Source organism: Pinus tabuliformis, chromosome 5_2 (assembly GCF_031772625.1).
Source record: "Pinus tabuliformis cultivar Carrire ecotype Pingquan chromosome 5_2, CPIR1, whole genome shotgun sequence".
NCBI lineage: Eukaryota > Viridiplantae > Streptophyta > Pinopsida > Pinales > Pinaceae > Pinus > Pinus tabuliformis.
The window spans coordinates 764,285,989-764,430,167 of NC_142306.1; the positions used below are offsets into that span (position 1 = coordinate 764,285,989).

Here is a 144,179-nt window from a genome sequence, read left to right on the forward strand (position 1 = left end):
CATCCCGGAGAATCAAGGTGGCTTCATTCAAGGCAGACAGTTGGTAGACAATTTCATCTTGGTCCAAGAGGTGATCCACTCAAGCCTCCGACGGAAAGAAAAAGGTATGGTTATTAAACTCGACCTAGCAAATGCTTTTGATCGCGTAAGGCATAAATTTCTGTTTGATGTAATGCACAAGCTAGGTTTTGGACAAATTTTCATAAAATAGATCAGAGCTTGTATCTCCGAGCCATGGATCGCTCCTCTAGTGAATGGCAGGGCTGCTGATTTCTTTAAAGCAACTAGAGGGCTGAGGCAAGGGTGCCCCCTGTCACCTCTCCTTTTTGTTTTGCAGGCCTCTGTCCTCAGTTTCCACTTAAATAAGAAACAATAAGAACAAGAAATAGTTGGATTGAGGATAGCAAGAGGGATCAAATGCATCAATCATGCACTCTTCGCAGATGATACGTTGCTTCTTGGGGCTGCTTCTCATTTATCAGCAAGGAAATTCAAAGAGGTGCTGGAAGAATACTGCCAAGCATCGGGCACCGAACTAAACAAGGGTAAGTGTCACGTATATTGCTGGAATGTATCAGTGGCTGCTGCAAGCACCATTGCCAGATGCCTGGGTTTTGCAGCATCAGCTTCTTGGACCTCCTTCAAGTACCTCGGGCTGCCAATCTTCCACAAGAGAACTACAAGTAAGGACTGGTCTCCACAGATAGAAAAATTCAAAAACAAGATGCAGGCCTGGGGGTCACATTGGCTCAATTTGGCAGGGAAATCAGTGTTAATAAAATCAGTAATAAGCAGCTTACCTCTGTTTAAATTTTCTGTGCTGTTGGCACCAATGGGAGTCATAAAAAACATGGAGGAATTAATCAGAAAATTCCTTTGGAAGGGAGGCAAGAACAATGAAAAGAAACTCTCATTAGTAAACTGGGATATAGTTGCCTGGCCGCTACAAGAAGGAGGATTAAATTTTAAAAATTTAAACATTCAGAACCTAGCATTGGGTGCTAAATTGATCTGGAAGATCATAGCACCAAAGCTTGGATGGGTCCAGTTGGTGTTGTGGCAAAAATATTTCAGAGGGCAGCGACTACGCTATCTAGAGCAACCGAAAGAACAAATCAGAACCCCACTCAGCAAGCTAATATTTAAAGTTGGGACTCTTATCAGAGATAACGCTTATTGGATTGCCGGAAATGGTAAGCAAATCAGAATCTGGGAGGATAGCATTATGAATAGACCTCCGATTGCAAACTCGAGTCTAAAGAAAGAACTGAAGGCATGTATGGAAGAAGCGAATCTAAATACGCTAAGGGATATATCTGTCTGGCATGGAGACTGTTGGGCAGGCTGGAAAACGCCCAACGTTCCAGCTGCGTGGTTACTAGATTATGCATCGCTTCTTTAGATGCTTCATGGAGCTGCCCCTATCCACGCGAGAAGGAAAGATTCGAGAGGTTGGGGAACGCATCAGACAGGTTATTCAGTGTCTCAGGGCTATGCCAAAATCTCGGAGAGACCCCACGTCCCCCCCAATCCGGCGCCTTGGAAAGGTATCTGGAATTTTCCTACTATCCCAAAGATTGATTTTTTTTGCTGGCTGTTATGCCATCAAAAAATCCTAACAGAGGATAGACTGTTGAAAAGGGGATTTCTTGGCCCTTCAAGATGCGTTCTATGTAAAGAAAATTCTGAATCTGTTGTCCATATTTCTCTGGATTGCAAATTTACAGTTCAGATCTGGCAGGAACTCCTTGGAACGCAGAACCTGATGCCCAACCTCCCCCACGCAGTTCCGGAGTTGTTTGCTGGGTGGTTGGCTAGATATCCAGGACCAGGCCCAAAAAACAAGATTATCAAATTTGCTTGGACTGCCCTGCCCAAATTTATTAGCTGGCAAACCTGGTTGGAGAGGAATAGGAGGATTTTCAGGGACAAGGAACAGAACTATAAAGTAGTTGCACACACAGTTAAAGGACAGCTAAATGAGTGGCTGAGTGATAAAGAGGACGACTCAAACTTAAACCAGCATGACATGGAATTCGGAGCAGCTCTCAATCTAAAATTTCAAAAGGCTACAATATCCCCTCTATGCCTTAAAGACTGGCAAATAAGGAAAAACGGAGAAGAATTCCAAGCTTGGTTGAATAATCAAACTCTTCCCTACTTGTTCTTTGATGGAGCAGCCAAAGGAAATCCAGGAAGGGCTGGAGCAGGAGGCATAATCATAAATCCAAAAGAGTCTTTCACTCACAGATTTGCTTGGGGTCTAGGCCTCGCCACAAGCATTCAGGCGGAAGTCATGGCGCTGTTCCAAGGTATCAAAACACTAAGGGATATGGGACTTGCAGAAGCAATTGTGCTGGGAGATTCCCAAATCATTATAAATGTAATGGTGAACAATGCAAACCTAGCAGATCTTCGATTGGCAAGGACAATTTCAAGAATCAAAAGCATGATAAAACACATGAATCTGACATTTTTCCATATTTTGAGAACAAATAACAAGGAAGCAGATGTAGAAGCAAATAGAGCAGCCCAGCTAGATGCTGGATCTATCCTTAGAGATAATGAACTCTCCTGGGACCCAATCCCCTAACAATCTCTATGTTCTTCCGTCTTTTGCTAAAACAGTTTGTTTGTATCCATAAGCTAGGGAAGATAGCAGGAAAAGACCATGTGAAAAATTGTAAAAAAAGGCGACTCAAAAGTATTTGTGACATGCTCAGCTGGTTGGAGAGACTCCAAGAAACCAGTTTCAGCTTTTGTAACCGAACTCATGGTATTCTGCCAGACAATTATGAAAGTCCCATAACCGTTTCTGTAAAAAAATAAAAATAAAGAGTGTCTCATCATGGATAATTTAAATTGTGACTCCCCTTTCATTTCCCCAAAATTTGTGATGTAATTAAATCATTGTAATGTTGAGTTACTAGCATTTATATTATGTACTAAACTTTATTATGTGGTGTATTGTTCTATTTTATTAATAAAAAATTAAATTAAAAGGAAGGGAGCATCCAACAAATCATGATGTCTCGGGGAGGGGGAAAAACTTGACTAGGGAGGAAAAGATGCAAGAATGAGGGAGAAATCCTAACCTTGCTTGAATAAATATTATTTTCCTTTGATGTGATGGTTGGTATTCCCAAGAATATTTTAGAAAAATATTGGGAAGATGAAGGGTCGAGGTGTGATTATAGAAATTAAATTTGGCAAGAGAAATGGTGGAAAAACCCATAGAGGTTCAAACCTTGTGACTGCTTAAGAGCTATGGGTGATAGCATATGTGACAGAGATTGAATTTTCCCTGTGTGTGAAGGAGAGTGGCCTTCACTTTTTATGTTAAATCTGGTCTAAAAACTATGTGTTAAATCCTTGAGTTTAGTTTTCCCTCGAGGCATCAAGATCTTGCACAGGGGTGGCCAAATGTGAGAAAAATTGTAGCGCAATTGAACCTAAGGTGGGTGGAACGTGGCTCACCCTACTTCAATTCCAGTATTTTCTGGTTATAATAAATATATGTTTATTTTTGTGTTATTAATATTTATTGCATGAATGATTTAGTTATATGCATGAATTGTTGTTGTTGTTATATTATTGTAATTATGGTCATTATGTTGGTTATGATAGTAAAGTCTAGAGCAGTGGATTTGAATTCACTTGGATTTGGAATTCAAATAAATTGGGATGCATGAGAAATGCATGATCATTTTGGGTAATTGCATGCCTTCCTTGTTAATTGCATGCTTTCCCTATTAACCACATGTTGCATTTTGTTTAATTTCCTCCATAGGATATAAGTGATTTCATGGGGTTTAATGGTGGAATCTCAACATGTGATTTATGGGGTAAACATATCATCTTGGATTTTTCATTATAACATTAAATCTTCTAGAAGGTTCCAAAAGCTAAAATCTAGATCATAGTGAGGTAAATCCCATTGATCATCTAGTTAAATTTTTAGTCTTGGATCGATATCTTTTCGATATATGATCTGAGGAAGTCATGCTTCCTGAATGCTTCTTTAAACATGTCATCTTAGCATTCTTTATATAACTTTTCTTCTGGGAGGTTCCAGAGACTTAAACTTGGACCATAGTGAGGGGAAATCCCACTAATCATATGGTTAAATTTTCATATCTTGGTTTGCAATATTTTCAAATATATGATCTAAGGAAGTCAGGCTTCTCGAATGCTTCTTCAAACAGGTCATCATGGTAATTTTGCTATAACTTTTCTTTTAAGAGGTTCTAGAGGCTAAAACTTGGACAATAATGAGGGGAAATCCCATTTATCATCTGGTTCAATTTTCATATCTTGATTCACTATATTTTCAAAGTTATTCTCTAAGAAATTAATCTTCATGAATGCTCCTGCAATAAGGTCGCTTTTGAATTTTCGCTATAATTTTTATTTTATGTGGTTTCATACGCTAAAACCTAGACCATACTTAAAGGAAATATATGGGAAAGGCTAGCAGATATTTTAGATCTTGGTTCACTATATTTTCGAAAAATATGCCATGAGGAAGTTGGGTATCTTAAATGCTCCTAATATCATACCTCAAAACAAGTCAACTAGGCATTTTTCCCATAAAATTCTTTCTGAGAGCTTCCAAAATGTGAAAATTAGAGGAGATAGAGAAAATATATCAAGGTACCTATGGTAGAAATTTAAGATTTTGGTCCTCTATAATTTATGAGATATACTCTATGGAAAATTAGGGTTCGACATAAATAAATAATGCACACAAATTGTTTGATGAAATGCCCCAACAAAATATGCTTTGCGGATGGTGATTAGACAATGTGTGGGAACTATATGATAAAATTCTTAAGAGAAAATGTGTCCCATATCCCTAATAAAGGATTGGGGGGTTGGGTGTGTTATGAAGTGGTATCAGAGTTGATTGTGTATCTTGTGAAGAAGAAGAAAAATTGATACCTTGTATCCTTAATTGAGCATTAAGACACCTGGTATGTTACAAAGCGGTATCAAAGCTAAGGTTTAGCACTTCTCGAGTATAGGAAATAATTTAAGTTTTAAAGTAATATTTATAAATGCATGTGTACTTATCTGAAATTATTTTGTTATAATGAATAGACTAATATTACTTGAAGACTCACTTGAGTTTTATGTCACAAGATAAACATGCATGTTGGTATAGGCCTAGGAACACTTAAAGTAAAGGTAATAGACATGTTTAATTGTTATGATTTCAATGGTAATAATAGTTGTGTGTGTTATTTTAGAAAATAAGAAGACTTTCCAACAGTGAAAAGAAAGAGAAGGATGTCCAACAAAAAGGCAAAGCTCGGTATTGACATTTTCTCCTCCGAGGAAAAGGGGAGATAAGAGGGAACATCTACCAACCTTATTGAGACAATGAAGATTTTTAAGGAACACCTTCGAATTTGCAAAGCAGATAGTGAAAGACTCATTAGAAAACAAATCTAAACATGATAATGCTATCAAACCTTCCATACATGCAAGGGTTGTTGAAACATGGAACAACCATTAGATATATAGAGGGGTATCTTAATGAAAAGATCCAAGAATTGCATGAACTAAGAATTAGACAACTCACATTACATAACTATGCTAGTCAGTTCATAACATTGTTGGAATATGTTTCCATAATAGGATGAAGAGTGCCTCTCAGTGCAAAAAAGAGAAAGTAAAACTAGAATATTTCAATGTCTATCTTAAATAAAATAATTTTATATCAATTTTGTATCTAAATATAGAGAGAAATATATTACTTTATAATTCCTAATATGTTGTAGATGTATAATTTATTTAGTTCTTAATATAGAGTTGATATGTGGCATTTAAAAAATATTAAGTAAAATATTGCAATACTAATGTGTGTGTGTGTGTGAAACATATAACAAATGTAACAATATTAAACATATAACAAATATTTTAATATCAAACAATTGAAGATAAAAAAAATGAAATTATGAATTATATATCTCTCTTTCATAATGAGATTGTGTATCATTTTTTGATCTCACTTGACATTGTTCCCACTGGATACCTTTAAATCTGAATAGAAAACCATAAAAATAATGAAATATTCATAGTTGTTTGTAGAACACACATAAACATTCACATTTAATAAGCCACACACCAAAGTGGCCAAGGCATGTCATATTGCTATAAAATTATTGAAACATTTAACAATCCAATCATCATGAGCCGAGCATGTCAAAATGAAGGCCCTACAACACTACTGTGTGTCTTATTAGCTCCCACGAAAACATAAATAGTAATGGAGATTGGCTTTATCACTTGACATATGACTACCATCTTCACTATTATCTAGCAGCAATTGTTGCACCACCCACAATGGTCCAACCCGCAACAAACTGTGCATATTGTCAAATACTATTCCCCCTACACAATGCTACTGGCCTTCAAAGGCACATCAAACAATTTTACAATTAGCAACCATTTTACAAACTATAAAAATAATTTTTTACAGCGTAAATGGATTTTTTCAGACATTTTTTTTTTAATTTCTTTGTTTCAAAGTGGATTTGTCTACAAAAAAATAAGAGCTACCTAGTGGTATCGTCATTTCCTGGGGGTTTCCAAAGGCACGATCATCATATATGGTTGTTACAAAATGCTTCCTAATGGTGACAAGGTACCCATGAACATCAGGATGAGGACAAAAAGAATATGAAGTATGATTTTAGAGACTCCAACATTAGGTTTAAGGCCCACCACATTCTAAGGATAGATATGAGGAATTTTGATGGCAAGGATCTCGTAACATGGATACTATAGATGGAGCAATATTTTCATCTCCATGATGTGCAACACGCACAAAAGGTATGAATTTTATATTTATAATTAGAACCCAATCAATTTGTCTGGTATCGATGGCTTTTTCCTCATAAACCACTTGTCACTTGGTCAATTTTTACGAAGGAAATGATAGAACATTATGAGGATACGAAGAGAAACACATTCTTTATCCAATTGATACATATCAAACAAAAGGGTTCAATGGCAGAGCACATTGAGGACTTCCAAAAATTGAATATCAGGGTAATTAATATTCCAAAGGAGCATATGATTGATGTTTTCATAGGAACTTTAAAGGATAACATCCAACATGAGGTTCATCTTTGGGAACCTGATTCATTGGAAAAGGCATTCAAGGTGGAAAGAAAAGTTGAAAGAAAAATTATGGCAACAAGGAACTCTACCACTCATAACTATAAGGATGGAAGTTTTGCTGCTTCTAGCCTTCCACAACCTACAAGGTTGACACCACAACGATTGGAGGAAAATAGAGAAAAAGGGCTTTGTTATAGCTGTGATAGAAAATACACTAAAGGTCATAGGTTTAGATTTTCATGTAGATTAACAAGCTCATGCAATTTACTAAAGCACAGGACAATAATCTGCTTCTACTTTCAACCAGTGGAAGCCAATATATTGATGAAAACAATATGGACAAGAAGAAGACAAATCAATGGCACATAACACAATAAGTTTTGTGGGGAAAGCCACTACTCAAAACCCTGCCTTTCAGTATTGCATATATTGAAAGAATTCCAAATGATGAGCCTCTTGGCTTATGAGCTAAAGAAAGAAAACTGCAAAAATAAATAAATAATCATAATAAGCATAATAATAATGTATATGAAACTTGGAAGTTAAGTGTAATAATAATCACTTAACTTCTCTTTCTTACCTTTCTTTTTCTACAATTTATGCCATCCCCCTAAGGTCGGATCAACTGGAACCATAGCCAGCTTGCATTAAGATATCTTTGGTGGGGATTATTTGTTTGAGTATGAGCTCTCTTAAGCATGTGCTCTCTTTATGCCCCCATCCCATATTCTATACATATTTCATTTTTATTTTTTTGCTCTGGTGTCTGGATCTCTTGTGGTTCGATATCATTTTGTGTTTGGGTTTAAGTGCCATTATAGACGTTTTCATTCTCTTCTACTTGGTTTGGATGGTTCTTCACGAATTCTTCAACTTCTTCTTCTGAGAGGTAAGGGTCAAAGGGTTGTCATCCTTTTGATTTATGGGCTTACCCCTTTTTCTTTTTTAGGATCTTTCTTGCATGAGAACATGTATTCTGCAAGTGTCTTATTTGATAACATGTTTGGCATCTAAATGACGTGTTCTCATAATTTAAAACTTAGTTTCACTGAAAAATTTGTGTTCCAATTGAATGTGACAAGGTAGACCTTTGTTGAAGTTTATTTCTACATATTTTTGCAAAGGTAAATAGACCTTTCTTTGTTCTTTCAAAGTACATCTTTTTTAATTTTCCTCGGGTGTTTCCAATATCCTCCAAAACCTTGTAGTGCTAGAAAGGGAGGGGGAGGTTTGGTAGCCTCACCCATATCGACATTGTTGAGATGACCATTTTCGTTGGAAACAAGTCTGGGAATGAAAGGGTAATGAAGAGCTCGTCTCTTCCCCAAAACTAGGGCCCATCATTCAGTACTTTCTCTAGGTCTTTCTAAGTTTAGAATTGGACAATAAAAAACCTTTGGAACACAGAACATAAATAGATATCGTAGTTACAGGTCCAAGAATAAAATACCCACTAATATAAAGAACCTAATTTAGGCCAGAACCCATTGAAATTGAAAATCATAGCTTTGGATTGGAGAGAAAAAAAAGGTAGTTTACCTCTGTAAGATTAACCTCCATGGGAGGTGCTTGTTTCATTTGTTCTATAATGTAAGGCCCTGGGATGTATTGAGGTGTATCTGCTAGAATAATTTCCTTGCATTTCATCCTTGTAGGAGATAGATCCCCTAGATTTTTTGAGTTCGGGAGATCCTCCTCACAGCTTCAGGTTCAAGGTTATGGTGGAGCTCCTTAAGATTTGGTAGTCCTTCATCTAGAAATAATCTTGAAGAAATTTTCCTTCAAAAAGTAGGCATTGAGTATAAGCAGGGATTCCCAACCTAGTTTCGATGCGTTACTTCAAGTTTTCCACCAAGTCTGAATCCCCGATCCAAAATAGGGAGGACATCCCATTTAAATTTTTAATGAAGATATAAAATATTTCCTAGTCCTACACTTCTAATATTTCATCTAGCTCGGAACTGTGAGAGAAAGAGGAATATCCATGTGTAAACATATCACTTCTATACGCAGTCTACTTCTCCATGGACCATAATTTCATTAGGCTTGTGCAAATGTATGAGTTGGGAGCAAAAGGAAAAGGGTATTTGGGCCTCAATCTTGTTGGCTTATCCACCATAACCACTCCAAAATTTCCTGACCATTGCCCCTAATACAATCTATATGACCCATTTTCAATTTATGTAACTTGTTGGCAGTTGCATGAAGAGCACAGTCGAGAGAATATTTAAAAGGACTGAGCCATCACTCACCCTCAATGGTCGTAGATAATTTTTCGCAGGGGGAGGACCATTTCAAGATCGACAAAACCATAATCTTCCATTGTCCTTCGCCATGGAGAATGTTGAACTCAACATATTCATTCCCCTTCTTTCCTTCACTGTGACCCTCAAGCTCATGCCTAGTGGCAGCACATGGAAAAAATTTGCAGGTGAAATAAACCATAATGCTTCATGCAACCTCCATTCTCCATACTATAAAAAAAAACCATTATGCTTTCTAATAATAAAGCAACAATTACTACAAATTTAAGTATTAAATGACAAATAATTAATATCATCATTGAATTATTAACATGAAAATTTAACCCAATTATTAACATTGGATGGAAAATAACATGGAAATTGTCTGTATTGGGTATTAGAAATGATACATCACTAGGTGCCCATTAACATGATAAAGTGTTTTTCTCCACACACATTCACATCCATATTTGGAACTTGTGTCTTCTCTAATCATATGTTAAAGGGTTAGATTCTTTGACAAGTTGAAATTTCAAGTATTTACCACCTCCAAATGTTAACTAGCCAAATGGAGCTTCATGAAGATTTCAAAATGGAGATTCTTGTATTTAAAATATTAGTGAGGAACACTCGATTTTGTATTTCATCGACTTGGCAATAGTGAAGAAATTCGTTCCACCATCCCCAAGAAGCCCATGAAATGCATTGACTTCTCATTTGATATATTAAACAGATTTTAATTATTTATTTATTTATTTTTCTCACATTAATGTATACAAATAAATATCAATTTTTTATTCATATTTACATATGCTAAGCTCGATATATTACAGTGGCTTAGTTATAGGAAGAGAAAGAAGGATATGCATCTACTGTCTAGGTTCTACACTTGAAATATATGTACGAAATATTTATAATTATAACAATTGTAAAACATCGGCACATATTTAATGAATCAATGAATGTCTCCCTTATACATTAATAGGCATCTTCACACTTGGAAAAAATAAATAACGAGTGAATGTTTTCTAGCCTAGATGGATATTCATCAAGGATATTTTTCTTTTCAACAAATTGAAAGAATGAAAATAGAGATAAATACACACCATACCTCTCAAATCACAATGTGTGAATGTTAGCCTTCTTGTTCTATAATATCCATTGTGTTCTGATGCATTCCTATGTTTTGAAACCCAAACCTACCAATGTTGCATGCCTACATACAACCTAAAGCATGCTTACAAGGGAGAAATAAAAGGAATATTTGGTCAAATGCTTAAAATGCTCCTATGTTTTTTCCCCTTCATTTAGAGAGAGTGTAAAGTTTATTTTTAAAGTGTATAAAATAATTCTTAATCCACATATACATACTTGATTGAAAATATTTGAATTCTTTTTCATCCTTGCAACTAGGAAACTTTGTGGAGGTCCCCATACAAATGATGGTCCTATGAATCATTATTTTCCTTCAAGACTAGAAGTCAACTATCCTCATCAAAGCATGCATGAGATGCTCTGTGAATTTTACCAACACAAATTGAAGTTGTGTGTAATTATTGTGGCAAGTTGGTTCATCACACTACTCATCACCTTCATGAGAACTTGAGATGTGGAATTATAATCTGACATGGTATAATGATTATAAGGAGTTTAAGTCTAGTTGCAATTTTTATTGGAACTTGCCTCTTGTGTTTGTTTCAATTTGAAGGGAAGGCTTGCCTGTTGCACATCCTCTAAACTATAGATGTATGTTAGCTTTCTTGGCTATTTCCCCTCATGAAATTATCTAGAATATTCCAATAGGTCTTGGCTATTGCTTTTCACGCCCATCCTTCAACCCATTGCTCTAGCCTCTTAGTGAAAATCATTCTTGGCATTGGGTTTCACTATGGCATGGGCTCCCACATGTCCAACCTCTTCTCCCACCCCCTGGCATTCTATAACACTCTCATTCCACTTTTAGCCTTGGCCCCCTATCTTTGTCATGACCCAACAATGAGCCTACAATTGACGAGGAGTGGCATACTATGAAGGTTGAGGAGGTTTGAGAGCCCATTTTAGGGTGGAGTCCTCTACCCATTAATTCCATGAGAAAATTCCATTAAACATCTAGTAAAATCTCTAGGATATTGAATAAGAAATAGTCAGGGAAAGAGGGTGTCCCTTAGACATAGAGATTGTAACAAAAGTGATAGCATGGATTTTGGATATTATTCATGATTGAGGAAGGAAAGTTAGTACCTTCACATAATAAACTCGTATTGGCAAATGAAAACACTATTAGGAAAGGTGCTTATAGATCGCAATGACGTAAAAGATGATATCTTGCTTACGACGAATGAGCTACATCTACAAATGAAGGGCCTAGCTCAAAAGATGGAGGGGATATAGACTCATTTGGCTCGTCCACCTGATCTAAGGGACTATAATTAGTAGGGTAAAGAATACAACGAGGTGGACCCATATGAATCCACTTAATCTCTATGTTTTTCTCCCAGCTTAATAGTTTTTTTTTTCATCTTCTATTTGTCAGCCTAAACATGCTAGCTTAACAAAATATTTTAGTTTTGACTAAATGCTTTATGCGAATTTTTGTTTAAATTTTGTCTCTAGAACTCTCTTAATCAAGAGGTTAATGCATTTCTATTGGTTTGGTTTCCATAGTAGTAGACCAAGGCGTGCCATGACTATTTAGATTTTCATTTTGCTTAACTAACAAAAAGAAACTTTATATTACAAAGAAAAACATCAGGTTGAGTGCCTGTGGTGTGCATTAGTGCTATTGTTACATTAATGCACTAGAACAATAATAATGCACATATGTGTCACGTGAATAATTTTTTTACTTGTGTTTTTTTAAACAAACATTTCATTACAAAACATTTAACCTATTTTGGTATGTTGGGTATCATGATGCATTAGTGCGTGTACATGTAAATGACACACCAATCATAGTTTGTTTTTAATTATTTTAAAATGGCGTTTTTATTACAAATTTCTGCAACCTAATGCTAGTGCACGTGTTGGTTATGTTGATAGTGGATCCTCGTGATTGATAAAATCAAAGTCTTCAAATGTTGTTAGAGAGGTCACCATGCCGAATAGATTGTCAAGAATTTTCCAATGCCACCTAAACGGAGTCAAACAAACGTCATGATGAAGAAGTTATGGCATTTTTAAGTTTTCGAGAAACACATAAAAAGATGGTTGAGTGTGCCACGTGGCAGCACCACATGAGGACACATGTAAGTACTAATAGTATGAATGTTGACATGGAAATATAGTTGCTAACAAGTGGACCAATTAAATTGTGACACATGGTAGGGTCTACTAACAAGGCCAACAGGTGGCACCTTCAAAGAAAGACACATGGCATTGCTGATGTGGCACTAGTGACATAGGCCAACATAGCAGATTGATTGTGTATGACATAGGCCAATCAAATCGTGCCACATAGAATCCTTCAATTGGTTAAGAGTGTTCCAAAATTGTTGTGAATTGGTTGGTAAGCTGGTTCAAACTCGTTACCTTGACGAAAGGGATTCAATGACCAAATATTTCGCCAACCGGTGTTATTAGTACCCATTGGAACAAATGGCTATTTAAAATTTATGGTTAGGTTGATTGCCCAAAAGTCAAGCTATGTGAGCTTGACCTTGTGAACTCCAAGCCATGAGACCAACAACTTAACCATTGGCCAACCAACAAAATCATGTGGTGAATTTGGGATGGTATATTTAAAGTTTGTCATAACTATAGAACTCAAATATGGAAATTCCATGGGTTTGAACCGATGACTTCCCCACTGCAGATTAGCGCTTTAACCAACATGTCATCACTCATATTTTTTTAGTGCAAAAAATTTCTATTAATTGAATTTTGGTTGTAACAAAGTGCCTTAAAAAATCTTAACATTCCACGGGTTTGAACTCATTATTTGCTTATTTAAACCCAACTACGTTCACCATTGCATTAGGGGTGGTTTTTGTGTAGAGACTATTGAACATAGTTATATTTAAGTCATACAAACTTTGTGCAAGTGTTATCACTTAGCAAAAACACCCATTGTATAGGGGAAAAACAAAGGTAACCTCTAATCAGTTTCTTGAATTGAAAGCTAGCCCTTTCAATTTGAAGGGGGGTCCCTTCTAGAACTCAATCAAGATGATCGGTTATGTAATTAACACAATGACTATAATTGTTGTAATAAGGATTCAAAATTGTGGTAGGTTAGATAGATTTCCATTGGGCATGGAGTCAAATATTTGGCTTAACAAGGAAGTAAGTTAAAACCTTCATAGAGGCAGGGTAGCTAAGATACACTGAGATTTAAAATTGTTGATATGCAATGCGGAATAAGAAGGAAATGGTATAATTATAAGAGCACCAAAAGGATGAATTCTACAAATCATAAGTCAGAAATTTGTGAATGACTGATCACATAAAAAAAGCGTAGTAAATATGATTTATGTTTATTTACTCTTATCGTTCATAGAAGAACATACATATGAAAACATAGCAGGAAAATAGAAACAGGAAAACACATATCCAAATCTCTCAAGACAAGAATCTTTGTTGCATAATTAGTCTTCCTTTATTAAACTTTCAAAAAATATACAGATCACAATAAGTTTTTTTAATCAAAAACCAAACCTCTTTTCTTCTATAGACCTTGTCTTTATAGGAAATATCGCAAATTAAAAAACGGGTTCTCTGTATCTACTTCCTTACAACCTTCTAAAACATAAAGAGATCAGGTGTATATCTCAAATACATGCACATAATACATATTTTAAAACCTATGTGTATCTAAAACATAGCAGCGTGTTGATGAGTCCCATTAATAAGTATATTTCGAAGATCATTATGTCATCCTCAATCCTTAAAACTATCTTATCACACACATCCATTCACAATTTTTGTTATATTATGCTTAGTAAGAGGAGCAAAAGTTGTTTGTCATAGTATGTGGCCTTATGTGGTTTAATTGCAAGAAAAAGAAGCATTTTTTAAGCTATTACTATGCAGGGGCTTCATGGAGACAACTAGGAGAGAATCTAGGGTGTTTTTCCACCTCCTTAACTCCCTAAATTTGACTTGGGGTCACAATATCATGTCTCAGGATTCTGAATTCATTGGCAATTGAGTTACTCCTAGTCCAAGTGAAGCTCAAGAGGGACAAGATCCACCATTTTCGAGATCAAGGAGGGAATCACTCATACTTTCAAGGGAGTTACTTCAGCTTCCCTTTTGTATAAATAAACAAGAAGAAGAGATCATTAGGATTCAATGTTTTTGTTCAGCTAGGTGTAGTTATTTAGCTTGAAGCTTGACATTGTTACTTTGAAATTTTATGTGATGTATGAGACCTGCACTTTTTTATAATGAGAAGTTGGATTTTAAGCTACATCTGAGTTAGTTTCAGAGGGTTGAGACCCTTGGGTTTGGGCCCAACCCAGAGGCTTTGGTCCCTCTTTTTGTACTTATGTTTCTTCTTGATTCCAAGCAGTTCATAGTTTCTTTCATCTCATTAGAGAATAATTTATAAAATCTTGTGATTGAAGCCTCTACTCACCTCTCTTGTGGGAGAATGAGTGGAAGGATTCACAACCACAATCCAAAAATATTGTGTTTATGATTTCTTGGAATTATATTAGTGTTAGTTGTCATGTTTTACATTTGATTTATGTAGCTTAGAAGTCAATTTAGTGATTAGATCAGTGTTATGGCATAAAATAGATGAAATTAGAAATCAAATCATCTTTTCCATCATACATTATCTCATTTTGTTAATGATAAATGGATGCATGCATGTGATTGATTACAGGGTTGTGTTGATCTGTAGGGAAGGTCACCTTTACCACTTCCATATTGAGCTCCTTCATCTTCTCTTTCCACTTCCAAATTCTATCCCAAAACCCTATTTTATAAGTCATTTTTCCTAGTGTATTGAGAGTACTCATCCTAGTGAAAGGTATGCCTCTTAGAGGTCTTGAGCTTGGCTAGGGGCTCAAACCAACCTCCCTCCATTTGCTTCAACTTTTGCATCCACCTCTCCATACCCTCAAGACATCATTTTCACCTTCAAAATCCACTCGAATTCCCTCTTGTAGCATTACAGACCTCCTGTAGCAAACCTATAGCACCAATTTCCTTCATTAGTTTTGATCCCCACTACAACTTTGACTTAGTCTAGATGAATAATGACCCCCAGTTGTGATTTGATGATCAGGGGAAGCTCTTAGGCCACTCCAACCATTCCTTTTCTTCACTGCAAAAATAGAGTAGAGTTAGTTTTTTTATCACAAGTATGATGCAAGTAGGTTCCTGATTTACAAGCAAATGTGAACTAGGTAGATGGTCCATTCATTTTTGATTGGTAGTTTGATGAATTATAAAAGATAAAATAGTTTCCTTTCTACAAGTAGATTTGGTAGTTGATGGATTTTACAAGATAAAATGGCTTTCTTTCTGCAAGTATATTATCCTTTATCCTTTCATGAATTGATTAGTTAGGATTTACAAGTTGAGTCAATGGAATTTCAATTTTCATAGCTATAAGTAATTTCCAATTGTACCTTTATCAACAAGCTTTCATTCCAATTCAATAGGAGGAATGGTCTCTGAGCACTTTTGATCTAATGTCATAACTAAGCGTGGAATGAGTGGAATCCTATCCTTTTTTCATATATCACTGTCACCTTGAAGTTTTTACGAACCCCGGGTTGATAATTTGAGTTGAGGATCCCTTGGGAGTTGCAACATTCTTGGTGCAATACTAGGGCTAACCACTTTTTGGCGTCGTGACCGGGGAGGTGTCTAAGTAGACATTGTTTTTGCTTAAGAATTATTTTCTGTTTTGCATACATTTTTGAAAAAGTAAAGAAATCAACAAATATTTATTTCATGCCTCATATGAGTAGGGATAATCAAGGAAAATTATTACCAAAACCCCCATACCCTCAAACAGTCAACCTTCACTCTTCTTCTGTGACTGTGAGCTTCCCTCTATGACTACATGGGAGTTAGAAGACCCTCTAGGTGAGAAACCTGAAACTTTTGAAGAACCTATTGGGGAAGAAGAAGAATCCACTTCATCTACCCAAAATATGCCTAAAAATAGGGTCAATGAGGTTTTCCCTATCAGAGAGACCAATGGAGAGGCTAGAATGAAGAACATAATCCGTACTACCCTTCCACACTTCCATGACTTAACCTTTGAGGATAATGACACCTTCATGTTTGAATTTTTTGTTGTCTATATGTCCTATGACTATGCCTCTTATGACAAGAAGCTAAATTTATCCCCCTCTACCCTTAAAGATGCAACCTTGCACTGGTTTATGGGTCTGCCTGGGGGTAGCATCACTACCTAGGCCCAAATGCAACAGGAATTCAATAGCAAGTACAAGGACTATTGTAGGTCCAAAGAAACCAAGGAATGAATATTTACGATGACTCTTGGGCCTGATGAATCCCTAGAATACTATGAGGAGATATTTCAACTCATTTATAGGAGGGCCAACTGTACCCTTGATCTTGAGTCACTTAAGCTAGTTCTTCTCTAATGGATCAAGGAGGATATGTTTAAAACCCTCAACATGTTGCCTTAAGGAGATATCTATCAGTTATCCTATGATAGCATCAAAATTGTGTTCAAAAATCACTCTAGGGCTGTTAGAAAGAATGGTAGGGCTATGTTGTTGGGAAAAGTATCCAATACGGAATGACCCTATCCCACTCTAAGGGTGATAGTACCTTAGCAACAACTGAATACAAAGCTATTCAAGATTACTTCTTTATGAGATGTAAGAGAGAGGAGGAAGAGATCCACTAACCGTTATCTTCCGCTAATGATTGATCCAATCTTCCCTCTTTGCTACTTGCTCCCAGCTCCTTGCTCTTTCACTGGCCCAGCTACACAAAGATCCTGCAAAAGCACAAGAAAGGGAAACTACAAGAAGCATACATCCATAACTGATTCAAGGATTAGAATAAATCAAATATACAAGCATTAATTCGCCATAGAGACACATGCATATAGAAGAACCTCTAATGCTTTATTAATGGAAGAAGTAAAGTTCTGAGAATGTTACAACCATAAGAGGCCCAATCTAGCAACACCTCCCAGCAGAAAGAAATCTCCTCTTCACCTCCTTCAAAGCAATCACCCAATAGTTCTATGCACAAACCAACAGCACTTCCTTACATTCACAAGATTCCAACCTCCTTTAGACCTCATGAGAGAGCTCTATATATAGGAGATTTGGAGAAAGGATGAGTCAGCTTGAGTTTGGCATGAAGCTGACTAGTGTCCTCTCCCACTTCATTTATACTTCAGTTCTTGAGTCCACTTGGAGTTTCTTGCTTCCACTTGGAGATCTAGATCCTCTTACTCATCACAAGGCGAATTCCGTGATCCAAGTGTCATTTTGGAAGCTTCCTGGGCATTTGACACCTTGCAGAATGACTGTGCCACTTGGCCAATCTCGCCCAGCGCAGGTAGCCTTCATTAGAGTTGACATTCAGCGCAGGTACAGAGTGGGGCAGTTGACATTCAGCGCAGATGCTCAGTGGAGCAGTTGACATGATCCAGAATTAGCTTGTTTTTGAGTGTTTTCAGGTGGAGAACTGATTTTCAGTGCTGTGGTTTGCTGACCTTGTTCCTCTAGGGGTAGGAACAACATGTTTAGGGACTTTGGATCCCTTAGATTATCGACATTTCATGCTTCATGCTGTAAGGCACAAAAATGTCTATAACAGTTGCCCCTAAAGTATGAGGTCGTTTATTGGGTGAAATGCTTTATCAGGAGGATCCGAAGTTCATTCAATCGCTGAGAGGTGCCCTGTAATAAAATACAATACAATACATTATTTTTCATTCTGCTTTCATGATCTAGCTGAGGCGGGCATTCCCATGCTCAGCTTTATAAATTCATTTTGGTACATATAACAGACGATCGTCTGATGGTAGACTGATAATTCTCTGCTGAAATTATCATCCTTTGAGTAGGATGATCATCTGCTGCAATGATGTACATAACAAATGTCTTTATATCCTGAATATATATCGCAGCCTGGATGGATGAAACTAGATCCGGGGTCTTCAAACTCGTTCGATCTTCACTCTAAGTACAAGTCGATCCATGTGAGAATTGCGCTGAAGTCGAACATGGAAAGACATCGCTTGATTACCGGTCACTAATGTAAACCGTTAACAAGCGCGAGAGGAATCACCACTAATGACAATGACCCTCAAGGTACTGCAGTACAATTCACGTGGTGTGAATAAAGGACTTGGCGTCGAACACCACGTAAAATCTTCTGGTCGAAGGTCATTAATGTATACCTGTCGCCGGAAGTGAGAAACTTGCCATTGAGGCATGCAAGCTTCAAAGTACTGGGGGGTTTGTTCCTAGATCAACTTCTTGGATAATGAGCTATAGTCGACAAGAAGCGATCCATCAAAGGAGGGCCTTAACGAATCCCACATCAGTGATACGGAACGGAGCTAATGATTTTAGTGGAGGTGAAAACAATCTGTGAAATATGATTCAGGGTGGCGATCATGGGTGGATTAAGGATAATGTATGGTAGTGGATGGGACACGGTTGACTCTTTCTGAACAACATCTCTTGAACATATAACGACACTGATGTGATGGATCGGTAGCATTACCCCAAATGTGGATGGTTTGGCGAAGACCATGGTGATGAGACCGGCGAATGAAACAACCCAACCCGATGTGATACGGAGGAAAAGTGTCATGTTAAAGAGCGACTTGCTACCATTAAAGCTTTGAGGTTCTCCCAATTTTTCCCCAGTCATCTCTGACCAGTACCTCTTTATTGTTGTCAAGCTTGAGGAGGATAACATATGCTTGTTCTATAACCTGCCCTTCGGGCAAGCCCATCGCTATGTTTTAACGCGCCTAGTGATAGGGAAACTCGTTCTCGTCTAAAGACAAGTTTGTCGTTATTTAATCATTTTAACGAGTCTAACGACAAGGAAAACTCGGTCCTTTTCATTTTTAGAGAGTCTGAAAAGGTACAGAAAGTTAACTCCAAAATTCCTTTTTCGTCATCTAATCCCTTAAGTCCGAAAAAGTATAAAACAATACAGAAGGGATGAGTTTTCGATAGTTCTAACGAGCCGAACAAAACAAGCGCTCGATCTTTTTGTGAAATAATCCCTCAGGTCCAAAAAGATTAAAATCTAGAGGAGGGATAGCTCTTCCGGTCGTTTAACGAGCTGGAAGGCCGAAACTCGGCAATCTTTTCATATTTTACGAGTCAGTTGAAAAGAGCTTAAAGAAGACTCGTCTTTTGAGGAACGAGTGATGAACAGGGATAGCAGCTGATTCCAGGTACAGGTTGGAATTTTCCAATCACGGCAGTGTCACAAGGATGGCTAGGTGAAATCACTCTTCGCAGCTGTTCTTCAAAATGGGTAAACAATCATATGGAGGTGAACGATCGGCCAAATGAAAGTGGAGGTGGCAGGTGCAAAACACGACCAAGGCTTTTATGGTTGATCAGGTTACATACTTAATGGTTATTTACCGAGATGGGTTCATTTTTTAACGAGCTTGAATGCGCCAAAACACTGCTCAATCTTATGTTTATTTTTTAACGAGCATGAACTATGTGCTAAAACTGCTCGATGATAAGTTCGCATGCCCCCAGCATAATAACGCAAATCGAGGTGCATGCCCCGCAAGCTTCATTGCATTCAACTCGGTGGTTGGAATGAAGGTTTACCTTTGAGAAAAGGGATTTGTTTCATTTTTTAATGAGGTTGACACAAGATAAGAACCGTCCTCTGACTCCTTGTTTCATTTTTTAACGAGGTTGACATGAGATAAGAACCGTCCTCGGAGTCCAAATCCATCAGACATAGAAGGTTTCATATTCCACTGTGGCCACTTCCGCCAGATTACTTGGAGGCGGTAGGGAAAAAGTACCCATTAAGGCAGGGTCTTTTAGGAGACCTACTCCGATATTTTGGAGCGAATGATTCCTTCCATGGATCATTGGAATGCTTCCCGTAACTTGTGAACTGTTGGGGAGAAAAGTTTGTTGGTCGACGATTGTAATTCCTCCTTGGAAGGGAAATGCAATCTTCCTGAAGTAGGTCAACACAACTGCGGCCATGGCATAGATCCATGGTCTTCCGAGTAGGATGTTGTAATCGAGGTTTCCATCAATTACTTCAACATCAATTCCTACTGTTTTGCCCCCCAGTTCAACTTGCAAGTTACTTAAAATCCCGTATGGAGTGTATGATCGTCCATCAAATGCTTTTAACGTCGTTGACGATTTCGACAAGGGTGGTGAGCCTAAATCTTTCCAACAACTCATCGACATAAGACATGTAGATGCCCCCTCATCAATAATTGTTCGATGAACAGTTTTGTTGAGGGCTTTCACTTGAATAAGGAAAGCTAGTTGAGCTGGTAACTGAGGGTCATATCCTTTATGATCAAAGGCGACAAGATTGGAATCCATTGGGTCAATTCCACCTATTGCTGATAATAAAGCTTGTTCTTGGGAGAAGCAATTTTGCGGTACCTCAAGTATCGACATAACGGACGGCGATTGGGCCAGGTCCTCTATCTGTGCTATTTTTGCACAAGGATTAAATGTCGATTTGTGTACTGCTCCCTTTTGCAACTTTATTATTGGCTCAGGGACGATCGGTGGCACAACTTCGGTCAAAGTTGTTGTCGAACTACTAGGTTGTTCGTTAGCCTTGTTGTTCGACAGCTTTGGATTCCTGTAATCCTTATTCCTCGTCAAAGCATTATTTTGCTGCTTTGAGGTAGACAACATAAGGACTTGGGATCGGGAAGTATTTTGCTTAGCAACCAGATTTTGACCTGGATTAGGAAACGGATCAGTCAATACTGCTGGGGTTTTTGAACTCTTAAAGAGTTTCTTAACTTCAGCTATATGTGGACAATCTTTCGTCCAATGATCCTCATCGCATATATGACACCCTGCTGGGGGTTTCCTTTTTCTCCCTTTCTTTTTCTTCTTGCCCCCTGGTTGCTTCAGTTGTTTGCCCTTGTCAGTCGACATGGTATTTACTTCTGAGGCAAGAAGTTCTTCATTTGCATTTTGACTAGAAATTTTGTGTTTTCTAATCACGCCATCACCGGCGTGAGAGTCATTGTTTGATTTAGGAGGAGGAGGAATTGAGAATTCCGGTCTAGGGGCGTCAGGTATTTTGTCGTAGAGCGTGCCGGACTGAGTATAAACTAGGTCCAAATACTGTGCACGAGCGATAACCTGCTCTTCCGTTACGACTCCCCCCTTTGCCACATCTTCCGTGATGGCAGGAAGTAATGACTTGATAAACCATTCAGCTAATAGCTGATTGGGAACGTACGTTTTTACCATCCTACGACGACGTCGCCACTCATGTATATGATCAGATATGTGGGTGGCAGTCGTCTGTTTGAAGTTGGTAAGGAGTTCTGTTCCCGTTTCATACCTTATTGGTAATTGAAAATGGGTTAAAAAGGTTGTGGCTAAGGTACTGAAGTTGTCGAACGAAGCTCTAGGCAATTCAATGTACCGTTTTGCCGCTGGACCCGTTAACGTCCTCTGAAAGAGGCGAAGTCGTATCGAATCATCATTCAGGGTGTTTGATGAACACCATAGATGGAATGTCATCACATGATTCGACGGATCTTCACCCGGATTTCCATTAAATTTAGGAATGTCTGACGGAAGTTTATGCGGAATTGCTGGCCACCAAGGGGCATAAGAAATTGGATCATTCGTCAGCCGGTTTAGATCTGGTAGTTCTAGAGTTGCTACAAAGGGCAACTGTTGGTTCAGGTTAGGCGAAGCATATCCAGGATAAGATGGTATCGCCTGAGCAATGGGTCTTTGCAGACCAGCACAATGCTGACAACTTTGACAAGGTTGATGGGCATAACCATTATAGTATGGTTGCCCATTACTTACAAAGACTTGTTGCTCAGGTCCTTGATATGATTGCTGGAAAGGCGTTTGTTGAGATTGAACCAGCTCTGGTTGTTGGACCATTTGTTGTTGACCAATACTGGATGATTGACCGGGATGAGGAGTCATAGTACGTGTTTGAGCTTGAGTCGCTCCAGATAAGGAGGCACTACCCTGAGATTGTGATTGAGTCGTTGAGACAAGAGGTTGTTGTATTGCAACCTGAGAAACTTGGGGTTGACATATAACAGGTGGAGCTTGTACTTGCGACACATTCACTATAGCAGGTATGGTGGGAATATTCGACACAAGGTGTACTGGTTGCATTGAATATACAACCCCTGGTTGTTGAGGCAGTATTGGTACCCAACCGCTGGATGTAATTCCAGTTTGACCTGAACTTTGTTGTAAACTCCCATATGGTTGTTCTCTGGGAGGGAACAATGAAAGAGCATACTGCCCTCCATATGGTGGAAATCCAGTACTTAAAGGGTAAATTGGCCTTTGAAGACACATTGGATCAATTTGTTGAGTTTCAACATAAGAAATACCAGATGATAATCTGGATGAAGAAATAGGAACTAACCATGTCGTCGTCCCTGATGGGACTCCGGCTTGTTGTTGATAACTTGCCGGCTCAGATGGTATACCGGCATACATCGTTGGAGTAGCAGCAGGAGGCTCTGCTGTTGCTGTGTCGGACGACACAATCCTAGATGTCGATGGTTGTTTAGACATATTGAGTCTATCCAATATATTGCCTAGTGATTCTACAGGAACTTCACTGGTGATAGACTAACTTCGAAGATCAACGAGGGAAAGGTGATGATTATTCCGCTTAAAATAAATTTTATAACGACGCTTTAGACACAACTTGCTTTTTCACTTTTTAAGAGTCGAGAAAAAGCTAAAGATGACTCTAGTCTCCTTCGATGTTTTAACGAGCCCGAAGTGACAAATGCTCGGATGGACTTTTTTAGTTATAGAGTTTGAAAAAGGCCAAAAGAAACTGCTCTGGAGTTCTAGGCAGAGGGTGTGCCAAACTTTTCGCAAAACCACAGAATACGTTTTACGGTACGAGTGGTCGATCTTCGTGAATGCTGTGTTCACTGCATTGCGATCAGTAGGGCAGCCGACACGGCTTCCTAAGGATAAAAGATATATGCCTATAGGGGTCTCCCAATATATACGCGACGGTACGTGGGAGCACAAGTCCGTATTAGTGTCACCGATTCTCAGGAGGAATCACCCACCTTCGTCGAGATCGACAGTCACTACGTTTAACGACGTCGGAACACGTCTCTACCTAGACCTCTACTGTGAGCGTTATGTTACAAAGCGTTGTTAGGTTCATTCAATATATTTTAAGTTGATCTTGTTTAGCAGTTTGTCTTTCAGGATCACCACGAGATGTATTGGCACAAATTCCTAAATGCAGTTTAAGATGATAAGCAAGCTTTATAATCTTTTAACTTTGAAAATCCTAACTACTGAGGGAAAAGAAAGACATCATCTTTTCACACAGATCACAAAGCACATACTAATGCACTTTCTCCTAGATCAATCATGCAAACTCATCAAAAATGCAAATGCAAAATGCAGGTATTTCTTTTCTCTTTCTTAATGTTGATGTATTACAAAAAGAAAGCTGTTGTATAATTTCGAATTCAATTTCAAGCGAAAGTAAACAAGCTTGTCCAAAATCAAAAGACACCTTAAGGTTTACTTGTTTCAACACTAGAAATATATAAATTCAAACCATATGACGAAAGCAAAAGCTCAATCAGCTATGAACAGCAAACTAACTAACTCTTAAGATCACTACGACACTTATCACAGTTCTGGATCTAAGAGGCCACAGCAAGACTAGTTCGCTTTTCGTTATGGGAAACTGTAAATGATACAAGAAATACACAAAGAACAAACACAGTTTCTTTATACAACCGAGGCAGAATAGCGACAAGGAAAGTTGGTTTCAGATAGGCACACTGACTGGTAACAAACAGCAAAAACAAGAGTGAAAACAAGGCAAGAAACAGCAAGAAACCCCAGCAGCACAAGGCAGGACTGGTCCAGCGCAGGTGGAACACTGCCTGTTTGACCTTCAGCGTAGGTAGCCCCTTCGGGAACTGCGCTGAAATGCAGACAGCCTTTGTACAGCCTGCACTGAAGAACGAAACTTTCGTTTCTGGTGGTTTCCGGGTCACAGATTGCTCAAAAATTCACAGTTTTTGCTCAAATCAGAAGCTATCAGTCAAGGACACACTAAGGGATGACAAGGAGGATGAAAAGCTATCACTAAGAGCTTATTAGAGTCCTTGTGGATCAGCTCTTCAAATCATAAACTTGCCCAGAAACTGAGCCAGAGTAGCTGCCCTCTACTTTGCATTTGAAAGATTCAAACACAGTTCGATTCGGTACTCCCTTTGTTTATGAAATGAATAGCAAAAACATAAACAACCAACAAGATACGTTCCCCAGCGGAGTCACCAATTTGTTGTTGGGAAAAGTATCCAATACGGAATGACCCTATCCCACTCTAAGGGTGATAGTACCTCAGCAACAACTGAATACAAAGCTATTCAAGATTACTTCTTTATGAGATGTAAGAGAGAGGAGGAAGAGATCCACTAACCATTATCTTCCGCTAATGATTGATCCAATCTTCCCTCTTTGCTGCTTGCTCCCAGCTCCTTGCTCTTTCACTGGCCCAGCTACACAAAGATCCCGCAAAAGCACAAGAAAGGGAAACTACAAGAAGCATACATCCATAACTGATTCAAGGATTAGAATAAATCAAATATACAAGCATCAATTCGCCATAGAGACACATGCATATAGAAGAACCTCAAATGCTTTATTAATGGAAGAAGTAAAGTTTTGAGAATGTTACAACCATAAGAGGCCCAATCCAGCAACACCTCCCAGCAGAAAGAAATCTCCTCTTCACCTCCTTCAAAGCAATCACCCAATAGTTCTATGCACAAACCAACAGCACTTCCTTACATTCATAAGATTCCAGCCTCCTTTAGACCTCATGAGAGAGCTCTATATATAGGAGATTTGGAGAAAGGATGAGTCAGCTTGAGTTTGGCATGAAGCTGACTAGTGTCCTCTCCCACTTCAGTTATACTTCAGTTCTTGAGTCCACTTGGAGTTTCTTGCTTCCACTTGGAGATCTAGATCCTCTTACTCATCACAAGGCGAATTCTGTGATCCAAGTGTCATTTTGGAAGCTTCCTGGGCATTTGACACCTTGCAGAATGACTGTGCCACTTGGCCAATCTCGCCCAGCGCAGGTAGCCTTCATTAGAGTTGACATTCAGCGCAAGTACAGAGTGGGGCAGTTGACATTCAGCGCAGATGCTCAGTGGAGCAGTTGACATGATCCAGAATTAGCTTGTTTTTGAGTGTTTTCAGGTGGAGAACTGATTTTCAGTGCTGTGGTTTGCTGACCTTGTTCCTCTAGGGGTAGGAACAACATGTTTAGGGACTTTGGATCCCTTCGATTATCGACATTTCATGCTTCATGCTGTAAGGCACAAAAATGTCTATAACAGGCTAGTCAAGGCTTGGTCAGTTCCTCTGCCTCCACAACATCCATTAAGAATGAGATAGGTGGCATATTGGAGGATTTCAAGAGTGAAATGATGCATACCTTTGCATTGCAATCGTATACCATGCAAATCAAAAGAAATCAGGAGGAAGCAGAAAGGGCACTAGTTATTTTCTTCCCTAGATGCACCAAAAGACATCCTAGGAAGGAATGCCCATTGAATGTCATAGAAGTCTACCTAGTCTCAGAAGAAAATCATGCAATAGACAAATTCCCTTCTTTGCCAAGACTAAAAGTTGTATACCAAGGGGAAGAATGTGGGTCAGAGGAACTTTGTTTCATTAGTCAAAGAAGACCTCTAGGACCTTATCCATATCAATAAGGAGGGGGGCAACCTGATGAAGGTGACCTCATTGACCATATTCTTAAGAATCAACCTCCCACTCCCATACCAATGTCGGTGCACTAAGATCACTATTAAAAGAAATATTAATACCTACATTAATCATCAACCCATGGTAAGTCTATTTATTTCAAGAGTGTTTAGCATTGTCTATGCAAGTGAATTCGGAGGCTAATTCATAATGAAATGAGTTAGAATTGTTGCAATGATTAATATCTAATTCTCGAAGTTCAATCCAAAATAATCCTGAAAGAAATCATTAAATCATTTTCAAATCTACTTTAATCTATTATGCAAGGAACTAAATTAGAATGCAAGTAAAAGGAATCACTCTTAGCAATCTAACTAGTATTGACACTAATTCGTTTAGCATGAAGGAAAGCAACAACAATTGAACAGAGAATAACTATTCAAACATCTCATGGAAAGCAATCAACTATAAGCTTGAGATATCTCGAAACACTACTTTAGAATGAACAGTAATAGAATACTTAAATCAACCTGATCAATTCGATCAAGATTAACACGCAGATGTAACACACGGAAAGATCTAAAATCTAGTTTGAACGGCAAAAGAAAATCATAACCATCAATAATCACAACAATCGTAATAATGCTAATTTCACAAACTAACAATAATAAACATTATCAAAATAAGCATAAATAAATATGACACAATTAAAGCAGTAAATCTCCTATCAACCGGGCCCAAAGTCTTCAGAAGTCACTGCCAAAAGATCCTCGGGATGTGATTATAGGTAAAACATAGTCTTCTTCATTAAACTTGATAATAGAGTTATAACGTCATAGTAACGAAAGTGTTTTGTGTCCAAAATGAATAATTACAATCTTAAAATTCCTAACTAGTTGTTCAATTCGCCTTATGGATTTATATAACTTTGGAAAGATAAATGGATAAAAGTGAATCTTCAGAATCAGGAGATCATGAGGATCTCGCAACCGACGATCTGATTTCATCATAGAATAGAATTGATCCTCTTGGTATTCCGTTGTCCTTCATAATCGAGACGTTGTCCTTTTCCTTTCTTGGTCGTTGTTATTTTGTCGTTTGAACATCAACCATTCAATTCATGCCCCTACATATAAAGATAACGAAAGTTAGTTTTTCATGCCCATATTTACCCAATTCATTAATTATCAATTTTATCCAGCTTCTGTGATTGTTTCTTTTATACTTATTCCTAAAACGAAGATAAATGCATAAAGACATATGATTAATTAAGCTAATATGAGGATAAAACATACCTTTTCCACAACCTAAGATACTTCCCTGCTTACCTTTTTGCATGTCCTCATGCACTAAGATGATTGAGGTGTAGTTGAGTCAAGGAATAAGCAGGATAAAATTCTTCCTTATATATCCTAAAAACATTTTTTTGTTTGGGTATTGCAAAAGCTTGGTTCACACGGTAATATGGAAAATTATAATCATTGTAATATCCATCAGGAGGGTACCAGATAATTAGACTTCTGTAGAGGCACCATATCTAGTCAGGGCCCATGCTTAGGGCCATAGTGTTGTATTTGTGTATGCGAGTAGAGGCAACTTTGAAATTTCTAAACCTAAATGGCTCTGTGTTCCTGACATTGTTACTGGAAGCTTCCCATCTTTGTATTGCTGCTAACAAAGCTTCCTCCTTAATTTCCTGAAAGTATTCCTTTCCTGCCTGTATGATGTCTATATGGAGTGGTCCTAATTGAGCCACAACGCCTGTTTGTTTCATGAACTATTTATGCTAGACAGAAAGATGTAGGGGTTTTGTGGGTTCTCCCCTAACCCATAAGTCTATACCATATTCCCTTTTTTGAAAAGTATTATGGGATTTAGCCCATTTAATCTGATTGGTGGAAAAATAAAGAAAAGCTTGAAATTGAATATCCCCAATGAAGGGGCCAGGATTACTATCCAAGTCATCCTCTAAGAAAAAAATGTGCATGTACAATTCACATAAAAGGCGTTGTACCTGTTCATTTTGTTCTTTGAAACATTTGACAAAGTCTGGAGTAGTCTTGAATTCCGCTCACTTACTAGCCTTGACAGATTTAAACTTCATTAAGAGTTATCTTTCTAACAAGAATAATGCATAATTGGTGATAGGTGCTCGACAAGACAAAGCATCCGAGTAGAGAGAGCAAATAGTTTCAATTTTCTCCTTGGCATTCTGTGGCTTAGCTCGACAAGACAAAGCATCCGACTACAGAGAGCAAATAGTTTCAATTTTCTCCTTGGCCTTCTGTAGCTTAGCTTGTGCTTTTTCTACTTTCTTCTGTTCATCTTTGAAATTAGCGAAAGTCTCATCTTCTGTGACAGTAAGTGCCTCTAATTTCTTCCTCAATTCCTGGTGTACTTGTAACAGCACTACTTCTTCCTTATGTCGAGCCAACTCCTGCTGAGTCTTGGCTAGTTCATTTTGCAATTTTATGATAACAACTTCCCTTACCAGAGGAACGTAGTCAGGTGTTTCCTCTATCTGTGTTTCATCATCCTATGTTATCATTGAGTCAGTTTGAACAGTAGCCTCAACCGCTTCTTGGGTCATATAACAATCTTCTTGGGTATTTCCTTCAAAATCAGTTTGAATAGAAACTTCAGTTGTTCCTTGGGACATACAACAGTCTTCTTAAGTATTCTCAGTAGAATTGGTTTGGACAACAGCATCTGTAGTGGGAAAGTCTGTTTGGGTTTCCATTGGGCAAACACAAGGACCTTTTGTCTACATCTCAATACTCTTTAAAGGACATTGTTCTGTTTGGGTCCCTTTTGAACAAACAAAAGGGCTCTCAGTCTAGGTTTCAATATCCTCCCAAGAACAGTGTTATGTTTGGGTCCCTACGGTCTCCAATTCTACTTTCAGTTTTTGGACCCTAACTACTTCCTGTAGAAATTTTGAATAATATGACACTTATTCACAGAGATTATCCTGATTATACACTATTTGCGGAATGCATGCATAATACATAACCTCCTCTACTATTGATCTTCAATTTGCAGTATTCAGAAATAATCACATGCACACATTGAAGCATCAATCACACATATCAACACAGTATATCACGGGGAAAGCATACAACTGAAAACCCCCAACTATCTGTATATTGTATTGATTGAGAACATGTAACAATACATAGTACAATACTCCTCACAAGTACTCAGTACTATCTCCACCTGTTACACACAAACTAGCTCAGATCTGAATCAATCACAGGTTCAAATCTCCTTCGCTGCTTGCCTGCCTCCACTGCGTAATCCTGCATGAGAATAGATGAGAATGGTTGATCCAAACTTGTATTTCCCTTGGCTGAACCACACAATCCTCATTGGCAATATTCAATCCATTGATTGTGCAAATCTCATGGACAACTATAGTCACAACTGACCGCTGTCTTGCCCTTTCACTCACCTCTAACACTTGTCTCCACTGAACTGTCCATGCACTGAGTTAACTGATGTATTCTTTAGTTAATTTATGAGTTAATAATTAGTGAATTAATTAATAATTAATTCACATCACTCATCACTAGTGTATTCTGCAGTTAGACTAAATACAACTAGTTCAACTAAGTCAAACTGAACACAACTCCATCAACTCCTCAATCAACTCCACCAAACTCAATCACTTGAGTTCTAATTGAAGTCCATCATGCAACAGATCAACTGACCCATAAGAAAAGCGTATTTCCTTCTGACAGTTGCATGTGCCACATCCGTAGCTTGAACTGAAGTGCTCCAAGAGGATAAGATAATGTTTATAGTCCAAATATTATTAAGAGCTAATAATAATCGACTGTTCTATTTTTAGCCTGGCAGTCTAAAAATAGACTCCACCCATATGTCTAAAAATAGAAGTCCATCTATTTTTACCAACATGACCAATCATCCACAAATAGCATCTTGCAACTCATAGACCATGATCCATATGTCTAAAAATAGACACAGTCTAAAAATAGACTTTGGGCCAAAAATAGCTTGTGGGCCCACTTAGTGAAGGCGACTCCTTTCCACTAAGCTCCATCATCTTGTTGCATTTTCAACACTCCCTCTCAACAAGATATGGATTATTTGCAACCCTTATCCTGCAACTTTGGAATGTTCTGCATGCAACACATTTGCCCGGTCCATTTGCTCCAACAACACTTGGAACAAAAACACTCCCAACTAACCACTCTGTTGGGCTAGGAACATACTCTGATGCTGAAGCTCTACTTGCTGCTGACAAGTGCTCCCTCTCTGACATCTGCGCTACTGCAACATCTACATGCATCTCGCACCATTGCACACCTCTCTGTGCCACCTAGCATTGTGCAAAACACTTGTGCCTCTCGCATTGCTGCAGCGTGCTAGCTATGCGCTGTCCTGGGATTCCCTGCACTGTCACTCTCTCTGCCACTCCATCCGCATCTGTCTCTACCCAATCAGTCAGTTCCTGCTACTCCGCATCGGGGCTCCCGTAGCAAGGTCTCATCCAAAAGGTTGGGTACCTCAAGGATCCTGCCCCTCCTCCTTGGGATGATCACTCTATATCGCCCCACCTCCTTCCTGGAGGTATGGCTGCATTTGATCCCTCAGCCCACCTGGCTCGAAGTTTCCCCCTACTGGAGGTCTCTGCATGAGTAGATGTCTCTACTCGATCTCCTCTCAGCTTCCCTTGTTGTGGCTACTCCACAACCTCCTGAAACTGTTGCACCAATCGTGGCTCCTCCACAATCGTCTGAGACTTCTTCTAGCTCTGCATGTTGAGAGGTAATATACGCTCCCTCTCAACCACCAAGTCTCCATCAGTTGCCTCGCTGCTCAAGGCTTTGCATGCATCTTGAACCTCAAGAGCATACAGGTTCTTGACCCGTGAACCAATCTGCTTCACCTGTCTAGTGATGATGTGTCTAAGGAAAACCTTTCCCTTACTGAAGGCTACACCATAGCCTCTGTCTTCTAGCATCGTGATCGACACCAAGTTTCTCTTCAGTCCTGGTACATACTTGACATCGGTCAAGGTAAGGCGAGCTCCATGCTCCCTCCGAAAAATAACCATGCCTACACCTAAGACACTATACTTCTCATCATTACCCATCGCTATGAGTATCTGGAGATCTTTCTCCTCCAAAGTACTGAACAAACTCTTGTCACTAGTCATGTGGAAAGAAGCTCCACTGTCAAGAAACCAACCACTTCCCACCATGGATGAAACCATGGATGCGAAGAGTGTGAAATCCAACTCAAACTGTGAAGCAAGTGCCTCACCTTCAGATCCTTCCCCGGATCCCTTCTTAGATTTCCTTCGTGGACAATTTGCAGCATAATGGCCCACCTCATGACAACGAAAGCATCGCACTTTCAATTTGTCAACCTTCTTCCCATCATTGGAAGAACTGCATTCAGAAAGAGAACCCTTCTCCTTCCCCTTCTTTGCTTTGGCAGCCAAAGTGCAATTTTCTTCATCAGATTCCTTTGATGAAGATCCGTCCCTGGTATTTCGCCTGATCTCCTCTTGCACAAGATCCGACCAAAGTCTCTCCCATCCTGGCAATTTCTCCTGACCATTGACAGAGTCCTGATAGGAATGCCAACTCTTCGGAAGACCAAGGAGAGCCAAGCTCACCAAGTCCTCATCATTAACAGTCACCCCCACACTTCCCAGCTCATCTCGGCATGGGGTGAACTTTGTGAGATACTTGGGCATACTATCTCCATTCTCACAGTTAATGTTTCTGAGTTTATCCTTGAGCGCCAACTTCCTCTAGTCGCTCTTGCTTTGGAATAGATCTGTCAATGCTTTCCACATCAAGTATGGAGAAGCCTTTCCATGCAGGCTGGACACAATGTGATCCTTCACGCCCTCCAACAGAATCCTTCGACACTTTGCTGTCTTCTTTTGCCAAACCTCAACGTGAGCAGCATCAGTAGGCTTTGGGACCTCAGCCTCTATGAACTCCTTCAGCCCATTGTCATCTAACACCGCCTCCATCCTGTCTTTCCATGCAATATAATTCGAGCTGCCCTCAAGAGCATACTCCAATTGCAATCCGTTGAAAGACATTTCAACTTTGACACCAAGAAAACACTGCTGCAAATTCGAATTCCACCAGCTCAAAACTCAACCGCTTCTGATCTAAAATTCATGAGAACAAAGTATTTCTCGTACAGAGATTGAATGTATGGGCATTCACCGGATATCTCACCTTCCAAAAGAAGGATGAATCCAGAGGCTACCTGGCCCGATTACAGACTCTGCCTGAAGAAATAAAATGTAATCACTTTCTGAATAATAGATCTGATGATCAACTCTGCTCTGATACCATGTAGAAATTTTGAATAATATGACACTTATTCACAGAGATTATCCTGATTATACACTATTTGCGGAATGCATGCATAATACATAACCTCCTCTACTATTGATCATCAATTTGCAGTATTCAGAAACAATCACATGCGCACATTGAATCATCAATCACACATATCAACACAGTATATCACGGGGAAAGCATACAGCTGAAAACCCCCAACTATCTGTATAGTATATTGATTGAGAACATGTAACAATACATAGCACAATACTCCTCACAAGTACTCAGTACTATCTCCACCTGTTACACACAAACTAGCTCAGATCTGAATCAATCACAGGTTCAAATCTCCTCCGCTGCTTGCCTGCCTCCACTGCGCAATCTTGCATGAGAATAGATGAGAATGGTTGATCCAAACTTGTATTTCCCTTGGCTGAACCACGCAATCCTCATTGGCAATACTCAATCCATTGATTGTGCAAATCTCATGCACAACTATAGTCACAACTGACAACTGTCTTGCCCTTTCACTCACCTCTAACACTTGTCTCCACTGAACTGTCCATGCACTGAGTTAACTGATGTATTCTTTAGTTAATCTATGAGTTAATAATTAGTGAATTAATTAATAATTAATTCACACCACTCATCAATAGTGTATTCTGCAGTTAGACTAAATACAACTAGTTCAACTAAGTCAAACTAAACACAACTCCATCAACTCCTCAATCAACTCCACCAAACTCAATCACTTGAGTTCTAACTGAAGTCCATCATGCAATAGCTCAACTGACCCATAAGAAAAGCGTATTTCCTTCTGACAGTTTCATGTGCCACATCTGTAGCTCGAACTGAAGTGATCCAAGAGGATAAGATAATGTTTATAGTCCAAATATTATTAAGAGCTAATAATATTCGACTGTTCTATTTTTAGCCTGGCAGTCTAAAAATAGACTCCGCCCATATGTCTAAAAATAGAAGTCCATCTATTTTTACCAACATGACCAATCATCCACAAATAGCATCCTGCAACTCATAGACCATGATCCATATGTCTAAAAATAGACTTTGCGCCAAAAATAGCCTGCGGGCCCACTTAGTCAAGGCGACTCCTTTCCACTAAGCTCCATCATCTTGTTGCATTTTCAAAACTTCCTTCAACCATTCTCTAAGTTGCTTAACTATTTTCTTCTGCTTCCTGTACTTCTTAAGCAACTTTCTTAATCTGTACTTATATGTTTTCTTTGTCATGGGTTTTTTGATCGGCGGTGGCAAAATTGTTTTTTTTGTTTTTTGTTTTTTGTTTTTTGTTTTTTGTTTTTTTGTTTTTTGTTTTTTGTTATTTTGTTTTTGTTTTTTGTTTTTTGTTTTTTGTTTTTTGTTTTTTGTTTTTGTTTTGTTTTGTTTTGTTTTGTTTTGTTTTGTTTTTTTTTGTTTTTTTGTTTTTTTGTTTTTTTGTTTTTGTTTTTTTGTTTGTTTGTTTTTTTTTTTTTTTTCCCAGGTGGAACTGTGCCAATATCAGGATGAGGTTCTAATGGAACCATGTCTCCTGATGGATTCTCGTCTTTCGGGTCTTTTTCTCTGCGGGCTTCCCTCTCAAGAGGCCCCAATGGAATGGTGTCTCCTGAGTGATTATCATTTTCAAGGTCTTCTTCTGTATGGGCCTCCTCCTTTGGGGACTTCATTAAGATAGTGTCCCCTGGTTGATTTTCATCCCCCAGGGTTTCTTCTGTAGGGTTTTTCTTTGCTAGGAATTCCAGTGGAACAGTAGCCTCTGTTTGATTTCCTACCCAAGGGTTTCCTCTGCATGAGTCTCTTTCTCAAGGGGCTCATCCATAGAAGGAACTAGTTCCCTATGTCCCTCCAAATTATCAGTAAATGGCAAAGTTTCGGCATGGTCAAAACTGCCGGCAAGGGCAGTGTTATGAAACCAGCTCACAAAAAGATAGAAAAGATAGATGAACGCCTTAGAAATAAGCCTCTTCAAGGTGGCAGCCTCCTTTACATTACACAAATGAATAATTCTTCGATGATACAAATGACAAGACCTCCTTTCTATATATAGGAGTCTAAGGAGTCATAATATAATCAGAGCCGACATAACAATAATAATGTAAGGGCACAATAATAACAATAGTGGGCTTCTATGGGGCATAATAGTAACAATATGGGGACTACATGGGTACAACAATATAATAAGGGGCTGTACTAATAACAATAAGGGGTTACACTAGTAGTATAGGGGCCTAACATGCCCCTCTCATTCAAAAAGTGTTGTCCTCAATGCTTGAGTAGTTCTTGATGCTTCTATAGAATATTCTTGTCCTCCCATGTGGAATCTTCAGCGGGTAAGTTCTTCCACTTGATGAGACACTCTGAAATTGATCGATTTCATAATTGTCGAGTTCTTGTTTCTGTGACTGCTCCAAGTTCCAATATGATTTTTCCTTCCTCTTCAAGTTCTGGCAATATTGTTTGAATTGGGATCTTCTGCAACTTTTGAATGAGTGCCCACACTTCTTCATCCTTCTTCCATTCATCCCTTGCTTCGTTTATCCAATCTGGTTGTATGATAGAAATAGCACAAAACAATGCTTCCACATCCTCATCCTTTCTTAAGAGTGCATCTGCAACAAAATTTTGCTTCCCTTTTCTGTAGATGATGTCAAACTCATAACCCAATATATTTGTGACCCATTTTTTTTGTTCTTCTATAGATAATATTTGTTCTAAAAAGTATTTAAGACTATCATGATCCATTTTTACCTTGAAGTGTCTTTTCATTCGGTAAGGTCACTATTTCTTAAGTGCATGTAGTATTTCCAACATTTCCTTCTCATAAATAGCTTGCTTGAGATATAGCAGTAAAAATACCCAATCTGTGAGACTGAGGTTTTTTTCTTTTTCTTTTTCCTCTCCCTTACGTGCAGACCTATTTTTCATGCCTTCCAATAGACCAAACATCAATCTCTTTCCATTGCTCCACACAGTCAAAAATGCCTTAGACAATGCAAACCCATGCTGCCTTTAATACTTTTGTCCTCTTTTTGCTTGTTGTTGGTGCTTCAAAAACACCTAGATCTGGCCTCTTCCTTTCAGTTAAATTTATTACACAGTCAGTGTAGCACCCTCCTCCCACATTTAACTAACCTAACCGGTCCGCTAGGGTAAACATGTGATGAGAGACTACTATGATGTGATTCAACTCCCCATGTATAGTTAAGGAAGTGGAACAAACATAACTGAACCAAATTGGCCTTGCACACATGCTACAAAACCTTTAGGAGCCAACCCACCCTTCCAGGTGACCACCCCTGTGACAACTTGACATTTTATTGATCTGGACCCTCAGTCGCTCCCATGAAAAGCCATGCATGCAACTGAGACCTTCCAGCTGCTCCCACAATAAGGCATGCCAATGAATGTGGACTTTTTCAAATAGTTTTGAGCCAGCGACCTCGGATTTTGAGCCACTTTTTCAAGGCCAAGACTCAGGCCACTGCCGAGAACTTCATGAAACCTTCAGAAATGATAAATATCATCAAAACAAGGTTACTAATGCAAACATTTGATCAATGACTTGACTGGACCCCTACTAGCCATGACATGCATTTCATCAAACATGTCACAAATACGTAATCTATAGGTCATAACAACAGACCTGAGCATAGGGCTCTCATACTTATGTGAGAATTGTTAAGAAGCATTGATGCCTTATCACAATAGTTGCATTATCAACTATTAGGTCATATATTCATTGTTAATTCATTTACTAATCAAAACATGTTGGGATCCATACATAATAACTATCATAAAACATGCTCATAACCAACATAGAAACAACAAAAATAACAAGGATATAACAACCATATAAACCACATAATAACAAGTACATTTACCCATCAAATACAAGAGGAAAAGCTCTTATTTACAAATGCAAAATGCAACCAGGTCTAGGAATTTCACGAACCACCCGACCATAGATTGGGTTGAACCAAATATCTCTTTTAGCCAATCACCTCGCGCCCTATTCCAAGCATGAATGTGGGATCTCATGAAACAAATCAAACCAGGGATTCCAGAGGCCAAACCACCTCAACCCTCAACTAGTGATTCCACCTCACAGTCGAACATCACTAACCATCACCAGATTGGTCTCTACCCAAGTTGTCCAGGGCTCTAGAGCATTTGTTCCAACCAGGGCTTCCATGACTAGTAACTCAACCCATAGTTGTTGTCGGGCTTCCAGAGCGTTTGTCCAACCAAGGCTTCCAAGACTAGTAACTCAACCCACCAAGGGCTTCCATGACTAGTAAGTCAACTCACACTGTTACAGGGCTTCCAGAGCGTTTGTCCAACCAAGGCTTCTAGGAACTAGTAACTCAACCCACAACCAAAGGAACATGGGAACCAACCAAAAAACAAAAGTTAAAACCCACAACACCATGGCTATCTCAAAAATGGAAAGGCTAGTAAAATCCACTATCAATCTAGGTAATCCTCCATGCCAACGACAAATCATAACCAAGAAACCACATGCATGTGCCATGCATGCCAAAACTAGCAAGGAAATCATACATGCAACTCAATACTTACAAGCAAAACTCGTTGTAGCTACTGATCCTGATGTCCTCTTGCACTTTCCTGCTCTTCCTTTGCCTTCTTGCTCCAAATCTCAAGTATGCCACACTCCTCCAAGAGTGCTCCAAGAAAACTCTAAGTGTCCAAGAGTATGAGCGAGAGAGAATAAAATGAGAGCTCCAAAACTGAACTGACAAAAAGGTAAACCAACAAAAACCATGAACAAATCCTCATAAGCCTTTTTATCATTAAGGTCTATATTTTCTTCATTTTCCATTATTTTCCTTCATTTTCCTCCTCAGGTGCAACCTGTCACCTTTAACCTCCCTTTTCTCTTAATTTCCATTATTTTCATAAATAAATGTCAAATAATGCCTCTTTGCCTTTTCCAAAGCCTCTGCCGTTGCCTTTGCTATTTTCCTTAGCCATAATAAACCAAATGAGCACCCACTAGGATGTTTACCCACCATTCAGCTTGGAATACATGTCCCATGACCTTGGTCTTATATTTTTTACATGGATTTTTAACCAGGGCTGTTACAGTTAGCCCATTTAAAACCACTCAGCTAACCATGATTGTTATTTAAAACAACCCATTCCTCAAGCAACCTCCCTCCTAAAGCACTCTGTACTCTGTGTCCCTTCTCTCAGCCTTTGATTTAATTACAATTTATTTATAAAGGGAAAATATTAACTAGGGTATGTCACAAGGTTTTTTTTTTTTAATATAATAATTTTATTTTGTTTTATTTTTTAACATGAGGTGAGAGAGGATTGGGGGCAAATTGGAGGTTTATGCTATGTTTATATTTTTTCTTCCGAAATTAATCTCAAAAAGTAGGCATGCCAAGGTTTATTTTATGGTTTTGTTTTTAGAAGCACTATTTTTTACTATCATGGTTTCAAAAATCTTGCTATTTTAAGTCTAAAAATATTGGGTGATATTGGTAGTACCGTTTCTCCATTCAGGTGTTGATTTTTTTGTTCGTTTGTTGTTGCAACCACACCATTTTTTAGGGCCATGATTCCAAAAAAATTGCAATTACAAGTTCCCTTAAAAAGGAGGTGTTATTAACCTAGCACCAGTTTTCAATTTAGGGGTTGATTTAAATTTTGATTGCAATAGTTATGGTTGTTGAGACCATGGTTTGAACAATTTGTAATTTTAACCCCCCCAATGAAAAAAGTGTGCTACTAGTAACACCACTTTTTGACTTGGGGGTTGACGTTAATATTGTTGCTAGCAACAATGCGAGTATTTAACCCCAAGGTTGCAAAAGCTATAATTTTGACACAACCCCCACCACTCCAATACCCTTCTCCCCACTCCCCCCCCCACAAAAAAGGTGTTATTGGCTGGATCTCTTTTCAATTTAGGGATTGACATTGATGTTTTTGATGTAAAAATGTGGGTTCTTTTGGCTAGATTTCTTGTTTTGAGGTCATATTTCTTGTCAACTCATTAACTATGTTTAAACCATCATCACCAAGAGGGGTTAGATTCATTGGTGAGGAGCATGGATTTTTTCTCTAATGTGTGAGGGTCAATTCCCATGAGGACTTTTGATGGAGCTATAAGGGGACTTTGAGGTAGTGATCAAACTTGTGGTTGAACCTAAAATGATTTTATTAAATGATTTCTTAACATGTGCACACATAAGTGGATCAAAGCCCCCTTATACGTCTTTCAAATTTAAAAGCCTCAAGGGTAAGCTCAAGTGGTCATGAGCTAAACATGAGAACTCTCTCCTCAAAGTGGGGGAGGTCATGAGCTCGACTCTTTTAATCCCCTCAGGGTTAGACATTGTAATTAGGGCTAGCGATTTACCTTGCTTACCATCCATTGTTAATAATTAAGTCTCCAGAGTCTTCTTGTGTATGGTTATATGGAAAAAGAAAAAAAAGAAGATTAAGCCCTCATAGATATGGATGTGGATACCTCGATTTTGTCAGGTTCACAAGTTTTGATCAAGTCCATTGCGATCACCAAGCACAAATTCCACCCTCCAAATAATATTGAGATGTACATAAAAACCCCAATATTTGCGAGTTGAATGTCAACATGAGCACTAGTTCCACTACTTAAAAACTTTTGTATATATATATATATATGAAATCCAAAAAAACTACAAGTTGATCACCATGACTATGCACCAATTCCACCCCCTTAAAAAACCTAATGGGACTGGCACAAAACACCGTAGAAAACATTGACTCAACTACCATCACCATGCACCAATTCATGAAGCAAAAATACACTTAGATGCCATACAAAAAAAAAACCAAAATGGTAGATAATGCAAACTTTCAATGCAAAAGGAAAGGTGTACAACTACATCAATGATTCAAACCAAAGAAAAATTACATAATGCACCCCAAAAATACCTAGAGCAAAGTTGTACAACCATAAGAAAACACAATGAATAATTTGATAATGCTTCCAAAGGAACAGTCCAAAATCGTAAATATCGAAATTCTATGATCATCACTAGAAGGTGGGACACCATTTGTGGTTTTAATCTAGAGGGGTGTGAGGTCACTAGACCCAACATAATGGCCATGAGTAGTATATCACCCTTTGGCTATCCTTTTAGAGATGATCAATCACTTTTGTGGGATTTCAACCATAGTGAGGTTTCAGACAATACCCTACTCTCACCAACCTTGTTGACATCTCATGGCTTGAAAACATACATAAAATTGGAGGGGACAATTCCCAAGTGATTTTATTAATGGTTGAATTTTGTAGTTGTTTTTTAATGATTTTTTCACATGTAATGTATTGTAGAGGTGCATAGCAGCAGAAGAGGGATCACTGTCAAAACCTTTGCACTAACATTGATAGTGAGAAACTCAAGAGTGTCAAATATGACAATGTTTTAGGATTATAGTGTAAAAGTAAACACTCCATGAAGGGTAGATATGAGCCATTTTGGATAAATAAGGGAGGAGTAGTATTCTAGAAAGGAGTGGGGATGTGTAAACTATGGCATATGCAAGGTATCAAAATCAAATGGGTTTTATGGTGCCAACACCCACTCCAAGGCACACCATAACTACCCACTTAAATCACATCAATGGAGGGGATGAGGGTGTAAATACCTCCATAGTAAGTGACTATGAGAAAACACTAGAAAGTGCCATGTAATAACTTTGATTTCTGTGGTTCTTATTTGTTGGGAATTCTTTACATCATGTTGTACACATCAATGCTAATTTAATAGTTGGCATGGTTAGAGGAGATCATAATAACCCCTCAAATAATGGTTAAAATGAGGTCATATTAGATCCCCAAGTCAAGTGGCCCACCATCAACTTCCCCACTTAAATCACATCAATGGACATGGTGAGGGAGTAAATGCCTCCATAATAAGTAACTATGAGAAAAAACTTATCAATTGGATTTATCTTTTGTGATTGGGAGGAATGATGGTTATCCTCCCCACCTATGTACAAATTCTGCAAAGTGACATAATGAGCTTTGTGTAAGGACTTCCATCCTTGTTATTGAGTTCAAGTAGTTCCTCGAGGACCAAAACATATATATTCCTCCTATGGAATATACAAATATTTCTCATAGAAAAAAAATCGTGAGAAAACACTAAAAAGTACCATGTAATGACTTTGATTTATGTGATGTTTATGTGTCATGTTTTCTCTACATCATATCATCCACATAAATACTAATTTAATGGCTGGCATGTTTAAAGGATACCATAATAAACCTTTAAAACATGGCAAAAAGGAGAACACATTAAATCACCAAAATTAGGTGGCCCACTACCAACCTCCCTACAAACAAAGGTGAGACCACATTATAAATAAAAGGAGGAAGTGACAAATGAGGAATACAACTAACTTCACAATGTGCATATAAATTAAGAAATGTATATACATCTTTTACCATGGTGAATTAGTAACTCGTTGGAGTAATCTAGGCTAGGCCTAAGATCAAACCTAGTGGTTGCCATTATAATGCCAAGAGTATATCCAACAACCCATACGTCATATATACTAGGAATTTATGACTTAGCAAGAGTTGAGACTTTGCGAGGGTGGGGGAATCTACTCCTTAAGCCTTATAAAAAAAAACCAAAGATGTCCGCCCTTGGGATTTGAAATCGGGTGGAGGGGATAACATCCCATTGTGTAAACCACTCGGTGAGAACGAGGAGACATAAATTAAGAAAAATATTAAATGTAAATTAAAAGGTTAACTTAAAGTCCAAATGAATATTAAATGTAAGTTAAAAGATAAACTTAATGTTTAAATGGTGCAGGATAAATTTGGATTGTTGAGATTATGCCAAGTAGGTCTTAATGTTATATGGAATAACGATTTGCCCAACTATCATATATTTTCACTAGGATTATGCTAGGCTTGGTTTAGGATTATGCAAAACTTGGTCAAATTTGGAGGTTGCATGAGATAGTTTTTATTTCTCCCAATTGTATTCCACCTTCAATCCTTTCTATAAAATTGATTTGAAATACAATGTTTATTTAAAATATGAAAAATAAAAAATATTATTGAAAAAATAAAAATTATATAAAAAAAGAAATAGTTGCACTCTCAGCCTGGTATGGTAGAGATGTTGTAATGTAATGTTTGACATTTTGACTAAGTCAAATTACATAAAAAATAAAACAAAATTATAAAAGATTAATGTAATGTAAATCTTTTAACTCTAAAAATAAAATAAAAACATAAAAGAAATAAAAACTAAAAAAATAAAATAATAATAAACATAAAAATGACTCATCGTATTGAGAACCCATGGTGTTTATGTGGAATGTAACTTATTTAAGGAGGAAATTAAACCAACTTAAATGCACTTAACTCCAGTTCTACCAAGCGTAGAGAGGCATCAAATCTCTTAAGATGCAAACCTTTTTTAGAGTGAAAAGAGATTTGACTCCTCTCGGTGCTTGGTAGATTTGGAGTTAAGATGAATGTAGGCTAGTATATCAACATTGAAGATAGTGACAACCATCATTGGTTGCTATCTGCAAATGCAGGCTGGCTCATTACTATTATTCAAGGAAAACCATGCTATCTAGAATTACCCACTATTTATTAGTAATAGGGCATACTTTCACTCTTACCAAATGCCTATAGATTTTGCGCTATTAACCTATTTCCTTATTAGAAAAAAAGAATCTCTCCACCAAATAAAAATTAACCAAACAAAAATAATTTTAAGGCATTAGTCACACAAGTCACATTTTACACTTGCAAATTAAATATGATGATAATTTTGATGCAGGAATACCCTTGTTACAATGTAAGTCCTTACACCGCCAACCTTTTCGAACATGTGGTCGTGCTTCGTAAGTGGAAGGGAAAAATTGAAAAAATAGCTTGCCACCAAAGACCATGCTTGTTTATTTGTTGTTATTAGAATTGTTTGTTTAAATTGTAAGAATAAAAACCCTACGGGAAGGGACAAGCTCCTCATCACCCGCCGCCACAAGCTCAGTACGAGAGAAAATGGATGAGCCTCGGGAGGGAACGGAGACCAAACAACCACTCAAAGCTTACAAATCTCTGCTCACCTTTTCAGCTTTTTATAACGTTTCTTAGCTGTAAGATCCTTTCAAGCTCACAGATCTGAATGAAATGACATGGGTCACAGTAGCTGAGCCTCATAAATATGACTATTCCCAGGGGCAAAACCTACCTGAGATTCAAGGAGACCAGCATAATACATTTTCCATTCTTTCCTCGGCTCGCAATGTGGAGTCATCAGATCTACCAATGCTCTATTAGCTGACATTGTTACCATTCGGCATGGGGAAGACGAACGAGGGTTCGAATCCCACCAATGACGATGACGAGGGTAATGTAGATTGTAGCTGTTCTAGTGTTTGTGCTTCAAATGTCTGTACTGTAACAGCCTTGAAATGGGTTGTTGCTGTGACTGTCAGTTTGAACCTGTTAGTTTTTACGCTGCTGTCTCTTCCCATCTTCGGCAAGGGCAACATAAGGCCTGCATCAGGAAAATACCCACAAGGTAAGCTTCACTTAATTTGTTGCTTTGGGAATTGTTTTTTGGAGTAAACCCATGAGGAATGTGGATTTCTTGCCCCTTTAAGTTTAAATCAATGACCTGACTGTTTTTCTCTGATACTAGTACAGCTGCACATAATTCACTTCTGAATGCAAATGGAGATATGGTATCAAATCTCTTTGCCGTCAATTTTTTTAATAGGTGTAACTTAACAACACTATGCGCCAATGCTCCAACAATATTCTGCACTGTTGCTACAATTTACCTTTAACACTCGCACAAACCAATCGAAACCTGGGTCTGATATGAAACCTGAAGGTTGTGAAGCTGGAGGCTGCATATACATAATTTCAATATGTAATACATCAGCATTTATGTGACCTAGAGAATGTTTTTTATAAGGCTAATACCCACGGAATTGCTGAACTTCTTATAGGGAGTGGTTTAACAGTCTACCCACTTACACTCGTTATAAGGAGTGGTTTAACAGTATACCCACTTACACTTAATCATAATTGTGAACGGAGTACCTTAATAGTGAACGGAGTACCTATTCACAAGGAGTGCATTCATAGTTTACTTGTGCTTTAACAGTGTATTTATTCACTTTGAATCAATCTGTGAGTATAAACTATCAATCTATGAATATAAACTGAATGTTAATGTACCCATTCACCGTCAATCTATAAAGATAAATTAAAAAATGTTGAAATTGCAAATCATACCCTGCTTTAGATTGGTTTCTGTTAATCTCCATATTCAGTACATTCAAGTAGATTTAGTGCACCATTATGCACCTCTCCAGCGGGTGTTCCTGGTTGGGGATAGTGCATACGCTGTTCAGCTCGATCAATGGATACCTTCACCATTGACATAACTGAGAAGATTCCGCCTTATATAAATAATCAAACAATGAATAGCTTTGTGCACAGGTTGAACTGATTATTGTTTTTCTAACTAAGTTACAATAATATTTTTGTGGGGTGATTAGAGGAATTGGTAATTGTGTCGGTTCGTGATATGTGGTAGATTCTGACCATTATCACTAAAATGTCTAGATACTTATATATGTCCCTAACGCAAACATAAGTAAGTAAAAAATTTAAACTTCAAATCTTTTAATAATAACACTTCATTTTCACAATAATTAACAATTAAACTGCGCAGTGACTCAACTGGAAAGCGCAAAGCACTTGAAAAACACAAAACGGAGAGTTAAAAACTTTGGAACTAAACTCGACAATATCTTTGGTTATTAAAAAACTCAGTGAATATACACTGAGAAAAATCAGGTGACATAAAGTCAGAAGACTTGGGAAACTTACGAACTAAAATTGAGTCTGTTTAATTCGACAAACACTGAACAGTTTTGACGGGGTTTAGCAACTTGGAGGCGGAGTCAGCTCAGGAGTATTAACAGAGTTGTTGAGAATCCCGTTGTATGTTTTACACTGACTAACTGTTGTAGCTAGAATCTCACCTGCACAGGAGCCCATAACTTCAACTTTTGAGAATACAGAAACACCACCTATAGGCTGGGGTATTTATAAACAGAGGGCACGAGCACTGACAGATATTATGTCATCACAGAAAATCATTTGGAAGCAGTTGAACCTCCTCTGAAACACAAGAAACGGAAACGTATAGTTAAATCCCTGTACATTGTAAGGCTGCTCCCCACAAGTGCTATAGTTTTGCCTGAAAAGATACAGTTAGCACCATGTCCATGGTCACTGTCTGTCGTGCTAAAGCAAGATGCTGCTAATATCATTATACCATATCAGTCATCGTTTGCCCCGGTAAACTATTTTTAGGTTTGTAAATGGTTGGTTTCTCTGACTATCTTAAATATTAGTGCGGACCATACAGGATTTAATCTGGAAGTCTAAGTTTCCTTGAAATGCAAAAAATGTAAACAGTGTATACAAGTAGAGAAATGCAAGCCGTGCTACTTACAGACTTAACCCAGCAAATATCAAACAGCACCATCCCTAGGAATTTAATAATCATATATAGGAGAAAAATTCTTCTTATTAGTTAAGAACAATGGAAGACAAAGGTACATTTTAAACGATATGCGTGATGCCCAAAATTCTTGAATCCTTGAGCATTTTGCAAATAATCATTGTAGACATTTGACGAGGGAAATTTTCGTGCAGAACTAATCGCCACAAAATATCCCTGTTAACAGTAAATTTGCTCAAATTTTCTTCTGCAGCAGATTTAATGTTAGAACCCTTTTGATGCCAACGGGTCGAGGCATTACCAGATTATTGAGGAAGACTTAGCACTTCATTTCCAGTTTTTCAGATTACCTTACAGACTGCTAAATCAGCACATTTGGGCACGCAGTTCTAGGCAGATATTTCCAGCAGATTTGAGGGCATCTTTCTGCCCTTCTGACAGTTTTGGACAGTGAATGAATACCCATTGTGAGGCCGCAGCAGCAGCAATCGAGCCTGATTTTCCCGAATTAAGATAATTTCCAGCAGTATTTTGGCACATCTTTCAAGGCCAAAGCTGCCCCTGGATTTGCTGTTTGGACACCAGAAAAAGGGAAATTACAGTAGATCGGTATATCACCTTGGGAAATGTGCCCAGCCTAGGAGACTGAAGATCAAATTTTATCACTCAAAACTTTGCATTCATTCAGCCTATATTACCTTGGAAATGCGCACTAATGGAGATTATATCGTTATCAGGCTCTGCTGTTAGGATATTTTAAATCTGTCAGCGGGCAGCCGTCTATTTCCAGGATTAGTATGTCAGATTTGTCAGCAGCAGGGCATTTTATAAATGGGTTACTTTGGCAGATCTATCAGCATTTGTTTCAGCCTTTACACATTCCCTGTGAGCGCACCCCACTAGTCTATTCCAAGCACTGTTTAGGAGTTGCATTTCACCGTGAAGGTGCACTTCTTTAGAATATTCTTTTACCTATCTGGCAGCATTAATGATGAATTACTTGATTCTCTTCCCCACTTTGTCTATTTTTGAGCTAACATTTTGTATTGTGCCTCTTCTTTCTCATTTCTACAAGAGCAAGAGCTTTAGCATCAGTTGTTATTGAGTCTTTTCCATTTCTCTTCTCTGCCATTCTATCTTCTAATCAGTAGCAGTAGCCTAGAGCAGCGACATTGTTGGAATCTGGAGAGCTAATTTCAGAGTTTTGTCAATATTTGGATGTAGTTTTGATATCTGTAATGCTAAGATTTGTTTTGGATATCAAAATCCGCTATCATATGTGGAGCATGTGTTATTTTGGTGTCTTCTTCTTGTTAGTTTTTCAATCTGATGTTCATCTTCGTCGGCAGGAGTGGCACTTACTAAGTCTTTGTTGCAGGTCTGCTCCTCTCTTTCTTCATCATCCAATCTATGGTACTGGTTAATTTTGGGAAGCATTTATCACCGTCCTGAGCTTTTAAATATGCATTTTAAGTGTCCTTGAGTGAAGATCTGCCACTGATCATTGCAGACTTGAATTCCTAACAGCAATTTATACAGGTCTTTGTTTTACTTGATTTGTCCAAGTATTAATCTGCATCCTAGCTTACTGATTCTTAGAATTAAAATATCCATTGTCCCACATGCATTACCGAGTTATATAAGATAAGATGATTTTGTTAATGTCCAATAAATACCCACAAAAGTAGGTCGATGGGACTAAAGGATACATCCAATGTGAATACAATGTGGGACTCAGGAGTGCAAAAGCAGCTCCTATATAATGACAGAGAAAGATACAAGAAAACTGAAAGTATTGTCTAGGTAAATCCATGACAAGGCTAAGCACTAAGTCTAGCTAAGGCCAAGAATATGGTGTATATAACAGTAGCATAGGTGTGGTGATACAAAGTGAGAGTGTCCAAGGTAGGAGTTGGACAATTCAACTCCTAGTCAAGAAGGAGAGAGAAATATCTGATGATGAAGTCAATGAAGTCAAGGTCTTCTCAATCCAATGATCAATGATGAGGGGGGTGATGGGGGTTGCACTAGCTTATTGTTGGAGTCCTCGAGTACCGTAGGAGGATTCAATTGTATGATCCTCGGGGGAGGGGGTGTTATAGTGTTTAGGAGTGAGGAAGCTCAATTCGCCTACCATTCGAGGTCAACAAAAAGGAACTTTGAATAGATCTCCGATTGCTCCATTGGAACTTGGAGGTAATTAGATGGGTGAGAATTACCTCGCTCTAGATCTGTCTATAGTTGAACCCTTTGTCACTTTGAGGATTTGTCATTGGATGTATGGTCTTACACTTGGGGCGTTCTAGTGTTTAGGAGCGAGGAAGCTCAATTCTCCTACCATCTGAGGTGAAAAAAAAGAACTTTGAATAGATCTCTGATTGCTCTATTGGGGCTCAAAGGTAGATGGGTGAGAATTACCTCGCTCTAGATCCGTCTATAGTCGAACCCTTTGTCACTTTGAGGATCTGTGATTGGATGTATGGTCTTACTCCTTTGAACTGGTCTCAAACATATTGTTTTATCTCCCAGGGGGAGGCTAAGAGCATGCTCGGGGTCTGACCTCTCTATGGTCTAAAGTACTTTGGAACACAACCTATCGCTTGTTGCTCCAATTTGATTGAAGGGTATGAAAGTATGAGGTGATCCCCCTGGTTCGCCCAAGGTGAGGTGGGGGTGTGTGTTGCTGAGATTTGCGAATGAAAATCCCCCTGGTGAAAAGAGCTAAGCACCTTTGATCCTAGATATTGGAAGAAAGTAGAGAGGGAGCCCCTTGAGTCCTTGTGGAGGTAGTAATAACGTCCTTTGATATTAGTATATAGGGCAATGGAAATGAGTTGCATGTCTTGTCTTTGGCTCCTGTAGGTGGCACATTTGGCAGACCCTATTAGAACGTGGGATATGGTGATTAGTCTCCACTCAGAGTTGATGAGATCCAACGTACAGTTGTTCCAGAGGGATCTTGAGTGAATGCATCCAATTTCTGTACATGTATTTGGGGGCGGACAATAAATACCACCCCTCAACTCCAAAAAGTGTTATGAATAGAAAGACATTTACAAGCCCAAGCTTGTTAGGGGTGAGATCTAGGTGATCTGAATATATAATTTATATATGTCCTCTTAGATGTCCCAATTCCCTATTTGTTGGTAAGAGATGGATCAATGCATATAAGGAATACCTAAATGGGGAAAGCGTTTTGGGGAGATAGTAATTGATTGGGGAAGTCGAGATGCCTCTAAAAACTAGCCTCGCGCATGGTTTGTGGAGGAATTTGAGATGAGGGCCTTAGAGGAGCAAAGTTCAAGATATGGGTACCATTCTCTCTTGGTAGTAGATTCCTTGAAAGATTTGACGCTATGAAGGAAGGGAAAGATAACCCTCAAGATCTAACATCCAGATTTTTGATTTACTTGTACATTCTAGCCTAAGATTTCTTTAGGGATACCTCCTTGTGGCTGGCATGCACCAACACGAAGGGAGAGGAACTAGTGAAAGTGATTGCGTGAGTTGGTTTCTTGAATGTTACATCTTGTGAGTTTGTGGCAAATCACAAGAATAGCGTGAAGAGCTAAAAATACCATTCCTAGTTTTGACCCTTGTTAGAATGTACATATCAAAACTACAATGATTATTGTTAAAAGGATTTATCATGGAATTATTTCAGGAGTTTCGTGGTATTATACAGCCAAATGTGTTTGATAAAGTTGTTTTGGCCCACACCAACATTGCCAAATTGCAATGCGAAGTGGGAGGGAGAGCACCATTCCCCAAAAAGCTTGGGAGTGTTATATATCTATTATAGATATATAGATAGAGATAGTTAAAAACGTTTAATATGCCAAATTGGTTGCAAAAATATGAAAACAGGGATGCTTGTGCAAATTACAGATGTTACTACATTATTTTGATGTTAGAAATGTCATTTGTCGTATATTATTAATCAACCATTTGAGCATCAACCATCTAGTAGTTTCAAATAAACAAAGATTTAAACCCTAATCATATAATTGGAAATAGACCATGAAGCCTAAGAGGATAGCTCTAGTGGTTGTCACTAATGTTGGGTATTTGGCTTGTTCCATGTTAGTAGGTGCCTTGGGTGAGGCGCACTAGTCTATGCCATTGGGTTTATTATGAATGCCATCTTGAATGCAAGGAAGCATCCCTTGGGTTTTCTTGTGAGGTTTCCTTTGTAAAAAATATTAAGGAGACCATGAATTTATGGACTGAAATAGGTCATCCGCTATTATGACCAAAGAGTTATTTTACAAAATAGGCCATTTTCATAAGTTCTAATTTAACTAAACTTGAAGATCGAAACATGAAATTAGCTAGAGTCTCTAATAAATAAAGGAGTGAAAAAGAGAAGTAATTATTCATATGTACTTTGCCTTCCTTTTCTCACCTTTGTGCCTTCCACATGATCATGGTAGTGGAGCGAGAGGTAATTGTGAAGATGAACCCAGACATGAAGTTTCTATTGTTGGAGTCTTGGTCAAGGCGACCGTGGTTGTAGATGGGGTGGCATCTCACCATGATCGTCATCATAAAAAGGCACAGTCTCCATTTGCTCTAAAACTAATGCTTCATCCTCCAAATGATCCTTCTTTGGATTGTTGTCCCACGTCTTGTATGCTTTATCCATCTTTGATTTCTCACAAAAATGGAACAACAATTGTAAGTTGTAATGCACATGATGTAAACTTTCTAATTATATTCTTTGGACTCCTCTCTCCCCTTTTTATACTCTTGTTGGATCAGATTCTCTTCATCTAATTGTCCAAAAGATGAACCACATTGGTTGGTTCGAAACGTGTCGGCAAATAAAACATTTATCATTTATGTGATGGATCCAAAGACAGATTTCCAAACACACTAAACTTGTTTCTTCTGATGTTATGGATGAAATTTTAAGTGCCACAATGCCCCTTTGTGGAAGAAATGTTTAGAACATGCAAAAGCACTTGTGTCACCAAACAATATAAGTGTGGGGAAGAACTACCATACATGTTCTGTCAATCAAGAGAAGACATTTTTCTTGATCTCTATTGGATGGGAAAGACCAAAAAAATGGTTGCAATTGATGTGGTGGCTTATTTGTTATTGTATGGCTTTGCATGCCTCTTTGTTAAGCACTGGTTTGTCTAATGTTTGCATATAACCGACTTGAACCTTTGAATCCTAGTGTGTGTTTCTCGTCACCCCACAACCAAGAATTTGTGCTTGCAGTGATGATAGATGATAATATTTTGACGCAAGCACATATGCTAAGGCATATAGTGGAATATTTTTCCACCATTCCAGTGCAACATTTTTCCACCATTTTTCCATGTCTGTATGAATATGGTTGTACCATAATTGTAAAAATCGGACTCGAACTTCAACTTGACCACCTATCAACTCATGTTTTGAACCAGATCAATTTTATTGCAAATGACTCAGTTTTCAAAAAATACATAAAATAATTAAATTTTAATGAAAAAAAATATTTTTAGGATTCCAATGCATTAGAGATATAAGAATCATGCTAATGATTAGCACTTAAACAATTCAAACTGGTTAAATCTAAATGAAACAAAGCTCCACTATTGCAGGTGCCAACATAATGGCATGGATGTCTAGTTTTAGAACAACTTTGGGGCTTTTGTCAGCATCAAATATCCTAGAATGCTACATAACATTCAACCTATAAAGCCCAACCCACAAGGATTCTATGAGAGTAATAAGTATACAACATTTCAAAGAGTCAAAATCCCATAAGTTTTTTGTAGAATTACACAGTTCACCATTTTATAAAGCGAAGCCCTCTGGAATTTTATCTTAACCTTGTCTTAAAAGTTCCTTTATGGAGTTCGTAAGCAAAATGTTGGTGAATCATAATCTTGAATTCTCTAATAATTATATTTTCTAATGTCCATAGTGATTAAGTCCAAGAATATTACAAGGAAAGTCATTTCATATACTATAGTTGCAAAAAAAATTCAATCAAACATGAGTTTCTTCTAAATAGTTACCTCAAGAGCCAATACATCTCAATTACATCTTACAAGTATGTGACATGAAAGGGAATTTTTTTTAGTTGAATACGGTTCCAAAGTTGGAATACACTTAGAATGGTTAGAAAATGCCTTGGAAAGATTTTGCATTCCAAGGCATTTGCCAAGAATTTTGCATGCCTCAACCCCTAGAATGGGAAAAAGGAAAAGCACCTCATAGCATAGGAGAAAAATTGTCTCGTATTATATCACATTCTAGGTGTTAGATTACTATCCCACCATAGTTTCAAGATACACAAATATAAGCATCACTAGATTTTTGAGTAATTCAGGCGAAAGCTTCAAACTTAGGCTAGTTTGCACTGGTTTGGTACTTGTTTTGGGTTGGCCCAAACTGCTCCCTGCGCTGAGTTGAAGGCCAAGTTGACTTGGTTGCCTAACTAGGCTTATTTGACTGGTTTTGAGTTGAATTGTTTTGAGTTTTAAACTATGTATTATACAAATTCACATCTTTAGTTTCAACAACATTATTAATTTGGTATAGCACGATGTCTATCTATTCATCCACCTCCTTAATGATCGGTTGATTGCATCATCTCTATTCTAAGTTGCACTGAAACGGATATGGGAATGGATACGAATACGACAAATTTTCAAAAAATCTGGATACGATACGGTAGGAAACGACACACACACACACACATATTTAAAAAATAAAAATTTCATATTAACATTCATATTTTAGAATCTAAATTAGATCTAAAGACTAAAAATACATAATTAATTATCATCTATGATCTATCATGATTCATCATCATCAATTCAACATAAACATTGTCATCATCATTAATGATTATTATGACATTCACGATTCAACATATCATCAAGTTTTTATTACCAATATTAAAGAAAAATATTATTATTATTTTTTAACAAGTTTGGTTGCTGATTATATTCCAAAAAAGTTTGGGAGGCTAAGCTCCTGAGTTACATGAGTAGAGCTCGAAGGTTGAGTGTAGCTGGATTACATTACAACATTCTGCCAAATTACTGTATTTTCTGACTTGAAAGAAACTAGCACAAGAGTAGATTCTGACAAACTGGAATAGGAGTAGACGGACTTTACAAAACATCCTAGTCTATATTTATGTGACTAATCTGACGAGCGGTAGATTCTTCTGGCTTGCTATCCAATTCAATGATCTTGATGCTGGAGCAGCTGGTGCTTGGAGCATTGAGCTTCTCCATCATGTATTTAAGAATATCTATAGATTCTTGAATATGAGCGCAAATGTTGGATAAGGCATTGAATTGTTCCTGCAGGGAGGAGACTCGATGAAGAAAGAGATTTAAGTCAGCTTCATATTTTGCATTGATTAACCGAGTGGAAGAATCAATTTTTTCATCCAGAACACGCTGGTGCTCTCTGATTTGTTCAAGTTCTTCCTGGAGATCTCGACAGTGTAGGCAGTCTTCACTACGAGCCATCTGAGAAGCCTTGGCTCTGTTTTGATGATACGCTGGAAATTTACTGCACCAAGAAAGAGCTGTTGCAACTGTTGAAAGAGAGTCAGGACAAAAGATTTGCAGAACAGAGGAGGGGGAAGGATAAGTGCTCAGGGAACAGAGAAAAGGTCGATGAAAACTTCCAGAATAGGGAGAGCCAGCTGGAGGAGTAGGTAAGTGGGAGGAATGGTTATAGGATGACTGAGAATAGAACTTTATTGAAACGGCCCTCAACTGCTCTAGCTCGAGGGGGAGCGCTGGAATGAATGAAGATGGAGGGGGAGGGAACGAAGGCCAACAAAACACAGGGAGAGCAGTAGCAACTAGTGGAACAAGGGAGGAGCTACAAAGAGGAGACAGTAAATCAGGACTTACAGAAGAAATACTCTGAGTGTAAGAAGGATAACGGGGGGAACTGGCACGAGATGAAGGCGCTGAGGAGCAGCTATGATCGAAGATGAGCGCGGCAGCAGCAAAATAATCACTGATAGAGGTGAAGACCTGGAGATCAGGTGCCCAGGTATTTATGGCGAGCGGGCTACAAGAGAGGGAGGATAGAGTCACGTGGTAAGAGATGGAGGATTCACGGATTTCACATGAGCGACCAAATATCGAAGTAGCTATGAAGACTGCGGGATTGGGAGGTAAGATTTTCGGCGACAGAGAATCGGCCACATCGGGATTGCCTTGGATTTTGTTAGGGTACGCCTTGAAATTTCTGCAAGTATCAAGCATAATAGGATTGTCATAAATCATGACGAAGATCAGGGGAGGTGTTGAAAAAGATCCTCATTGTTGCAGAGGATATTTCCTTTAGTTCGGATACACGCTTGATTGGTGAGTTTGTTTGCTTCTCGATTTATGGTGCGAAGAATATGGAAAAATTTAAGCTCCCAAGTTTGATTGATCATGGTTTGACATCTGCTAATGGTTTGCTGTATGAAGATGTTGGAGGCTTTGCGCTTACTGTTCATTAGACTTATAATAATAACAGAGTCTCCAAATATCAACGCTTTCCTGATTCCATGGATTTGAAGTTGGAGTAAGCCTTGATAGAGCGCCAGAGCCTCTGCTCTGTTATTTGAAAGATTTCCCAATCCCCACTCAAAGGTGACTAAGGGGTCGCCATTGGGTTTATAGATTACTCCCCCTGCCCCTGCCGCTCCTGGATTTGACTTGGAGGCACCATTAAAGAAAAGGGAATTAGAGTTGCTGTTACAAAGCCATTCATTAAATTCATGCTTCTTTAATCTTATTTTCCAATTGTGGCTGAGAGTGTTGATTGAGTTGCTGTAGATGTTTGGCGTTGGGAGGATACTACTCTTGTCTATCAGGTTCCTGATGAAATCTCTTTCTTCTACACAAAGGCTAGCCATATCGATTTTCTTTGTGCTTTTGGCAGCAATGGTTTCTATCGCAAGGCTTTTAGCCTTGTTACATAGTTGTCTGGTTAAGGTCTCTTGATCTCTAAAAACCTTGCGGTTCCTAGCAATCCAGATTTTCCATAAGAGAGCATATGGGAGGGCATCCCACATCCTCTTGGCAATGTTGTTTTTCTTGGGTTGCCAGGGGTAGCTTTTCTTCCAGTTACTTAAGACTTCACCAATGGAGAGTTGTGAATTCCAGGTGAAAGTGCCATTTGGAGCAATGCTTTTCCAGCAAGAGATTGCAAAGGGGCACGAAATGAATAGATGCTGGATAGTTTCTTCTGCCTCTTGACAATTTGGGCATCTGGAGGGTCCAGCAATACCTTTCTTTTGCAAATTTTTTGAGGTGAGGGTTTTCCCTTTTAAGAGGGGCCACATAAAGAATTTTACTTTAGGGATGGCTTCAGATTTCCAAACTGTTTTCCAATACATCCATGGAGGAGTCAGATAGTCCCTGTTACACAAATAATGATAACCTGCTTGTATTGAGTAACTGGAGTCAGTGGGATCTCGTCGGAATCCATCAATGCCATTTTTAATTATAGGCGCAATGTTGTGAAGATGAATCCGGAAATTGTCGAGGTTCTCTTTGAGGTTTTCAGGGATGGGAGGGAAGCTCCACCTCTTCCAAGCTTGAGTATTTATATCCCATTGAGAAATTTGATCTAAGCGGTATATTCCTTTGCTTTGAAGAAAGAGGAGAATTGGATCCATACCTGGACGATTGCTAATTGGTTGGTTTCCCATAATCTTATCAGCTCCAATGTTGATTTTGCTGCCACCTTTGGGGACCTTAGAGACATTTTGTGCCATAAAGGAGATGGCTTTTTTGCAAAGTTTTCAAATGCTTGTGCTGCTTCTGACGGGTATTTCACTTGTTAGAAGTTGCTGTCTTGGGCTACTGAGATATTTGGCCTCAAGAACTTTTTTCCACCAAGCTTGTTGATCCTCGATTAATCTCCAAACTATCTTGCCACGAAAGGCTAAGTTTGTGAGCATTGGAGATCTGATTCCAAGCCCTCCTTTTTCCTGACTTTGAATAACTTGTTTCCAACTTACCAAGTTATATTTTTTCTTTTCGTTTTTCCCACCTTGCCATAGGAAATACTTGAGGATATTTTCCATTTTGTGGTGAAATGAGGCTGGAGCCTGAACTAGGGAGAATTGATATAGAGGAAGAGAAGAAAGGCTTGATTTAAGGAGAACCAATCGGCCAGCTGGGTTGAACCAAGTGGATCCCCACTTCTGTACTTTTCTTTTCAATTTGTCTAAAGTTGTTTCCCATATTTCAGCTCTTGCACGTCCCATACTTACTGGCATTCCCAAATAGTTGAAGTGGTCCCAATTTAACTTGCACGGCACCCCAAAGATGTTGGCTATGTTTTGAAGCGTTTGAGCTGAAGCATTCCAACCATATATGCAGCTTTTGAGATGATTTATCATTCCCCCAGAATATCTCATGAATTTGTCTAATAGAGCTTTGAATCTTCGAGCTATTATTGCAGACGCCCCTCCTATTAGCAGGGTATCATCAACAAATTGGGAGTGATTAATGTTTTAAACTCCATCTTCAAATTTGATTCCAGTAATGAGACCTGCCTGCCGCTTATGATCAAGGGCGCAACTAAAGGATTCAACCATTAAGATAAATAAGTAGGGTGAAAGAGGACAGCCTTGCCTCAATCCTCTTGAAGATTGAAAGGCAGGGCCAGGCCTGCCATTGACAAGGGGGGCGATCCAAGGTCCAGAGATACAAGCTCTTATGAGGTCAAGAAATGAAGAGGCAAAGCCCATTTTTTAAAGAGTAGCAAATAGAAAGGAGTGCCAGACCCTGTCAAAAGCATTTGCCAAGTTTAATTTTAGGATGAAACCCTTTTCGTTCCTAGAGTGGCTTGAGTGAATGGCTTCCTGAACCAGGAGGATGGAATCTGAAATTTGCCTATTTGTCATGAAGCCGCCTTGATTTTCAGAAATTAGCATTGGCAAGAGAGGCTTGAGTCAGGAAGCAAGGATTTTTGTGAAGATTTTATAAGAAGAATTGCATAGGGATATGGGGCGGAAACGGGAAAAATTAGAGGGACGATTCTCTTTGGGGATGAGGGCTAGGTGGGTTGAATTTGTGTAGCCTCCCATTTTGTTTTTCCTCTGAATCCATTTAAAATATTTGATGAGATCCTTTTTGATAGTTTCCTAGTGCTCCCTATAGAAGCAGATTGGGAAGCCGTCCGGTCCTGGTGCTTTGTCAGGCTGGAGTCCCCAGATGGCTCCCTTGATTTCTTCTTCCTTTATCTCTTCGATCAATTTTTCATTTGTTTCTGTTGCGATCTTGTTTGGCATATGCTATAGGAGATCAACATAGTTTTCTTCTTCCCCTTTTTCGGTTAGGAGCTCTTTGAAGTGTTTTGAAGCAACGTTTTTGATAGCAGCTTGATCATTATGCTGAGTGCTTGTGCTATCTGTGATAGTTGTTATGCTGTTTCTGATTTGTCTAACTGTGGCTTGCTTGTGGAAGAAAGTCGTATTCCTGTCCCCGATCTTGAACCAAATCTGCCTTGATTTTATTCGCCATTTCTCTTCCTCTTCTCTTCTGATACTCTTCTCTTCTGATACTATATAATTGATTGTAGAGATTTTCTTCCTGATTTTTTTCCACCTGAAAGTACTCTTGCTTTTCCATTGCGTGATGGAAATCGTCGATTTTAGCTTTCACTTCTCGTTTCTTTGCTTCCAGCGCTTCATAGTGAGTTTTTGCCCAATCCTTGAGTGCATTCTTTACATTCCTGAGTTTGCTTTCCCATATGAAACTTGGAGAGCCTTCAACGTGCTGACGCCAAGTTTGTTGGATTAAATCTTTTGCTGCTGCAATGTCATTCCATAAAGGGCTGTATTTAAAGGGTAGAGGGCCCAGGTGGCAATGAGATTCAAGGGTTAAAGCAGTGGGGTAATGGTCTGAAGCTGCAAAGGGAAGAATGGAAGCATAAACAACTGTAAAGGTGGAAAGAAGGGACACATTTACCAGGATTCGATCAAGCCTTTCCATAATATTGCCTTTCCCCAACCTGCGATTACTCCAAGTGAATTTACGATTCTTTGGGATTATATCAACAAGATCACCAAGCTGCATTACATTCTCCAGCTGGTTTCTAAAAGGATCTGGGGTAAAGCTGCCTCCCGCGTTTTTCATTAGCATGCAGAATGAGATTTAAGTCTCCACCTAAAATTATGTTGCTGTTATCTTCTTTCGCTATATTGTTGCTGAGGGAATCCCAACAAGCTTCCTTATCCCTATAGTGATTCGGAACATAAACATTGTAGATGACAAGCTGTTGACTGCTCATGTTGTTCTTCAAGACAATCTTGATCCAGTGCTGTTCTACTATTTTTGCTGTATTGTTCCATTTATCTTGATGCCAGAGCGTAGCAATTCCTCCTGAGGCCCCTCTAGAATCGCACACACATCCTTTATATTGCTTATGACGTTCAATAATTTTGTTCATTTCTAACTGTCCCTGCTTTGTTTCTTGAAGTAAAACAATATCTGGTCTCTCTTGATTAGTTAGATCTTTTAAGGCATTTGATTTGGAGGGGTGCCCTAATCCCTCGCTGTTCCAAGAGAGTACTTTCATCATGTCAGATGAGGGATGTGAGGAGTTGCTCTTCCTCCCTGGTCCTTATTTACTAAGTCCTTGTCTATTTGCCCTTGAATATAGGATTCTATGGGGTTCTGAAGACCCATTGCTATATCTTTTTGCGCGTTTTCATCTCTGTGCTGTTTGGCAGATTTTCTTCTGGGCTTCTTTTTGTTGTCAAGGGTGGAACCATGCTCCTTAGAATTGCTTCTAGTGATTCTAAGGGGGGGGGATCAGTTGGGAGGGATGAGGAGATAGTCAGGGGAAGGGGAGAATCTGAAGGGACAGATTGAATCACAGGAGTAGGGGGATCCTCAGGAGGAGAGAGGATGTGAAAGGGGTTGGAGGAAGGAGAGGAGGAATGGGGATCAGGCTGACGATCGGGGAAGAAGGGAGGGTGGGATGATGAGGGGGCAGGAGATGAGGGTGGAGGATTGGGGGGAGGTCGAGAGGATGGGCCAGCTTCATGAGATGGGTTAGGGTTAGGGGCTGCCTTTTTTTTTTACTGTTTCCCATTACTCTTCTTGTGGAGAGTTTTCAACATTAAGAAGTTTAGTGCAATGATTGGCAAAGTGGCTGTATTTGTGACATACCTTGCACTTGAAGGGGATCTGCTCATAGTCAAGTTGTTGAATGTGAGTCCAATCATCAACCTTGAGCTTGATGGCTTCTGGCAGGCCTTTGCCCAAATAAACTTCTACGCAGATGCAAGCACAGGCCTGCATGTTATCTTTAGGTTCGCTCCGATCAATGTATTTCCCTACAACATTCCCAATAGCACGCACTGATTCATCTCCCCAGCAGTGTAGGGGAAGGTGAGGTAGTCGGACCCAAACAGGAACAACACTAGGAATGTCCAGCTCCGGATCAAAGTCCGGTGTCCATTGAGATATAGTCCTCTGGAAGCCATGAAGTAAGGCCCATTACAGAAGATTAAGTCCTTGTCTTCCTTTGTTTCAAAATGAAATGTAAAGTATCCTTTCCCACAAAATCTGATAGAGATTTTCCCCTGAGTTTTGTCTGACCAGTTCCTTTCCACCCACCTCTGCACTGTTTTTGGAGAGGGCCAGAGTCCTGTAAATTGTCCAATAAGACCTCTTTCTGCCAAGGCAAGGGCAACCATATGGGGCAAGGTTGGAGGTAGAGATACTTCCTGCAACCCATCAAGCTTTTTCAAAAACTTCGAAACTGTGGGGCGAGTTCGCTGTGGAGGCAAAGATTTGACCGGGTCGGAGAATGCTTGCTGAAGAGCTGCCTCCTTTGGTGGAGCCTCTGGAAGGGCCATGCCGAGAGGCCGAGGGCTGATTCAAATTCACAGGCAGCAGGCGGCGGCGGGAGCAAGCGCGCGCGATCCCTAAAAACATTAACACAAAGACAAATATTATTACTAATATAACTTATTGTTGCTATTAATATTACTAATCAATAATGTCATTATTGAAATTTTATTAGCATACCATATTTAATAAAACGTAATTAATCTTGAGGAGCTGGAAATTGGAATGCATGGTAATAAAATTATTAAACTGGCCTGCATTACCTAGTCACGATATCTTAAGATTTTACAGCAAATGTCGGGACCCGGCCCTCAATAGCAATTCGTGGGGAAAGAGATTGTGACTGCGCACAAACCCACAGAGGTAAAACCGACCTTGTCGGAGAAACAATAAAGGCCCACGCACTTCGCAGCCAAAAAAGCCAGGAAGAATCACAATGGTCGTAGATTCTTAAGGAAACTGAGATAAAAATCTACGAATCAATTTCAAGCATTTTTTTGGAGTCATAACATACGAATTTCAACTTTTTTGAGCACGGAAAGAATCCATTAAGCCTATCAGGATCAATTTCAGATGAGTTTAATGAATACGAGTATTGTTTCACTGCACCAGGGCGTTAAAGAAAGGAGAGGTTGGACAAGTGGCTGAGCCGGTCTCTGCACAGTCAGCACGGTAGCTCACCCAAACTCTGCATAGTCGGCACAACAACTCACCCTAGTCGACGACAATCTGTAGTTAAAGAGTCCATTCCAGCGGGGAGTGAAAAGTATAAACTCCAGTCGGTGGAAAAAACAAAAAGTTAAACTCTAGCACTCAAACGATAATAGATTAGGTTAGTTCACAAATTAGGTTGACGAATTATGAAAAAAACAAGAAAAACAACCAAAATAACTTTCCTGGCGGGTAGAGATGGACTTAACTCGCCAGAGATAAGGATCCACGAGAGGCTGTTAGTCCATGTTACGAAACACACAGGAGCGTTGGTTTATCCAATGTCCAACAATCTCCCCCTCCTAACTTGAGCTAGGTGTGTATCGAACTCGTGACCTACTCTCTGATACCACTTGTTGGGAATCACGATTGCCCTTAGACCAAAACACACAGTTGTTAGCCAACGATCGCATTGCAAGAGATAAGGATCCATGAGAGGCTATTAGTCCATGTCCAACACACACGGGGAGCGTTGGTTTATCCAATGTCCAACACACTCATCACCTTACCAACCAAAACTTGTCTTACCTTTAATAGGTCCATGAAGGTGTGTAAATAGCTACCAAATCTAGTCTATGCAATTCTAACTAGCTGCAACTTAGAGTAAGTTCCATAAATGTAGTGGACTCTTATATGCTCAATGATGGATTTGATGAGTTTCTTTTGTTACTTGTACAAGTCATTAATCCATCGACACTTTTTATGCTTAACAACATCATGCATGAAATGGTTCAAGGTGTACCCCAAACACCTAAATCAAAAGATGTGGGGGTGCACCAACTCAATGATTTTTACCACTCCCTTATAATTAGTTGCATTATTAATAACTACTTGAATCACATTATGAATAGATAGACCAACGACATAATGGTTTTTAGTAGAAGGTTGGAAATTAGAAGGTTGGAAATATTTTGAGAAGATACAGTAATTGATGAGGACTAGTGGACACACCAAGAACATTAATCAAGCATCGGTTTCTAACATTTGTCCAATTGTTAGATAGAATGGATACCTCAGTCTCTGCCTACTCATCTGTAAGCAATACCAGAATTCTTTGGATTTTGGCTCTTTCCCTGTCTAGTAACACGATTCTAGCTTTCTCATATTTGATGGTCTCCTGTATTCCTTGGGGCTCTTGTTGATTGCTACAATGATATCATTCCAATAGGGGGAGCAAAGAACATTGAATGGTACACTGCATGCAAAGAGAAATCGTGCCACTTTTGGATCCACCTCATACCTACCACAAATATCAAGGAAACTTGCTGTTGTTCTTCTAGTTACATCCCTTGCATGCCAAGCTCTATCCAATCCATATGTGGTGTTGCCAAATCTTGTTAGATTTAATCTTTTGTCTTCTTGAGTATTTACCATGAGTTCTGTGTGCATCTTCCTCTTCCTTGATGTATTTTGCTCAATCTTCCTTTGATATCTTAGACTCTTAGTGCACAAAGTGTTTCCAGTGGTTGCCTTAGTTTCACTTATCAATGTCCCACCAAAATGCCTCCCCACTTGGGAATATGAGCCAAACTATAGTTTTCCCTTGTGACAACCATGGGGACATAACAATTTAGTGGTTCCACCCCCTCTTCCCTACTGAAGTTTTGTCACACGCTTCAAGAAGGGTTTTAAGCAAGTTTTGTTTCTGCCTTCATTGTCACATTCACTTCAATAACATGGGTTGCTATGGCCATTATCACATTCACATCAATAACACACCTACATCATAGCTGACATCAAGTCTAGTAGTTTTAAGATTGATCAAACTGTCAATAAGTTGGCTATATTGTGTAATCTTATCATAGTTGGGCTTTTAGATCAAAATGAATTTGCCCCAGAATTATGAATAGGCTTCAATTCAGATCAAGATCCGTTGCCAACTCAGTGAAGACTTGAATGAATAAAAAACTCAAATTGTAATAAAAAAATTATTAGCATGCATTGTATGCCAATATAAAATTTAAATCCAATCAACTAGACACCAAATATGCAAGATTTGCTGAGTTATATTGCACGTGAGGGTACAAATAGGCAAAACTTCATTGAGATGCATAAACTACAAGTTACAAGATATAAAATTAAAGTTTTGAGAGAAAATACGTAAGAAGTGAAGCACTAATCGACCTCTAGAGTCCAAAATAAAATAATCATACAATAATCTAATGAGTACATACTGTACCTTATCATGAGTCATCAATCCCCATTGAAGTCAGCCTGTTGACACTGACGCTTGCCTGGCTGGAAAGATATCACAGGCAGAGGAAGATGTTTGCAAGAACGAGAATGCTATTTTCACACCAGTAGAAGGGCATTTTCTAGTTTAATATTTGTAAGGACCAAACTGAGTGTTTTAGTTTGGTAAAACAGAGATCAATATATGAGGGTTGGTGCTCTTCTTTTAAAATGCTTCTCATCCCTTTTTGAAATTCATGGAGATGTTCTAGGGCGGGTCATGCAACCATGCCGTAATATGGACAAACTTGGGATCATACAGGGTTTAGCAGGGTGTTCTACTTCATGCTTTTGAGAGGTCAGTTGTTGTCAGTTTGGTAACAGAAGAATGCTGTTGCATATGTGTTCTAGATCAACAGATCAAAAGCCTTTCCCTTGGTTTATATCAAGTGTAATGGTTGCTGTTTGTAGGTGCAGAAGTTATTTTTGCTACATTTACTGCAGTAAAATTGAAATATGAAGTGGACACCTTCTTGGAAAGAGATTTATTGGATATTTTGAGATGCTTGAGAGTTAGATATCAGCAAATGATTAAATAAACACGCTAACCAGCCCTTTTTATATGCTAACGAACTTCCCAATTCTTTGTGCTGAAGAAACACCACTGAAAATATCACCAAGACATATTGTTTGAAGTGGAGCTAAGGCTGTTTTGCAGTTTATGATTGATAATGTTGCAAAAAAGGACGCAACAGTAAAAGGAACCAAGATTAAGGGGAGGTGGTCAATGTTTTGCTCATGTTTAAGACCAACATCTTTTTCTGGGGGATTTGCAGGTGAAAAGTGCTGGTTCTGATGATAATTACTGCTGGCCGAGCTTTGTATCACTAGATCTGGGCCAACCCTTATGTGTGTATGACAAGGCCATTATAAATACAAAGTCATATGGTGTCCTTTAATCATTCTTTTAAGGTGGGTTCATGGTAAATTTTTGAAGGAAGTGGATAACAAAACTTATTCTAAACTGTTTTTGATCTGTCCTAATTCATTCATGCTGTAACTCAAAACAGAAGTAGCACACCCTTGGAGAAGAGAAGTACCAACAGTTGAAAGGTGTGCTGTTGCAGGCCTGAAGCAACAAGTGGAGGTTTTTCTGGTTGACCATGTTACCATGAAATCTAGCAGGCCTTGGAGAGGGAAACCCTACAAGACACAGAGCTAGACTAAGTGCTAACAATGGGACAATGGCCCACTGTCAGCACAACCAAGGTCCCCTGTTCTTTATGGACTTTCTCTGATGGGAGGAGTCCCAGTAGGAAGGAGAACTCTTAGAATAGATATGCGAGGTATAGGGCACAAAGTGATCAAACTAGAGCTCATTTGAAAGAGAGGCTCAATAAAGGTACAAGGCTTCAAAGAAGCAAATTGCTCTCTAAGAAAAGCCCTAGAAAAGAAGGCACAAAACCTAGGGTTTTGAGCTTTTTTCGATGGTAATAGATGTTTACAAGGTCAAGGCTCGAGCGAAAAGGTTTCTTGAGATATACTTCAACAATTACTAAGCTCATACAAGTTTACAACCTTCAAAGAAGTCCCCAAGTTGAGGGAGAAGAAAATAGGGTTTTCCTCTTGGAGCAACATCTAGGGCAAAAAATTTTATGGATGAAACTCAAGTGGATGCCCACCAAACTTGGAGCATAGATAGCCTAGATCCTAAGCTTGATGTTTAAGCTCTCGAATTCCCAAAAAGTCTCCTCAATAAAATTTTGCTGCAAACCTTAGATTTTTGCCCTAGCCTTAAATGGACAGAATTTGAAGAGGAAAAATTATGGATGAAAAGTAGAGATGACCACCAAGGACTTGGATTGGTGCCTTGTCCTTTGGGCATATGGAGTCTTAGGATGTTCAAGATGAGCTAAATTGTCTCTAAGGAGGCTTAAAAATGATGCCCTAGGTACCACGTTTAAGCATTTACCCACTTCAAAGATAATGGAATTTCATGGAGAGTTCAAGAATTTCCTCCACTAGGAACATTCATTACATGTCATACATTGAATAACATATGTAATACTCAACTAGAAAGCCTTCCAAAATTAATTTTCAATAATTAGGGCACAATTAACACATTCTAGAAGCAACAATTCCATACATTAAACAAATTCAAGAGAAAAATTCCATCAACATTAAGCACTTACAAGATGACATGCAATATATCCATCCAAGATCCAAGAAATAGCTCCAAAGAAGAAATGCGAATTAGCTCCAAATGTCAAAATGCATTCCAAAAGATTCTCCAATAGCCAAAGAAACAAGTGTGAGTTCTTCTCAAGAGATCCAATCCAAGTGTGATGATGATTAGTAGCTCAAATGAGCTCTCATCTCTTTATAGATGATCTATCAAGTCTAATTTTAATCTAGAAGCCCATATTAGTTGTCAAATGGAGGGAAAAACTAAATGTGGTTACAAGCCAACCACATAGCTAATGAAAAATCATAAAGATAAAGCCACAAGAGGGCCGAAATGCTGATGTCATCACTGTGTGGGCCTTCTTGAGGCATGCGTTGAGCTCTCCTTGTGCCAAAGTGAGTTAAGAGGGCTCCATAAATCATCTACTAGGGCTTGCCCCTAAACATCCATGCAAATCATCAAGTGGACCCCAGTTTTGTGTTTGAGGCGCAAAATGGGTCTCATGGGTCAACCGGTGATAAAATAGCCTTAATTTGCTCCATCGTTGAGGGCTCAAAGAATGGTGCTATCCCTTCCATGTCTCAAAGGGTGAGACAATCCTCACTTGGGCCTCAGACCAGTTGCCAAACCATGTGTACACTGCTTAGCCGACTGGGGGCATGTCAGTCCAAGTGCATCTTATCATGAATAATATGGGGCAAAGTGCAAAATGTTGTGGTGCTGTAGGTGCTCATGGATTGAAGTAATGATGCTCTGCAAGTATAGGAGTCCCATGGCTCTCAATGCTTCACTTGGAGTGTGTCATATGCTCCTCTAGTAGACTTAGGCCCCAGTTAAGTTGCCCAACCCATGATGAAACCACTTGCCAATCACATATAATGTCCAGTGCTGCATCCTCACCATCAGGTACAATAATTCATTAGTGCATCTAAGTGAACCAAGCTTGTTAATCAAGGGCACATTGAGACTTCATATGGGGCTTCCCTTCCAAATTTGGGGCTTTAATCTCATAATAGTGTTACCTCCCTAGGTAGGAGTGGTTAATAGACAACCCTATTAGGTATTCTCAACCCTAAGGGGAAGGACAAGTCCCAAGCACATCCTTCAATTAATAGGTGGCATGTGAATGATGATGAAATGGATGGGGACACGGGGATCTCAAGGCCAGATGCCATGGGTACAAGGATAACAATGATGAGGGATGTCCACATATTGGGTATATAGATGTAGGAGGGAGAAATCGTGGATACATGAGTTACCCCAACCTTTGTTTTTCCACCCCTCTTTATTTGCCTTTTGCCTTTTCTTGATTTTTCTTTGTATTACTGCTCGGGGCTCCAGGAAATGAGAGCATGTTGTGAATGATATAGATCAGTTATTGCCCTCTTAAGGTGGGATAATTCATTGCCCACTAGGGGTTGGGACATGCATGGGTTCCTTAATGATGTGGGGGCACTCATAGGCCCTAGGAATCAGGGTGATGGCCATGATAAGGGGTAGAGCTTGTGGTTGGCTTTTGCCCATGTGCTATATTTAATGTCCCGACCATCTTTTGCATTTGATAATATTATTTTCTTTTGTTTATTGCTTGTGGCTGTGATATGCTTTTAACTTTTTTTTTTTTAAATACTTTTCGCTACATCAACCTCCATGGCAACATTGACAGGGCTAACCCAGATATGTGGACAAGGGGAAGGGGGTGTGCCAGTGTCTTGTGGATCTAGAGAAGGAAAATGATGAAATAAGGCCTGTAATGTGTGCAAGGGAGTGAAAAATGTGGAACGGGAAAACGAGACCATGCTACCCAAAATCAGGGTTTCTCAAGTAGTGCCCTTACTAAAGCCATAGGCCAATAGTGGAGATTCCACAGGACTAGGATTGAAGATTAACTCCCCATTTAAGGTGAAGGAAAAAAATGACAGTCAAAGCCCTCCCTTCTTGCAAGTCACCAAATAATCCATGCCCAAAATGCCCAATGAAAAACATGCATCATTGCACAATGAAAAACGTACCTTTTGGGTTGGATTGCCCACCTTCTAACAAATTGTTAATTTTAGGCAACAATGGTATGTTCTATGCTTTAGATCAATTTTACTTCAATTTCTTTAGGAGCCCAATATCAATTTCAGTTTAACAATCACATCAACATGATAGTAAAATGCAGATAGAACATAAACATAAACAGTAGCAGGCAAGCCAAGACGAGAGGACAAAAGATGTGGCACCAACGAAGGACAAACCCCAATTTGCGGAAACCCTTGATCAAATCTTCTTTTAGTCTTCAATAGTTTAGTAGAGAGAGTACAATTTACAAATTATGATAATTTATAATAGAGGTAAAAGAGATCTAATCAGAAAAGTCAACTGGGCAGATTTGACCCTTAAAGATTCAGTCAACTTTAGTCAAATTCGGCCTCCAAACAACAAGATGAAACAACACTCAAAACAATGGAATTCTGCCTAGTCAAAGTCTGGTCAAATAGTCAACCGACGGTCAGCCCTAACCACAGTCAACGCTGGTAAAATAGTATGGATTTGCTAGGTCTCAGCCCTAACCATAGTGAACGCTGGTCAAACAGTATGGATTTGTTAGGTCCCTATAATAGTAGTGATTCCCCCATTACTATTGTCATTGTAGCCCTAATTGTTATTGTTGTGCCCAAATTGTCCCCATATTGTTATTTTTGTGCCCCATAGAAGCCCATTATTGTTATTGTTGTGCCCTTATATTATTATTGTTATGTCGGCTTTGATTATATTGTGATCCCTTAGACTCCTATATATAGAAAGGAGGTTTTGTCATTTGTATCATCTAAGAATTATTCATTTGTGTAATGTAAAGGAGCTTGCCCCCTCGAAGAGGCTTATTTTGAAGTCGTTGATCTATCTTTTCTTCTATTCTGTGAGCTGGTTACAAAACAGGATTGCCTAGATTTCTGCGCCTAGAAATGCGGCCTGCCCAAACAGAAATTTCCTCAACAAAAACGCAGTCAAACAAGTCAACGTTGGCTGGTCAACGTCCAAAACAAAAAATTGTTGTCATTTCCTTTGCATGTGTGGGGAGAGAAGCTGCCCAGAAATCTGTACCCAATAAGATGAGGAGAGAGAGATGTGTGAAGATGAGTGATGTCCAAATGAGGCCAAATCACCTTCTATTTATATGCAACGTTGAGGATGAATATACGTCACTGTTGGGCTTCTGAGCCTACATGAGTTTGCTGGTCGACTTTGACAATTTGTCCACAATATAAATAAATTCATATCTTCATTTGTACATGTCAGAATTAGATGATCTTTAGATCAATCCTATACCTCTCTGAGGGAGGAATCTAATAAAAATATCAGCTGTCATAAATAAGATGACCCATGTGGAGTTTGGCCCTAGTTGCCAATTTTAACACTCCCTCTCAACTAGGGAGAATTCCACCTGCTAATCCATTTTCCAATCTGTACTATCTCTGCCATCCATGCACTGCGTTGCTGAACTATGAAGAAGAAGAAGTGATCGAGAATGTATCATACCATTCTCTATTGACCCAAAGTCAGTCCCAATCAAAAGAGAGTGTCTCATACCACTCTTACTGACCCAAAGTCAGTTCCCATTGATCCCAGATCAATATCGGACATCCTAGCATAGGGAGTACGGTAGTACACGATGTGTCCATCGGTAGTACTATGGTCCCTATCCTCATTTCCCTACTCATTGGCCAGATGAGAGGTACTTCCCATGAGTCCCAGATTGCATGGGTAGGATGTCTCGGTAGGAGAAGGATGAACCACTCGTCCTGATCACATGTTGCCAAGGGGTATCACAAGGGAAGGATGAACCACTTACCCTGTACACAACAAACCACTAGGGGAACGCTGAAACATTCACCCTATGGTTGCTCACCACTCCAAGAAGTACCCCAAGCCCCCTCGGAGCTTCCAGAGATCAATGTCCATCTCATAGAGGACCCTCATAAGAGGGTCTCTCCATGACTCCAAGTCGTTCTCGGAAGGATAAGAATTTGACCTTCCCCAGGGGCTCTGTCAGAATATCAGTGACCTGCTCATCAGTCCCAATGTGATGGAGCCTTATTGCTCCTCGTTGTACCATATCCCGAATAAAGTGGTTCCTGATATCTATATGCTTGGAGCGATCATGAAACACGAGATTCTTTAATAATCAGATCCCACTCTGCTTATCGCAGAGGATCATGGTGGTATCCAACAGATGTCCAAACAACTCACTGAAGAGCTTCCTCAACCAGACAACTTCATACGAGGCCATACTAGCAACTATGTATTTGGCCTCGGCAGTGCTCAAGGCAACCGATTTATGCTTCCTGCTCATCCAAGATATCGAAGTAGAACCCAAAGAAAAACAACATCTAGAAGTGCTCTTGCAATCCACCACACTGCCAGCCTAATCAGCACCTGAATAACCATGTAGCCTCACATTTCTGGTAGTGTATCTCAATCCATGAGTGATTGTGCCTCGAAGATATCTCAGAAGATTCTTGGCGGCAATCCAATGTATATGATAACGCTCAACCATGTATTGGCTCAATGTGTTAACTGCAAACCATATGTCCGGACGAGAGTTTACCAAGAACATTAGTGCTTCTATGAGTTGGCGATACTCAAAAGCATTTCCCAATTCAGGTCCAGCAACACTACCACATAACTTCTTAAAGTTAAGTTCCATTGGAGTAGTCACAGGTTTGCAGTCCACCATCCCAAATCTTTCCAATATCTTCACAACATATTTTCCTTGAGAGAGGAAAATTTCTCCTAGATTTTGCCAGACCTCCAACCCTAGGAAATAGTGCATCAATCCTAGGTCCTTCATCTCAAATTCAGAAGCCAACTCCCTCTTACATTTGTCAATGAGAGGGTCTGCACCGGTCAGAAAGAGATCGTCCACATAAAATACCAGAATGAGAGGTTTATTGTTTTCAACCTTAAAGTAAAGGTTCAAATCGACTTCACTTCTAGTGAATCCCAACTTCATTAGATAGCTATTGATCCTCTCATACCAAGCTCGGGGTGCTTGCTTCAATCCATAGAGAGCTTTCTTCAACCTGCATACATGAGATTCTCGATCATGAACTTCAAACCCCTCGAGTTGTTCCACATAGACTTCCTCTTTGATTGAACCATGCAAGAAGGCGGTCTTGACATCCATTTGATGTAGGTTCCATCCTCGTGAGGTGACAAGGGCTATGATCGAGCGGATGGTGGTGTATCGGGCAACAGGTGCAAATATCTCATCGTAATCTACACCTTCCTTTTGAGAGAAGCCTCAAGCAACAAAGCAAGCCTTGAACTTTTCTGCACTTCCATCAGCTCCATGCTTGATTTTGTAGAGCCACTTAGAAGTGACAACCGATTTGTCATGGGGTCTAGGGACCACATCCCAGACATCATTCTTCATAATTGACTCGTATTCTTCATTCATAGCATCCTTCCATACTTGTCGTTTCACGACTCCTTCGAATGATGAAGGCTCATTTTGAATGATAGTGCTCATGGCGGTCAAATATCCTTGGTACCTGTTTGGCTTCTTGCTTTCACGGAAAGTCCCCCTTGGTGCAACGTGCCTCTCGGCGTCTTCGAGAGTCTCCCTAAGCCACGAGGGTCTCTTCTTGGAGGAGGAAGGCTCATGAGGGAGTGGATCGATAGGATCCATAGGTTCATAAACATCAGGCATTGTTTCGTTCTCTTTTTCACCCTGATTTCCCGAGGGCCATATCTTCGTCGAAGGTGACATCATGACTTATCTCAACTTACTTTTGACCAGCCACATAAATTCTATATCCCTCGAATTCTCACTATAGCCCATAAAGATTCCTTTCTTCCTAGATGCACCCAATTTGCTTCTTTTCTCTTTCGGCACATGAAAATATACGGGGCTTCCAAAATTTTTAAAATGAGAAACATCAGGTTTCTTACCAGTGAACATTTCTTCGGGAGTCTTGGAGTTCAATGCATGATGAGGGCATCGGTTTTGAACATACATGGCGGTATTTGCAGCTTCACCCCATGGAAACTTCAGAAGGCCTTAATCATGAAGCATGGCATGAACAACTACAATAGAGCAATTCTTCCTTTCAGCCACAACCATTCTGCTCGGGAGTGTATGGCGTTGTAGTCTCCCTCTTAATGCCAACTTCTCTGCAATAATCTTGGAATTCATTGCATTCATACTCGGTCCCATTATTAGTCCTCAATATCTTGATTTTCTTCTCGGATTGGTTTTCAATCAAGGCTTTGAAATGTCGGAATCAGGTGAACACTTCATCGTTCTTCTTCAAGAAGTAGATCTAGGTTTTGTGAGAATAATCATCCACAAAGGTGAGATAATATAAATATCCTGCCAAGGAGTTTACGGGCATCATACTAGATATGTCGAAGTGGATCAATTGCAATATGTCTGTGGTCTTGCTATTACTTGAGGGGAATGGTCCCCTTGTAAATTTTTTTCGGCACATCTTGGACATGCACCTTCATGCTCTACTTTGAACTCGGGAATACTTGTCGCCATTTATCTCACATCGGGTAGGGCCTTATAATGAAGATGTGCAGATCTCCGATGCCATAGTTCAAATTGTAGAGATGTGTCGCAAGACATGGCTCCCAATGGATTTCCTCCAACTTGATACAAAGTGTTAACCCTGAACCCAAGGGAATGCTAGTCAAACAATACAGATTGCCTCGATTTCTGTTATCAATGCTAGTCAAACAATACAGATTGCCTCGATTTCTGTGCCCAGAAATGCGGCCTGCTCAAACAGATTTTTCCCCAACAAAAACGCAGTCAAACAAGTCAACACTGGCTGGTCAAACCCTTCTTGAAATTCGGTCAACATTGGTCAACGTCCAAAACAGAAAATTGTTGTCTTTTCCTTCGCACGTGTGGAGAGAGAAGCTGCCTAGAGATCCTTACCCAATCAAATGAGGAGAGAGAGATGTGTGAGGATGAGTGATGTCCAAATGAGGCCAAGTCACCTTCTATTTATATGCAACGTTGAGGATGAATGGACGTCATTGTTGGGCTGTTGGGCTTCTGAGCCTACATGAGTTTGCTGGCCGACTTTGACAATTTGTCCATAATTTAAATAAATTCATATCTTCATTTGTACATGTCAGAATCAGATGATCTTTAGATCAATCCTACATTTCTACGAGAGAGGAATCTAATAAAAATATCAGCTGTAATAAATAAGATGACCCATGTGGAGTTTGGCGCTAGTTGCTAATTTTAACACATATGCTCTTGACAAATGGGCAAGGAAACATACAATTGATACAAGGAGCGAAGATAAAGCGACATATCACATTGGCTATGAGGTGGCTCCAGTGTTGCGGGGGAGCGCCCCCCCCCCCCCCTTCGAACCCGCTCCCGAAGCGCGCTCCGGGCGGGAGCAGCTCGGGAGCGCGCTCCCAAAATCGCTCCTGGACGGGAGCGATTTTCGAGAGTGCGCTCCCGTAAAAAAATTTACGCTCCCTGGTCTGTTAGGGAGCAACTCAGGGAGCGATCGCTCCTGCGCTCCCGGAGCGTTTTTTAATGCCCGGGAGTGATCGGGGAGCGATCGCTCCCTGATCTCTCCCGGGCATTAAAAAACGCTCCGGGAGTGATTTCGGCCGGGCCGGGAGCGGTTCGGCGGAAAAAAAATCCACCGGACCCGAAATTTAAAAAAAATTTAGAATTTTTTTTTTATTTTATAAGCCCAATGGGCCAAAAAAATTTCATTTCAACTTCATTGAGCAAGAGATTGAGAGCTGGAGCAAGAGCAAAGGAGCAAGGAGCAAGAGCTGAGGAGCAAGGAGCTAGAGCTGAGGAGCGAGGAGCAAGTGCCAAGGAGCGAGGAGCAAGCCTGCAGAGGTAAGTAACTTAATCATTTAGTTAGTTTAGCTGGTTAGGTAGTTAATTTGGTTAGTTTAATTTAGCTGTTTGAGTTTAAAGATCATGTATTTAAATTAAATTAATAAATTAAATGAATTAATCCCAATAAACTAAATTAATTTGCAGATTCAAGACTCAAACCCTACAAACATCAAACACCATGGACCTGGGGATATTTATTGGCATTTTCCTCTTCCTGGTCCCTTTTATGGTTATTATGGTGGTGGAGAGTAGGAAACGGGGGGGGCCTGAAACTGAAGAGGTGGATGAAGAAGCCGGAGGAAGTCAAATGGGTGAAAACCCCAGTGAGGAGGAGGTGGAGGAGGGTGAACATGACCTTCAAAAAACTAAACAAGACCAAACTCCATTGTGGAAATATGTTCACAGGGCTGAAACAGGGAGAGGGGGTGGAACCACTAAATTTCATTGCCCCCATTGCAACACTGATTACACAGGCTCATACACCCGTGCTAGAAGACACCTCTGCGGGAAAAGGCCATGGGATGGAGAGAAACAAATAGGAATCAAAACTTGTGCAGCGGTGTCAACAGCAGATAGAGCCAAATACATAAAGGAAGAGGAGGACGCCCAATATAGAACAAAAAGATAAAGGGGTTTCTTTGAACCAAGCTCACAATCACAAAGAACTCCTTCAGCATCCTCCCAAGGCAGTGGATATGGACATGGAGGCACAGGGTCATCATCTTTAAGGCGTAGAACCATATCAGATTTCCTTGATGAGGGGTGTAGGAATGATGTGGATTCAAAAGTTTACAGGTTCCTCTATGCATGTGGGATACCATTCATTGTTCTACGCTCACCTTATTGGCACGAAATGGTTTCTGCCATAAATGATGCCCCTAAAGGATACAAGAGCCCTGGGTATGACAAGGCAAGAACTGTTGGCCTTGATCATGAAAAAGCAAAAATATCACATTCTTTGAATAAAATGACAAGTTCTTGGACTGACAATGGGGTGTCCATTGTATCTGATGGATGGACAAATGTAAAAGGCAAGCCATTGATAAGTGTTCTTGCTGTGTCTGTTAGTGGTCCCATCTTTCTAGCTGCACATGATTACTCAGACAAGTTCAAGACCGCTATCAACATTGCAGAAGCATTACTTGAAACAATTGAGCGTATTGGCCCATACAATGTCATCCAAGTCATCACTGATAATGCTCCTAATTGTAAGGCAGCGGGAGCAATTATTGAGGATAAATACCCGAACATATTTTGGTCTGGATGTTTGGTTCACACATTGAACCTTCTGTTGCATGATATTGTCAAAAACAAAAATGAACAATACCAATGGATTGGTGATTTGTACAAGAAAGGAAAAAAAATGATAAAATTTATTACAAATCATAGCAATACCCATGGCCTTTTCCGCAATCACTCGAAATTGGAGTTGCTGAAGATTGCGAGGACTAGATTTGGTAGCTATTACCTCACCTTCAGGCGCCTTTTGAAGGTAAGAGAGGCATTAGCTAGCATGGTATCAAGTCCACATTGGCAGGTGTTAAAGGAAAGGGCTACAAATGTAGCTAACATGGCAGGTTTTGAAACGGTGGAGGAGGCCGCTCTTGATGGGCAGTTTTGGTCAACTGTGAGGCAGGTATTGGATTTCACCAAGCCAATTTATAACATGATTCGGTTTGCAGATACAGACAAACCAGTGATTGGCGAGGTGTATGAGCAAATGGATACCATGTTGGGGGAAATAAAAGACATTGTTCATAATAGAGATCCCAACTTGTACAAACTGATTCATGATTGTGTGTGTGAACGGTGGAATAGGCTTAACCTTCCACTACATTGCTTGGCGTATATCCTTACGCCAAAATACTACTCAGAATCTTGGTTGGGCAAACCTGCAGCAGGGGGTGGTGTTAGGACCAAACCCCATTTAGATCAAGAGGTAACTAGAGGATATCTGGAAGCATTAGAAAAGTTGGTGCTTGACAGGGAGGAATGTGCAGCTGTGCGCCTTGAAATAGGCAGATACTTCAGTGGCAGTGGTTTGTATGGTAACTTCCATGCAATGGACGACAAAGATAAATTTGATTCTCTCACATGGTGGGAAACATATGGCGGCCACGGACTTTTTCCAAAATTGGCAAAAAAAGTTCTTTCACAGGTTGTAAATTCTTCTTCTGCAGAGAGGTGTTGGAGCACCTACAGTTATATACATAATATTTAAAGAAACAGACTCAACGAAAACCGAGCAGAAAGCTTGGTTTATGTGCACTACAACTTGAGGTTGTTGAGCCATTACTGTGATCGGGCTAATGAAGATCCCACATATAAAATTTGGGACAATCACCCTCAGGACGACAATTTGGAGGATGGCATTGTACATATTGAAGAACTAGAAGAGGAGCTTGTACGGGATGAAAATGAAGCAGCTGCAGCAGCCATGCCACCTCCACCTCCACTATCCAGTAGCAGTGCTCGAGGCCCGAGTCTTGTTCCATTGCTGTCGCCACCTCCATCGACACCCTCGCGTGGAGGTTCTAGTTCTGGTCGTCGGTTTGTGCGGGAGACTCCTAGAAGACCACCACGACCTGCTTATACTCCTGGAGACTCTCGTGGCAAGGGCCACTTGTAGATTTACATTTTACTTGTCTTTTTTAGTTTCTATTAGACTTTAGTTTTCATAACTGTTGAGTTTTGAGTCCTTGACTCTTGACTCTTGACTCTTTCATATCATTATGACATTATGATATTTTTTGTAAACATTATATCACTGTGACAATGAAAATTTGAAGTTTGAAGTTGGGCCTTGGCAATTATAACTCATTGGTAATGATTGTGAATTATGAATATGATGCTTTGTGAAAGACTAAAGTTGTTTCATTTCATCTCATTATTCATGTTTCATTTTATAAATTTTTAACATTTCATATCATGTTAACAGTTAGAAGTTAGGACTTAGAAATATCTTCGATTCTTCGATATTACTTCTTGTAATGGTTAAACTTGGCTTACAAGTACAACTTTGGTGATCAATGATGATAAATGTTATTGAATTTTCAATTCTGAAAGCTTGAAGTTGAAACTTTAATATTGAATTTGATGAATCATGATTTATAAGACTCAATATGTTGCAGTTGTAATATGTATTTTACTAACTTGTGGACATGGTTGATGACGATTATAATTTCTAGATGATTGATGTGATATGGTTCAATGATCAATTTATGTTTTTTTTATGTTTTTTATGTCTATTTCATCATTCTACATGTTTTTGTTGACATATATGTATCAAAAATTAAAAAATAAAAAAAATATATATATTTTTAAAAAATCGCTCCCGGATTCGCTCCCAAACCGGGAGCTTCTGAAAATGGTCGCTCCCGCTCCCGCTTCCGCTTCCGCTCCCCGCTCCCGCTCCCGCTCCCAAGTAACATTGGGTGGCTCTCAGAGGTTGCCGACTAAAGAAGATGACTAGGAAAGAAGCTCTCCTAGGGGTCCCCACTTTTGGTGGGTAACAAACCATAACAATGACCAAGTTTGAGCAGTAGCAAGGCATGGTCTTCAGCAATACTTTCAGGTCTGAGCAACACCTTTTTTGATAGGATTGAAAGTTGAAACAAAGAAGACGAGGCTATGATTATTGAGCTTTGTAGCTCGAAAGGTACTTCTAATCTTGTGTCTTGACTAGAAGGACCTTGATTGGCCTTGTTAAGAGCTTGCATTCGACATGCAGAGTGTGCGAGTTGCGCTCATGTAAGAAAAGCTAAATTTATGACTTGTACTTGAGTTAAAGTAGAGAAAGATAAAGATAAGATAGTTAACTAAAGTAATGTCACTTATGTTCGAGCTAATTTTGACCATCAATATTAGCTGAGGAAAGTTATAAATTGAGTCTAATGTGAGGTGCTAAGACACAAACAATAGCACAAGATTGAGAGAGGCTTCCCAGTGAGCATGTACTGGGTCTGAGAGAGTGCAGTGAGGCTAGTTATCAGTATTATATTTTCTTCGTTGGGCCATTGTCCCTAGTACAGGAGCATAAGTAAGTTTTGTGATTAATTTATTAAGGAAGAATTGTGGATTGGGTAGAAATCTGTTTATGTGCATGTGATTCAAATCGAGTTTTATTTTTGCTTCCACTATATTTTTTGTGTGTTAGGAATTCGGCCTTGTTTGTTTCGTTAATAATTGATGGGAACCAAATATCTGGTGCTGGGTTTGTGAAAGTCTAACATGGTATCAAAGCCGAAACTCTGAATTGATCTCAAAATTACATGTTAGGTTCGTGTACTGGGTCCAAGAGAGTGCAGTGAGGCTGGTGATCAGTATCATATTTTCTCAGGTGGGCCATTATCCCTATTACAGGAGCACAAGTAAGTTTTGTGATTAAATTATTAATGAAGAACTGTGGATTGGGCAAAAATTTGTTTATGTATATGTGATTCAGATCGAGTTTTGTTTTTGCTTCTGCTATATTTTTTGTGTTAGGAATCTGGCCTTGTTCGTTTCGTTAATAATTGTTGGGAATTGAATATTGATATCAAGTGCTGGGTTCGTGAAAGTCTAACATGGTATTTGAGCCGAAACTCTAAATCGATCTCGAAATTACATGTTAGGTTCATGTTAGATCGCTAGAGGCAAGTTAACCAAGATCATACAAACTGAAATTTTTTATTGATGCAACGAGATTTTTTTTGTAAGGGGGGCTAAGAAGATTTTTTTGTTTTTGTTTTTGTTTTGTTATGAGCAAGTTCTATTTTTATTTTTGTTTTGGTTTGAGCAAACAAAAAAAAAAACGTAAAAAAAAAAAAAAGAAAAGGAAAAGAAAGGACGCCCATTCAAGAAAAAAGTTTTAAAATAAGGCAAAAAAAAAGTTGGGTGGCTGACTGGGTGGTTGACAGGCTAACCCAACTGCCACAACCAACAAAGCCTGAGCCGCCAGCTACCAGGGCACAGGGGTAGCAGGTTAGGACACTGCAGGGGCCGAACTCGACCAAATGAAAACAAACCACCAAGCACGATCAAGAGATGAGGACGTGGTCTCGACTTGCAGCATTCATGCAGAATCGACAAGGGTAGCACAAGAAAACATGCAACAACCAAAGAGAAAGGGCCACGACAGAGCAAGAGAGCTCAAGGAGTCGGTGATGGATCGAGAAAGTTGACTGTTTAGGAGATTTGCGCGAGCGAATAGGGTGTGGGGATGGTGCCAGGCTATCAACAGAGGCTGAGCACATTGTCAAGGTGTAACTTGGTTGAGCCACAAGCTGACAATTCAATCCATGCATAGAAGGTAGCTGGCACAACCAACGAACGTGGGCATCAACTAAGTATTGGGGCAGGTGCAAATGCGGTAGTTGAGCACACAGGCGCTCGAGGAGTGATCCAAAATGGATCCTAAAAACCCTCTAAGTCTTCAAAATCAAAAACTATCGCAAAAGGATGAACTTATAAAAATGGTGGATTACACTATCGGGCCTGAAAAACATGAAGAAACAGTGAAAAACAGAGTTTATCGGAGGCTTGAATGACGATACATAGGAGTTGTCGGATCTGGCCGATCAAGGGTCCAGATCCGATCGACATATCGCAATCGGAGATGGCATGCGGAGGCTATCGGAGGCAATCATGTGAAAGTTGCGATAGCGATCAACGCGGGTCAACGAGGACCGTCGATCAAGCGCGTAGATTGACGACCCAGGTTAACTCGCAATATCGCGTCGGCAAAATACAAAGGAGTACTTACCAAAGGCCTGGGGACTATGCGATGTGTGATTGCGATATCGCAATATCGCATCGGAGTAATGCAAAGGAGTGGGGCCGATAACAAATGCGACTGCGATAGCCAGACCCGATAGGATTATGGATGAAATTTCATATGTTTTGAGTTCCGGAAAACGGGTTTTTTTGTGTATTTCACATTTTCGTTAAATAAACGAAATGCAAAGGAAACACGCCCGATGCGATGAATCCAGACCTGAAAGGGTTTATAGATGCAACTGTATACTATTTGAAGTCCGCCATAAAGCCCTTCGTCGGGATTTCAGTGTTTTAATGTATTTTGCAAATACAAAGGAAAACCACGACACATTTATAGATGCAGCTGTATACCATTTGAATTCCGCCATAAAGCCCTTTGTCGGGATTTCACTGTTTTATGTATTTTGCAAATACAAAGGAAAACCACGGCACATGGGCACTTGCATCTTGCGATAGTGATTAAAGGCGGACCCGATGGAGTTATAAGGTGGAATTGATAATATTTCAGGTCCGATAAACTACAGTTTGGCGGATTTTCCTGTGTTTTTGTGTATTTCTATGTGTAAACAAAGAATGACTATTTTGGGGATTTCAAAGGCACTGATGGTCCCTTCCGTTGCGAAACAGGTGGCCACCATCCCTGAAACCGTTTAGCAATGATTGCTTAACGCTCAGAGGGGATTTGAGCGGAAAGAGGCCAGGAGCTAGAGAGCCTAGAAGAGGAAACGAACAGACAACGCTGAATGGCTTAAAAGCCACTGAATGACAGAGGGAAGACAGAGAGACTCTGTGTACTCAGAGAAACTTGAGGGATTCATGTAAACTCCTATTGTTTTGTATTTGTTGTGTTGAGACTCAAATTGAGCTCACTTTTGTAAAACTCTACTCTTGAAGACATAATAGAGAGGTCACCACTGAAGGCTCGACCAAGAGACGTAGCCTAGGAGTTTTGGGCGAACTCTTTGATTACTTGCCGTGTTATGTGTGTGTGTCTTTTATGTTTCTTTAACTGCTTCATTGTCTATATTATTCGCAATCTTTTCGATCCGTTGCACTAAGTAATATAGGAAAATCCATGCACATGAGTCTGTAATACCCTAAAAGTAATCTAAGATCTCATTTTCAGATCAAGTGGTATCAGAGCTATAGGTTTGCTAAGTTAGACAAGCTTGTGTTGGATTCTTGAATGCTAACTAGGTCAAAAGCTCAAACTAGGAGAAGGAGAGCTTGCTGAGGCTAATCCAGAGATTGGAAGAGTCTACTCTCAGAGGAAAATGGCCGGAGAAGTCCCATTGGAATTAGAATCTCAGTTCATGGAAAGTTTCATGGCCATGCGAGCCATGGTGGAGGAGATGTATCGGGAATTTAAGAAGGGTCGAGGTGAAAGCACTTCGACTCCCAAATAAGGCAAAGGAGTAGAGGAACCTCTTCTAGTTGCCCATCCAGAAGGCAAAGGGAAAGGGGAAGAGACTTCTCCATCATCTCCTCCACCATCACCTCCTTCTGGCCCTGAAAAGAAAAAAGAAGAAAACATCTTTGATTAAATTAGATGTAAAGTTTGATTTGCCAATTTATGATGGAGAATTAAATGCAGAAAAGCTAGATAACTGGATTAGACAGATTGATGTATATTGCAGGGTGCAGAACATTGATTCAGAAAGGAGAAAGATTCAACTGGCTAGCCTTCGCCTTGGAGGAACTGCACTAGTGTGGTGGGAAGGCAGGACACACGCTGATTTGAAGAAGCATGGTAAAATTCTTTCTACTTGGAATGAATTTGTTTCTGCCATTAAAAAACAGTTCTACCCTCTAGCTTATATGTAGCAAGCAATGATGAGTTGGCAAACTCTTCGCCAATTAAAGGGCCAAAGTAAACAAAGTTATACCCAAGAGTTTAGAAAAAGAGCTTTAACTCTAGGTATTTCTCTAGACTCACCTGAAACTTTGTTGAAGTATATAGGTGGTCTACATAGCTATTTGAAGCACACCATTCTCATCTTTATCCCCACTAGCCTAATGATGTATCAGTTCAGGCTACACATCTAGAGGCTAAAGGCAAGAATGTGAACCCAGAGATTGGGGGATCATCAAATTCCTCTGCAAGCAAGAACAAGGAAAAGAAGAAGCTAAAATGGAAAGAGAGGAAGGCAAACGCTGTACAAAAAGACAAACTTTCATCCACTCACTGCAAGAAGGATGGACACGATGATGAACACTGCTGGTCATTGCATTCGGAGCTGAAACCCAAGAAGTTTAGTGGTAAGAAGAGGAAGACTGCTGCTGCTATTCAGAAAGACTTGGGGTCAGACTCAGGTGATGAAACAACAGTCACAGCCACAGGTATAAAAGGTAAAAATTCTGAAGCATCTACAAGTAATTATGCACAATCTATTGATAATGAAAATAATGAGAGGAAAAGACATGAGCCTTTTCATATCAGAGTTATTTCCAAGCACCAAAAGATTGATACTTTATTTGATAGTGGATCACAAGTAAACTTGATTTCTGAAACAATTGTAAAGAGATACTTTATTTGATAGTGGATCACAAGTAAACTTGATTTCTGAAACAATTGTAAAGAAGTTGGGCTTACTAACAACACCTCACAAGAAGCTATATCCATTAGGTTTGGTATGTGATAAAGCAAAGCGACAAGTGACTAGACAACGTAAACTTAGGTTTGCTATTGGGTCAACATTTGTAGATGAGGTTGAGTTAGAGATAGTTCCCTTGGATATATGTGGTATTGTTTTAGGAAGTCCTTACTTGTATGATAGAAAATCCATATTCTATAGAGCTGAAAATAAGTATCAACTCACCAAGGATGGAATAGAATATATTGTAGGAGCTCATAAACTCAAAAATAACTATTCTCTCATAAACTGAGGGCAGATGAAAAGAATTGTAAATTCATGCAAGCAATTTTTACTGATGGTTGTAAAGGAAAAGAACCCTGATAAAACCAATGTATTTGAAGGCTGTGATACTAAACAGAAAGTTGATTTAGTTAAAGTTGTTTCAGAATATGACATCCTATTTCAAGAACCTAAAGCTCTGCCACCCGAAAGGGAAATAGTACATGATATTCATTTGCAGCAAGATGCTCCATTGCCTAAAATTGGAATGTATAGGTTATCCGCTTTAGAGAATGCAGAGATCAAGAAGCAGGTATAAGAGCTTCTCGAGAAAGGGTTCATAAGACCAAGCACATCACTATGTGGATCTCCAATCGTGTTGGTGAGGAAGAAAGATGGTTCGTGGAGGATGTGCATTGATTACAGAGCACTGAATAAAATAACGATTAAGAATCGTTATCCTCTTCCTTGCATTGATGATCTATTAGATCAGCTGAAAGAAGCAGTTTACTTTTCCAAGTTGGACTTGCGTAGTGGCTATCACCATGTCAGAGTGGCAGAACAAGATGCATGGAAGACTGCTTTCAAAACAAAGCAAGGGCTGTATGAATGGCTGGTTATGCCTTTTGGCTTAACTAATGCTCCTGCCACTTTCATGAGAGTTATAAATGATGTACTCAGGCCTTTTATTGATGATTTTGTAATTGTATATTTAGATGACATTCTTGTTTTCAGTAAAACATGGGAAGAACATTTGAAGCATGTAAAGCAGAGTTTAGATGTTTTGAAAAGAGAAAATCTCTATGTGAAGTTATCAAAATGTGAATTTGGCAAAACATCTTTAAATTATTTGGGTCATATTGTAGGGGGTGGTGAATTGAAGATAGATCCCTCTAAGGTTGAAGTCATTGTGAACTGGCCTAAACTCAAATATGCTACAGAAGTTAGGAGTTTCCTAGGAGCAACACAATATTGGAGAAAGTTTATTGTTAACTTTTCCTTGATTGCAACTTCCTTACATGCTTTAACAAGATTGAACAAGGTGTTTTAGTGGGGAGATAAACAACAGAAAGCCTTCGACATCTTGAAAGAGAAAATTAGTACAACACCAGTACTAGCACTGCCAGATCTTCAACGACCATTTGAGATTGAAATAGATGCCAGTGACTATGCCATGGGAGCAGTGTTGATGCAACACGGTAAACCCATATGTTATCATTCTGAGACATTTAATTCTGCAGTAGTTAATTATCCCACATATGATAAAGAATTGTATGCATTAGTAAAGAGTGTGAAAAAGTGGAAACATTACCTAATGGGCAAAGAAACAATTATACATATAGATCATCAACCACTTCAATATTTGCACTCACAAATTAAATTGCAGCAATCAAGACACTATACGTGGATGGGTTCTCTACAACAGTTGCATCTTGTCATCAGACATAAGAAGAGCATACGCAATAAGGTTGCAAATATGTTATCCAAACCAATCATAAATGCATCTACTATACTTAAGCATAACTCAGTAATGCATGAAAGCTACATTGAACAATATGCTCAAGATGTAGATTTTAAAGATGTATATGCAACTTTAAGTCATGGCAAACAAGTAGAAGAATTGGATTATTATGTTAAGGACCAACTCTTGTATCATTTGGGAAAGTTATGCATTCCACAAACTGAAAGAGTTAACATAATCCGAGAAGCACATACTTCTCTTATATCAGGTCATTTTGGTGTAAGTAAAACAGTTGCACAACTGCAAAGGTTCTGTTATTGGCCAAGAATGCATGAAACAATTTCTAGATATATTAAAGGGTGTACTATGTGTGCTAAAAGCAAGCCCAGTAATAGAAAATTAGGCTTGTACACTCCACTTCCAGTTCCTTCTCGTCCTTGGGAAAGTGTTTCCATGGACTTTGTTGGGGGATTGCCAAAGTCTAGAAAAGGTCATGATTATTTGTATGCTATTGTGGATAGGTTCAACAATATGTGTATTTTAATACCTTGTAACAAATAGGTTACAACTGAACAAACAACGAAGTTGTTCTTTCAACATGTCTAGGTTAATTTTGGGTTACCCACTGCCATTGTATCTGATCGAGATTCCCGATTTGTTGGGAAGTTTTGGTCAAGTCTGTGGGAATTGATGGACACCAGATTGAAGAAGAGCACAACATTTCATCCACAAACAGATGGCCAAACAGAGGTGGTCAACAGGACAGTGATCTAGTTGCTCAGAGGCTATTGCAGCAAGCATCCCAAGCTTTGGGATGAACATTTGTGTTATGTGCAACATGCTTACAACCGTGCTAAGCACTCTTCTACTTAGAGATCTCCTTTTGAGACTTGTTTTGGTTTTACACCAAAGTCTCCCTTGGATTTTGTCTTTGGTAAATACATAACAATTGATGGACACAGTGATGTGGACAAAGCAACCAAGTTCATTGAACAGATCCAAGAAATTCACCAGGCAGTATAGGAATAGCTGGAAAGAAGCCAGGCCACGTACAAGGCAAGGCATGACAAACATCGAATTGAGCATAGCTTCCAAGTTGGTGATCAAGTCTGGTTGTATATCAGCAAAGAAAAAATGCAAGGTGAAGGTAAGAAGCTGAAGCCAATAAGGTATGGGCTTTTCAAGATACTTGAGAAAATTGGTGAAAACGTTTTTCGCCTTGATTTGCCAGCTTATATGCATATCTATTCAGTGATTAATGCAAAGAACTTGAGACTATATGAATCTTCATTGATTGAAGATCCTGAAGAGCAAAGTCAGTTGCCTTCTATTGATGATTTGTTGCTTGAATATCTCAATGAGTTGCAAGAAGACACAGTTCTGGATAGGAAGGTGAGAACTATGCGCAGAGGGGATGTTGAGTACCTGAGAATTGGACTCAAAGGCTCAAACCCAAGCAGTGCAAGATGGATAGAGATTGGACAGGTGAGGACGCTGTATCCTCACTTGATTGATGCTTAAAAATCAACTTTCGATGGTCCAAAAGCTTTTTTAGTGGGAAGGTGTGATCCAAAATGGATTCTAAAAACCCTCTTAAGTTTTCAAAATAAAAAACTATTGCAAAAGGATGAATTTATAAAAATGGCGGATTACAGTATCGGGCCTGAAAAACATGAAGAAATAGTGAAAAACAGAGCTTATCGGAGGCTTGAACGATGATGCACAGGAGCCGTCGGATCTTGCTGATCAATGGTCCAAATCCGATTGGCATATCGCAATCGGAGATGGCAAGTGGAGGCTATTGGAGGCAATCATGTGAAAGTTGCGACAACGATCAACGCGGGTCAACGAGTATCGTCGATAAAGCGCGCAGATCGACGGCCCAGTTTAACTCACAATATCGCGTTGGCAAAATACAAAGGAGCGCTCACCAAAGGCTCGGGGGCTATGCGATGTGTGATTGCGATATCGCAATATCGCATTGGAGCAATGCAAAGGAACGAGGCCGATAACAAATGCGACTGCGATAGCCGGACTTGATAGGATTATGGATGCAATTTCATATGTTTTGAGTTTCGGAAAACGGGTTTTTCTGTGTATTTCGCATTTTCGTAAAATAAACGAAATGCAATGGAAACGCTCCCGATGTGATGAATCCGGACCCGAAAGGGTTTATAGAAGCAACTGTATGCTATTTGAAGTCCGCCATAAAGCCCTTCGTCGGGATTTCACTGTTTTAATGTATTTTGCAAATACAAAGGAAAACCACGGCACATGGGCACTTGTGACTTGCGATAGCGATTAAAGGCAGACCCGATGGATTTATAAGGTAGAATTGATAATATTTTAGGTCCGATAAACGACAATTTGGCAGATTTTCCCATGTTTTTGTGTATTTCTCTGTGTAAACAGAGAACGAGTATTCTGGGGATTTCAAAGGCGTCGATGGCCCCTTCCACTGCAAAATAGGGGGCCACCATCCCCGAAACTGTTTAGCAATGATTGCTTAACGCTTAGAGCAGATTTGAGCAGATAGAGGCCGGGAGCCAGAGAGCCTAGAAGAGGAAACGAATAGACAACGTCGAATGGCTTAAAAGCCACTGAATGACAGAGACAGAGGCAAGCAGTGCTGAGACAGAGGGAAGACAGAGACAGAGAGCGAGAGAGAGAGTCTGTGTACTCAGAGAGACTTGAGGGATTCAAGTAAACTCCTGTTGTTTTGTATCTGTTGTGTTGAGACTCAAATTGAGCTCACTTTTGTAAAACTCTACTCTTGAAGACATAATAGAGAGGTCACCACTGAAGGCTGGACCAGGAGACGTAGCCTAGGAGTTTTGGGTGAACTCCTTGATTATTTGCTGTGTTATGTGTGTGTGTCTGTTATGTTTCTTTAACTGCTTCATTCTCTATATTATTCGCAATCTTTTCGATCCGTTGCACTAAGTAATATAGGCAAATCCCAGCACGAGTCTGTAATACCTTAAAAGTAATCTAAGATCTCATTTTCAGAGCAAGGAGACCAACAATAAGTTAATTGTGAGCTGATAACAAAGTTTTTTTTTGCGGATTCGTTGGATTCAATTGAGATGATATTGGTTGTAGGGACACGGGATTGTTAGAGCATGCGATCATGTAAGTGGTCATTGGATTAACAGGCTGTGTTGAAATAAAAAAATAATAATTAAAAGTCGTTGCTAGACTATACTTCTAGAGTGTCCAGGTAGGGCAGTGGGCAGTGTGCAAAAGGTGAAAAGATAGTTGTTGGTCAGTTTGACAGGGAAGGCTACTGGCTTACATTACGAAGACAGGTTGGATGGGGCAAGAAATTTCAGCCCGTGGAAGGAGCAGATTGTTCTGTTATTTGAGGAGGAGGAGTCACGGGACATCGTGGAGAAGGCAGTCCCAATTCCTACAAATCTTACATAGTTGGATGCGTTTAATAAGATAAACATGAAGGCTAAGAGAATAATCCTGGATTCCATCAGAGACCACGTTGTACCTCATGTGATGGGGAAGAAGTATGCCTATGAGATGTGGGCATCCTTAACTAAGATGTACCAAAGTACACACCAAAACAAGAAGATGGTGTTGAAGGAGAAATTGAGAAATGCCAAGATGTCTGAAACTGACACAACTGCATCATACTTAACCAAGATCACTCAAATTAGAGATGATTTGGTAGTAGTGGGAGAAACTATTGGTAGTGAAGAGTTGGTTAGATCAACCTTAAGTGGCTTTCCTCCAAAGTGGGATGCCTTTGTTATTGGGATCATCGCACAGGAAAATCTGCCCAGTTGGGATATTGCGGGATGACTTTATACAAGAGGATAGAAGGAGACGTTCCAAAACTGCAGGCCAACATGATGGAAAGGATAATAGGAGGATTTTGCTCTTACTGGAAAGGGCAAAGGTAAAGTAAAGGAAAGTGGGGGATCTACTTTTGTGAAGGACATGAGCAAAGTGAAGTACTTTGTGTGTCAGAAGACTGGTCACTATGCGAGCCAATGTCCACACAAGGAGGAGGAGGATTAGGTGGCTTCATCAACATAAACTGAGATTGATGATTTTGTAGAGAAATTCGAGAAGGAATTTTCTCTAGTTGCCTGTGTTTCTGACAATAGTATTGTTGTGCATGAGGACAATGGGTTATGGCTACTAGCTAGTGGAGAGTAGAGCATCCAGTCACATGACCGGGACGAGGTCAGTGTTCCACAGTATTTTAGGGACATGCTTAAACTGTAGTGGGTTTAGTGGAGCTAGCACCACATATGCAATGAAGGGGGTTGGATGTGTTAGATTCCAGCTAGAGTCAAGAGGATTTTTGTTGGTGATAGGGATGTTGTTTGTTCCAGGGTTGATAATACACATGCTCTCAATATCAACCTTGGAGGTTGATGGATATAGATTTTTGTTCTAAGATGGACATATGCTTCTATATTTAGAGGGAGTGGCTTTGGATGCAACTGTAGTGCTGAACATCACATAAGGGCAGTCATATAAGTTGTTGGGGCAACTTGTGGTTATATCCGAGGGGATCTTGGATACAAGATCAGTGTTAGTCGCCAAGAGGGAGCAGGTGGCAAGGAAGAGTGATTCTTTAGGTATTGCCAAGAGCCTCAACTGGTACAATATGACATTGATGGATGCTCAGGAGCAGGATCTTAGGAGCATGGTTGGCTGTGACAGGTTCTCAAATTAGGTTTCAGATCAGGTAGCAGGACATGCTTCATTGTCAAAGGGAGCAACTATAGATACTAAGATGGGCTTCAAGACAAATTCAGGTGGAGGAGGTTCTTATAGAAGTACCTCCCTCGCTTAAAGGGAGTGTTGAGCTTTGTATCTCGAAAGGTACTTCTAGTCTTGTGTCTTGGCTAGAAGGACTTTGATTTGCCTCGTTAGGAGCTTGCATTTGACATGCAGAGTGTGCAAGTGAGTTGCACACATGTTGAAGTGTTGCGCATGTAAGGCAAGCTAAATTCATGACTTGTACTTGAGTTAAATTAGAGAAAGCTAAAGATAGGATAATTAACTAAAGTAATATCATTGATTTTCAGTTAACTTGTTGAAAATTGGTAGCTTAGTGATGAATTTCCTTAAATAAAATCTCATTTCTGACAAATCTGGAGTGAATTTCTAGAAATAGAAAGTCATGTCTAGCATCTCAAGTATGATTTTCCAAACATAGTAAATAACCTTGCATCAATTGGTAATCAAGTATAGCTGAAGGAAAACCACTTAACTTATCATTAATCAATCCTAATAGTTCAATCTCAACTTAATCATCAATATTATTAATATTATCCCTTATGATACTATGATATTATTATTAAAAGGAATTACAAGTCAGTGTACTTTCATCACCACAATCACTTCACACCTCTCTCCTTGATGATTCACATGGCACTACGTAACTCTCTCTCTCTTAATGATACATTACACTCTCTCATACACACTCATTAAAGACATGGTGTATTCCTCTTACACTCATTAAAGGCATGTCATAAAAGATTTTTCTTACGCTCTCTTTAATGCATATGTTACACTCTCCTTAACTAAGGCATGCATACCTCTCTTAATGGAATAAGTTACTAAGGTATGCGTACCTCTCCTTAATGGCATAAGTTACTAAGGCATGTGTTTCTCTCCTTAATGGCATGAGTTACACTCCCCTAAATGGCATATGTTACTCTTCCTCAAGGCATGCGTATTGCTCCTCCTTTATGACAAGAATTCGTTGCTCCTCCTATATATGTGTCTCATGTCTTCTCACTTGACTACTACTAGTGCATTGTGAAAGAAGAATTCGAACTTGAGAGAGAGAGTTGGAGAGACTTGAAGAAGATTGTGAGAGAGAGAGACTTGGAGAGTAAGAGAAGAACTTGGTGAGCCAAGGTTGATTCAGTGCTTCAATGTTGATTCAGTTGAAGGGAAGGTTGATTTAGTGTTTGCATCTGTTGCTGCTACCAGTGATCTTCATGCTACAACTTGTTCAGATTTGGGTGAACTTACTCATTCTCTTGATCTCTCATTGTACTTTGTATCTTTACTGAACAATTGATATCTAATAGAAGAAGAATTTGGTTGGGTTTTCCCCTCGTGGGTTTTGCCCTTGTCATTGGACGTAAATTCTTTGCTTCTCATTTGTTCTTGGCTATCTTCTATTATGCATTTGGTTTGTGTTTTATATACAATTGCTTAACTAATATTGCAACAAAAGAAGCTTTTGGAATAAGTAATTGTCTCAACATAAAACATCAAGATTTCAACATAACTTGACGAGCTAATTTGGTCGCCAATCTTAGCCTAGGAAAGTTTTAAATTGAGCCTAGTATGAGGTTCTAAGACACAAACAATAACACAAGATTGATGGACGCTTCTTAGTGAGTGTGTGCTGGGTTCGAGAGATTGCATTGAGGCTGGTGATCAGTATTGCATTTTCTCAGCTGGGCCAGTATCCCTAGTACGGAAGCCTAAATAAGTTCTGTGATTAATTTGTTAATGAAGGGCTGTGGATTATATTTTCTCAGCTGTGCCATTATCCCTGGTACGGAAGCCTAAGTAAGTTCTGTGATTAATTTGTTAATGAAGAACTATGGATTGTGCAAAAATCTGTTTGTGTATGTGATTCAGATTGAGTTTTGTTTTCGCTTTTGCTATATTTTTTATGTGTTAGGAATCTAGCTGTGTATCCTTTCGTTAATAATTGCTGGGAAGCGAATACCAGGTGTTGGGTTCATGAAAGTATAACAATGATTATACCCTTTCCATCTTGATTCCATGGATAGAATGGCATAAATAAATCCATGTGGTAGGGCACACTCTCAATCAATTAGTTTCTTAGTTATAATGTTTAGCCTTATTTGTATGAGGAGCTAACGATAGTGAGGTTCAACATGGTAAAGATGCTAAGTTATTTCAGGTAAGCAGGAGTGCGCTTTTGTCTAGATACTCTATCTTATTTTGAAGGGGATGCAGTGGTCAGGAGTCACATGGTTCATCTTAGTGCATGCATGAGGAGTTATGACTATTTTGGATGAGGACAAGTTGACTAGATGCATTGTTGTTGTTTTTAGCATGCTAGTGGGCCATACTTTAGCCTACCTTCATATCAACATAGTGACACATCAGTGTTTGGTCTCATGCATGACATAAGTTTTGACTTAGGGTGTGGCCTTCAAAGTTCTATTAAGAGAGGAAGGATTTATTGTAGAAAGTGTTTGGATCCCTTAAGATTGAATCTCAGTTTGCTTGTAATCACCAAAAACAATTTGGAATTAATGAAATCTTGAATAGTTGGTCGACAATTTTCTCTTATTCATGTGTTGTGTTCATTGTTAATGAATGTTTCATCTCTCTTGTTTAGTCTACTCAAGTTAATTTCATGACATTTTGTGTGTTTTTTTCTCCCTTGGTTTCATTGAGATTAGCATGAGTCTGAGTGGTTGTCGTTGACCTAGAAGATTTATAGGGTAGGAACTTACCTCTGCTTAGGCAGTCATTGTAGGGTTCAAAGCATTGTCGCCTAGTGATGTTGATCCACGTGACACTCCCTTTCCTTTGAAGTGTGAAATTGTCTTCTAGTGTCATGTAGTTGGGGACTTGGTATGGATTTGTGTTGGAAAATAAAAAAAATCTTATGAGGGTAGAATACTGGAATGTTTTGTCAGGTTGAAGAGGTTCAAAATGAAAAAAATGTCTGATGTCCTCCTTGCTTAGGAACATAACTTGTAGGGTCTATTGAAGATAGGATGTTGATGCACTAGTACACAAGATATCACTTTCCAACTATTTATTTGAGGGGCAATGCATGATGTTATGGACATTGAGTAACGAAAAGTTGATGTGCATAACAATTGTCATACATTATATATGTGAGACTAAACACAAAAATGGGTGGAAAGACCAAAATAGGTGTTCATTGAGGCAAAAAAACCTATGAAGGTGGTGTGGAGACAACTTTGAAAGAGTCATGATGAGTCCCCAACACTAGAGAAGGCAGTGACATTGGAATAGTCCATTGTGTTTCAAGTTTCAACTATTTGGGTAACTTGGGATATTACCAACATGGAGTGATCCTTTGAGACTATTGGCTTTGAAATGGATTGTAGTTGAGGCTGCCATTGAACTTGAGAGAAGGATAGTTAATCAAGATTTGCAAGAACAGGGTCTTGAGTGTGAGCAATTGCAAGAGCTATATCAATTATGTGTTGAGTTGCTAGAGAAGGCCCATAAAACAAGTAGATGATATTGGTTGTGAATGTGTGGAAGATGTCCAAGAAACTTGATGAGTTGGAGCCTATTGCTTATAAATATGTTGATCTTGAGGCATTTGTGGAAATTGGGTAAGTAATGGTTGGAACTTTATGTTCATGTGTTGCATTATTTGAGTGAAAATCATGTTGTCATTGTGTCAATATGACATTGACATTGTAAATATTGATGGTAGTTGAATTATGTTGTTGATTGCTTGAGATTGTTCCTTCTTATTAGGAGCCCATGCTTGTATATGTTGCTTTCAATTATGTAGCAATAATAGAGTCATGAAGTTCTAGAATGAAGTTGCACAACTCTAATGGAAAGTGCTTTTGGAGCACCCCAGGAAAGTGTGATGTAGTCTAGATCATAGTGGGTTCATGCAATTCCATGTGTTTGAAGACTCTAATTGTGCATTAGTAGAGAAAGTTATGTTACTTTCAAGGCTATATGTTAAGATGGTTATGTGAGATTAATTGAATGAGCCACAATTAGAATAGATGGTCCAAGAAAGTGTGATGTAGTCTAGATCATGGTGGGTTCATGCAATTCCTTGTGTTGGAAGACTATAATTATGTGTTAGTGGAGAAAGTTATGTTACTTTCAAGGCTATATGTTAAGATAGTTATGTGAGATGAACTGAATGGGCCACAATTAGATAGATGGTTGGGTATGCCACTTCTAAAATAGGCAAGTCGCCAATGGAAACTTGCATACTAGTAAAGCAAGAAAGAACTCCTAAAAATAGATTCATGAAAGAGTTCAAAATGTTAAGAGCTAATACATTCATTTGTGTGAATGTTGAAAACATTTTGATGGACACATGTAATTTCTTGTTTGAACAATTGAAAATTAAATAATAGAACAATAGTTTGGTGGGGATTTTGCTTAGCTTTCAAGTAAGTCTTCTAAGTGTTTGTAACTTTGCGTAACCCTTGCAAATTCATTAATTGATGATTGCTCCTTTTTTTGCTAATCATACTTCATATTAATTTGCATTGCTAGATGAGTTTAGCACTATGTTTGTGGCAAAAGATAAGCTTGTTGAAAATGGCAACAAGAAATGCTAAAACTAGAAGTGTTAAAAATAACATTGCTATAAATAGCAGTTCGGGTACCAGTGTTGGACATAGCAACAAGGAACGAAAAATGGAAGTGCTAAAAATAGCATTTCGGGATGGATTCCAATTTTAGTTAGTCCTTGAATTAAAATTGAGAAGTAAAATTCGAATTTGATCTTAGCAGCTGTTTGTAAAATAATTAATTAATTCATCTTGAGTTAATTAGTTGGAGAAAATCAAACATGAAGTCTATGTGAAGACATGCAACAATTTCTGCATTGATTGAGGAATTTATCCCTTAGTTAAAGAGATAAGGATGAGTTGTAATTTGAGTTGTAATTAGTTAGCTCAGTTATCTGAGTTAAGTCCAGTGAGATTAGTTCCAACAGTTTGTTGAATTAATTGTGAGTTCAATTAGTTAATGTATGCATGCAACTGCTGCACTTCAGATAATTGAATATTCTCTCATAAATAACTCATGAATGTTAGTTCAGACAGAGACCCAATTGAGATCAGAGGAAGGGACAATGTACTATCAGTTGGAAGATTTTTCCTATATGGGAAACTCATCCATGCAGAAGGAATTATCTCCTTCAGGATTGCGCAGTTAGATCAGAGGTTAGTGAGTGTGTGAAGAGGCCAATTCACACAGGTGGCCGCACTGGACCCCAAGGAAAACTGCGCAAGGAAATAGGAAGCTTGGAGGGAGAGGAGAAGGTTTCTGAAAAGCCTTTGACTGTCTATGAGCAACAATTGGATTGCAAAGAGAGCATGATAGCTTGAGAGCTAATTCTTTTTGTTATCTGATTATATTTCCCTTTGTATGATAATACAGAGATTGGGGTTTTAGGCTGAGGCTTTCCTCGGGTTATTCTTCTGTGTTCATGTGTGATTGATTTCTCTTCATCAGTTATATGTGTTCTATTTGATCTTGCTCATATTAGATTAAGCTTCCACAAAGTTTGTTGTAGAAGTAGATCTTGTATGTTGTTTTAGTATATTGCATAATCTTTTGATCTACAGTGGGAATTTCTACATGGTATCAGAGCAAAAGTGATCAAAGCGAAGAACAATATACAAGAAGGGAGAAGTTCGAAGTTTGAGGTTCCTGAATATAGAAATCGAGTTCTTATCACATCTCAATTTCACCAATGGTGTTCAACGGTTTAAGACTTGAGTATGCCCTTGATGGCAGCTCGAATTATATAGCCTGGAAGGATCGCATGGAAGCAGTATTAGAGGATAACGGTCTAAAGGACTTCATTGATCAAGAAGTCCCCAAGCCGACAGCGACTAATGCTACAGAATTGGCGGAATGGAAGAAATGTGTGGCTAGAGCAAGGAGAATCCTTCTAGAGGGAGTTCAAGACCACATAGTCTTGAGTCTCCATGGGAAGGAGATACTGTTTTCGATGTGGAAAACATTGAAAGATCTATATCAAAACAGTAGAGATCAAAGGAAGCTAGTGCTGAAAGACAAGCTTCGGAAAATCAAGTGTGAAAAGGGCGACACGATCTCTACATATCTGAACAAGCTTACCACCTGCAGGGATGAGCTTGGTCGGATCACGATAGCCGATGATGACATGGTGAGTCTTGCACTCCTCGGTCTTCCTAAGAGCTGGCATAGCTACCAAGACTCGGTAAATGGAAGAGAGAAATTGCTAGATTGGGAACGACTTTGGTCGGATCTGATACAGGAGGAGATAAGAAGAAGCACCAGAGATGGTTCTTCATCCAAGGAGGATGAAAAAAACTGTGCCTTAGCGAGTGAGGCAAAGAAAGGGAAGGAGAAGGATTCTCATCCCAAATCGAGTTTTTCCCATGGTGGGAAGAAGTTTGACAAATCGAAAGTGCGATGGTTTCGTTGTCATGAGGTGGGCCATTTTGCTACAAATTTTCCACTGAAAAAATCCAAGATGGGATCCAAAGAAGGATTTTAAGGTGAGGCGTTGGCCTCATAGTTCGAGTTGGATTTCACCCTCTTCGCATGCATGGTTTCATCCATGGTGGGATGTGGTTGGTTTCTTGATAGTGGAGCTTCTTTCCACATGACCGACGACAAGAGTTTGTTCAGTACCTTGGAGGAGAAAGATCTCTAGATACTCATAGTGATGGGTAATGATGAAAAGTATAGTGTCTCAGGTGTAGGAACGGTTGTTTGTCAGAGGGAGCATGGAGCTCGCATTACCTTGATCGATGTCAAGTATGTACTAGGACTGAACAAAATTTGGTGTCGAACGCAACACTGGAAGACAAAGGCTATGATGTAGTCTAAGGGAAGGTTTTCCTTCGACACATCACCACGAGACAGGTGAAGCAGATCGGTTCACAAATCAAGAACCTATATGCTCTTGAGGTTCAAGATGCATGCAAAGCCTTGAGGAGCAAGGTAACTGTTGGGGACTTGGTGGTTGAGAGGGAGAGTACATTACCTTTCAACATGCAGTGCCAGAAGAAGTCTCAGAGAATTGTGGAGGAGCAACAATTGGTGAAGCAACTTCAGGAGGTTGTGGAGCAACCACAACTAGAGAAGCCGAGAGGAGATCGAGTGGAGGCATCCACTCATGCAGAGACCTCCAGTAGGGGGAAATTTCAAGCCAAGTGGGCAGAGAGATCACATGCATCCATACCTCTAGGTAGGAGATGGGGCGATGTGGAGTGATAGTCCCAAGAAGGCTAGAATAGGGGCAGGATCATTGAGGTAACCAACCTCTTTGATTAGACTTTACTACGAGAGCCCCGATGAGGAGTCGCAGGATTGGTTGAGTGGGTAGAGACAGATGCGGATGGAGTGACAGAGAGAGCTACAGTGCAGGAATCCCAAGACAGTGCAGAGCTAGCAGGCTGCAACAATGCGAGAGGCACATGAGTGTTGCACCAGTGCAGGATGGCACAGAGAGGTGTGCAACGGTGCGAGATGCATGGAGTGTTGCAGCAACTCAGAGGTCAGAGGGAGTACTTGTCAGCGACAGATGGAGCTTCAGCATCAGAGGATGTTTCTAGCCCAACAGGGAAGTCAGTTGGGATTTTTTTTGTTTCTAGAGTTGCTGGAGCAATAACAATTGGGAGAAGTGTTGCATGTAGAACATTCCAAAGGTTCACGATCAGGTTCGAGTTGAATGCCTTTTTTGTTGAGAGGGAGTGTTGAAAATGGCAACAAGAAATGCTAAAAATAGAAGTGCTAAAAATAGCAGTTTAGGTACCAGTGTTGGACATAGCAACAAGGAATGAAAAATGGAAGTGCTAAAAATAACATTGCCATAAATAGCATTTCGGGATGGATTTCAATTTTAGTTAATCCCTGAACTAAAATTGAGAAGTAAAATTCGAATTTGATCTTAGCAGCTGTTTGTAAAATAATTAATTAATTCATCTTGAATTAATTAGTTGGAGAAAGCCAAACATGAAGTCTATGTGAAGACATGCAACAATTTCTCCATTGATTGAGGAATTTATCCCTTAGTTAAAGAGATAAGGATGAGTTGTAATTAGTTAGCTTAGTTATTTGAGTTAAGTCCAGTTAGATTAGTTCCAACAGTGTGTTGAATTAATTGTGAGTTCAGTTAGTTAATGCATGCATGCATGCATGTAACTGGCAACTGCTGCACTTCAGATAACTGAATATTCTCTCATAAATAACTCATGCATGTTAGTTCAGATAGAGACCCAGTTGAGATCGGAGGAAGGGACAATGTACTATTAGTTGGAGGATTTTTCCTATATAAGAAACTCATCCATGCAGAAGGAATTATCTCCTTCAGGATTGCGTAGTTAGATCAGAGGTTAGTGAGTGTGTGAAGAGGCCAATTCACATAGGTGGCAGCACTGGACCCCAAGGAAAACTGCGCAAGGAAATAGGAGGCTTGGAGGGTAGAGGAGAAGGTTTATGAGAAGCCTTTGACTGTCTATGAGCAACAGTTGGATTGCAGAGAGAGTAGGATAGCTTAAGAGCTGATTCTTTTTGTAATCTGAACATATTTCCACTTGTATGATAACATAGAGATTGGGGTTTTAGGCTGAGGCTTTCCCTGGGTTATTCTTCTGTGTTCATGTGTGATTGATTTCTCTTCATCATTTATATGTGTTCTATTTGATCTTGCTCATATTACATTAAGCTTCCTCAAAGTTTGTTGTAGAATTAGATCTTATATTTTGCTCTAGTATATTGCATAATTTGTTGGTCTACAGTGGGAATTTCTACAAAGATTTCTTTGATGTAGACAACAATTGGTTTGTGTAATACAATTGACCAGTTGGTAGTAGTGGGGTGGTTAATTGAGTAAAATATTATATGAAATGGTTGGACTAGAAAGATTGGTGTAAGATTATAAGGAGCACCATATGAAATTGAAATTGTATAATGTTCTAGAATTATTAAACTAATTGTTAAAGGGCTTAAAATATAGCTTAGGATATATCCAATTATGAACATTAGATGCATTTGCTCTTGAAAAAATAAGCTAAGAATAATTTTAAATGATAAAAGCAGCGAGAATATAAGAGGGATATATTCCAAATAATGTGTATAACTACAAAAAAAGAGAATTACATTTGAGGTGTGTTTTTGTAAGAGCCAACTATGTGGGACCGTTAGTGCCCCACTTAACTAGGATGAAATTAGATCAAGTGAAGTGAGGATTTATTGAAATTAGCCATCCTTTATGACATTGAAGCCATGCAAAACTTGGTGAAGAATGCTTATATCAGTAGAACCAGGTATGGTGGGGCTAAAGTAAATGATGTACTCTCCATCGAATCCTTGGTGACATCTATCTTACATAACTAGGGTTGATAATAAATATGGTATTGTGTTTGGAAGTTAGTATCTTTGCTACTACCTTTGCTTCCACATCTTCCCACGTTCCTTGATGTCCTAGAATCTTGTATACCCTTGGATTCTTGGAGGGTAGAGGAGAAGGTTTCTGAGAAGCCTTTGACTGTCTATGAGCAACAGTTGGATTGCAGAGAGAGTAGGATGGCTTAAGAGCTGATTCTTTTTGTAATCTGAACATATTTCCACTTGTATGATAACATAGAGATTGGGGTTTTAGGCTGAGGCTTTCCCTGGGTTATTCTTCTGTGTTCATGTGTGATTGATTTCTCTTCATCATTTATATGTGTTCTATTTGATCTTGCTCATATTACATTAAGCTTCCTCAAAGTTTGTTGTAGAAGTAGATCTTATATTTTGCTCTAGTATATTGCATAATTTGTTGGTCTACAGTGGGAATTTCTACAAAGATTTCTTTGATGTAGACAACAATTGGTTTGTGTAATACAATTGACCAGTTGGTAGTAGTGGGGTGGTTAATTGAGTAAAATATTATATGAAATGGTTGGACTAGAAAGATTGGCGTAAGATTATAAGGAGCACCATATGAAATTGAAATTGTATAATGTTCTAGAATTATTAAACTAATTGTTAAAGGGCTTAAAATATAGCTTAGGATATATCCAATTATGAACATTAGATGCATTTGCTCTTGAAAAAATAAGCTAAGAATAATTTTAAATGATAAAAGCAGCGAGAATATAAGAGGGATATATTCTAAATAATGTGTATAACTACAAAAAAAGAGAATTACATTTGAGGTGTGTTTTTGTAAGAGCCAACTATGTGGGACCATTAGTGCCCCACTTAACTAGGATGAAATTAGATCAAGTGAAGTGAGGATTTATTGAAATTAGCCATCCTTTATGACATTGAAGCCATGCAAAACTTGGTGAAGAATGCTTATATCAGTAGAACCAGGTATGGTGGGGCTAAAGTAAATGATGTACTCTCCATCAAATCCTTGGTGACATCTATCTTACATAACTAGGGTTGATAATAAATATGGTATTGTGTTTGGAAGTTAGTATCTTTGCTACTACCTTTGCTTCCACATCTTCCCACGTTCCTTGATGTCCTAGAATCTTGTATACCCTTGGATTCTTGGAGGGTAGAGGAGAAGGTTTCTGAGAAGCCTTTGACTGTCTATGAGCAACAGTTGGATTGCAGAGAGAGTAGGATAGCTTAAGAGCTGATTCTTTTTGTAATCTGAACATATTTCCACTTGTATGATAACATAGAGATTGGGGTTTTAGGCTGAGGCTTTCCCTGGGTTATTCTTCTGTGTTCATGTGTGATTGATTTCTCTTCATCATTTATATGTGTTCTATTTGATCTTGCTCATATTACATTAAGCTTCCTCAAAGTTTGTTGTAGAAGTAGATCTTATATTTTGCTCTAGTATATTGCATAATTTGTTGGTCTACAGTGGGAATTTCTACAAAGATTTCTTTGATGTAGACAACAATTGGTTTGTGTAATACAGTTGACCAGTTGGTAGTAGTGGGGTGGTTAATTGAGTAAAATATTATATGAAATGGTTGGACTAGAAAGATTGGTGTAAGATTATAAGGAGCACCATATGAAATTGAAATTGTATAATGTTCTAGAATTATTAAACTAATTGTTAAAGGGCTTAAAATATAGCTTAGGATATATCCAATTATGAACATTAGATGCATTTGCTCTTGAAAAAATAAGCTAAGAATAATTTTAAATGATAAAAGCAGCGAGAATATAAGAGGGATATATTCCAAATAATGTGTATAACTACAAAAAAAGAGAATTACATTTGAGGTGTGTTTTTGTAAGAGCCAACTATGTGGGACCGTTAGTGCCCCACTTAACTAGGATGAAATTAGATCAAGTGAAGCGAGGATTTATTGAAATTAGCCATCCTTTATGACATTGAAGCCATGCAAAACTTGGTGAAGAATGCTTATATCAGTAGAACCAGGTATGGTGGGGCTAAAGTAAATGATGTACTCTCCATCGAATCCTTGGTGACATCTATCTTACATAACTAGGGTTGATAATAAATATGGTATTGTGTTTGGAAGTTAGTATCTTTGCTACTACCTTTGCTTCCACATCTTCCCACGTTCCTTGATGTCCTAGAATCTTGTATACCCTTGGATTTGTATTAGATAATTTTTATTGTTACTATCATATTGTAGTGCATGCCATATGCAACTCTAGTTGAATTTTGTGCAGTGTTGATAATATCGCCGATATATCGGCGATATTTTTGGCAAAATGATATATCGCCAAGTAAATATCGCAATATTTTTCCATTTTGAAAATATCTCAATATTTTGAAAATATCGGCAAAATATCACGATATTTTGAAAATATCGGCTAAATATTGCCATGTTTTGAAAATATCGGCAATCTGAAAAAAAAAAAAAAAAAAAAAAAAAAAAAAAAAAAAAAAAAAACAAACAAACAAACTATGTTTGTCAATATTTGCCGATATTTTCGGCAATAATGTTTGTCAATATTTGCCGATATTTTCGTCGATATCGCTGATAAGATGATTTAAGGACCCTCGACCCTCGTTGATATTTTGTCGATTGTCGATACTGATATTTTCAACACTGGTTTTCTGTGTCCTTAGTTGGATAAAATATCTTGTTTTAATGTGAATTCAAACTAATACTAGACATGTAGTTAGACTATCAATGTTGCCTTTGAAGTGGCAAATGTCTGCATGGATTATGCGAGTGAGATACTATTTGGTAAGACAATGTTAAGGTTAATGAAGAAGCATATGGGTTCATGTTGGTTGTCAGATTCCTCTCTTATTGCTTCTCTCTTATCACAGTTTGAAGTTTTCTAGCTTTCTTTATTATAATTCTTGTTGGACTTGTATAGTAAGAAGCGTATCTTTTTGTTATGGTTTATATCTTTTATAAATCGTTGCTATGTCCCCACATATTGTTTGCAGGGTGGAGTATGTTGGGGGAAGCACCCCCCTCGAAACTATAAGATCTTGAGATGCAGATTACTTTTATAGCGACACAAAGGGGAGTCACTATAAGTCTAATGAGGGTGATGCAACCAATGATTAGTGTCTTGGTGCCTAGTCACCAAACAACAATAAACATGTATACCCATTGTGTTGGTTGGGAAATACATGCATCATAAACTGAAATACCAGGGACATTGAAAGCTTTTATTTTGGGGCATTGTTACTCCTGCCACGCTTCCCCTCACTCTTGTCACACTCCTTGGATTGCCCTCGTTGGTGAAGAAGAGAACCTTTTTGTGTGTTTTTGATAGTGTGGGGCCCATAATTAGGCGCCACGGCTTAGGGTAAATGCGTGTGGTGCCAAGAGTAAGGAAAAGTATATAGAATAATTTTTTCTTGTTTCCTATAGCTTTATTTGTCATAGGTTGTAGCTTAGTTTAGTGTATTGATCTTCAAACTTTAGTAATTAGAACTTATGCAAATGGCCTTTTCTTAAACATAACTCTTTGCTCATGTTAATTGTTAACCTATTTCATTCCATAAATTCATGTTCTACTAACTATTATATGGTTTAAAAATTTATATGTTTGTACTTGCTAGATGACTCTTGCTCGAATGATTTTTAATCATCAATTTGTTATGGATAACATATCTAACTTCACAAGAATATAGTATTTGCCCACAAGTAGCTCGAAGTCTTATATTTTGCACCAAGTTTGGCATTCTACATGTTATTTTTGATTATGAAAATATATATTATATACAAACTATCTTGGGTGTTGGACTCATGATTGTTGTTAACTTGTTAGACCAAAACCCACAAGCATTAGTCTCTGCTACAATTGCCAGAGTCAGGACCCATGAGAGGTGATTAGTCCATGTCGCGAAACACATGGTGAGCGCTGAACCCAATGTCGAACAATCTCCTCCCCCCTGTGAGCTGGGTGCATTTTGAACTCGAGACTTGTTGCTCTGATACCTCTTGTTGGACTCACGATTGCTGTTAGACCAAAACTTGCAGGCATTAGTCGTCACTACAATTGCCAAAGTTAGGATCCACGAGAGGTGGTTAGTCCATGTCACGAAATACACAGGGAGTGCTAAACCCAATTTCCAACATTGGTACACTTAGCTTCTAGGGTGTTTTGGGAAATGGTGTTCCTAGTGCCTTTGACATTTGCTTTGTTTTGTGCTTTGGCATCCTTGACACAACTTCTTTCCAAAGAGTTGTGTAGTGCACAGAATTTGCACTTCATAGTAGCCACACACATCCCTCTTGAATATCACTATATGGACTTCACGTTGTGTACTTAACATGTCAAAACTACCCTAGGACAACAGAAATGTCGTTCATCTCCTTCTCATGATGACCATTGACTCATGTGTTGTGAATTCTCCTTTGAATGTCTCTTCCACGACCATAATACATACATGTAATTTTTGCCTCCCAGTTGATGTTTGGTACCATAGGAGGTTACCCCTTGTCACGCCCCCAATTTTTTGTTAATTTTGGGCGGCGCGCGGCACCACCGGACGCTCACTTTTGCCAAGTGCGCGCCTATGGTCTACGCCTTCCAACCGAAACAATCATTTGTTTACCGATTAACTTTTTCTTCAACTCAATTATAAAGCATCAACCAATGAACTTTAACATGAATAATTAAACATTGTACATAACAATTATAACTTATTCATAAACCGAACATCAACATATGCACGGGGGCACTCCAACCGAGTTCACCCAAAGCTTGTATTATAACAACCTGTTACCATTACAACAAGTGCGCCGGTCAATCCTCGGCCGCACTCAACATTAATAATAACCAGGCCTGCAGCCCTTACAATACATTCGGTTATACACCTTCACAGATTAATTCTGCATCACCTGCGTATACATCCGAAACTATAAACCTGCATACAAGCTTTTATCTGAACACGTGCCAGTGTTCTGTAGATCTGCACCGGCCCACCCTGCGCAATCTATCTTCCACTGCCACGTATGCCACTTCTGCTTATCGACTCCAGCGCTTCTACAATCTGCGCCTTCGTCCACGCGTGAGTTCTACACAGCTTTCATTTTGCAATGTACCAGCGTATATAAACCCGTGTTTATATCTCCACGCGTCGTCTCAGCAACTATACTTCACCTCCTTTGCTGTATCTTTAAACGCACCGCATATACATATACAAACCTATATAACCGTCCACCACGCGTCAATTCAACAGCTCTACACTTCGCTGTTACTCAAGCGTTTCGACGCATATATATATGTCTGCATATCTATCCCAGTCCCGCGTTCATCCAACAACGTTCCAATGTATATATATAAGTCTGCGCTCATATATATATCGACCCACGCGTCAGATCCTCAACCCTGTACAGTAAATCTCTGACCACGTGTTCTTTATTAAAGCCCGACTGTATATTGCATATATAAACTTCGGCGCTGTTTTATTTGGACGCACCAGCGTGCATATACAAACCCACGTATATACACCTGCAACCGTCCACGTGCCTTTCTTTAATTCTGTCCACGTAACAGTCTTCAGTTCTGGCCACGTGACAGACCTGTAACTATCAGAAACCCGACGGCCTGCCGGTATAACTTCTGCGCTGTCCACCCAGGCATACCATGCCTTTGTAAATCTGCGCAGCGTTATATCTGACTGCTGTCCAGATCTTATTTGTCAACCGCCCTTCCAATCCTCAACCTGCACATCCGATTGCTCTGTTGAGCGTATGGAAAGACTGTTTAACCTGTGTCTGAATCTTCCTCAACCGGATCTCCCTTCCTCTGAATCCTTCCCCGAATTATGCGAGTCCTTTCTGACTTAATGCGCATAAGACATGCGCATCCTCCAAGTCTTATTCGCACTCCAGAAGGAGACATATTGAGCGAATAATCGATGCCTTTGAATGAGCTCTCATCCGCTCATATATATACTTTCCCCTTATGCGTGAAAAGGGCTTCACCGCCTTAAGCCGACGTCCCTTTTGTTTTGCAAACTCCCGAATTTCCTTGATGGGCGGGTCGGCCCTTGCTTTAAGGCAAGGCCGACCACGCCTTATAAAACTTCGGTCCTTTTAACTCTTAACTTCTGTGCCTTCGTCTTGCTGCCCGCGCTCTTGTGCCGACCCCCGCCCAGCTCGCTGCCAACTCGTCGCTGCACGCCCGCTGTCGTCTTCATCACTTGCGCCTTGGGCGGGTTCGCCCTTGGGTCGCCCGCCCGTTTGGTGCGGGGCGCCCTCGGGTCGACCCGCCGGTTCATCAACCGGCTCGTTTCTCCCTTCGCACGTCGTGTCCGTGTCCATTTGCCCGGCGGGTGGGCGCTCCCTTGCCCAACTCGCCATTTCGCCTGTGTTTGTGTTTGCTCGGCGGGCGGGCGCGCCTTCGCCTGGCTCGCCGCCCGATCTCCGTTCGTTTCATTCACCTGGTGGGCGCGCCTCTGCCCGGCTCGCCGCCCAACCTCTGCACGTTTCGTTCACCCGGTGGGCGCGCCTCTGCCCGGCTCGCCGCCCAATCATCCCGGCGCGCTTCTGCCCAGCTCGCCTCTCAACTCGTGTGCGTTCGCCCGGCGGGTGGGCGCGCTCCTGCCCAGCTCGCCCGTCACCCGCCTCCCGTGTGCGTGCGCCCGAAGGGTGGGCGCGCCTCTGCCCGGCTCGCCACCCGATTGTTTTATGTTCAACTGCTCGGTCACCGTGCACGATTACTCGCCCGGTTCGCCCGCGCGCCTTTCCACCTCCGTGTCAACCATCGTGCACGCCCTGCCCAAGACGTTAGGGCGTCACATTCTCCTCCACCCGAAGTCGTTGTCGACCTCGACAACATGTCATCCCAGTAGCTTCTACTAAGACGGCATCATTATCGTGACCCCATCACCTTAAGGTATCTCATCGGTCACCACATCGAGTCACTCTTCCGAGCCATGTCCTGTGCACGGGTTTCGGAAGTATGCATCCCATACTGCATCAAAGCCATCTGACCTCAGCTCCTCAATGCAACAAACCTCCAAGCTACCACATATGACGTCCCAAAGTCACAATGATTCTTATCCCAGCTATAACCTTCGGCTAGTGAGCTCGGTCACCAACCATACCATCCTTTCTTCATGACACTCTACCAAGGTGTCCATCATGACTATCTCTGGATCTCGGCCACGAGAAGTCATCATCACGGGTTCCTTTCATCATAGCTCCTCCATCGAGTGGCTATAAAAAGTCTACCCCAAGGTGTGCCCTTCAGCCTGTCCACGAGCCATACCGGGCACTTAGCCATGTGGCTAAAGTATGACTCCATCATCTGCAGTGATCCCTAAGTTCCACCCTTGTCTGGAGGTCTTGCTCTTCCCCTCTCAAGGTAGCAAAGATCTCCAACAAGTCCTTCATCAGCCAACGACCCTTGCTTTTCCATGCAAGGCTCCGCCATGTTCGTCCATAGCAAGATGCTCCCATGCTCAAGCATGCTGGTCTTGCCATCTCCTACACATAATCCACCTGTCAAGTGATCAAATGAAAAGTAAGCACCCATACTTACTTCACCAATATGAGGTTCCTCCATCCATGTACACGATCCTGGGTCAATTTGAACAGCTTCAAATCCATCCTCCATCATGTTTGCAACAACATCGTTCATCACGGCTTCTTCTTCCGGGTTTGCCCAACCTTGCTCCACTGCCCAACCGAGTTGAAGAAGCTCCCTTTTAACACTTTTTTCCAAGGCCTCAAGTGTATCCTGAATTCGGAGATGCCCTCCTTTCATCCTTTCCAACCTGTATAAGATGTCCAAGAGGTTCTCCTTACGTTCTTCAAGATCCGCCATACCTTGTACTTCGCTTTCCACGTGAGTGTCCTCACTCTTCCATGCTGATAGGCCCTCCGATCCTGGTTCGCCTTGAACCTCTTCAAGTGCAACTTCCATCGGTTCATCATCATAAGGATCCATCCATGTCTCCAAACTGCCTAATTTGGACTTAGCTTGATTATCCTCAAGCCAATCTTCTATCATAGTCATGCCTCCCGCATCCTCGGTTCCTGTGACCTCCTTCCCTTGATCTGCAACTCCATCCGGTTCGATTGCCTGATCAATCTGAAGAAGTCCCTCTTGCCCAAGTATTACATCAATATCATCGGTATTGACCACCACGAAAGTCAGCTGTCCTCTATATCCTTCGAACTGCACAGGCACGTCTTGAACTACAGCCAAGCCCCATTCCCAGTTCTCCACGGCAGATATCAGCCCCACTTCCTCAATCAATCGCAAAGATATGAAGTTATACGGCCCACCTGTTTTTGCCAATGCTGGAACATCTCTGCCACAGACGTTCAAGATTACAAAATCTTGGTTGTTCTCCATAACCGTATCTTCACTTGTCAACTGCTAACTGCTACAACGCCCGGGTCCGTTCGGGCTCTGATACCACCTGTCACGCCCCCAATTTTTTTGTTAATTTTGGGCGGCGCGCGGCACCACCGGACGCTCACTTTTGCCAAGTGCGCGCCTATGGTCTACGCCTTCCAACCGAAACAACCATTTGTTTACCGATTAACTTATTCTTCAACTCAATTATAAAGCATCAACCAATGAACTTTAACATGAATAATTAAACATTGTACATAACAATTATAACTTATTCATAAACCGAACATCAACATATGCACGGGGGCACTCCAACCGAGTTCACCCAAAAGCTTGTATTATAACAACCTGTTACAATTACAACAAGTGCGCCGGTCAATCCTCGGCCGCACTTAACATTAATAATAACCAGGCCCGCGGCCTTTACAATACATTCGGTTATACACCTTCACAGATTAATTCTGCATCACCTGCGTATACATCCGAAACTATAAACCTGCATACAAGCTTTTATCTGAACACGTGCCAGTGTTCTGTAGATCTGCACCGGCCCACCCTGCGCAATCTATCTTCCATTGCCACGTATGCCACTTCTGCTTATCGACTCCAGCGCTTCTACAATCTGCGCCTTCGTCCACGCGTGAGTTCTACACAGCTTTCATTTTGCAATGTACCAGTGTATATAAACCCGTGTTTATATCTCCACGCGTCGTCTCAGCAACTATACTTCACCTCCTTTGCTGTATCTTTAAACGCACCGCATATACATATACAAACCTATATAACCGTCCACCACGCGTCAATTCAACAGCTCTACACTTCTCTGTTACTCAAGCGTTTCGACGCATATATATATGTCTGCATATCTATCCCAGTCCCGCGTTCATCCAGCAACGTTCCAATGTATATATATAAGTCTGCGCTCATATATATATCGACCCACGCGTCAGATCCTCAACCCTGTACAGTAAATCTCTGACCACGTGTTCTTTATTAAAGCCCGACTGTATATTGCATATATAAACTTCGGCGCTGTTTTATTTGGACGCACCAGCGTGCATATACAAACCCACGTATATACACCTGCAACCGTCCACGTGCCTTTCTTTAATTCTGTCCACGTAACAGTCTTCAGTTCTGGCCACGTGACAGACCTGTAACTATCAGAAACCCGACGGCCTGCCGGTATAACTTCTGCGCTGTCCACCCAGGCATACCATGCCTTTGTAAATCTGCGCAGCGTTATATCTGACTGCTGTCCAGATCTTATTTGTCAACCGCCCTTCCAATCCTCAACCTGCACATCCGATTGCTCTGTTGAGCGTATGGAAAGACTGTTTAACCCGTGTCTGAATCTTCCTCAACCGGATCTCCCTTCCTCTGAATCCTTCCCCGAATTATGCGAGTCCTTTCTGACTTAATGCGCATAAGACATGCGCATCCTCCAAGTCTTATTCGCACTCCAGAAGGAGAGATATTGAGCGAATAATCGATGCCTTTGAATGAGCTCTCATCCGCTCATATATATACTTTCCCCTTATGCGTGAAAAGGGCTTCACCGCCTTAAGCCGACGTCCCTTTTGTTTTGCAAACTCCCGAATTTCCTTGATGGGCGGGTCGGCCCTTGCTTTAAGGCAAGGCCGACCACGCCTTATAAAACTTCGGTCCTTTTAACTCTTAACTTCTGTGCCTTCGTCTTGCTGCCCGCGCTCTTGTGCCGACCCCCGCCCAGCTCGCTGCCAACTCGTCGCTGCACGCCCGCTGTCGTCTTCGTCACTTGCGCCTTGGGCGGGTTCGCCCTTGGGTCGCCCGCCCATTTGGTGCGGGGCGCCCTCGGGTCGACCCGCCGGTTCATCAACCGGCTCGTTTCTCCCTTCGCACGTCGTGCCCGTGTCCATTCGCCCGGCGGGTGGGCGCTCCCTTGCCCAACTCGCCGTTTCGCCTGTGTTTGTGTTTGCCCGGCGGGCGGGCGCGCCTTCGCCCGGCTCGCCGCCCGATCTCCGTTCGTTTCATTCACCCGGTGGGCGCGCCTCTGCCCGGCTCGCCGCCCAACCTCTGCACGTTTCGTTCACCCGGTGGGCGCGCCTCTGCCCGGCTCGCCGCCCAACCATCCCGGCGCGCTTCTGCCCAGCTCGCCTCTTAACTCGTGTGCGTTCGCCCGGCGGGTGGGCGCGCTCCTGCCCAGCTCGCCCGTCACCCGCCTCCCGTGTGCGTCCGCCCGAAGGGTGGGCGCGCCTCTGTCCGGCTCGCCACCCGACTGTTTTATGTTCAACCGCCTGGTCACCGTGCACGATTACTCGCCCGGTTCGCCCGCGCGCCTTTCCACCTCCGTGTCAACCATCGTGCACGCCCTGCCCAAGACGCTAGGGCGTCACACCCCTAGCCTAAGCATTGCTCATTTTATCCCTTGGTCACATATTTGGCCCAAGGTGACCATTGGCTACCATGTTGGGGTCCCTCTGTTGACTGGACTTGGGGTCCCTTTGTTGACTGGACTAATTATGGGCATGGTGTGCCAAACCATGCCCAGTTAGTTAGAGAGCCTTCGTCAGGTCCACAAGCACCCTTAATTCATTGGAGCATGCTTATTTATGTATTTAATTTGATTTAATTACCATTCTTCTTGGATGGTTTATGTGTGTGCCTTGAACCACATATTTTCTTGTGTATATTGCACTCATGGCTTGCTATTTGCTCATACCCGTGAATTAAATGCGCTTTTCCCTGGTTTTACTTGTGGTTTTCCATGAACACATTCTATTTTAATGATCACTACTCATAGTGTAACTGTTTTGGAGGTAGCAACACTTCCTCTTTGTCAGCAACACTAGTTATGGGCCCAAGCACTCCCAGATGATAGATCTATTTATATTGATCCCTTGTTCTTGTTAAGGGTCTCCCTTTGAGATATCAAAACAGTGTAGTACTAAATGCTCATTTTCGAATTTGTGATATCTTGCCACTTGTCATGCTCATGGGCTTGCTTGGATCTTCAATATCCATCAAACCTTCACCCATTGAACATTGCTTTAAGTTGGTGTCTCCCCCACTGGTATGGATCTTCCTTTCTTGGATTGGTTGGTTGCATCTTGTGGTGTCTCGGTTCCATCTTATCATACTTTTGTCAACGTTGAACACCACCTCAAAGGAAGCTTCAACATACCCTGTAAAAGAGGTACTGTTGAGGGCACATGTCATACGTTTTGTGCATAACTAGATAGATCTTTTTTGTGTGTGGCTTCATTGTTGCTCTCATTTCTTTATATTGGAGGTTGGATTATCATTGCTTTGTTTCACAAGGGAAGCATTGGCATCTTCAGCTACATTAAGAGGTCATAACCCTACTTGATTGCTTGTTGTTTGTCACTTCCATAAGCCTATGTAGCCGGCACTAGATTTAGTTGAGAGTCGGTTATATTAATTCACACTTTCCAGTTGCCTGATCACCATAAAATTCGGTAACAAGTGTTAATGGCTGCTGCTTGCTGCTTTCATTGGGTTTGAAATGGGCTTAATTTGGTTGCATCTACTGTCTTTTGTTCACACTTTCAGATCTGGTCATCATATCAAGTATTTTAAGTAGAATACCAAAGGAAAGAAGGTCAATAAACCCAATTTACAATTTACTTTGTTAATTTTATATCTAGTTTACTTGCTTCCAGCCTGCCAAACACATTAAAATTAACCACCTACATACCGAGGTACACTAAATAAAGAGTTGAGATGGACCACCATGAAGGGTGGAATTCGAACTTGAAAGCTAAACTATGTGTTGGCATCTCAAAAATGAAAAATATAGTTGACTTTCTTTCTAAATCTCGTATATTTCTTACCGAGGTACACTAAATAAAGAGTTGAGATGGACCACCATGAAGGGTGGAATTCGAACTTGAAAGCTAAACTATGTGTTGGCATCTCAAAAATGAAAAATATAGTTGACTTTCTTTCTAAATCTCGTATATTTCTCAAGAAATTATTGTTAAGTATATATGTGAACTTAAGGCTATTTTGATCTGTTATACATTGCAGCTTTTTCATTGTTATGGCCATACCTACATGGGTTGCCTTTACTAGTATTCAGTTCATTATCATTATGTTTTAACGCAACAAAACTGTTTTGAATTTTCTATTTTCGTTTGGAGGATTGTAATATGTCTGGAGACATAAATACAGGCATGGATTGTCAGAAATACTTGTGTTTAGCCCTTATAAATTTCTTTGACACTTGAAATAAGGTCCTCATTCCTTTGTTCTTATCCTTCTGTATGTTGTGTAGCGTTATAGATCCATGAGTCAAATTTTTTGATTTTGTTTTCTTGCATTCATTTGCACTGTTCATTATCCGTCCTTAAGATGCATAGATTCATTTTATTGCCTTTTGATTGCATTTCTCAGCTCAAATACAAGCAAGCTTTAGACTCCATAAACCAGTATCGGCTGTCAATTCAAATATCGCAAATTTGGAGTCTGCTATATGGGAGGAAATTGCCATTCCCTATGCAAAGGTAAAATAGACAAATTTAGTTTCCATGTATGACTTAATTTTTCATAAAATCTTTTTATGAGTTATTTAGATTAAAAATTTCCTAAATGTGTAGGTAACAGTGATATCAGTGGAACCATTAAGTGCAACAAACTCTACAGAGGTCATATTTGGTGTTCTTCCGGATCCAGAGAACTCATCAATTTCATCATATGGCCTCATTTCACTGAAGGAAATATTTATAACTCTACTATCAGAGAGTTATAATATTTCTCTAGCATCAGAGGCTTTAGGGTTTGCTTATTTTTTCCAAATGTTGAAATTTCCAGGAGGAATTACATTTATTCCCAAACAGCGTTTTTTTCCTTTGCAACCAAACCAGGAGCTTTTCAATTTTACATTGCACAGCAGTGTTGCACAAGTTGTTCAAAATCTAGCCAAGATGAAAAATCAATTAAAGATTGGCTTATTTATGCGATCAGATGAGGTTTGTTATGAACATTTCCATTTTAGGCTATTGGTTTTTCCTGATGGACATCTGTAGTTTTTTTGACAGTTTTACTGTCTAAGTCTTAATTTCTGTAAAATGCTTATGATAATATTTCACATTACTGTGTTATGCCTGTAAATGCAGAATCTGTTCATCCAGTTGACAAATTTGCAGGGGTCAACTGTTGATCCCCCAATTATAGTCGAGACATTTATTGTGCCAGTTGTGGGGAAGGGTCTAACTACTCCAAGATTAAGGCAGTTAGCTCATGAAATCACTCCTGCAAGGAATTTAGGGCTAAATCACACTCTTTTTGGCAAAGTAAAGCAAATCCAGTTGTCATCATATCTGAGTTACCCTTCAACTCCAGCTTATCATGTTCCTAGTCCAGCTTCAGATCCAGCTGCATCGCCTTCACATTATTCTTTACGTTCACCCCCATATACCCACCCTTCCCTTTCCATACCCCCGTCTCAAAGAGAACATGCCATGGTTCCATCTCCACACTCCAGTCGCCTTACACCCATTCATCACCACCCTCGAGGACAACGTACCATGGCTCCATCTCCCCATGACAGTGGCCTTACACCCATTCACCACCACCATGCCATGTCTCCTTCGCATCACCACTCTGCCATGCCCCCGTATCATCACTGTTTAGGTGCACCCTTGTATCATCATCCCCTTGTGCATTGTGATCGGCATCATGCTTCTGATCCTTCTAAACGTGGACACCAGCATGCAAAACAGGCTCCCATCTCTGGATTGAATGGAGTGCCCTCCCCCTCTCCTGAGAATTCCAAGTCTCATGAAAGCACGCCTTTCAGGTACCACCATGATGTGGAAGCAGCGCCAGCACCTCTTTTTGTGACTTCTGTACCTCCTGCCATTTCTCACTTGCCATCTTTTCCACTGGCTTCACCTGCCCCTTCATCAGGCTTTCCATTCCCTGGACCAGTTCATTCTGCCACTAAGAGTCCTTCACCTGCACCAGAGACTTTGGTTTCATCTCCTAAATTCTCGTTTCTCTCACCATATGGCTTGACTCATTCTGCACCTCCAGAAATAAGTAGGACGCCACATCCAGAGCTTCCTGAAAAGGAGTCACCAGATCCAGCCTTTTCACATGTTGCAGCTTCGAGTGAGTTCATTGTAGCTTTATCATCATGTTTTTGTGAACTTTATTGTCATATAAAATATGCGATGCCTTAGGCTGACAAAGCTTGAGTGCACTTTCTATGGGGCATCTTTCATGTTCTAAAAATTATTTTGTTTTCCCTTTGCAGCATATGGTCGAAGTCCTGTTCATTGGATCATCATGTCACTGGATTTAACCGAAACTGTTTTATATTTGTCAGTTTGAGGAAGGACCTTAAAGGCTGATAAGTTAGAATTATTACAATTTTTTCCCACCATGTGATTCTGTTTTCTCAAGTTCTCATTTATCTTTATCAGAATAAAATTACTAGCATGATTCCAGCTGTTGAGCATGCTGCCTAATCTGGTTTCTCATGACAGGAGCTTGTGATACAAAGCACAAATTTGAGTCTCTTCCAGCAACTTCTACAGGGGCCAATTTTGGGTTGTGGCAACTTGCACTCTTGTCATTGAGCTTTAGAATAGTAAGTTGAGCAACATCCAAATTCGAAATGATCCTAAATCAGTCAAGGTTGGATATGGTATGGGGTTTTGTAATGTAAAGGCATATCCATCTGTATATAAGTGCTACTTGTTTACATAAAATATATGTAAACAAATGTGTTTTCTGGTCAAAGCTGCAAAGGTGGCAGGCCACTGATCACATATATTTCTAATAATATGTTGAACTATGAAATCCCCATCGGGATTTTTGGTTTCATAAGAAGTTCCCTTTCTTACGAAGGCATTTTGCAATAACTTGAACATGAAGACATCTTTTTCTTTTTTGTAGTCTATCCCTGGGTTGGGATTTCATTCCAATGAATACTTGTTCTATTGTACTCCTAGCTACTCAACTAACCTTTTCAAAGTTAGTTGTGATGTTGCCAATTCTTTATCATGGTATCTCTCATGATCTTGCGGAAAGCAAATCTAAGGTGGCTTTTTTGTCTTGGATCCAAAAATAGGTATTTTGTTTTTCATGGTGTGTAGTAGAAGCGTTTGTTCTGTGATGCATGTTGTTACAGAAGAAAACTTTTTGCCTTGGTTGTTTTGCTGTAGGTGTTCTTACTTTCATAATTATTATGGCTGATGAATTAGTCTCCTGGGAAATTATCTGCAGGCTCAGATCAGCTATATTGAGATTAGAATTTCTGTACAAGCCATGGTGGAGTGTTTTTTTTAAATTGCATGCATTTTTATGAGTAATTAGCTTCTTTATCCTGTCATTTAAAATTTTAAACCGTCTCTACTATTTTGTCTATAGCACGAGTCATGATATAAAGAAATCATGATTCAGACTACAAACTTTGCCATGGAATATTTATATATATTTATTGTAATATACGATGCATCAGAAAAGGGAGAGTAGATCAGATATCATGTTTCTTGAAAAGTTCTAGTCTCAACAAGGCTTCATCTTGTTTACTTTAGGGGCTGATCATTGCTTCGGGTGCCAGCCTGGGTTTGAGCTACATCCCAAGGTTCCAGATAATTCTGATTAGGTTTCTGAAGAGCGGCCAATATGACGGGAACTATTATTAAATAATAACATCACTCTCATTTTCGTTTTTTTTTTTTCAAATTATAATTCTTTTTGGTATTGATTCTTCTAATTCTTCATGGATTTCGTGATCTGTTCAAGCTAACTTATTCCGCAATGCACAGATCATTCTACTCTTGTTTTTGTTTTTTTTCTGCAGTTAGATCTAATTTTGATTTTATGAATCTATGGACAATTTCTCAGTGATGAGCAGCATCATTTCTATGCCCATATTCATGTTAGAAGCATTGAATATTTTTTGACGGTTTTGTTTTTGAACTGGTGGTAGAACGCCAAATAAATCCTGATTTGAACCTTTACCATTCTTGACTTCATTCGAAACTAACAGAGATTATAACCATTTTGAAATTTGAAATTTGAAATGGATCTAAATGTTCCAAAACTCTGACTCCCAAAAGGCAAACTCGGTTCCATAAAGAAAACAAGTGAAATTTACTCGTTGGCAAGTCAAACTCGCTAAATTCTAAATCGTACGTTTCAACGTGTGGCAATGATAAATTTTACGTTATAACTTTCGAGGGGAATTTTGTTCGTAGCACGAGATATTTTAAAGCGTTTAATCTTGTAGAGTAGCTGAGCCTGGAAGGATGGTTTCCTTCAGAAATTGCATCATTTTTTGGAGATATTTTCTAGGGCAACCTTGTTTTATGAGAATGTCCAAGCCCAATGCAAAAATAGGATTAAGAACTGAATTTTCTATCATCTTATTAGTTGTTGAATTTGTTTAATCCAAATATATATGTTCGTATCTGATTAGTTGTTGAATTTGTTTAATCCAACTATATATGGCATTTGCTAGAAATATGATAGCTGCAGCAGTTCCTTGTTTTGTTGTCATTGTTGTTCTTGATTGCATTCTTGTGTTTCATTAATACATTAGTATTCAATCAGAGGGTTAGTATTCAATCAGAGGATGATAATGATAGATGATGATTAACATCCACTGAGATTGAATTGATTTATCAGACCTTAAGAAAGGGGAAAGATTATTTATATTTCTTCAAAATTTTATTTCTGCTCTTGAAGAGCATCAAGAGAAGTGCTCCAAAATTACCATAATTTAGATAATTTAGAAGGTTAATAAGTTCAGTATTGTATGATAAATACACTGAGAAGCGGTAGAGATTTTAACTTCTTTTCAACAAGAAATGTGCAACTAGATATGCATTTTATGATGTTTCAACAGTTGTGAGTTTAAGCAGAAATAAGACAAAATGATTGTTTTAACTTCAACCAAACTGAGTATAAAGGGAGCATTATATGCAATGTGAGAAGGGATTTGATTGAAAAGGGTTTTTGGAAACATCGGTATTGCTTAGGTGACATCAATACTCTTTGTGGTAACCAAGGAGTGATTTAAATAGTGAAGCAAACACTTAAAAGTGCATGTACATTACTTCAGACAATTACAAGAAAGCTAAATCTAGCTACATTATTGTAAGAAACAAAGTAGTTAGTCGATACCTTCACTAAATTATAGTGAAGAGAAGAATTGGAAAAAATCAAGGAAATGCTTTGTATGTAGGAGATCAATTTTATATTAGAGAGAAGTATTAGGATGTTAATGTATAAATTGCAAATAAAACCTTGAGCACAACTTTGTATCAATTAGTGTGGAGTGACATTTGAATGTAGTTTGTATTATTACCATGAGGTGAGCTTGGCATAAAATTTGATATGGCACAATAGTTATGAGTTGGTAGCTAATGTTAAGTTTTGCATAGTTTGGAGTCAATCAATGTTGCTGGTCTAACTAGGCCAACTTTGATCCATGGGATTGTTGGGCATTGATATGGTGACCTAGTTTACTTGGATTTAATGAACTCTCATTTATGAAGTAAACTTGAAGGACATCATCAAAGATGATACTTGACATGTTCAGATTGATCATTTGTCTAGATGTATGTAAACGTAAAGATTTCATTTTTTGAGGTAAACTGATTAATCAATTCAATGAGTCATTTGTTTATTTAACAATGTATTAATAGAGAGCAAATGTTAGACAAAGTGTTATAAATCAATTATGGGAGCTTGAGTTGTGAAGATTGTTGTGTGGGTTGTTGTTAATCATACAATTGTGTTCTTGAGATGCCACATGGAAATTTGTACTCTTGTAACCTAATGCACATTAGTAGTTGTCAATAAAATTAGCTTTTGTCTAGAACAATGTTTTGTTTTGTGTGATTTTTTGATCTCATTTTTTGTGCATAAAGTCTTAATTTGATTAATGTTGAAATCATAGGCAACAAGATTGAGATGTAGTGTTAACGTTTAGCTATTGTTTGAAAATGATTATATAATTTTTTTATATTAATGCTAATCCATACAGGAATTGTTTCGTGATCAAGCTCTATTTTGTGATGATAAAAATCATAGTCCTATTAGAGTTAGGTATTTGATTAGGTGTGATGATAAGAAATGTTTTGTTCATTGATGCTTCTCTCCCCTTGATGTTTGGCACAAGATTGTTATTTTATAGAGTGTTGAAATCTCGAATAGAGGATACCCAAGAGAAAGGAGGTCACTGACCAAGCATTTCTCATGGTGAAATTGAAGAAAAAATAGAAGTGTTCCCACCATAATTGAAAAAATAGTGTATGAAAGAAGAAAGGAAGCACTTGAGGTTCAATACAAGGTGAACCCAAGCATATGTGCTCAGAGTGAAGATGCCAAGGCATCTCTCCTACGGTTTCTAACCAGATGGCATTAAAAAGAATCCAAGCCTATGTACTGAGAATCAGGTTCTATTTTGTGACGATAAAAATCATGGTCCTATTAGAGTTAGGTATTTGATTAGGTGTGATGATAAGAGATGTTTTGTGCATTGATACATCTCTCCCCTTGATGTTTGGCACAATATTGTTATTTTATAGGGTATTGAAATCTCTAATAGAGAATGCCCAAGAGAAAGGAGGTCACTAACCAAGCATTTCTCATGGTGAAATTGAAGAAAAAATACAAGTGTTCCCACCACAATTGAAAAAATAGTGTATGAAAGAAGAAAGGAAGCACTTGAGGTTCAGTACAAGGTGAACCCAAGCATACATGCTCAGAGTGAAGATGCCAAGGCATCTCTCCTATGGTTTTTAACTAGATGGCATTAAAAAGAATCCAAGCCTATGTACCGAGAAGGAAGATGTTAAGGTGTCTCTCTTATGGTTGCCAACTTGGTGACTTCAACTAATGAGGTTCATAACTATTAATTGTTTGTAACATCCAGGACCTAGCTGTTGACTAGCTGGATTGTTATTTAATCCAAAACGATTAAAGAACAAAAAAATCCAAATGGCATGCATGTAAATCCAAAACAATCAAAGAAAAATAAAAATATAATTTAAAGCCAATGACATGCAATTAATTTCATATTAAATCTTCCTGCAACTTTAACGAACAAATTAAAAAATATTTTTTTTCACCTTTTTAATAAATATAAACATTTTACAATTACCCAACATTTTCAACTTTTAGGTAACCAATCATGAGCCTTTTTAATTTTTTAACTATTATTGAAGGTAATCAAACAATTTTACAAGAATATTTTTTCTTATTGTATCAAAGGAAAACGATAAATGAAAAGGCATCTGATTTTCGCTCCAGGTTGATACAAAAGTATCAAAATTGCTTGAAGTAGTTTCTTTACACAATGCAAACCAATGACCTCCATTGCTCCCAATCTATCTTCAACAAACATAGAAAATTTTAGGGGCTAATTTTTACAGGTGGGCTAGTTTTCCATGTTTTCTAAAAAAAAAGATTCGCCAATTTCCATTCTTTCTAAAGAATATTCACCCAAATATTATAGTATAAAATTAATTTACCTTAAAAATCACCAAAAAATTATAGAAACTATAGAAAATCATTAAAAAATTGAATATTTTTACAAAAATGTCGTCAAATATTTTTACAGTTTGCATATTAAGGACTAGTAAGTTTCATTATGGTTTTTGAACTTTAAGATAAATTTCCATTATTATAATTTTCCTTGTCGACAACTTGAAAATCAACAACACAAGAGGGCAATGTGAGACTTGTAACCATGTTCTGCCTTACCAATGCATGTACTATGACATGTTTTCGGAATGGTGTATGGAATATGAGACGAAGCACTTAAGGTTTAATAAAAAGAGAATCCAAGCATATGTGTGTTGAGGGGGTTAGATTCTTAATTCTCAACAACAGGGATTAAGCCCAAAAAAGTGATCCAATTAAACTCTTCCTTGTTTGGGACGTAACAATCCTTTGGGTTAAGGTTCCAACAACTTTCCGATGAGATTTATGACTTGATACAAGGGTCTCTTTACCCCTTTTTCTTAGTGTCTTTTTTAATTTGTATAATTAATACAAGAAATAAGTTAATTTGAGAAGGTTGAAAAAAACTATTACTAAGGGTAACCTCTAGGGATAATAAATGAAAATTATTTATATCTTTTCATTCTTTAGAAATTAATCATGCAAAAAACATATTTTTGGGATACATCAACTATTCTAATACAAAAAGAGATGTGAATGATAACAAGAGAACACTAAAAAATAATTCCATAGTATACCTTATATGAGATAATAAAAAATAGAAAATAATTAATAAAAAATATAACGTTCACTAAAAATAATGACATCCAATTTATTGAATCATACAAGACGACATAATTGAAATCCTTACTAGAGGTTTGTAACATTTAATTAATAGCAGAATAAACCATGTATACAAATGTATGTACAAAAATATTTAAAGATCCATCTTAACTTTGGATCTACCAAGTGTCGAGGGATCAAATCTCTCAGGGTACAAACCTCGTTTTTGAGTACAAAACCTAACAAAATGTTTGCAGCTTGTGAGATTTGGCCTCATAAGCTTACATGAAAGTATTGAAGAGGCATTGACGACTTTGTCAAGGAAAAAGAAGCAGAAAACCTGAGGTTCAAAAAAAGAATAAAAGAGCTAGAAGATTCTCTAAATCTCATTCCTTTGTTTATGACTCCACTTGCAATATATGTGCCAACATTGACAATTTATACCCTCGGCGCACCCCATAAATTTTAGAAAGCAGCTCACCTCCTAAATGGAGTAAAATAATTTATTGTCAGTGGATATAAACAAAAGATTGAAAATTATTGAAGATGCATGGGAAGCAACTTCCCATTTGAGGAATTTAACACAAAGGATTAAATGTTTTGTTGACTAGGTTAAAAGTGACCTTGAACATAACAAACATTTCATAGATATTGACTTACCTACTTTTGTTTAGAAGGTTGATTCACTTAGAGAAATATGGAGAAGAGAGCAAAAGCTCCCAAGGTTAAAATGAATGAAGTATATCAAAGTTGGATGGCATGCAAAAATCAACGTATTGGAGGAGATAGTTTATGAATGTAATAAGATAATTAATTGAAGAGGTGGTGCCTTTCTCAAAATGCTTAAAATTATTGATGATCTACAGGGTCCATGCATGAAGAAAGACGACAGTTTAATTTAAAAAAACGAGTTAGTGGTTGGATTGAGCACTTTAAAAGAGTCAATGGGAGTAGATTTTGATATTATAACTGATTTTACTAAGGAGAAAGTTACCAAATGGTTAGTTAATTTTATTAATGTCAATGAGGATGACGCTGTTTTGATTGCACAATTAGAGGAGGCGGCTCAAGAAATTGAGGAGATATTTAACCAACGTGTCAACATGGACATTGTGACTCCTCCGATAAAAGATCACATTCACAATTACCTAGAACAATTCCTCCAAGAAATCATTAATCCAAATTGATTGTCAAACAATTATGTTAATGACATGACCAGTTTTTTTCGGTCTTTTATCATTGTGTTATGCATGATTTAAGACCATTGTTGACTGCAATTTGTTGTTTTCCTTCTAGGTACCTTCTTTACATTATGCTTCATGAGAGTCCAATCCCAATCCCTCTTGGGACGAATGCATTTACCTTTTCGATTAAGTATCAACATTTTGATTGGTGCTCTAGGCACTAAACATTATTGTTGATATAAAAAAATGGACATGCTTGGAAGTCTGTTTTCAATTCTAGTTCTAGTACTTTGGTAGTAATTTTTGTTGTTGGTTTACTCTGTTTGAGTATAATTTGTTCTATTTTATATATTCTAACCCTGTTAAGCAAGATTGAGAATAATTTTGAGGCAATGTTTTCTATGAAATCTTGTATTGATCTAAATCCTATCTGAATGGTTAGAAATTCTAACTATGTTGAACAATTGTGTGAAGAATTCTGATAACATTTTGTATGAAATATTGTATTGTCCTGAATGCCATTTCATTAGCCAACAATATCAATTGAACATGAATTTTATAGGTTATGGTTTCAACTCAACCAATATGAAAATAAACATTCGATATCAATTTTGCATATTAGATTTGTGTTCCATGTGTAATATTGATTTTAATGATTACTATCATTATTGGGATTTAAATCTAGATTGAGTTCTTGGTAATTTGGATCTGTTGATTGCTCTGTATCATTATATTAGTAGATAAAATATGGACCCGAATTTTGCTATTTCCTAGTATCATAGTGTGGCAAGGTGATGCAATTGTACAAAGAAACTGTCTACAAAAATTGCTTAATTTGATATCTTTTACTAATCATGGATATCATATTCAAATACGTTTATATTTATATGTTTACTAATTCATAATGTTATTGGATTTGTAGATTTCTTTGTGATATGGGAAAGTAGATAGAAAAATTGATGGATTATAGTTTGACTTAATCCACTAAATTTGTTATATGATGTGAGAAGGAATGCTTATTATATCACTTTGAAGTTGCTTGCCTTTTCCCCTACGATATGTTTAGAATCTATATGTATGAGAATTGATGTTTGGTTTCTCTTTTATATGTTTAACCTATGTATGAAAATTACTTCTTGTACAAGTTAAATTATTAATGAAAGTCATCAAGTTGATTAGTTCGGAAGTCCGTTTTCAATTCTAGTTTTAGTCCTTTGCTGTCAATCTTGATTTGTTGATATGTTGTCCAATTACTTTGTTAAAGTAAAATATGTTCTATTTTGTATATTCTGACTCTATTAAGTAACAGTGAGAAGAATTCCTAGACAATGTTTTATGTGAAATATTGTATTGGCTTGAATGCTATTCCATTGATTAGAAGTTCAGAGTTCGTTGAACAATGTTGTGAAGAATTCTGATAACATTTTGTATGTAATCTTGCATTGCTATGAATGCTATTACATTGACCAACAATATTAATTGAACATGATTTTTTTTGCTTCTGCTTTCAACTTGTACATTATATATAATGTTTTCTTATTGATCAATATGAATATAAACAACCCTGAGGGGATCAAGGTTCCGTTGCTAAAGCATCTCTACATTGGGAGGTCATGAGGTCAATCCTCTTTGATGCCCTTAGGGTTAGGATTTGATTAGTTTGGTTAGTGAGATGTGATCCTTTGGGTGGATTTGCCCAGATTTTCCTCAGAAAAAATAAAAATAAAAAAAATCAATATGAATTTAAACATTTGACAATAGTTTTGCATATCATATTGCATGTGTACTATTGATTTTAATGATTGAATTAATATGCTAAATTTTTTGTATGATGTTAGAAGGAATGATTATTATATCACTTTTTACTTTCTTGTGTTTTTTGATATGATAATTCTTGTATAGTTGGGTATTAAGTCATCAATTTGTTTAGTTTCAGATTCCAAAATTCTTTCTTGTAAATGAAAAATAAACATCACTTTCCTACATAATTGTTGAAGTAAAAATTATGTTTAGTTGTGAAAATAAGACTTGATAATAGCCTATAATTTGTTTGAGTAATTTCAAGTTGTATAAGTCTTCTACAATTGCAATTTAACCTTAAAATTATCTATATATATATATATATATAAACATATTTGGAAAAATCAATGATTAAAGGTTTTTAGTCTTTGTAGATAGCCTGGAAATTCAGAATCTAGTAAGTAATTTCTTTTTATTAGTTACTTAGATTTTGGTCAGTTGGGTGTAATGATTTTTGTAGTAATGAAATTCCTTTTTGCATTCCACGCGGAGAAATGAAAATGGCCTTGTTGTGATAGATTGGATAGTTAAAATGCTTTGAAGCGGGGGAATTAAGTCCTTATTTGACACATCCCTTTCATATGTCAATCACACATTTTGTATAGAGGTTCCTAATAAAAATGGGGATCCCTCATTTTTATTCCCTACCTTACCCTTTGTATCTTTTGCCTATGTTTAAAGCCCAACTTTTATGGTTTTTTCTTACATGTATAAAAGCCATGGTTATTTGCTTTTGAAACATGCAAAAAACAAAAAGTACTAGATTTTATTACATGTCCTACACTTTTCCCTATAACGGGCCCTGCTTTTTTGTTAAGACGTAAAATCTTACATGTAGTCCCACAGTGACATGTCATGACTATTTCAATTAAATAACATAGCAATTTCCGTCTCCCATCATCTATTAGATCACGAATTGTGGATCCTGACACTTCTAAATTGCATGCTACAATACCACAACATTGAATAACTTCCACGATGATGTAACTTTAAACTCTACATTTAGTTCTGTTAGGTGTTCCTATCACGGAACAACATGTCATCAATTGCGACATGATATCTATAACAGTTGCAATGACCAACTCAAAATTAGTTAAAAGGTGAAGAACCTTGATTTTTCATGTCCTTTGACAAAAATTGATTTCTCACCTCGCCATACCACTTTCATGAACTATTACAAATAAAATTAAAATATTGCACCACAAATTAACATTAATTGTATTTAATAATCTAATAAGAAATTTCGTTTTGTTAGTTACTTGGATTCCACTCACTTGTTAACAAAATCCATATATATGGAGTTCCTAGGAAGCTGAAATCCATTATTATTATTATTATTTTTAAAATAAATGGTTGTATTTATATTGATAAATATTTAATCTTGCCAAAACCATTAGAAATATTAACAATGAAGGTTCTTCATTTTTCCAAAACCGCTCTAACCAAAGACAGATATTTCACATTCTTATTCTCTAGATAATCAGCGTGGTTCCCCTTGTACATTCTCCAAAAAATACCATTCACTTTAATATACTTGCATAACATATATAAAAGTACTAACAAAAGAACCACTACTATACTGTATCTATTAATCTTCCTATGTGGGCTGCTGCATTGTATCTTCCATGTCTTCCTCTTCTGCGTCCCCCGACTGACCCTTGACCTCAGGTTCCTGATGCTCTGCTTCCTGTTGAATCTCCATTTGCACAGTGAGCTTCGGAGAGGAGACTCCCATACTGATGCACGATGGATCATTAGCACCACCCTCCTCAAGTCCAAAGAGTTCTTTTAGGACAAACACCACAATAATCTCCACCCTCTAATTGAGATTCTTGACCTTTCTGTCCAGAGTTCCTAGCCTCATAATTGTGACTTCCACAGACGCTTGAATGCTCTCTACATCTTTTTTCAAACTCTCCAACTAATTCACAATGAGGGTGAAATGAGACTTGGCCTCCGAGATAATTTTTCCTCCTATCCTTGAGACCATATCCTCAACCTCTTGCCTGAAAGCTTCAAAGGAATTCCCAAATGCATCTCCAACACCATTTCCCGACGATAAAGCCATCGTTTCGACCTAACGAGAATGTGCATCTAGCCATAGTGCATAAACCTTCCAAATCCATCTTCTTATAGCTATGATCAACTCCAATTTGATAGCGCAAGAGGATTTTCCATGATTAATGCACTGCATTAGTTCCTTCCCTGAAACCATACCAGAATTCATTACTGCTTGCCTCAAGTTGAATGACCACATGATCGAACTGAGCTGATCCTCCTCGAGCTCAGAGGTCACCCTTTCATCACATCCTTTCTGCCTTAAATTAATTCTTTGTCGAGCCCAACTGTCCCTCATCCCGCCGATGCTTTTTAATGTTATCCAACTACGAGTTAATGACACCAAATTATTTCCAATACTCCCCTTGCTTAACAACTGTACCATGGCATACTTATGGTACTTAATTCCCTGTCATACAGAGCTCTTCTCTCAAGGCTCTTCCTTATATTCAAGACCTTCCTTTCATATGTATTCATGGGATATGCCATATTATGGGTGTGCCTTATTAACCTTTAATTCTCCTTGTGCTAACAAAGTAGCATGATTCACTTGCTCATTTGCTAAGCCATTGTTTTCCCTTTTAATATGGTATAGTTCTAAGGAATCAAATTTATCCAACAATAATATTATTCTTTGAATTGTTAGATTTGGATTTGGGTTCTTGGTTTTGAGCCACTTCATACACTTTTGGATGGTGATCTGGGAGTCTCCAAAAATTGTTATATGTGTAATTCCTTTATCTAGTGCCAACCTTAATCCTTGCCACAATGCATATTCTTCTGCCTGGTTGTTTGTGGATATTCCTAGTCCCTAGGTGAATGTTTTTCTTATTTCTTTGTCGAGGCTAAGGACTACCCCTCCCACTCCAGCCTCCTCCACTATCCATTATTATTATTATCATCCTATGATTGTAGAATTTAGATTGAGATACTATTTATTATGACCCATTATTACTTGGATTTAAAAGCTAGTCCTCCTTTGCAACACCATTAGTATATTGGTGCAGTAATGATGCAAATCCACACACATAGTTACAATTGTAATTAATAGGGTTGTTTTCCATGAATGTGAAAAAATGTGTTCCTTGCTCCGTACGTGTTCTTCTGCACAAGACCCATGAGACAAAGATTTTCTTCATTTAAAGAGTTTCATGTTTGGTCGCAAGACTTCATGTAATCACTTACAGTTTAAAAATAAGAGAATGAAGCGCGATTAACAACAAGAAACACATAGGAAAGTCTTATGATAAACAATTTTTTCTATGTTGCACCATTGAAGCTTTAGTGTGTTCCTTAGGCTCGTGCCCTAAGTCCCTTGCTTTGGAAAAACCTAACCAAATCTTAATGCATTTATCTAAGAAACAATTACACCGTTGTACCTAAACTTTGTCCGAATTTGAAGTCTATACGAAATGAGAACTTGTGAAAAAGTGAAATCTTTGTGAAACAAAGATGTGCATAACTAAAGTATGTGCATAAATGTGCACATAAAAAGGAAATTTCCACTAGATGCGAAATAAATGTGTTTCTTGTTCTGCACATGCATTTGCTTTGCACACTAGTTCTCCCACACAAGAGCCGCAAGACGCGGATTTCTATGTCAATTAACAGAGAGTTTGGCATCCCACCATTGAACTGCATGTAATCACTTATGGCTTAACAACAAGTCAGTGGAGCGTGGTTAATGAAAAAAAGAGACAAAAAACTCTTATGATTGACAAAAAATTTGACATTGCGCCACAAGACTTTGATAGTGTGCTCCTCGGGCCTGCGCCCCAAGTCTCTTGCTTTCAAAAAATTTACCAATTCTAACAAAATTATCCATGAACACATGAATTTCTTCAAATATTACACTCATAATTGTAGCTAAACTTTGTTTGGAGTTCAAGTTTGTATGGAAAAAACTTGTGCGGCACTGAAATATGTGCAAAACAAATACATGTGCAAAAATAAAATATGTGTGGAAACTCACATAAAAAGGAAAGTTACAATTACGCACAACCTAAACCCAAAAACAAATGCCAAATCAATCATATTGAAAAAGTGACACATCTGGACTTCAATGTAATGATTTTTCTAGTCATAGAATTGTAACTTTTTGCGTTGGATGTAGAGAAAGGAAGGTGGCCTTGTCGTGATAAATTGAAGAGTTAAAATGCTTGTAGCTAATGTAAAAATGGTCTTTCCAACATGTTAGCGTTCGAATTTGCCTCAGGCTGAAGAAGGCAAAACTCGAGGCAACATCAAACCAAGCTCAGCCTCGTAGCTAGCCCTACGAGGACAGGAGAGGGCTCTCTCCGGGTCTATCTCGGCAAAAGGTCTTCAAAGGGCTGAGATGACCAATAAAGAACACTGATTTTAGGCTAGTAAACTGATAGGTAAAGTTTGATTTCAAATTTTTAGGGTTTTGTTGGAAAACTGAGCACGACAATTTTGGGTGCGGGGATGAGACACAGTTTTTGCAGAGGTCTTTTTGGGGCAAGGTAGGAGATTGTCTTGATTCCTTTGAAGGAAGTGAATGGATAGATATGACTGGTGAGGAGCTAAGGAGAGAAAGAAACCATCAGAAGTTCTCCTTAAACAGATGAAAACATAGATATTAAGCAAACTTAAAGGCAGAGCATAGAAACCATGAATTCTACCTTAACACTTCATTTACTTAATTTGCAGAAGAGAAGAGTAGGAAAATGATACACATAACAAACTTACAAGTACATGAGAGAAACACACCATCAACACAAATCACCACAGGAATCCCAAATAGTGCTGCAAAACCCTGGTCTTTCCTTTGCCAAAATTGCAGAGATACAAAGAGTAATACAGTCTAAGCTTATCCCTCAAGAGTCCAACCCTGAAAATGACTAAGAAAGTACATAATATAGGCAAGCTAACACATTTCCTTGCCTCTAGGGGTCGAGCTCATCATCCTAGGAGCTGTTTCAACCAATTCTAAACTGAGCACTACAATCTAGGCAATCAAAACAACTTGCCTCTATAAGTTAGGAAACCAATTCATTCATTAATTTTTTGCTATTTTATGAATGAATCTTCTAGAATAGGTAAAAAAGTGTCATGTCATCATGAAAATACATTAGTTACATCAAAGAGGGTGAAAAATCCCATGAAAAGGCAAAACTAGTCAAAAGCTGTGTTGTCCTGAGCTGTAGATGAAAAACTGGCAAATTTCCCTGATGCGTAGCGCGCCATTTCTCAACACGTAGCGCGCCTTTGAGCCCACTTTTGGGGCACTTCCTAGCATCCAAATGAGGCTCAAGTGGGCTTGGTGGAAAGGTCTGGATGTCTACTCTCCAGCCCAAGTGGAATTTCTCAATTTGGTGCCCATTTGCCCCTCCAAAAATGCAATCTCCCAAGACTGCTTCCTGTGTGTCCAAAAAGTGGCAGAAAGTCATTTTTTGCTTGTTTTTTGACCTTTTGGGGGCCCAAACCTCAATGAAATGACTTGGCAGTGGCTGAGCAAGTGTAATTTGTCATGACAAATCCAAAAATGCAGAGTTTTTGTGAAATGGACCTCCCCATCTTCAGGGTAGCGCGCGGCGCGCTACGCGTTGAGGACAAAAACTTGTTTTTAGCAAAAAAAAATGCAAAATTGACCAAAATTGCTCCAAATTTTCTGAATTTTGAGCTGGGGGTGTATCATTGAGCACCATGCTCCTTCAAGGAGGCTTCAGCCAAAATTTGAAGTGGATCGGGCCTTTTCCTCCGTTTTAGTGCCTTGGCCAATCGTCCTTTGAGTACCTTCATTTTCGCTTTGCACACATGCATGCGGGCCCAATAATGATTCTTCATGTGGCGGAGCATATCTTTGTCCCTGTTTGCCTTGGATAGCAACTTTTCTAAATGAGTGTTCACCCGAATGAGCATAGACCCTTGCTCAATAGGTGTCAAATCACCGGGTCTCTTGCGAGCCAAGTTCCGGTCTTCTCGGATCCTCCGCAACTCATCAAGAGTGTGTTCATCCTCTAACTGTTTGTTGCGCTGCTCTAAGTATTTGATTGTCCAATTTGCCATTTCCAACTTCTGCTGCAACAAGTGATTTTCAGCCTTTTGTTGCTGAATGATCTCCTTTAGCTCCGAGCTAGGAGAACTGATGTCAAGGTCAATAATGTCTATGTCCGGATCACCTGATGGTCCCTCATCAATCATGGGCTGCTTACCTCTCTCCTGTACCTGTGCTGCTGTCGAAAGCGAGGCCCCTTCCACCTGATGTGGAGATAACACTCGCTGTGCTGATGAAGAAGGCGAGACCCCTTCCACCTGGTGTGGAGATAATACTCACCGTGCAGATGCAAATAAGGTCCTGTGGCCTCTCTGATATGTAACACATGCTGGAGTGCTGACATGCTCGGGCTCTGGAATGTGAAACTGATGTGAAGGCCCTCCCTCATCATGGACAATCTCAGGAGGTGGCTGTGGCACCATGAAGAAGTCGCGAGAGATAAAATCCTCCCAAGCAATACCCTGCTGTGCCAACTGATGCATCACTATGATCTCGATCAATGCATAATGATATATACTTTTGTGTTGCTGTGCGGGGTTCTTCCTTTGCACTAAGGGCACCATCCTCTCTATATTTCGGCACATGAAAAATGGAATGTTCATCATTCATACCCGGGTGAAATGCATCAACAAACGGATATGGTACGAATATAAACGTGAAAATCTGCCTTCACAAGTGAAATAGCGCATAATGAGCCTCATCAAGGGTGCATACTCATCCCTTAGGAATCTGAAGGGAAAAACAACAGTTAGGTGTCTCATACATCCGGGTTTGATATATGGTTGATAATGAAATCTGTCTAGCTACTAGCGCTTGTTCCACTCCTCCCCAACATTTGGTATCCCGGTGGCTTGAGCAACAATTTCGGGTGATAGGGTGAAATCCACTCCTGCAAGGTTCACATGACCATTGTGCAAATGTAGGACAAACAAGCGGACTAGTTCTCTGTGGTGTTGAATTTGTGAGATCCGCTCACAATATCCAAAGCATGATTGATACTGAAAACATGTCATTGCAAGTGGACAAGCTTGCAAATGAGCCAGAGAAGTGGGCTCTTCCCTGACATGCCGACCACCTTTACCACCCTTGTGATGCCTCCTTGGCACTTCTACCTCTGGTGTTGAATCACTGTCATAACTCTGCTCATAATCTGATTCGGTTTCTGACATGGTTGTGAAGGCAAGATGGCTGAAATGTATTGCTGAGTTTGCACCCAATTAACTGCTGTTTGACTTTTTCAAATGCTGTCACCAAGGGGATTGTTAGGGATAGGGGAACATGAGGGAATTAGGGACAATAAACATAAATAAGGAATTTAGGGAAGGAAACATGGGAAATCATAAAAGTGTGGGATTTTAAGGTGAAGTAGGGTTTGGGAATTTAGTAGGTTTTAGGGATTTTAGAGAGGAAGATTATGAATTTTTATGGGAAAATTTGAAAGAGAATGTTGGTGAAGATGAGGGAAAAGAGGGATAAAAAATGGGCAACCTTGGACAGCAAAATATTTCGAAACCCTAGCACCACTAAGTCTTTAAATCTTCCACAGCAATATAGGGTTTTAACTTCTCATTTTCATGGCATTTTAACATATTAATTTCTCATTTATCTTGCAAAACCAAAACTAGCCATGGAGGAGAGGCCTACCTGAAATTTGCTTGAGAGAAAAGAGGATTTGGTAGCTTGCTGGCAGTTTATTGGGAGAAAAACCCAACACGTAGCATGCCTTGCCCAATGCGTAGCGCCTGAACAAAATTACACTGAGAAAATCGCGCTGATGCGTAGCGCGCCCCTGACGCGTAGCGCGCCCTCCCTGATGCGTAGCGCGCCTCAGCTACATAGTGCATTTTGCAGTAGGATTTTGGAGGCCTTCCCGGTGTCAAAATTGAGTGAAGGATAGCTCGTTGGAAAGGTCTTTGAGTCTACTTTCCAACACAACTAGAATTTTTCAATTTGGAGTTCATTTGACTTGTCAAAAATCAAATATCCCAAGACTGGTCAAAATGTGCCAAATGAGGCTGCCTCAAGGCAGAGTGCTATTGCAGTCAACTTTTGAATGCCTTCCTCAACTCCAAATTGAGCTCATGATAGCTTATTGGAAATATATTTGTCTCTAGTTATCATTTGACTCATCAAGAAATTCATTTGACCAACCAATCTAGGAGAAAACTTGATTTTCCCAAGGTCATTTCAGAGGTGCATTCGATTCTCCTGAGGCAACGGTATTTTTGACATTTCTCTAAAACCATGACACCTGTGTAAAAAGTGAAGGAGGTTTTTCTTCTTTGGCCTGTTGTGGACAAAAAAATCTCTCAGTTTTCCCAAATTCATCTTTGATTTCTCTGAAACATCTTTTGAGTGAAACTTATCCCGATATGTGAAACAAGGAATTTTGTGGAAATGAAGCGAAATGAAGGGGATAAGGGGCTTCTAAATTCTTGGGGAAATTTTTGGAAGTAGGGAGGGATGTTAGGAAGTAGGGGAAAGTGGAATTGCGGAGATCGAGTGAGGGGAAGGGGTCCAAACGGGAAAAACACAGGCCCAACCTAGAAAATTGCCAAGTTGTAGCAAGAAACTAGGGTTTGTGCGAAAATGAGGAATTTGCGGGATCTCAGAGATGGGAAGTGTTTGATAAGGTACATTAATGATAGGGGAAGGTGTATGAACATCTGGATACAAGTTTTTCTAATGATTTGACCATCCAAGAGAAATTAGCTTTCAAAACCCTAGGAGAGGGAAATGACCTTGCCTAGGCGCAACTGAAGCATGAACAAGGTGTAAAATGACCCAATGGAACATGACATGATGAGGACAACCCTATGAATGATGATAGGCTCAGCTGAATGATGACATGGACCGACATTTGGGCAATTTTGAAAGGAGTGAAAGCAAACCCTAGACCTAATGCCTAGTGACCAAATTTTGCTTGAAGACTCACTGAAATGACAAAATTTGACCTTGACACTCTGAGACCACTTTGTAAGAGCATATTTGATCACTGGAGGAAGGCTGGAAAGACTGACACTAACAAAACAATTTTTAGGTACATATATAACTATAATTGTTTGTGCATATTTCAATTATGACCTATGACATGCTTTCTAGTGTCTTTCACTAATGCATGGCCTTGTATATTTATGAGACAGTAACATCAACGATAAAAAAATATGTATGAAATTATTCAACTACCAAGTGTTTATACTGAGCCAACCCATTTCTCTTCACGTATGATATACATATGCACATGTCTTCCATGAGTTTTATACCTGGCAAATTTTTCGAGTCGGGAAGACTTATGACTGTAGCTAAAGTTTGTGTGAAACAAACACATGTGCGGAAGTACACTTTTAAGGTCAAGTTTCACTACTCAAGACAATGCACCTAAATGGAAATATTTAGTTTATAATCACGTTCCCTCATTTTTATTTCCTTAGCCTTCCTCTTTATCTTTTGCCTATGTTTAAAACACACCTTTTATGGTTTTTCCTTGTATGTATAAAAACCATGGTTATTCAACTTTTGAAACATGAAAAAAAACCAAAAAGAACTGATTTTGTTACATATTGTACACTTTTCCTGTTAACATGCCCCATTCGCCTGTTAAGGCATAAAATATTACGTTTAGTCCCGCGGTGACATATGAATTCCAGTTAAATAACATAGCAATTTCCATCCCTCGTCATCTTTTAGATCACGGATCACAATTCCTGACACTTCTAAATCACACACTACAATACCATACCAGTGAATCAGTACCACAATGACATTGCTTTAAACTCTAGATTTAGCTTTTCCAAGTGCTCTTGTCATGGAATAACATGCCATCAGTTTCCATATGATATTTGTAGCAATAACAATGGCCAACTCAACATTAGTTAAAAGGTGACAAACCTTGATTTTTCACGTCCTTTGACAAATTTAATTTCCTATCCCACCACACCAATTTCACGAATTGTTACAAATACAAAATGCTACACCACGAATTAAAATTAATTGTATTTAATTACCTCTAATCATGTCGTTATAGCTTAAGTCTCCCATTACCAAACATGTCTCAGTGAGTACATTAAGTATTTTCAAGGTTCGTTATGCTCACACGCGTTAGTTATAATGCCAACTATGCAGTTCACATCATTTGAGTGTTTAATGGCCTTTATTCAGAAATGATATATATCTATTACCTTGTTTCCAAATTTTAACTCCATTCTATTATTATTTGTTAACTCAGTTCTCTCACTCTAAGAATTTTCACAGTACTTAAAATATGCATAAGCAGCTTAAGAAGATACAAAAATCCTCATAGGAAGTAGTTGAAGACTTGGAGGATAAAAGCCTAATGCCAACTTGTTCTCTCATACCATCATTATAAAAATAGCTGTTGTCGCCTCTTCTTGGTATAATATATATAAATTGCTCGAGGACGAAATTAAAGAAAGTTTAGAAGAAATAGAACTAGGTGAGCCCATTCTTGATATCTCTTTGCACGACGAGGCGAAGTCAGTGTTGGTGTTCATATATGAATCATGCATTAAGAAAAGTCTTTTGATAGAAATCACATAAGAGAACTTTTTGGCCAATGTGTTTTGAACCAACAAGTGTGGTTCATCATTAGGACCAGATGAAGAGGCAAACCATGGAAAAAGCTTAAAATTTCAAGTAACGACTATATTTGAACAACAATATTTAAATTATGATATTAATTTATCAATATATTAAAAACAAATATTATTAAGTAACGACTATATTAAATGACTAGTTTTTTGAAAAAAATAAAAAATAAAATTATATATATATATATATATATATATATAAATTTATTAAAAATATTAATAGGTAACGCTATATTAAACAACTAGTTTTTGACAAATAATATTTAAATAATGATATTAGTTTTTTTTTTTTTTTTTTGCTAAGTAAGATTAATCTATTAAGAAAGGAAAAAAGCTATTTACAGAGTGATACTGGCTGTACAGAAGAACAACCTATCTCAGCTAGCCGAAGAACTAGTTCTAAGACTGCCCCAACAGAGGGGAAACCAGTCTGATAGTACAGATATTACAAAAAAGAGTGCATCATTGAACATTTGCCACAGTGTTCTGGGCATTGCTAAAAAAACAACCTTAAACCAGCAATTCGTCCTCCAGGGTATGCCTACGTGGACAAAAAAGAAGTTGAACCAAGAGTTAAAAGAAGTGCCACCTGGCATTGGTAATCTGGTTGATGAACTCCTCCGTGGCAGGTTCCTCCACTATCGGGCAGCTCCAATCTTCGTGGTTGTCTAGCTGAGAGCGCTCGCCTTCTCCTCTTCCTTCAACCAGCGGCATGTCCTCCTCATTCTCCTTACGCTGCTCCATGGCTGGCGTATCAAGCTGAGGCTCAGTATCCTCAAGCTGTTCCCCCACAACCTCCTTCCCTTTCCGGCTGGGCGGTTCACCGTGCGCAACTTCCTTATCTTTGTTAGCCTTCTTCCGAGCTCTGTGTTGACTGGTTTCCCCTTTAAGCGCATCGTTCTTGGGGGAGGGCGCCTGGGTGTTCTGAGCCGCCTCCTCAGAGAAGGAGATGGCAATGGTTGCAGTGATAATAGGCTGATTGAGAGTGCTGCGGAAGTGGAAAAACGTGGTGTGGGGGGAGGGATGTTGAGGCAGAGGGAAGGGAGCAGAACGAAGGCAAGCTCGACCCCGTCCGCTTCTGGTATTGGGATAGCGAGGATTTTCCGCCGAGGAAGAGGGAGAGCTCGAGGTGCTTCGCCTCCTAACCTGCTGTTGAGAGCTACCACCCCTCGAGCTGCCCCTTCTGCTAATCAGACGCTGTCTCACCATGATGGGATAAGGAACAGAGAGAGTGAAATGGTATTCAGAGAGTGGACAGAGGAGCAAATTGGGAGCAGGCGGAGGGCGCGACTCAGCGGCCAAGTATAACCCGGCAGACACCCATATCCCACCTTCGCCAGGCCGTCGATGCATATGAAGCTTCCAGACCAGACAATTGCAATACATAAATTCTATTACAACCACCTCTCCTCGGCTATCCCCCGCCATTACTCCTGCATTAAATGGAGCCGAAGCCCAACTTGATCTGAAGCATGCGGAGGTGATGGTCTGATCCATATCCAGGTTGTGCATGCCGTCGTCCCAATGCGCATAGCCATGTGAACTCCCCTTCAGCTGTAATGAACTCGTCCCTTCCGTTTCCAGGTGGTGCTGGGCTGGCAGGTGTCGTCCAGCATTGCCGCACCCCTGTCCCATCACCCTAATTGTCATCTGAAGCACCCGCATCTGGGGTGGCTACGTCCTTTTGAACCAGAGTGTTGCATTCCTGTTTCTGTTCATGATTCTGTATTATATCCAGGGTACCTGTAAGAAGAGAATGCCTGCTTTCTACTCCTAGGTTGGCAAGGAGGTCCGCTACCTTGTTGCTTTCCCTCTTGACATGATTGAAAATAATTGCTCTGTTGGTGTTGAGAATATTTTCTATAGCTTCCAATCTGGCCTCAAGTCTCCAACTAGTGGAGACTTTATTCGCATGTGCTCCATTGAGTAGCTGTTTGGCCATGTTGATGAGGATTTGGGAGTCTCCTTCGATCTCCAGAGGCTGGTATCCATGTTGTTGGGCTAAGCATAATCCCTGGCAGAGTCCCTCCAGTTCAGCTGAGTTATTTGTGTCCCATCCTATATTGCCAAAGTAGATTAAGAGAGGAAAACCCCTATAATCTCTGAAAATGCCACCAAAACCTGCGTTCCCTGGGTTACCCTTTGACGCTCCATCAAAGTTGAGCTTGAGTCTGTGTTTAGGAGGGGGGAACCAAAGATTCTTGCTAATGTATGGATTTCCTGTGGGATTGCGATCAGGGCTTCCTTGCGGGAGTTGGAGATTCCAATTTTCCCATATGGTTTTCTCATTATCTTGCTTGGGAAAGTCATCTTGAGGGAGTGTATGATTTCATGAGTAAGGATAATGCCTTCCAATATTTGTCGACCTTCAACGTACCCTGATTGTTCCGGCGATGAGTAGGGGTAACAGTGGCTTCAACCTGTTTGCAATGACTTTAGTAATGACCTTGTAGATGACATTACAGAGAGCAATTAGGCGAAATTTGTCCGGAGTGATGGTGATGTCTTCTTTGGGGATAAGAGCAATAAAAGTTGAATTCAACGAAGGCAGTAGCCAGTGAAGAGAACGAGATTCTTCTACCACTTGCCAAACTTCCCCCTTTATGAGCTCCCAGAATGCGTGGAAGAAGGTGGTGGAAAAGCCGTCCGGACCTGGTGCTTTGCCTTCCTTGAGCTACTTCATGGCTATGTCCACCTCCTCGGGCATTACAGGTCAGAGAAGGAGTTGGTTGTGATCTTTAGTGATGAATTTTGGCACTAGTTGAGTGATTTTTTCTATGGAAATCCTTCTGTCAATTTGGGGTTCTTTGATCAGGTGCTCATGTCCTAAGTGTCGAAAAATGCTCAAAATTTAAAGTGCTTCGAACTAGTTCAAAGTTGAATGATTGGAAAGTGCTCGTCTTCCCAATTCCGGCGCCGCAAACGGTTCGAAAAACGGTCGCCGTATGAGGAAGTTATGGCAAAAAGAAGAATTTGTCCATAACATTAGAAATTTTAATTTTTCAAAATAAAAAATAAAAAAGGAATATTCCGCCTGCACGAAATCCGAGGCAACCACCCAAACATTAAATGTAATTGCAGTTAAGTTGGCGGAATTTTGGCAGGAGCGCCAAATTTGGCGGACCCACCATAATTGGCGGAGCTATCTGGAGTTAACTAAAGTTAGCTGGAGTTTTTCTAGGGGAAAACTGGAGAAACTTTAAATGGCCATAACTTTGGCTAGGAAAGTCGGTTTTGGACGAATTTTTATTTATTATTTATTTTATTTATTTATTTATTTTTTTTGGGTATTTTCGACCTTCTGAAGCAATTGGTGTAGATCTTACAGCTATCTGAGGTCATTTGCAGAGATTTTAGAGCCGTTAAAGTTCTAGGAGCCACCAGGGCCCAGTTTTGTGAAGACTGTATAGGGTTGCAGGTATCCATTGGAGGTGATCCAATAGTCAATCCTAAAGGATTCAAGTGTTCTGAATCCATTTTTACCATCTATTTCTCCTGTAGATGCTTCTATTCAGCTGTATTTTTAATTTGAGCATTTAATAGAAACAAGGACAAGCCCGGTTGGGAGCTTTGGACCCAGCAGACGTAGCCCTGGAGGGGGTGAACTGCTTTATAAACTTCTTTTGCATTTGTGGTTGATTTATTTTGTAGATCAAATTCATTTTAATGCGTTAAACAGTAAAAGGAAATAACTCTGCTATGCTTAAATGGGTCATGAACAGCTGAAAATTTCATTTGTTTTCTTTCTGCAAGACATGGAAATCTTTTAAACATGTTTAATTCTGAATTGAATACCTTGCAAACAAATTTCAAGTAGTTTCAAATTCAGATCAAGTTGGTATCAGAGCACAGGGTTTTGTGCAAAGATCTTCTAACTGTCTTGCAAAGTATTGATGCTTACCAAGTTGAAACTGAAAAGAGGGGAAGGACAGTTGACTAGAGAACGAGAGAATCCTCAGTCAAGGAAGGCCATAGAGCCATCACCTCCACCTTCAATTTCACCCTCAAGAGTCTCAGCAGAAGCTTCAAGGATGTTTGAACATGAAGGAGAAATTCCTACAGAGACAGATCCAAGAGAAGAAGAAAGAGTCTTCAGAAAGGCTTTCTTGGACCTCACTGAAATGGTGAGGATATTGTACCAAGAAAGAAATGAGAAATTGGCTGGAGATGGGTCCAAACATCCACATGAAGGAGAGGGCTCTTCAGGAGGTAAGAAGGATGATGATCATTCCAAGAAAGGACATGGAGGAAATGGTGATCCACCACCCCCATCTTCACCTTCTTCCTCTTCATCCTCGTCTTCTTCTGTTCATAAGCATAGATCCTCTGGAAAAAAGTCCTTTTTTGAAGCTTGATGTAAAATTCGAATTACCTATGTTTAATGGTGAAGTGAATGCAGAAAAGCTTGACAACTGGATTAGGCAGTTGGAAGTTTACTTGAGGATCCAGAATATGCATGATGATGCCACAACGATTCAGTTGGCTTCTTTGAGAATGGATGGAGCAGCATTGGTCTGGTGGGAGGCTAAGACTAAATAGGAGATCAAGAAATTTGGTAAGGTTACCTTAACATGGCCTGAATTTCTGTTAGCTATTAGAAAATAGTTTTATCCTCTTGCTCACATGTAGAAAGCCATTATGAATTGGCAAAATTTCAGACAACTTAAGGGTCAGAGTGTCCAAGACTACACCCAAGAATTCAGGAGAAGAGCTCTCTTGTTAGGGGTAGATTTATAGACCCAAGAAACCTTGCTGAAATACATTGATTGCTTGCATAGCTACCTTAGACAAACCATCTTGATGTTTAACTCTACTAGCCTGGACGAGGTTTGTGTCCAAGCTACCCATTTAGAGGCAAGGGGAAAAAACACATTTGAAGAGGGTAGAAACAACCCCCCCAAGGGGAAAAACAAAGAGAAAACCTCCAAGGGAAAGAGCACAAAGAATGCATCTGTCAAACAGGAGAGTGAGAAATTGATCTGTAAACACTGTTCTAAACCAGGCCACGAGGAGAAAAACTGTTGGAAATTATATCCTGAAAAAAGACCTCAATTTAACAAATCCAAAGGGAAACAAAAAACTGCTGCTACTACATCTACACCACAAGATTTAGGGGAAGATTCAGGTGATGAAACCAAAATTACAGCCATGGGTTTGAAAAACTTGAAGGGAAAAGAATTTGAAACTCAAGCCAGCACTAGCACCTCAAACTGCCATGTACAAGCTCCTAATGAGGAAGAAAGAATTGAACTGTTTCATGTGAGGGTGATTTCAAAACATACTAAAATTGACACACTTTTTGATAGTGGGTCACAAGCAAACCTTATATCAGAGGACTTGGTCAAGCAGCTTAAACTTGAGACTGTTCCACATCCGAAGCCATATCCACTTGGATGGATTTGCAAGGATGCAAATTTACAAGTTTCAAGAAAGTGCACATTGCGCTTTGCAATTACTGCACATTTTATTGACACAATTGAACTTGATGTGGTACCTTTTGATATAGCAGGAATTGTTTTGGGAAGTCCTTACTTGTTTGACAGGAAAGCTATCTTTCACCTCCATGAAAACAAATATCATCTGTTCAAAGATGGCAAGGAGTTCATCGTTAGAGCTCATCACAAGAAGACAAATATAGCGATGGTGAATGCAGGACAGGTAAAAAGGCTGGTCAATTCAAGTAAGAATTTTGTTCTTCTTATGATTAAGCCCAAGGTTGATGTGAATCATGAGTCATTTGACAATTGTGATCCAAAACTTAAATCAGATCTGTATGATGTAGTTGATGCATATCATGAGATGTTTCAGGAGCCTACAGGTTTGCCTCCTAAGAGGGAGATTCAACATGAAATCCATTTGCATCCAGATTGTTCTCTTCCAAACATAGGCATGTACCGCATGTCTATTATGGAGAATGCTGAAATAAAGAAGCAAATCAAGGACTTGTTGGACAAGGGTTTCATAAGGCCAAGTACTTCGCCATGTGGGTCACCGATTGTATTGATTCCAAAGAAAGATGGGACTTGGCGTATGTGTGTTGATTTCAGGGCCTTGAACAAGATAATGGTAAAGAATCGTTACCCACTCCCAAGGATAGATGATTTGCTAGATCAGCTGAAAGATGCTCGATATTTCACTAAGCTAGACTTGCGCAGTGGATATCATCAAGTAAGAATTGAAGAAAGTGACATTTGGAAGACAGCCTTTAAAACCAAACAAGGACTCTTTGAGTGGCTTGTGATGCCATTTGGTTTGTGCAATGCACCTGCAACTTTCATGCGGGTAATGGATGATGTCTTGCGTCCTTTTCTTGATGATTTCGTTATTGTCTACTTAGATGACATTTTAATTTTCAGCAATTCAAGAGAAGATCATGTCATGCATGTTAGAAAAGTACTTGATGTTTTGAAGAAGAATCAGTTATTTCTTAAAATGTCAAAGTGTGAATTTGGAAAGACTTCTTTGGTTTATTTGGGACACATAGTAGGAGGAGGTGCTTTGAGAATTGATCCTGCTAAGATTGAGGCTATTGTGAAGTGGCCTACTCCCAAATCCATAACAGAGGTAAGAAGTTTTTTGGGTGCAGCTCAATATTGGAGGAAGTTTATCTCTAACTTCTCTTCTATAGGAGCTCCTATGCATGCAGTGACAAGTGTGAAGCATGCTTTCCAATGGGGAGGCAAGCAGCAAAAAGCTTTCGAATCTTTGAAAGAGAAGATTAGTTTAGCGCCAGTCCTTGCATTACCAGATTTAAGACAGCCATTTGAGATACAAACTGATGCTAGTGATTATGCTATGGGTGCAGTTCTTCTACAGCATGGTAAGCCTATTGCTTTTCATTCTGAAACTTTTAATGGTGCTGTTGTAAATTATCCTATATATGATAAGGAGTTGTATGCGTTGGTACAAAGCATCAAAAAGTGGAAACACTACTTGATGGGCAAAGAAACTATTATACATACCGACCATCAGCCCTTACAGTACTTGCAATCACAAATCAAGTTACAACAGTCACGACACTTCAGATGGATGGGCTTCTTGCAACAATTCCATTTGGTAATAAGGTATAAGAAAGGTACTTTGAATAAGGTTGCTGATATGCTTTCAAGGCCTATTATTGGTGCTGTTACTTAAGAATTATTCCATTGTACATGATAGTTACATAGAACAATATGCATCTGATGATGGCTTTAAAGATGTGTATGCTAACTTGAGTAAAGGAAATCATGTAGAGGAAAATGACTATCACATGCATAACAATTTGCTGTTTCATTTGGGCAGGTTGTGTATACCACAGGGGGAGAGGATAAATGTCATAAGAGAAGCTCATTCTTCTCTTATTGCTGGCCATTTTGGTGTGAGCAAAAAAATTGCACATCTACAGAGGTATTGCTATTGGCCTCGCATGATAGATTCTGTTTCAATGTTCATAAGAGGTTGTTCATTATGTGCTACAAGCAAGCCTAGCAACAGGAAGCTTGGTTTGTATACTCCTTTGCCAGTACCTTCTAGACCATGGGAGAGCATCTCTATGGATTTTGTAGGAGGTTTGCCAAAATCTCGAAAGCAGCATGATTATTTATATGTAGTAGTTGATCGTTTCAGCAAAATGTGTATACTTATGCCTTGTAAGAAAACTATAACTGCTGAACAAACTGCTGAATTATTTTTTCATCATGTATGGATTCATTTTGGTTTGCCTACTTCCATTATTAGTGATAGGGATTCCAGATTTGTGGGAAATTTTTGGTCCAACCTATGGGAGATGATGGACACAAAGTTGAAGAAAAGTACTACTTTCCATCCGCAAACAGATGGACAAACCGAAGTTGTGAACAGAACCATTGTGCACCTCTTGAGAGGTTATTGCACCAAGCATCCCAAGCTTTGGGATGAACATTTGCACTACATACAACATGCTTACAATCGTGCCAAGCACTCTTCCACAAACACCTCACCGTTTGAAGCTTGTTTTGGTTACTTGCCAAAATCACCTCTTGATTTCATTCTTGAGAAAGATGTTGCCATTGAGGGACATAGTGACATTGACAAAGATTGTTCATTCATTGAAATAATTCAGCAAATACATCAGCAAATTCAAGAACAACTTGAGAAGAGTCAAGGCAAGTACAAGGAAAGACACGACAAGCATAGAGTCGATCACAAGTTTCAAGAAGGAGATGAGGTATGGCTGTACATTAGTAAGGAAAGGATGCAAGGAGAAGGTAAAAAGCTGAAGCCTATTCATTATGGTCCATTCAAAATCCTCAAGAAGGTTGGAAATAATGCTTTTCAATTAGATTTGCCTTCCTACATGCAGATGTATTCTGTTGTCAATGTGGAGAACTTACGTTTGTATGAACCTCCTTTGATTGCTGATCATGAAAATGCTATTCAGCTGCCATCTATAGAAGATTTCTCGCCAAAATTCTTAGATGAGCTGAAAGAAGATACAATCCTTGACAGAAGGACACACACTTCAAGGAGGGGCAGTGTAGATTATGTTCGGGTTGGTTTCAAAGGCAGCAAACCGAACAAGGCAAAGTGGATGGAGGTGGACAGAGTGAGGGAGCTGTACCCTCACCTCTTTAACAGGTAGTTGAAGGCTTTTGGGGTCCAAAAGCTTCCCAATGGGGAGGCGTGAACATGTGCTCATGTCATAAGTGTCGAAAAATGCTCAAAATTTAAAGTGCTTAGAACTGGTTCAAAGTTGAATGACTGGAAAGTGCTCGTCTTCCCGATTCCGGCGCCGCAAACGGTTCAAAAAACGGTCTTCGTATGAGGAAGTTATGGCAAAAAGAAGAATTTGTCCATAACATTAGAAATTTTATTTTTTCAAAAAAAAAATTAAAAAAAGGAATATTCCGCCTGCACGAAATCTGAGGCAACCACCCAAACATTAAATGTAACTACAGTTAAGTTGGCGGAATTTTGGCAGGAGCGCCAAATTTGGCGGACCCGCCATAATTAGCGGAGCTATCTGGAGTTAACTAAAGTTAGCTGGAGTTTTTCTAGGGGCAAACTGGAGAAACTTTAAATGGCCATAACTTTGGCTAGAAAAGTCGGTTTTGGACGAATTTATTTATTTATTTATTTTTTTTAATTTTTAATTTTAATTTTAATTTATTTATTTATTTTGGGTATTTTCGACCTTCTGAAGCAATTGGTGCAGGTCTTACAGCCATCTGAGGTCATTTGCAGAGGTTTTAGAGCCGTGAAAGTTCTAGGAGCCACCAGGGCCCAGTTTTGTGAAGACTGTATAGGGCTGCAGGTATCCATTGGAGGTGATCCAATAGTCAATCCTGAAGGATTCAAGTGTTCTGAATCCATTTTTACCATCTATTTCTCCTGTAGATGCTTCTATTTAGCTGTATTTTCAATTTGATCATTTAATTAAAACAAGGACAAGCCCGGTTGGGAGCTTTGGACCTAGCAGACATAGCCCTGGAGAGGGTGAACTGCTTTATCAACTTCTTTTGCATTTGTGGTTGATTTATTTTGCAGATCAAATTCATTTTAATGTGTTAAACAGTAAAAGGAAATAACTGTGCTATGCTTAAATGGGTCATGAACAGCTGAAAATTTCATGTGTTTTCTTTCTGCAAGACATGGAAATCTTTTAAACATGTTTAATTCTGAATTGAATACCTTGCAAACAAATTTCAAGTAGTTTCAAATTCAGATCATTCTTGTAGGACTTCCTGAAAGTGATTGATGAATTCCTGTTCGATCTCTGCATGGTCCTCCACCCTTGCCCCCCTTGCTTTTGGATGAAGGTAATAGTATTATGCATTCTTCTTTGAATAGTGGTTAGGTGGAAGAATTTGGTGTTCCTCTCGCCCTCTTTCAGCCATCTGATTCTGGATTTTTGCTTCCAGAGAATTTCTTCCTGCTTGTTTCTTTCCTCCATTTGATTATGTAGATGCTTCTCCCGTTCCAGGGTTTCGTCATTGTACCCCTCTGTTATTATCTGTTGTTGGAGATCCCTCATTTCCTTGTTGAGGCATTGTTGGGCCTGAAAGATATTGCCAAAAGTCTTCTTATTCCATCTTTTGATTTGGGCTTTCAGATATTTGAGTTTTTGTTGGAATTGGAACATTTTTGATCCATCTAGTGCCGAGAAGTTGTTCCAAGTGTGTCTGATGAAGTCTTTGAAAGCGGGATGAGTTAACCAGCATGCCTCAAATCTGAAGGGACGTCTGGTGGTGCTGCCTGGTCGCTGCCATTGGAGCGCTATAGGCCAATGATCAGAGCCAGAGTAGGGGAGAATGGATGCTGAGAGGTCACCCCCGAGATGTATTGCATTGTCCGAGATGAGGAATCTATTGAGTTTTGAAGCTATTTGGTACTTCCCAGCCCGACGATTGCTCCAAGTGTATATGCCATTGGGAGTTTGCATGTCGATAAGCATGTTGTTATGGATAAAGTCTTTGAAGTGGTCCGCTTCCTGATCCAGCTTGGCCCGGCCTCCCTTCTTTTCCTCTGACTTGGTGATCATATTGAAGTCTCCACCTATGAGCCATAGGGAGTGTTCTCTGTTGGAGTTGAGAGTTGCTATGGTGTCTAGAAGAGCAATTTTATTGGGAGCGTCCTGCGAAAAGTAAATGTTGGTCAGATGACCATGTATGTTAGTGCCAATTATATGGAATGTTGCCTGGATGAGGTTGTGGGATGCGTGGAAATTTGACAACATTATTGCCTACGTGTTCCATGCAATTGCTAAGCCTCCAGAAGCTCCTGATGCATCCACTGCCACTGAGTGACATCCTGGCCAAGCTTTTGAAAGAATGCTTCCCAAGGTGTTACTGTTGCACTTTGTTTCCTGCAGGAAGAAAATCTGGGGTTGTTCCTGCCTAATCATATTTTTAATCATTCTGAGTTTCCCAGGGCTGTTGAGCCCTCTTACATTCCATGAGGTGAGCTTCATTGATCACTGTGTGGAGTGGGCCTATAGTACTTTGTCAATTTAGCATATCTACCTGAGTCGACCAGGATTTTCCCTACTGCTATAGTTCTTTGGAGATCAGTCTTTCTGCCCCGCTTTTTGGAGTCCTTTGGAATGAGGGTGCCATCCCATTGACTTCCTGGTTGTATTCCCAATTGCTTTTGCTGATATGCTCTGGATAATATGGTTTCCAGAGTGCTGAGCTGATGCTCTTGGATTTTATCATACTCCTTCTTTCTACAGGCTTGCTCCAGTTCAAAAATGTCTAGCCCTTTTAGATCTATACTTTCCGGTTCTTCCTCCATATGCTGCACTTGACTGCTTTCCTCTGAGATAAGCGCTAGTTTCCAGGATTGATTTTGAGGTTCATCCGTCTCCATGGCTTTGGATGTTCCTTCAGGGTTTTTCGGGTCTGCTGTGGGAGTTCCGCTTGATTTAGATGGAGTGCCCCCAACTTCTATATCCTTTACTTTCCCATTAAGTCCCTTTTGTCTCTCTTTGGGGGTTGTAGAGATCAAGGGTTGCTCTTTTGAGGCTTGTGCTAGAATTCCAAAGCTATTACTCGTGGATGGGATAGAGGTCGGATCTTGCTGGGGTTTTTTCCCGGTGGAAGGTTTTTTGTGCGCTCGTTTGCGGCTGGGAACCTTGGTAAAACCATCTTGAGCCTGCTGATCAGAGGGATCGGAGGCAGTGGTTTTGGCATTTAGCGGACAATCCCTAAAGAGATGCCCGTGAGCATGACATTTGCGACAACGAAAAGGTACATGTTCATAATCCAAGGGTTGAATCCATTCATAGTCGTCATGAGAGAGACTTACCGAGTCCGGTAGGGCTTTGTCCAGGCGCATGAAGACACAGATGCGGGCATAGGATGTGTATCTTCGAAGCTTCGTCTCTTCCACTGCTTTTACATATTCCCCCAGTCCATTCCCAATGTCTTTGAGCAACCCTTCATCCCAGTATTCCTCTGGAAGTGAATACATTCTGATCCACACTGGAGCCCAGGTGAGGTCTTCCTTATCCGGGTTAAATCTTGCAACCCAGTTCCTTAGATACAATCCTGTTGAGTTGAAAAAGTATGGCCCCTCACCCATGATTCTGTACTTGTCTTCTAGGCACAAGAATATCACAGTAAAGAACCCCTTTGGTCCTAACTGCAGTGTTATATGGCCCTTGGGTTTCCATTTAGCAGCGATCCAGCCATACAAGGCTTTTTCTGTCGGCCAGAATCCTATAAATTTCCCGATGAGTGCATGATCCGTCATATATTGGATTCGTTCATTGATCTTCTGACTGGGCAGTTCTATCTTAGGTCTTTCAGCTGCTATCGGTTTGCATGCTTTCAAGGTAACTTTGATCGTCTCCTCTGGCTTGTCTTTTTCTTCTAGCATTTCGCTGCTCTTGTCAGACTGACTGGCAGGTGCGTCGGTTTATGCTGTTCCAGCTTCTCACTATTATCCGCCGCAGCTTGGATTGATCCAAAGACCAGCGCCCCCGTTTGCCCTGGCGGCGAGGTATTGGACAGGGGGGAGGGCTTTGAGGCCCCCCCTGCGGGGGATCCATGTTCCTTGTTGATATGCCTGCGGTGCTCTGTCGAGACCAGGAGGTCAGGCCCTCGGTGGAAGCTGAGTCGTGCTTGTCTGCGCCGTCTCAGAAGGTTGCAGGAACCCTAGAAGCAGAGCCTTCACCCGCAACCGAGTTGTAACTGTAATGATATTAGTTTATTAATTTATTAAAAAATATTAATAACTACTATATTAAACAACTAGTTTTTGAAAATAATATTTAAATTAATTTATTAAAACCAAATATTACTAGTATTTGAAAAAAATATATTTATATTATGATATTAGTTTATTAATTTATTAAAAACAAATATTAATAAGTAAACCTATATTAAACAACTATTTTTTGAGAAATAATATTTAAATTAATCTATTAAAAAAAAGAAATCAAAGTCAAACTCTAACGAAGGGAAGTAAATTTTTTATAAAAATGAGTCAAGACCATAATTGCAACAAGATCATTTGAATCATGCAATTCATCCAATTCCACATTAATTGTCAACCCAGGGCTCTACGAGTTATCTCAAGGCTATCATGCAAAATATATGTAGGCCACAATTTCCCTACCTAGTATTGAACATTCAATTAGAAACTCAGCAATGTGTAACAACAAGAAATAACTATAACAACAAATAAGAGTAACAATAATAATGAATGTAACAACAATAAGAGTAACAACAAAGCAGTCTCACAACAACACACTGATAATCATTCACAACAATAAATAACTTAACTGAAATAAACCTATGCACACATCTATCCAACAACACCTAGTCAGGCGAGTGGGTCCAACTCCTTGATCAGGGCTGTGGCAAGATCAAGAAGTCATAGAATGATTAGAAGATCAAAATTTCATTAATAAAAAGGGTATTACAACGTATGCTGTTTTAGACTCAGTTAACATAATTCTCTGCGATCTTAACTGCCGGCTTCCACAACCCTGTAACTCTACTTATACAAATTGTTAACACTAACATCTCCTAGAATTATGATAGTTGTCTGCCTACAATTACATAGTGGTTCTTGAAGAAAAACATAATATGAAGATATCAGTGAGTTGATTGAGAGGTTGATCCACCATTGTAGATGATGTCTCAAGATTGCGCTGCTAGCTCGATGGTCACCATTCATTAAACCACGACCTTGATCATTCTTACTCTAAATCTGTAAGAATAATTGAATTAGCAAGCCACTTAGGTAGCAATCCCCTATGGCTATGCTTCATTGATTAATGATTCATAATGACATGACAAGAGGTATACCTGT

The 144,179-nt window shown here is 39.3% G+C and overlaps 1 protein-coding gene across 3 annotated transcripts; it reads left to right on the forward strand.

Annotated features, from left to right (window-relative positions):
• The first annotated feature begins 42,601 nt into the window (after positions 1-42,601).
• On the forward strand, positions 42,602-111,548 carry LOC149161534 (uncharacterized). Of its 3 annotated transcripts, none has more exons than XR_016261881.1 (6): positions 42,602-43,202; positions 108,886-108,995; positions 109,089-109,460; positions 109,608-110,604; positions 110,750-110,879; positions 110,982-111,548. XR_016261881.1 is itself a non-coding variant. In XM_089437002.1 (6 exons), exons 1-5 carry the CDS (start codon positions 42,980-42,982, stop codon positions 110,824-110,826), a joined length of 1,779 nt encoding a protein of 592 aa, XP_089293128.1. In that variant the 5' UTR covers positions 42,602-42,979; the 3' UTR covers positions 110,827-110,849; positions 110,982-111,548. The 3 variants fall into 3 exon arrangements, 2 of the variants coding, with proteins under 2 accessions (XP_089293128.1, XP_089293127.1); XM_089437002.1 differs by having other exon boundaries at positions 110,750-110,849; XM_089437001.1 differs by having other exon boundaries at positions 110,750-111,548.
• Positions 111,549-144,179: the final 32,631 nt, after the last annotated feature.

Bases quoted from the DNA above. Each gene is read 5' to 3' on its own strand.
- LOC149161534 (XM_089437001.1), top strand. From the start codon at position 42,980: ATGGGGAAGACGAACGAGGGTTCGAATCCCACCAATGACGATGACGAG. The intron at 43,203-108,885 runs GTAAGCTTCACT...TGCATTTCTCAG, and splicing joins ATCAGGAAAATACCCACAAG to CTCAAATACAAGCAAGCTTT. The intron at 109,461-109,607 runs GTTTGTTATGAA...CTGTAAATGCAG, and splicing joins TATTTATGCGATCAGATGAG to AATCTGTTCATCCAGTTGAC.